The sequence below is a fragment of the Barbus barbus genome, assembly GCF_936440315.1.
Source record: "Barbus barbus genome assembly, chromosome: 33".
Lineage (NCBI taxonomy): Eukaryota > Metazoa > Chordata > Actinopteri > Cypriniformes > Cyprinidae > Barbus > Barbus barbus.
The window spans coordinates 19856074-20000252 of NC_136761.1; the positions used below are offsets into that span (position 1 = coordinate 19856074).

The following is a 144179-nucleotide window of genomic DNA, read 5'->3' on the forward strand; positions in this document are numbered from 1 at the left end:
TCTTGAAACTTCAGAAAATCACAAGATGAATCATTGTTCATTACTTTAATATATTAATACTCACAGTGTCTGTTAATTAAAAAGTTTGAAAACAAGCAGCCTTAATTACAATAATTACCCCTAAAAAAAGGGAGGGAGGGAGCCTTTGAATATTGTGTTGGACAATGGGGGCCTTCGGGTCAAAAAGGTTGAGAACCACTGCTTTAGCAATTACAAATCAGTTTCATTCTGTCAGTATAGATTCATAGACACCTCACAAATGTAAAAGGAATGTGCATTTGCATGTGTATCATATTATATGATTTGACAATGCATCATCTAGGGAAAGAGGAGGGGGACAAATGCCAAATTATAAAGCCATTACTTTAATGCAGAGCAGACACTAGTGCAATGCACCTGGAAAACAACCTAAGGGATCAATACTCCACACACATTTCATTACATAAGTGGAATTCAGATTCATCTTTGCCTGCCCCGTTCTCTCCTTGCCAATAATTTCCCCAGCACGGAAATTAAATTGGTTTAGTAATGATTACCTGACTCAGGTAAAACTAATAGTCCTGTGGCTTATTAACAAATGCAGTGACAAGGGCATGACGAGGGGCCGTTTCAGTAGCCGTTAGCTTTTAGCACACTGCATAAGAATCACATCTCTACCCTCAGGCTGCATAGACACTGCAGCTCAAAAACCATGCAAAACATTCATTCTTCCTCATGAACAAATGTACAAAAAATTGGAAAGTTGGAGAACAGAAAAACTTCCTTTTGTGTTTTATGCCTTGTTTTATAGCCTCTGCTAGTGCAGACAGTTTAAGGAGGAGGAGGTGGACCACTCAAAGAAAAATAAATGGGAGAAATCAAAACGCTTAATTCAGTGGGTGTAGAAATGTAACATGCACCTTGTTAACAGTATAGCCCACTTTAGAATGTGTATGTAGATTGCTGGAAGCTCACCTTAAAAATGTTGTTTTAGCATTATTTCTGCTGAAGAAGCAAAATGTAGCATACTACTGTTGTCAGATTTTGTTTCTGATATGGCACATGAAACATAATCTTGACAAACAGTTTTCCATTCAAGTAGACACTATACTAGCTGCCTGGAGGCGTTAACAAGACGACCCGCTGAGTGAACTTGGCTTAAAGGGAGTTTGCTACTTGTGGGTCTGTATTTACATGTATCTCTTTGTGTACTACACAAATCACAGGGTTAAATCAGGGTGAAATGTTTGAAATGTCACCTACAGAAATTTAGTTTATTATTTTTTTACATATTATATAAAATAAACTTAAATTGAGAATTCATAGGTCTATAATCTTTTCATTTTTAACAAGAAAAGCAGTTTGTTTAAAGGTTTTGAAAAAAATGGATGGATGGATTTTATATAATATATAAAATGAACTGAAATTCTGTGAAATTCAAATAAAAAATCCTATAAGCTTTTCATTTTGAACTAGAAAAACTAAGTTTGAAAGTTTAAAGGAATTGAAAACATGAATGGATGGATGGACTAATAGATGGATGAACAGATGGATTTATGGATTGTTGAATGGATGGATGGAAGGACGGATGGATGGATGGATGGATGGATGGACGGACGGATGGAGGGATGGACGGACGGACGGACGGAAGGACGGATGGATGGATGGACGGATGGACGGATGGACGGATGGATGGATGGACGGACGGATGGACGGATTATTATATGGATGGATGGATGGACGAATGCATAGATGGATGGATGGACAGATGGATTTTTGAATGGATGAATGGATGGAAGGATAGATGAACAGACAGATAGACGGATGCATTGATAGATGGATTGACGGATTGGTGGATGGATAGATTGACGGACTGATGGATGGATGGATGCAGTGACTTATGGATGGATGGAAGGATTGGTGGATAGATTGATGGATTGGTGGATGGATGGATAGAAAATTATGGTTTCCATCAACACCCCTGAACAGAAATGGAAAATGCTTGAACATAGCCTGTAATTTTTTTCCGTTCAAAACAAACCTTAAAATTGCGTGTTTCCCCTTACAGTATCCAAATAATATTGTAAGTGTCAAATAAGCCACATAAGACAATGCTGACTTGTTTCAGAGTACTATGACATATGTTGCATCATATGAGGTTCTCCTAAATCACTTTCTAAAACTATAGCTGGAGCAACTGCAGCCTCAGAGAGAGCAGCACAGTCTCTGAACAATTCAAGATTGGCTTCCAGAATCAGACAGAGAAGACCACAAAGCATCCTAGAGGCATTACTAAAGTATGGAACAGATGTCAGCTGCTTTGAACAAACGAACAGCATGCTGAATCAAACACCAAATGCTTTTTATGAACCAATGAAACATAATCCAATCTATTTACTAAAACATAAGGCAACTAGTTACAGAGGTATAAAGCCAGTGAATGCATATGGCCATTTGAAATGTTTTGCAACTATAGTCACAATGACAAAAATTTTGTCACAAACAGGTTCCCCCATGGCGACTGAAGTTTTCTGCAAAGGTCTGGTAAATTCTAAACAGATTGACTTGACAGATGGTTTCAGGGAATCGGAAAGAAAGTAAAATTGGTAGATTTCAATGGAAGCACAAAGGCCATGCAACACATTTTCTTTGTACGGATATAGGCTACCTCATACCCAGTGGTGTGAAAAATCTGCTGTCATCACATATGCATTCACATCGTTCTGAAAATTACCCCTTTGGAAATATTTATTTAAAGACTTTGATTTCAAAATAACATGTTGATATCTTAACACAGCAAATCCTCTTTGATGGACAAAACTGTCTCTTATCTTACCTGTATGCACAGTTGTTTTACCCTATTTAAGCGTGTCCATCATACATTTTGCATGCCTCAGCTTAATGCTAATTAATCACCTTGAGAATATGACGGGAAGAGGGAACATATTTGTTGCACAGCAGGAAACTTTTTTTTTCAGGGTGCATGATTGTCTTCACACGTCTAATGGCAGCATTTGTGCTGTTAATAGACAACACCAAATGAGTTCCCATATATAGTTGTCCTGTTATATATTTCCAGCTTGATTTCACCACACTTAAGAGTCTATTTATACACTACTGTTCAAAAGCTCAGGGTCAGTAAATTATTTTTATTTAGTCGGTATCCATTGTATTACTCAAAAGTGACAAAGACACTTTTGTAAAATAAATGTTGTTCATTTGAGTTTTCAAAAAAATATTAAGCAGCACAAGTTGTTTTCATCATTGATAATGTTTCTTGAGCAGCAAATCAGCATATTAGAATGATTTCTGAAGGATCGTGTGACACTGAAGACTGGAGTAATGGCTGCTAAAAATTCAGCTTTGCCATCACAGAATAAATTACATTTTAAATATATATTAAAATAGAAATGACTGCTTTTAATCAAATAAATGCAGTCTTTGTGAGCATAAGAAATGCCTTTCAACAATATAAAAAAACCAAGATGGAAACTACAATTTTATAATATAATATAATATAATTCCAGTGTGACTACATCTCATTTTAGAACTCAATTTTATCTTTATCCATTCATGTATGGAGCTACGTGTTCTGACTATGATTGGCTACTATACAGCAGCAAAGATCTTTTGTGTTTCAGAGTTCACCTTGCTGAGGTTACAGTTTGATTTACATTGTAGCTTTAGATGAGGAACGTTCAAAGTCAGCAGCACTCAAAGACAGCGCAGATCTCACAGGCCCCCCGCTGCTCACACACAAATGAGAAAATTTCACCTGCGCTCATGCTACAAGTCTAATCGCTACTCTTCCAACGACGGAAACCTTATCCAGAGACAATCTGTACCATATCAAAGACAAAAGCTGTCTGTCATGTAAACTCGTTCTGTTGTTGACTCTTGATGAACGTGCTACAAATATTAAAAGAGTGAGGGAGAGGAAGGAGAAGGGGATGAGGCGAGATGAAAGTTGTTTATGACCTTTCACTTGTGTGTGCGCATGCATGTGTGTCCCCCATTTCAAATACTAAAGATGGTGTGTGTAATTTGTTTGATGTTATAATACTTGTCCTATCTCAGCGATTCAAAGACAACAGTAAGCAAGCCATTTGTAGGCTGATCTCCTTAAAAAAATACTGTGGTGTCCCAGCCCAGGAGGTCAAGTTTTTACTGTTACACCGTAACTTATTCATTATTACAGCATGTTTCTTCATCAAAAGCCATTCAAAATTACATTTACACTACTGTTCAAAAATTTTACTCAGTAAGTTGTTTTATTCAGCAAAGATATTTTAAATTGATCAAACTGACAGTAAAAACTTTATGCTACAAAACTTTTATGCTACCTTTATCCTATTCCGCTTAAATGCTGTTCGCTTGAACTGTCTATTCCTCAAAATAAATTACATTTAAAAACATACTGAAATAGAAAGTTATTCATCTAATAACATTTCAAAATATTACAGGTTTTCCTTTATTTTTGATTAAATATATGCAGCCTTGTAAGCATAAGAGACTTCTTTCAAAAACATTTAAAATATCAGGTACAGTACTGTGGGCCTTCTTGTCTGATACAGCAACCAATAGTGTGAGTTTGGGTGGGATTATCTGATTATCCAACCAATGGAAGACGAGGGGAGTGTGACGAAACCTGTTCGAAAACAATTATTTTTTTACAATATTTTTGGTGATGCTAAAAAATACATGCAAAAATTATGTTTTACGTTTAAAGCAAGCAATTATAACACTAAAAACCAATTAAATAAATTAAACCAATTAAATAACTAAATCTCTGTGACCCAAAACAGGACCTACCGGATGGCAAAAAAGAAAATAGAAAAGCACTGATGGACTGTAAATAGCATTCAAGAGCTTCTTCAATGATTTCTCTCTAAAAAAACAACATTGAACAATGCAGCAATATGCAGCAAGTATCAACTGTTGTGTGATTGAAATTCTTGTCAGACACCAAGACTGTCTTCACTGAATCCCCCACAGCTTGAAAGTTTCACTGTAAAATGTGATATTGGACTATAAGCCCAAAGGGGAAATACTGAATGGACGAAAAATGAATACCTCACTAAGGAGAGCCATTTTAATATCAGACGCCCTTGGGGTTTCACCATCAACTATTATTAACTAAATCTTCTTTAACTAATTAAAGATATGAGGTCGAGCTTTTCATGAGGAAATTAACACCCACCAGAATCACAATTCTCACAGATGGCTTTTGACCATCCCATGCAGTACGCAACACCGTCATCGCATGGGATTTTGCCATTTATTTCTGCCTCTGAGCTATAATGATCTGAACAGTGTTCATATCACAGTGGGGTGCAGAAAAACACTGCTATTTTGGTTGAGTAAGGGAGGCTTGTTCTTAGAGATGGAGAAGCATTAAATTACACTGCACAAGAGATGCCAGCTTGGCAAAATTCACAAGAGGACTGAGAGGATGCGGCCAGCGAGCCACAGATGCATATAATCCTGTTGATTTCTAGGCAGCACCTCACTCACTACATGCTAATGTGATATGCAGCACCAAGAACAAGTCATGACGATAATGATTTGTAAAGTGACAACAGAGCTTCATTTAGCCTAATCAGTTCAGCTGAGAAAAACAAAAAAGGAAAGATGGTAAAATAATAAAGAATAATATATAGATGAATCCTTGAAGTAATGGTTTTCATTTTCATTTTATTTATCAATATATACAATCCCTTCTTAAAGGGAGTCCACGGTCTCCCAAAAATGAAATAGGCCTAAAATGTGACCCTGGACCACAAAACCAGTTATAAAGGTAAATTCTTTGAAATCACCTGAAAGCTGGATAAATAAGCTTTCCATATACAACAATATTCGGTCGAGATACAACTATTTGGAATCTGGAATTTGAAAAATCTGGAATTTGAGGGCGCAAACAAATAAAATGATTCAGAAAATCAAATCGTCTTTAAAGTAGTCCAAATGAAGTTCCTAGCAAAGCATATTACTAATCAAAAATTAAGTTTTGATATATTTACAAAATATCTTTACTTAATATCCTAATGATTTTTGGCATTGAATAAAAATTGATAATTTTGACCCATACAATGTATTATTGGCTATTGCTACAAATACACTACTTATGGAGCAGGGTCACATATGTTTGTAATAAATTCATAATTTAGATGTTTTAAACTTCAAATCCATGCTTCTGGCTAAAACACTAGTCCATAATATTGCTTTCTCAAGTGAACAAGTTAATTCTGATGACACCCATTCACTGCAGATCTATTGATGAGAAAAAGATTTCATGCTCAATTTCTCCAAATGAAGAAACAAACTCATCTACATCTTAGATGGTCTGAGAAAAATGGTTTTCAATTAGGCCTATTTTAGAATGAAATGAATTTTTCCCCTTTGATTTTCAAGGGCAACTCGTCTAAAAGAAAAATATCATGCAGCAAATCGCAAATAAACCATGAAACACGCATATTTGATTTAATGTGGCATTGTAATGCTACTCGTTACTTATTTTAAATGGCAAATAGCCCCTGGAAGTAAGACAACAAGAGAATGACAAGAGTAACACAGCTTTTTAAAGCCCTGGAGGATTATTTGTACGATATCTAACCTTAACCTCAGATACAACATATTACAGCCCTTATAACACCAACCTTATCTGCACTGAGCAGACAGAAGGTGGAAGAGAGTGTAGCAGCGGGGAATAAGTCAACCATTCAAGAACGATCACAAACACCGCAGGCCCTTGTGTTTTCTTCTGTTTGAGATAGATTACACCTTAAAATATACAAACACCACTGCAGCAGATTACTTACAAATACAAATGATCCTGTTTGCCAGCAATATATAGTTCAAAGGAAGCCATGAACGAACAGTGTGGACCCCTCTCTATTATTTACAGCATTATTTCATTTTTAACTCCCTGCCAAAGTAATGTAATCCTAATGCAATTCTGAAGCACTGATTAGACCAATTATATTTATTTCAGGTTCCACTGTGACTCTACAGCCCCATCAACTGGTCAAAGAAAAGACTAGCGAGGTACAGGAACAGTTCATTTTTATCCAGCTCATAGTAGACCAAGTAAAATGATCTGGCCATTAAAAAGTATAATAATAATACATTTATTTAATTATTATAAAAGTATAACTAAATAAAAACCATGAAATGTATTTTTTGCATCTTTTAGCAATAGCACACAAACATAATACGGCATATGATTTCCCCCAGAGATATTGATCAACAATAAATAAGATTTTTTTAAATCAAGTAACATTTCCTTCTAATGGACTAGCATTTCAGATCTTTCTAACTGATGCTTTCAAGACACTGATGTCTCATCTTTAGTCCCTCTTGCAATTTTGACAAAACCTCATCCATGTCAACCAGCTAGATAACATCAGTTTAGCGACATATGAACATCTGTAGATTTGGATAAAAATACAACTTTAAAACTTTATAGAAAACTGGTTAGCAGATTGTTAGAGCGCAAGGCCATCCTGGTATCTTTAACAAATTTCAGCTCACAATAAAGAACTGAAAATAACAGGATTATAACTGATAATGTAAGTGGTTTATTTACATTGGTAAACTAACAGCTTTGAGTCTTTCTGTCTAGATGTTAAACATGACAAGTAAAAAGTTATAATTAATTGTTATAATTTTGTAAAATATCTAATCAGAATTGCATTCAAATCATGTTTGAATTGTGATAATCAAGGTAAATACAGCATCTACCAAAAAATAAAATAACCTGTTGCCTTAAATGATCTTCTACATAGTTGAACAAGCATTATTAGGACTTTCTCTCCTTAGGCTATTAAATTGAATAAGGAGATCAAACATTCTTTTCTTCTCTATCTGAAAATAAGTGTCTATCAGAAACACACCTCAGGGAAAAGTTTAATGCAGCTGTTCTGTTGACATTCACAACATTCTGAGCTGGAAAGACAGAGACAATAATGAGAAAAAGTGTCAATCTTTCTTTACACTGTGACTGGGATATTTTAAAAATCAAGGAAGATTTTTCTTGGATTTTGATTGAAGGGCTCAGAATAAGACTATACAACAAAATAAATACTGCATGTAAATTAAACTTAAAGGAATAGTTCACCCCAAAATTAAAATGTACTCACCCCAAGCCATCCAAGATGTAGAAGAGTTTGGAGAGCATAGTGGCATGTGCCAATGGGATCTGTGCGTCAGATGTCATGTGACTTAATGTTAAAACTGCTGCTGAGAGTTTGTTTTTTCATCAAACAGATTTGGAGAAATTTAGCATTACATCACTTGCTCACCAATGGATCCTCTGCAGTGAATGGGTGCCGTCAGAATGAGAGTACAGCTGATAAAAACATTACAAAAATTCACATGTAATCCACACGACTCTAGTGCATCAGTTAATGTCTTGTGAAGTGAAAAGCTGGGTGTTTCTAAGAGAGAAAAGTCCTCTGTCCATAACATTGTTTTCTCCAGCCATCTTGTCGATTCAGGATAGAAATATGCAAAGATCAAGCATGAAGCATTATTTTGGCTAGAACAATAGTTTGAAGTTAAAAATGTTTTTAAAGTGGATTTGTTTCTTACAACATTTAAAAAAAAAAAAACTTTAGGAATATGATACAGTTGTGTCTTCAGACAGAGAAAGATCTTTTGTTAAAAAAGAAAAATAGGCTGTCTTCTCTTTTCTCAGATACATCCATATTTTGTATGGATGCTCAAATTCAATCAACCCATCTCCAGCCTCTGTGCTAGGACCAGAAAGTCTTTTCTTGCTTATGCAGCAGAGATGGATGCATGCTGGTAAACTCAGACCCATAATTCTGGGAGCTCAAGTTTTGCCGGAGGCATACATTCCACATTAATGATAGTTGCTGGGAGTTGGGCAGGAATGAACATAGATATAAAGCTGAAAAATGAAGCTGCTCCAGGGTTGGCTTCCTGTTCAAAGCAGAAATCACAGTCCCTGACTGGACAGCTGACATGGACAAGATAGGGTGGCTATATATGTGGCATAACTGGTGCAATCGCTTCAGTGACTGACCTTTAGGTCCTCTAAGAGACTTGAACTGCCTCAGAAGGTTAGACGCTCTTCACTGGATGAATATAAAGCTGGCGCAGGCAGACTGCAACTGTGTGCTCATACTGGACACCTGTGGGAAAATACAAGAGCATCGTTTCTCATGAATAAATTGTTTTGTTTGTCTTTTCACTATTATGTTTGTCCATTTTTCTTTTTATCCAGCATATTAAAAGCTTTCCTTCTCCTGATTTTTCTTTTAATTTTTTCCCCATTTAATTTAATTTAATTTTACTATATTTTATTTTTTGCAAGTTTCAGAGCTTCTTAAAGTTTCTGATGTTATCCACATTTCCCAGTGGTGAACACTGGTTCAGAATCATGGCATGATCTGAATAAAAATGAATACAAATTTTATCTCTCACATTTCTAGAGAAACAGTTTGAAGGGATACAGTACATAGACATATACACTTATATTCCATTTCCTTCAGGATTATTTACTTGAAAAATACTACATTTTGTCAGACCAAAGACCTTTAATGTGATCTCCATGTATTACCCAAGTAACATAATCTAATTTCAACTGTACTGTAGAGTCTCCTTTGAAATGTACAGGATTTGCTTAATTTAGTGCTGATAGCCATGGTAAATGTTGCATAAAAACATTGTATATATTGATGTCAAAATGGCTTTAAATGCATGCTTTTTCCCTGTAAAACATATTTAATCACACATTATGCTACGTTTGTTGTTAAACATCCTAGAATTATTCATGTTAACACCTATTTTGTGTCATTTCATGCTCAAGGCATTGCTTTGAATGTTTCTGGCTTGGAAAATAACTTTGACTCTTTAAAATATTCCAAAACATTCTGAATGTCATGCATACCGTTCCTCAAAGCAATTTAAATATAATTTTCATAATGTCTGTGTGTATGCATATATGATTTTATATTATAAATACGATTATCTACTAGTTTATTTTTGTTTTGTACAAGACTAACAACACAAAAAACATTTACAGTATCGTTTTAAAAAATCATAATTCTCTATAAAAGTAGGTCACAATCTGTTAAATCATTTTTTGAACTGAAGGACAGTGAGTTTTTCCTATTAAGTGACATTTTGTGATACAGTCCCACTTTTAAGCATATATTTAATTGCTATCTGGCCTAAAAATAGACAAACACATGCCACAAGCTACCTGCACAATTTTTATAATTAACATTGTTATTAGCATATGATTGGCATTATTTTAAAAGTCCCTTATATAGACATTTTTTGTGAGGGCAGTACAGTTCCCAAACCTTCATTCATCAACATTTGAGATCCTCTGATGACAGATCTGTCATTGCTAAATGTTTATTCCTATGCCAAATATTGAAATTTGATAGCAATTTCCCCCATTCATCAGGTGACTGCTGTGTTAGTTAGTGCCACCTCACCTGGAGTTTTACTCAGCGTGAATTTTGACTGACTCCAATCTTTTAAATCACTTCAAAAATAACTTTTCATGAAATTCAAATTTATTTTCAAAGTATGGCACATTAATAAACACATTCTGCCATCTGTTTGACTTTTTGTTTAAAAACATACGGAAGCACATCTTTGTAGCAACTTGTATGTAATAACCTGATTTAAGTGCAAGTTATCCAATGCACTTGCAATCTTACTGCATTTTCCTAAGATATCAGAGCTATATTTGCCTTCATTAGCAAATACATTTGTAATATTTTTGTTTTTTACTCAAATACATCTCATTAGACCACAAGATAAGAAAAACAGAATTTAATTGATCCCTAAGAGGAAATCAAATTTTTTTCAACCTTTAAGACAAAAAAGAACCATGCTATTGATAATGAAAGCTAAAACTATTAAAACTGTTTCTGCTAACTGGAGTAAGGCTGGAATAAAATAAAATGTAAATACTGGGGAAAATATTAACTTACATTTAAATGAAAGACAACAAAAGCAAACAAAAACTATACAAAAATGAAAAAAAAAAAGCTAATTAAAAATGAATAAATACTAATAGTATATATATATATATACTCACTCACCTAAAGGATTATTAGGAACACCTGTTCAATTTCTCATTAATGCAATTATCTAATCAACCAATCACATGGCAGTTGCTTCAATGCATTTAGGGGTGTGGTCCTGGTCAAGACAATCTCCTATGCTATTCAAAATAAAGTTGGTACATTGAGGAACTGGGGAGGGACTAGGAGAGAAGAAATAGTGATGACAAGATTAAGAATAGGACACAGTAATTTAAATAGTACATTACACATTATAGGGAAGCACCCTACTGGTTTGTGCGAGTACTGTCAGTCATTAGAAACCATAGAACATGTACTTAAGTTGCAGAAGGTATGAAGAACAGAGGAGAATTATGATGGATGAATTAATAAGAGATGGGTTGACAGGGGCAGGTATAAAATATATACTGCAAAATGGTGTAATTAAGCAAGGCAAGAAAAATATTTGTAATTTTTTAATTAGAGCAGGTTTGATGAAGAGAATATGATCGCGGAAAACAAGCTGGAGGGAATAAACTGGAGTAACATCGCAAGAAAATAACCCAGAAGATGGCGGTAATGCAACGCTCATGGATGCAAACCGCCGTTAAACCTCAAAGAAGAAGAAGACAATCTCCTGAACTCCAAACTGAATGTCAGAATGGGAAAGAAAGGTGATTTAAGCAATTTTGAGCGTGGCATGGTTGTTGGTGCCAGACGGGCCGGTCTGAGTATTTCACAATCTGCTCAGTTACTGGGATTTTCACGCACAACCATTTCTAGGGTTTACAAAGAATGGTGTGAAAAGTAAGTAAGTAAGTAAGTACTAAGTAAATTTTATTTATATAGCACATTTAAACATAGCAAAGCTATCCAAAGTGCTTAACAATGTAACAGAAATTAAAATGAGAAAAGAAAACAAAAAAGAAGCAAACAAGACAACCAATAAAACATCAATAAAATTGAAATTAAAATGCTAAGGAAAAAAGATATGTTTTCAATCTTGATTTAAAACTGGTAATGGAAGGTGCAAGGCGGCATTCTAGAGGTAACTGGTTCCATAGACGAGGGGCATTAACTGAAAAGGCTCTGTCACCCTTGGTTTTCAAACGGGAGCGAGGGACAGATAAAAGAGCCCTGTCAGTGGATCTTAAACGTCTGGTAGTTGACAAAGGGATAAGAAGAACTTTAAGATAAGACGGAGCTTGATTGTTAAGAGCTTTAAAGACAAACAGCAGAATCTTAAACTGAACTCTAAAATGGACAGGAAGCCAGTGTAGTGAAGCTAAAATTGGAGTGATGTGGTCATATTTCTTTGCCCCAGTCAGCAGCCTTGCAGCTGCATTTTGTACCAACTGGAGGCGTGAAAGTGATGACTGAGGAAGACCTGAGTACAGAGAATTACAGTAATCTAGACGTGAGGTAATAAAAGCATGAATAACCTTCTCCAAATCTTGAAAAGACAAAAATGATTTAAGTTTGGAAATGAAAAGGGAAAAACATCCAGTATGCGGCAGTCCTGAGGGCGAAAATGCCTTGTTGATGCTAGAGGTCAGAGGAGAATGGGCCGACTGATTCAAGCTGATAGAAGAGCAACTTTGACTGAAATAACCACTCGTTACAACCGAGGTATGCAGCAAAGCATTTGTGAAGCCACAACACGCACAACCTTGAGGCGGATGGGCTACAACAGCAGAAGACCCCACCGGGTACCACTCATCTCCACTACAAATAGGAAAGAGGCTACAATTTGCACAAGCTCACCAAAATTGGACGGTTGAAACAGAATGAGAACATGGATCCATCCATGGTGTTCCTAATAATCCTTTAGGTGAGTGTGTATATATAAGTAATAAAGTTTATTTTTCTCACATTCATCTTTAGAATGCTTTCTGCATGTTCTCTTTTCAGAAATGGTCTCCAGTGTCTCAAGGACATTCCCATTGCTAACATAAATCTTATTTCAAGTGTCCAAACTCCAAACATAATAGATGTTAACCATGTTGTAGGACCTTGCTTTCTTATAGACAGGTCTTTTTTACTTGTTTGTTTGGTATACAAGTAACCCTACAGACATTACATTATTAACATAAAGAAATTGCTGTTTGGCTCTGTATTGCACTCTGAGAAATTCTGCTTATGTCACTTAAAATAGCAGTGTTAAATCTGGCCCTGCTCTCTGTATATTTAATAACTCTTTCTATTGGCCTTTCAGAGCTGTCCTCCTCTAAGCTCCAGCACAGTCCTCTGTTCCATACAGATTCTTTTATAAGACATTATTATATGAGGGCAAATCCATGAATAAAATATGCTATAAAACTGTATACTCCTATGAATAATGTAACAGCAAATTCAATATATTTTGTGTTCTTTCTCTGGTTAGAGCAACACTTTGTCAAAACCTGTACTGTATGTACTACTGCTGTCATGTTTAGCATATAAGAGGGCAGGACACATAATTGTTCCCCTTTTCATCCTATTTTTGGTTTCTGTGCTGGGGTTCCTAGAGGACTTACTGTAAGATATTCTATGTTTAACCAGGTGACTAAATCCCATGTGCTGAAAAATGTGGGACTCAATATATAAGAAGAGCTTTTAAATAGCAAAAGCTCTTAGGCTACTGTACATTAGCTTTGTTTCTTGCTAGGTTGCTGCTGTATAGAATACAACAGTGTCCGCCCACTTTTTCACTTTTTCTTTTTTTTTGACTCTATAATGTAATTTACAGTGTTCTTTTGCAATGACTTGCTGTTTCGATTCCTTTGCAGAAATATGGAGAAAATTAATGGAATTTTTACTTCCAGAAACTGACTATTGTGCTCATGGGAAGGATTTCTCATAAATAATAATAAATTATATATATATATATATATATATATATATATATACACCATGTCAGAAGAGTTATGTCATTAGTTTTCCATATTTTTACCATATTGAATGCTAGGCTAATTGCATGGCTAGCATTTTTATGTGTCCTAAACACAGACAGTGGAATAATATTTTTAGTTGAATTTGACAGAATTGCCATGTGATTTGGGGAAAACACACACACACACACACACACAAAATGGAAATGTATTGCAAAGTGTTGCTTACCTTGATTTTCAGTATTTTTTACACATGAAGTTTCTTCATCTCAAACATGCTCTTCAGTAGCACTGTTGTCTCGTTTGTAAGAAAGAAAATGTTTTAGTTTTGATAAAACTCAACCCCTAGGACATAAAAATGAAAACTCAAAATATACCACTTTGCTTAACTATTTGTGACTACGGGGTCCCTTTAAATGTTCATTAACATAATCCCATCACGTGACAAAACACGGATATGAGTAGGGGCATGACACAGCACGTGACCTGGACGTTCTGATCTTTTACAGTCTATGCTTCTGATAATATATTTTGAAGACATGTAGGATATATCCATTGAGTATTGAATATGATTCAAAAAGTATTTGTCATAATTTGTTTGCTTCCTCTAAATCAAGCTGCGCTGCCCTTGGTGATCAGCACTTGGCATTTTAAGAATGCAGCTAACGCAGGTGAAAGACTAACCATGGCTTTACCGTGTATGAGCTCTGAGGAAGGATTAGACTTTAAATTTGTGTGGTTTCTGTCTGCAGCCTGGAGCACGCTGCAGAAGGGCGGCTCGGTTCTGGACGCGGTGGAGCGGGGCTGCGCGCAGTGTGAGCTCGAGCAGTGTGATGGGAGCGTGGGGTTCGGCGGGAGCCCGGATGAGCTCGGAGAGACGACCCTGGACGCGATGATCATGAATGGGTAGGCATTACTGAATCACTATACTTAACCAGTCATTCACTCTACATCAGTCAAACGTCAAGTTATAATACTTTAATATATTGCATTACACAAGAATGTAATTCGGCACACATATTGTGACAATTTTAGCAGAACATTATTTTCAAACACTTTTGAGCATAAATCTCCATGAATATTCCATTACTATTTAAATTAGGCCTATATGTAAATAAATAAACCAAAATATAATTGCTTTAGCCCAGCAAGGCTATTTTTGGTTAAATAAAAATAAACGTCACTTTTACACTTACATTTAATTTAACTTGATGTACTAAAATAACTAAAACTGAAAAAAAAAAAAATGAGGAATAAAAATTAATAAAGAAGCAAGACAGTAACACTTTATATTAGGATGCATATTCAGTGTTAACTAAGAGTCTTCCCTCAATAAACTCCTAATTTGCTGCTTATTGATAGTAAGGTAGTTAAAAATAAAACCAAAATATTAACAAAACTACAGTCATATTTCAGTGATACTAAAATAACACTGGAACCCCGTACGTTACTGTAACTATATTGAAAATATCATGTAAATATTCAGTTTGGCCATATTGTATTTTCTATTAGCCTATATATTGCATAGCTACTGTGTAAGTCTTTTCATCAATTGATTGTGGCTGTAAAAAAAATAAATAAATGATGAAAATAACAAAAATCATCCTAGAAAGTTTTAATGTAGACAGAAACATTTTGCAAATATTATATGGAATATTAACTAAAAGTGGTTTAGTGCTTAAGCACAGTAGGTTCTTGTCTACAGTAGTAAGACCTTACAGAGCTTTTTAACAATACATACCTGGATTTGAGTAATATTTCTAATTAAGGAAAGGTAAAAATCTTAAGGTCTAGGAAAGGTAAAAATCTTATAATGAGACTCATTTTATTTATTCTTCTATTTTATACATTCAAGCATCATCTTATATTGTAAAGGACCTCTCTGTTCCCTCTAAAACCAATAGTCTAAATATCAGTTGTGCTTTTGTTTGCTGTTTGTCCCATCTTTAGAGACACAATGGAAGTAGGGGCAGTGGCAGACCTACGCAGGGTCAAAAATGCTGTGGGTGTCGCCCGAGCAGTGATGGAGCACACAGAGCACACCTTTATAGTGGGCGAATCGGGTAGGATCCGTACACTCAATAACCACTTCATATCTAACCAACCAATCATGTGGCTGCAGTGGTCAAAGGGTTCAGTTTTTGTTTACAGTACATCAGATAGGGGAAGAAATGTGATCACAGATGGAGTGATTTGAGTATTAAAAAGGCCTCTTTAACTATTTACTTCTCAAAATTATGTGCAGACACTGAAGGCCTGGACAGATTAGATATCAGCTTGAAGTATACAGCACTTTACATTTTGTAATTCCATTTATAATGTGCTGTTCTATTAATTCCATCTGCTCTCCTAATTAAAAGGAATTATAGAGTACTAAAACAGCTTTCTTTCTCTGTGCATGGCTGCTTAGCATCCACATTACAATAAAAAAGGCTGAGTCAGCCTCCTGCTGCTCCATTTTTTTTTTGCTTTTTCCTGTATCTAATGTTTATTTCAAATCAGCTCAACTATGTGATTTCCGTTTGTTCAAATCACCGTTGCTATATAAAGTTTAGTAAAACTGAAGGAAAAAAAAAACGTTTTTGTCTTCATGCAGCCACAATCTTTGCTGAAAACATGGGCTTCATGTCTGAGGACTTGTCAACTAACAAATCAATAGCTATTTTCTCCCAGTGGTTGCAGCAGAATTGTCAACCCAACTACAGAAAGGTGAGTCCCCAAAAACCAGGAACCTCGGTGTAATCATCACTCCAGGGTTTACCTTTAAAGTTCTTAAACACATCTGGCAACTTCAAACATGGATTTAGAAGATGATCTGTGGCAGATAAACCGTTTCAGTATACTTCAAATGTCCCAAACACCATAAAAGATTTTTCTTTTAGATATAAAGTTTCAGTCAGTGTTACGGTTAGAATCAGAATTCTTTGCTTTAAGAATCTTATAAAGTGTACAGTGAGAAGCAGAGAGTCATGTTTAGTGTTTACCTCAATTCATGCAGACTTTGCTGAGACATTTTGGAAGGATATCAGTGTAATCACTGACAAGACAATATGCACCGTGAAACACAATGAATAATGCATAGTGAGATTTATGAAGAATACAGTGGTTGATACCAACATTCTGCTGTTGGCACAATCAAAGCCCTATGGAAATATCCGAAACAATGCTCTGAATACATTATTCATTTTTTTGTTCCCATACTCAGATTAAACTGTAAGCATTGTTGGCCAAGTTAATCAAAACTTAAAAAATCTGAATCTTTCCTCAGAAAACTTTAAGATGGATAAAGCAAATCAGAGAGCAACATAAAAAATACAAAGCCTTGCTATGTAATTCTAATTTTAAAGCTTTAAAGTCGTAAAAAAAACTTTATTCTGTCTCAGATCAAAGAGTAAATGAAAGCGTAATAAGTTATTATAATAAGTGTTTATTTTGTATTTTTATTTTACAGAATGTTTTTCCAAACGCTTCCAAATCATGTGGGCCATACAAGCCCAAAGCCAAGCTGTGGAAGCCAAAGAATCTGAAAGGAAATTTTGACCCCAGTTCTCATGACACAATTGGTAACTGTTGATTCTTCTGACATATTTTTGAAAAAAATAATAATCTGGCCAGACAAAATGATCAGTCTTTAATCTGTAAATGCAAATGCATTTTTCTGAATGCAGACATGGACTTGTCCACAGAGTACCAAATTCATTAGTTTTAATTTGCATCACAAAAATGAAGCATGATAAATGGACCGAATGCCTTGAGGACATATTTGAAAACCATTGCTTGATTCAATTCAGTGATGCATATGATCTTAGCGTTACATTCTTACCATAAATTCTCATTAGGAATGATTGCCATTGGTAAGAATGGACAAGTGGCTGCTGCAACGTCCACCAATGGAGCGACACATAAGATACCAGGGTGAGTATGACAGCCCGTCAGTATAGTATGTCTCAACTGTCCTGTTGATGCCAGAATGCATGAGTGTTTAAAACTGAAGAAAAACAGAACCTCAAGAACCTTGTTCACTGAGATTTAGCTTTACTGTCAGAAATTTTATTTATCCTTTATTTAACCAGGAGAAGCCCGTTGAGATTAAAAATCTCTTTTACAAGGGAGACCTGGCCAAGATAGGCAGCTGAATTACATCACATCATTACATACATACAGAGACACACAAAAAACATGAAAATAAAGACTAATAAATTAATAGAAACAGTTTGAAAGCCAATTATGCACTTACAATGAAATCTCAATTAAAAACATTGACATGTGAGGGAGTCCAACTCAAAACATCTCATTCTTAACTTAAAAACACTCAAAGGAATCAATTTACTAAGTTTTAAGTTGTTCTGCAGCAAATTCCATGTAAAGGGTGCAGAATAAACAGGCCCTTTTACCCAGCTCAGTACGGACATGTGGGACAGAAAACAAGACAACAGCCTGAGAACGGAGAGAGTAACGACCAGCACTTTTTTTCATAAGAAGTGAACATAAATAGGATGGAAGCACACCAAGAATAGCCTTATATATAAATGTATACCAATGACAGAGCCTCCGTGTGGCCAGAGCAGACCACCCTACACGAGAGTACAGCTCACAGTGGTGGCTGCGAGCTTTACAATTAGTAACAAATCTCAGTGACGCATGATAGGCTGCGTCAATCATATGAAGGCATTGAACAGATGAATGCATATATAATATATCACCATAGTCCAGCACAGATAAAAAAGTGGATGCCACTAACTGTTTTTTAACATTAAAAGAAAAGCACAGCTTATTTCAAAAGTAAAAACCCAATTTTAGCCTCAACTTTCTCACTAGACAGTGAACATGAGGCTTAAATGATAGGCAATCATCAATAACAATACCAAGATACTTATAAGTTGTAACAGTCTGTATTTCACGTCCGTCAAGAGTAATCACTGAGGGAACATTCAGTGGTCTATTCCGAGGGTCCGTGAAGAGCATAAGTTTGGTTTTGTCTGCATTGAGCACAAGTTTCAGCTGTAGCAAAGTGTTTTGGACCACAGTGAAAGCATTCTGTAAATGTGCAATGGCTTGTTTAAGAGAGGGTGCACAGCAATAAATAACTGTGTCATCTGCATAAAAATGAAAGTTTGCATCAGACACATGCCGATCAAGGTTATTTATATAAATAGTAAATAAAAGAGGGCCTAACACAGAGCCTTGTGGAACCCCTTTAAGGATTGGTAAAATACCAGATTGAACACCATCATGCTTAATGCACTGGGTTCTGTCACTAAGATAGTTTGAGAACCAAGAGACAGTATTCTGTGAAAACCCCGAGTTAAGAAGCCTAATCTTTAAAACATCATGATCAACCGTGTCAAAAGCTTTTGACAAATCAATAAAAAGTGATGCACAGTGCAGCTTCTTATCACGAGCAACAGAGATGTCATTTATCACCTTCATTGCAGCTGTAATGGTACTATGTTTTTTTCTAAAACCTGACTGAACTGGGGATAAAATGTCCTGTACATGCAGGAAGTCTTTCATCTGATCACTCACCAGGGATTCAAGCGTTTTGGCCAAAACAGACAAATTAGAAATTGGCCTGTAATTATTGAAATTTGACGGGTCACCCCCTTTCAATAATGGACAAACAAATGCAGATTTCCATATTTTGGGAATAGTGTTGCTCTCTAAAGTAAGATTAAAAAGGTACGTTAGAGGCTGTGCTACACAATCAGCAGCTATTTTTAAGAAATAGCTCTATAAGATCAGGTCCTGGAGGTTTTTCAGGAGCCAGCCCTTTTAGGGCTTTTTGAACGTCAGCCACTAAGAATGGAGTGAGATTAAAGACACTTGTAGAGACTGGTACATCTCTACAAGGTGTCACAGTATAAAGACAAGCAGTGTCAAACAAAGAACCAGACTGAATAAAATGCTCATTAAAATGGTTCAATATCTCCAGCTTGTCATGAACTACTGCAGACTCTTTCATAATAAAAGAAGGAACATTAATACTATCTTTGTTTAGAGAAAGTAATTTTATAGCCTTCCAAAATTTTCTGGGATCATTTAAGGTGTCAGTAGTGGCTGACAAATAAAAGTCAGATTTTGCTTTCTTAATAAAAGAAGAACATTTATTTCTTAACTGCCTAAAAACAAGCCAATCAGACGAAGAGCCCGTTTTTCTTGCTTTGGCCCAAGCTAAATTGCAGTCATGAAGAATATCTCCAAGCTCAGAGGAAAACCAGGGATTGTCCCGCCCCTTAACTCTAAATCTCTTTAGTGGGGCGTGTCTATTTATTACTTGCAAAAAACTATCCCGGAAAAAGATCCAGGCTCACTCCACATCGGGAATCAGCTCTATTCTACTCCAATCACAATTAAACAAATCATGGCAAAAACCCTGTTCATTAAATATTTTGAGATTCCTCTTACATATTACAAAAATGGGTTTCCAGTCCCCTGCCAATAAAACTTTAGTGAAGTATATGTATGCTGATCTGTAGCCGTGTAGGTGATTCACCAGTGGCTGGAGCCGGAGCTTATGCTGACAGCACAGCGGGGGGAGCCGCCGCCACAGGGGATGGAGACATCATGATGCGTTTCCTTCCTAGGTAATCATCTGTCTTGAGAGAGTGCTTTATATGAACTGCCTTGATAAATTAAATGTGTAATTTTAATGAACCTTCTAATTGAAGGCTTTTATTGATTTGTATATATGTATACTTTTTTTTTTTTCAAAGTTTTCTAGCTGTTGATTTAATGAGAAATGGAGCCCAACCCACTGTTGCCTGTAAGACGGCCATCTCCAGAATCAAGAAGTACTACCCCGATTTCTTTGGAGCAATTATTTGTGCCAATACTACTGGTGGATATGGTGAGAAAATGCTAATATCTAATGTTTGTTTCTTAAAACATTTTGTGTACTCATTCTGAATATGAATAATGATAATGGAATTTGTCAAAACACTTTTGTCCAAAGGTGCTGCTTGTAACAAGCGTCCTGGGTTTAGCCAGTTCCCCTTCATGGTGGTTAACCCACAGACGAACCAATCTCAGTTGCAGACGGTGGACTGCTTTTGAATTACAAGCAGTTTGTTTTATCTTTACATATTTTTAAAAGTTTGTTAATGAATTATTGATATATGCCTTGTGATTTGTGTTCACTTTGCACTACTTTTAAAAAATAAACTTCATGTATTTAAAAAAAAAATCTGTTGTAAGATCTTTGAAAGACAATGAGCTCTGAGATGTTTATAACTTGTTTCCACTGAAACCAAAGGAAAAGATGGAAATTAGAAGTGCTTTATTTCAAAATATATATATTTACTTTTACCATAAAGAAGCACACACGCTTTTATCATCTCAACATTAAAAAGCAAGCATTGTTTCAAAAGCATTTAAAGGTTGTCATGTCCAACTCATGGATTCAGCAGCCAGGCAGATTTGAGATGCCAGGGCCATTCTCAGCCCACTGGAAGAAATTACATTGCTTGCCCATTTTAACTGGGCATGTGTAGAAGTTGCGGCCATTATTCGGTCCCAATTTTAACACAGTCTTCATAAGAGTCCGTTTGCCATGATGACACATGGGAAAATGGAGGTCTGCCCACTGTTGCAAAAATCAGAGATGATATGAATACAAACCACCAATTCTGGTTTAAGTTTCAAACTTTCAATTTATTTCTAATTTATTTAAAAATTGAATTTTTTTAATTTTACATAGGATTCAGATTTAAGTTCATGCTTTCTTACCTCAAAGAAGTTACATTGAGTCTCTCTTGGCAGGGAGCAGGTGTAGAACTGCCTGCCTTTGTTTTCTCCTTCCTTACTGACCACCCTCTGGGTGCATGGTCGGTGATGACTTTTGCAGCAGGGGGTTTTGGGTAGGGATGTGCCATTGCTCTGTGTGCCCCTGCTTAGTCGTAGTGAGATATGATTCTGTTATTCAAAATCAGCTGTATTTATTTTACGTTTTGCCATCAAACTTCATTAAAAATGGTCATTCACCAAAAAAATCATAATTTACTTTCAATTATATTTTTGCTGATCACAAAAGAAGATATTCTAAAGAATGTTTTTGTTCATACAAAATAGCAATAGTGAAGCATATGTACTTTTATTGTATGCACAAAACGCACACAAAAAAAAATTCCCCAAAAAATTTCTTAGGTGTTCTGCAGAATATATAAATTTGGGTTTGGGATGACCTTGCTATAAATCATACTGACTGGTATTCTTTGGCTATAGAATATATATGAATGGATAGAAATATCAGTATTTCACTAATATATCTTGTCACAGGTGAAACTGCACTCGCTCACCTTGAAGATCCGATGTGCTGCATGTTTCCTCCAGACAGTCCATTCGTGGTTTTCATTCTCTTGTTAGGCTGACTGTGGTCTGCTGGAGATTCTCTCTTATAGGGCTCATTGCCTTTGAATTGCATCCCACTCACGCCATTACAGGGACTCTTCCACTGCCACTTGCCGTGCGTGCTCAGACCCCTCATTGTCTCTAGTGTGTGTGCCTGGTTAATGGCGGGACTTGAAGGAGAGTCAGGTTTTGCACTGAGGCTGGTTAGGACTAGAGTGGTGGTCCCAAATGCAGTCTCACGATTCATCTTTATTTCCAGCAGGGGTTTGCTAAAACTGTTGCAGGGGTAGCGGATCAGGTCTCGACTCAAAGGTGAATGTTCCAGCTTTGTGGGCTCTTTAGGTACTGAAAAAAGAGAGTGAGTTAGATATGAACTACAGTCAGAAGTGTTCATTTCTGTACTACTAATACATATCCGAAACTTACCTTCCGGTCTAGGACTCATACAAGCATCACAATACTTGTTAATTGGTCGATTGATTAAAGTGCAAAGGGAACATGCCCACTCTTCCTCCTCTTGTTTTGCCACATGATCATTGCTGCTCGTTCCTCCTTGATAAGCCCATCCAATCAGACTATTACGAGTTGGGAGTTTACTGTCAAATTGAAAAGTTGACAACTAGATTGGATTCTCTTGTGCAAATGTGTGTATTTGAATTAGCTTTGAGAGGAGGTGCAGCTCACCTAATGTTCACTTCACTTGGATCACCTGTTTGACAGCGCTGACAGTAGTATGTCATCCTACCGTTGTCTCCCAGTCGACAGACGGTGACAGCTCCACTGCACTGGCCACAGTTTGGACGTTTATAGACCTTGTAATGCTTGTAAAGTGGGGATCCATTCTTTCTACACTGTTTTGAAAAGTAAAAACTAAATGCAGATCTGACAGAAAATTAAAATTACAAATTTATTGTCTAGAAAAATGCAGAGTATCAAACACCTTATAAAAAAGGAGTGTGAAATCTCGTGTCATCTTCACAAAATGGTGAACTTGTTCACTTGTCAACTGCCTGACCTTTAAAAGCGCAGAAGATTTCATTGAAAAATAATAATATTAAAAATATTTGAAACAAGGTGTAAAACATACATTCAACTGTATTATGCGACAGCGATCTTGACTTTTTTGTGTTAGTACTGCACAAAGCAGATTGTACCTTGACAGCCGGGTTAAGGCCACTGTCGAAGAGCGCTTCGTTTTTAATTATGTTTCCTACACCAGGTAAGACGGCCTGATCCAACAGGACATCACAGAGCATTCTCTCACTCTCTCTCTTTACAGCCTCCACCGCCTGAGACAAACTAAACTTGAGCGAACAGATATCGAGAGGCTCCATGGCTCTTACTCTCTGCACACAGTCCTCTGAGAGTCTAGGGGAAGCAAACAGAATTATTATTCCCTGAGGAGTCAGACTTTTTGAAGGCTCAGTGTAAAAATGAAAAGAGTCAGGCTGTCTGGATCACGCTGAGTTATGATAGTCTGGAATTTAATCCGGCATAGCGAACATTTCTGCGACAGGGAAGTTGTCTACTTACGACCTGCACATGATGAGCTATAGGATAAAGTGCTTGACCCGGAAGGACTTTCGATGAAGATGCAATCTAATCTAAATTAAATGTAATACTTATCCTAGAATATTTAGGAATGAAATGGAAGTTATATATAACTATAATCTGAGCTATTTGAAGTAGTGTTACCTGATTTCTACAGTTGTGTCAAAGAAACAGACAGCATCATTGGTAAGTTGAATAACCAAAACCTGGGGTTTTCCTTTCAAGTCTTTGTCCAGGGGGTTTATCCTCAAGGAACCATTCATGCCAAAGTGCAATCTAAATCAAAACACATTTAAAGTTACAATGATTTCACTGTTTTTATACGAATGAATTCGTATGACCTTTTCAGATTGGATAAGGATTTTCAGCTATATCTGTGCTGGATTTTCATTTGTATGTCAAGTACCAATCATTTATAGGTTTAAACACCACTTTGAAAATATATTAGCTAGTGAAATTTGCCACTTTATAAATCACACAGACTAATCATGCTGGCTTCCAGCACTCACAATGAACAATATCTGGCTCATTAAACATTTTAAAGTACAACATAGCTGAAATATTCATATATATATATATATATATATGTTCTGAAATTCACATTTGTAAATTATATTTTACATTTGCAACCTTACAAATCTTAATGACATCAATTTAACATTAAATTGACTTTTCCTATACTGTCAGTTGCCCTTTAAGATGTCTAAAAAATACAGTCAACAACGCAATGTAACCATAAATCAGAACATAATTTCATGACGGTGCTTTTCAAATCCAAACAGGGCTCTGGGAATCAAGCCAGAAAATTTCAATCTGCCTTCATGAGGAAAGAAACTTATATTTGGTCCACAACGTCTAACAAATTACTACATAAAATGATCATTTAAAATAGAAAGCAAAAATTGCATGCATCAATCTACCCTTATTTAATTATTATTATTATTATTATTATTACACAAACCTCAGAGCTCTGAAGCCAAAATACATGAAGAGCTCTTTCCCCAGTGTCTCCACCCCTGTAAACTGACAGCCCATAAAGCACTGGAAAGAGCTCCTGGTGCTGTCATCTGACTGAAAAAAAAGAAAAGAAATTAAACATTCGTATGCATGTCATTTACGCAGGACTGCTACAGCTCTGTCATGCACTTACTGATTTGTTGGTTTCATTTCTTCGTATGTCTAAAACTTTCTGTCCTTTTTGAACTCTTGCACGAATCTTCTCTCCATTCAAAGTGCATCCCGGACCCTCGACCATTGCGCCTTGTTTTTAACAGTCCGTATATAAACAAACTACGAGCAAATCAAGAAGACCGCTAATGCTGTACGCGAATATGCAGCAGAAAGACCCGCCAGATAATTCAAAACTGCGCATGCGTAGACGACGACGTGTCGGAAATCGTCACGGTGTAGAAACAAAGTTGCCAAAACTTGTATAAAAAAAAAAGGATTATTTAACAGTACCTTCATGTAAACTTTGATCGGAATGTAAATTATCTGTCTAATCTATTTCATCAGTTTATTCTTTATTAGATGATTATGATTTTATAATTTAAGTACATTCATGTGAATATATTTTTAGGGCAATATTAATCGAACGATTTAATTGAATAATTACTTTTTGCTCTATGAAAAGAGACTATTTTCCCTGAAAAAAAAAAAATAAATAACTGGATGACTCCAAAATATTACTTGTATTATGGGTGTTTATAAAATTACACAGGCCTATCTTTAGAGCTTTTCTCATATCTTCAATTAATTTCCTGAAAAATACGCTCAGTCAAGTGTAGATAGATGTATTGCTTTACTACTTGAGTTGCTGCACATCATTTAAGTCAGTACAACTTTTTCAATTCATTTGTATAAAATGAACATTTAAAGGAGTTCGGTGTTTTGTATTATAGGCGTATTGAATTCAACTGTTTATTTGTGTACAGATGAAAAGGGCCACAGTGAGGAGGTCCATCAGAGGACAATGTTGCGGGTCGTCCCCCAGACAATGGCCCTGGAGCAGGTAAAAAGCATGCCAGATCTGTGGCTATGCAAATATCATTATCCTGTTACACAACAGTTAAAAAGACCTAATCACATTTATTTTTAGTATATTTTTCACTGAATATAGGGATTTATGTTCATTTTAATATACACTACTACAGTTATTTTGTTTGTTTCAAACAAATGCTGTTCTAAGTTTTAAAAATAAGAATATATAAATAAGAAAAAACTGGAGTAATGGCTGCAGAACATTCAGCATTGCATCACAAAAATAAATTACAATTTAAAATATGTGACCCTGGACCACAAAACCAGTCTTAGTTGCACGGCCCAGGGTATATTTGTAGCAATAGCCAACAATACATTGTATGATTTTTCTTTTATGCCAAAAATCATTAGGATATTATCTAAAGATCATGTTCCATGAAGATATTTTGTAAATTTCCTATCATAAATATATCAAAACTTAATTTTTTGATTAGTAATATGCATTGCTAAGGACTTCATTTGGACTACTTTAAAGACAATTTTCTCAATATTTTTATTTTTATCCAAATATTTTTGATTGAAAAATATTGTGTTAATCTCAATTTCAAAAAATGTACCCTTATGACTGGTTTTGTGGTCCAGGTCACATATATTAAAATAGAGATAAGCTATTTTAAAGTGCTGTGCTATTTAACAAGCTTAGCCAACTGTTTTTACAGTACTTTTAATCAATTAAATGCAGACTTGTTGAACATAGTATGTATGTATCGTGTATATATTAGAGTCATATATTACGACTGTTTGTCTTTATCATTCCACGGAAACAAAATACTACATACAAATGTAAAACCTCACAGAATTTTCATTTTGGCCAAACTTTTTGTTTAAAACAAATGAAATCCAATTCTTACTTGAGCTGCAGTATGGACCCGAGTGCATGGGGGGTGCTGTTGGGGTGGCATACAACAGTGCACTCTGCTTATCCTGCCCCCAAACATTCTTAACACAGCCATGACAGAGACCACTGAGGAATACAGGCCATTCGCAGCACAGCTGGCCAATGCTTACCTCACCATCCTGGCCCTCTTCTGCTTCAAACTTTTCATTAGAATTACCCTTAATCTTCTCACACACTTCTACATCATCAAAGGCAACCGCAAGGAGGCTGCCCGGATTTCAGCTGAGTTCTATGATAATGGTCAAGGGCATGGTAAGTAGAGCGCGCACTTGCATCACTGCACACCACTTGGGCAGCAGGAGTGTGGATTTAATTTCCTATTGCCAGCGTTTTGCCCTTTATGATGGCCCGTTTGCATGGATATATATGGAACATGGGGAATATTACTATTGCACAATGGTTTTCCTGCAGTGTAGCTTTATTTATTTATAATAGCTGTCATTGCATGTGATGAGGACCACAACAGGGAGTTATGGTATTTTAGATATGCTTTTCAAACACTAAACAGTTCGAGAAGTGTCATATCTGCATTCCAAAGCACATTCTTAAGATTCATATTTGTGCTTCAGTACCTACGATCACATGACCACAGATCCTAAACATGCAACATCAAGCACATGGAAGTTCACTAAGTGTGCTTGCGACGTGAAGCTCAGGAATGGCTGCCAGGCTGCTGTTTACAGTGTTGTATAAATAGAATTGAGGCCATGCACCCCCCTCCCCTTTGACTATACAAGAAACGCCGTTATCTTCAGTCTATCAAGCGCTTGTGCAGCCAGACGCATGTCTGCTGGATTTTGAGCAGTGCAGCCGGGCCGTATAAACAGCATTGAGGGCTTTTGGTGTAAACAAGTTGTCTCGCAGAGCATCTCAGAAAACAGCTTCTCCAAGTTTAAGATCAGGGAGAGAAGAACAGAGACGGGCGATAGTCACAGGGGATTGCCAGAGTCTGGCATTTACTAAGCAACTTAAGTAGGGCAACATAGATAAAAACAGCAGACAGTTTCAGTGACTCTTTTAAAGCATTTTTTGAAGAGAATGATATAAGGACGAAACATTTTCCTGAAGGGACACAAGCTCTGTCAAAGTGGAAGTCTTGCTGAGCTGGTTAACCAGCCAAGGTTGGTGCTTTGATATGTTTCGTGTGTACGTGGGCCGACTTACAATATCCTGAGTGCAAAAGTGAGCTGTATTCTTGAATTAATTGTTCTTGAATGTGAAGCTAAGAAGGAAAATCGAAAGATACAGATTTGCGAGGCAGTTCGAACGGTGCCAAAAGAGAGCTAGTCTTATTTATGATACTTCAGTGATAATATTATACTATATTTGAGTGAGTGATGAAGGGAGGTGACGATGATGATGATGACGTGTGGAATGCATCAGCAGTTATTCTGGATATTGACTCAGGTGTGTACACTGGTATATAAGCTTTTGTGATGGTATGATATGTATGCAGTGAAACTCTGGGATACAACATCCCATTTATATTTGAAAATAAACAAAGTTATTGGATTTTTTTATAAATAACGTCATAAAATTAATAGGAAAATAAGAAATATTTAATATTATTATGCTGATAGTATAATTTAAGAAAATAAATCTGAAAAATCTGAATTAAATTAGAACATTATATATATATATATAAGAAATATTTACTATTAGTTTTTACTTATAATTAGAAAAATCTAAATTAAATTAGAAAATTAAATTAATGCAAAATATTTTTATATTTATATATAGTTTCTTATAACCAATAGCTAAATTTCAACTAACTATAACTGAATAGATATAATATAACATAATATAGCAATATAATGTAATGTAATATAATATAATAATACAAAATAAAAAACATGCCATAGTTCTATAAAATTCATATTAATTAATTTTATATGAATTAATTTAGAATTCATTTTAATACATAAATTATATTTCAACATATAACATTATTATTAAAACAATTCAATAAACATATAAAACATTATACTTTTCTAATAAATGAGAAAAATGCAAAATAGAATGATTTCTACTGTACTTAAGGTGTTGGGCCTCAATGTGTATATTTGCATGTATGTATAATTCCCAGTTCATCACTGTTTTCATTCTTCTCCAGGATCTTGGGCCGACCGCTCTGCTCTTCATGATGCTGCCAGCCAAGGACGACTGCTGGCTCTCAAGACCCTCATTACACAGGTAGTTTCTCATTTAAATGACCTTTAGTTGAACTGTAAGATAAGAAATATGTAATTGTATTAATATGTGTAGTATTTATATCTTGTAGTCATGTGCACTCTAGCGGATATGTAATGAAATACACATTTGGTGTAGAGGTGAACACTGTACTCCATCATGTGTGCTAGTGAAGGGCACTGCTGCCACCATCTGGAGTAAAAGACTCCTACACATTCTAATGCAATATTCATTTCTCTTAAACTGTCCTCAGGGCCACAGCGTGAATGTGCTGACAATAGACCACATTAGCCCTCTTCATGAGGCTTGCATAGGGAGCCATGTTGCCTGTGCCAGAGCCCTGATAGATGCTGGAGCCAACGTTAGTCTCTGCAGGGCTGATTGGTAACACTTTCATTTCACAGGTCTTGATAAGCAGACTAGGCGTGTGTTACTGAGTTTAGCATTTTGCAACACAGTGGAAGATTTTTGCCACATTACACTGAAATATAATGATGATGATGATTAAATATATCTATTAAATTATTCATTATTATTCTAGAAATATCTTTTTTATTTTTAATATGATCATCATTATCTTTTCTTTTGTCATTGTTATATTATATTATTGATGATGATGATTATTATTCATAATAAATTTTGTCTCTGGAATTATTAATTCTAGAAATATATTTTTATTTTTGTATATTCATTATTATCTTTTCTTTTGTCATTATTATATTATATGCATTAAATAATATTATATTTGTTTTTTATCTATCAATTATTATTTCAATGATCAATAATTATTTAATTATTAATTCTACACTGAAAAAAATTGTATAGATTAGAAACAATTTTCATCCAGAAATTGCTAGTAAATTTCACAATTGATTACAAAGAAATGGCAATTAACACATCGAATATATGAAATTTGTTATTTTTTTTAACATACTCCAATTATCTTTATTTACAACTTTTAAAATGGCATCTATATTGTTATATTTATATAATCATTGTTTCATTTATTTTGTCATTATTATATTATGCTGTATTACATTGTTCTATTGTTTATTTTATTTATTCAATTATTAATTCTATTTAATTAGTAATTCTAGAAATTTGTTTTTCTTTTTTATATATTTATGTTTATATTTATAAATATTATATATATATATATAATTATATTATATTATTATAATATACATTGAATTATATTTTTTATTATTTTATCTATTTGAATACACGAGTTACAGCAAACTCTTATAATTGGATGGTAAACACTTAAGCCATAAAACAGGGGATAAAACATTTTGTAAACATTTGTGTTCAGCTGTTGCATTTTTCATGACGCATTATGTTTTTTTGTTTGCCTTATATTCTATGTCTGTGTGTTCAGATTAATGTGACAACTATAGATGGAGTGACTCCATTGTTTAATTCCTGCTCAGCTGGCAGTTTGGAATGTCTAGAGCTGCTTTTGCAGAGTGATGCCAGACCACAGGCCCTGGCTATATGCCAGCCTTCACCCATCCATGAGGCAGTCAGCAGGGGTGGGTATAAGACTGTCACTAGAGTACCATAGTCCTACACAAATCAAAATTAGCCCTAATTAGCTGACTTGCTAATAGACTCTCTAAGTTTTTAATATGGCATGGCTTTATGGTCTTGTTCAAAGGCCACAGCAAGTGTGTGGAGGCGCTGATTGCGTGGGGTGTGGATGTGGACTATGAAATCCCTCACATGGGCACTCCTCTCTACAGTGCTTGTCGATGTCAGGAGTTCTTATGCGCCCGCAAGCTGCTCGATGGAGGTAAACAAGTCCAAATTCACACTACTAACTAACTCTGCTGACAAGTAGGGACAAACACATTTCGTGACAACCTAGCAGACGGTCAGTTTGACACAACCAGCCTGAAATTACAGTTAAGTCTCACAAAACTTTAAGTACATAAAACGTAGATTTGTTCGTAGATTTGATATCATTCAGAGACTGAATTAAACCAGTTAACATGAGTGAAAATGGTTCATAAAAACAATCGACTCAAACTTTATTTCAACCAAAATCACCTTTCAGCAAATCCAATGCAATACAAAGTGCTTTACAGGTATAAATAAGCATAAGCAGTTATGAAAATAACTCCATAACAAAGCTGAATATGAAAAATGAAATATTGATCAAATACGATGAATGAAATAAATGAAAATGCTGTTAATAAATAAAATAAACATAAATACTAGAATCATAACTGTAAGACACTACATAAAATTGAGAAAAATATTATAAAATAAATATAAATAAAATAAAATCGAATTTGTTTTAACTGATATATCACCCACTCACTTAAAGTTGTGCTTAATATTTGGAAAATATCCTACTGTATGCTGAATTTTCACCATCACAGGTGCAAATGTGCAGAGAGGTACAAATTTGGACAGTCCTCTTCATGCAGCAGCCCAGAAAGACTGTATAAGCATAGTGAAGCTCCTGCTGGAATTTGGGGCAGATGTAAATGCACGCAACCTGGAGTATAAGCGGCCCGTGGAGGCTGCACCTCCAGGGAGCCTTACAGAGGGATTCCTATTGATTTATGAAGGTGAGTTAAATGTGCAGCAGCATGATAGGCTCAAAAGTCACTTATGTTTTGACTTTTACGTGTTTTACCGCATCAGCTTTCATCAGTTTTGTTCCTTTTACAGCGACACCCCGTTCTCTGCATCAACTGTGCCGTCAGCAAATCAGGGAGAGTTTGGGACGTTCCCGACTGCATCTTTTACCACATTTGCCTCTCCCTAAAGCAATGAAGAACTTTCTACAATATAGATAATGTCCTTATGTTTGCATAGTATTTCTGTAAAGACTTAGTATAAATAATAAAAGCTGTTTTACCTTTTTCCATGTAATAATTATTGTCTCCCCTGTCTGTGGCCTGATTTAACAAGAATATGCCAGTGATGTCCTTGGTATATACAGGTCCTTCTCAAAAAATTAGCATATTGTGATAAAGTTCATTATTTTCTGTAATGTACTGATAAACATTAGACTTTCATATATTTTAGATTCATTACAACACAACTGAAGTAGTTCAAGCCTTTTATTGTTTTAATATTGATGATTTTGGCATACAGCTCATGAAAACCCAAAATATATGAAAGTCTAATGTTTATCAGTACATTACAGAAAATAATGAACTTTATCACAATATGCTAATTTTTTGAGAAGGACCTGTAAATGAACTTGTGACTGGTACCCAAACTTGTTTATCTTACATCAATAAATAAAATAGGTATATCTCAGTGACCCAGTGTTGCTTCAAAGAGATAGCCTCCCCCCCTCCCCCCCAAACAAAATAAAAAAAATAATTGTCACTAATCACATGAAGCTGAATGTTGGTAACTAGTTGAAAACAGTAACCAGGACTTCCATAGCATCCCCGTAGATCAAATCAAACATATGACCAGCCAGCAGGTGGCAGCACATCAACTCCAGCGCGTGCCGTCAAGCTTGTTTCCATGCGACTGTAAACAATGAACTGAAGGGGTTTGTGTTCTTCCTCAAACAAATGTAAGGCTGATCCTCGTTTCTGTAGTTATCTATAGTAAGAAATGGCCTATTCACAGTCCCCTAAGAAGGCTGGTCTACCACGAGAGATTCTGAAATGGCTGCAAAGTCTTGATTTATCGTTTTTCCCCAAAAACGCGCGCAGGTGAGTAGTGCTACCGTTAGAGAAGATCCTGGAAGTCCCATAAACTCGAGCCATTTCGGGGATCTCAATATATTTGCTGTTGTATAAAATCTTAAATGTGCTATACAGCTAGTTAAATTAGTTTTCGAATCAAGTACAGCAATAAATATTAATTTACAGTTCCCCGAAATGTAGCATCCGGCGATTTAATTAATTTTGAATAAAAATGTTATATTTAACATCCGGTTTCATGAAAAATATGACAAATGTGGTTAAAAAATAAACAATTTTGAAGTGCTATTAAATTGTGTTTATACACATGCCTTGCTCTCTTTTTTGATCAAAGAGACTTTTCCAATGGATTTCTAGTGGCGGAAATATTTTCCTGGTACTTCCCAAGGGATTTTCATATGCACTCCTATGATAATGGAGCTTCACTGGCTGCCAAACAATCCAACTGGTCCCAGATTGAGAGAGTGAGTTTGATACCCTGCAGAAATAATAGAAGTGACTTGAAATAACTAATAATTTAGTTTCTTGATATGTTTATTGTGCTTTGGCCTATGACAGGTCAATAAAGATCTAGCTGTTTCTGTAATACACCTTTGGTTGTTTAAAAGTTTTTTGAGAAGCAAAACATCAGTCTGTTGAAAGAGGTCATAGATGGCACAATCCACTGTAAACCTGGAGCTGCAGAGCTTCTCGTGCAAGAGATTTACTCCTTCCTGACCAACAGAAGGTGAGCTTTCATATTTACTTTAAGCATTTTTCATTCCCATCAGATAATGTAAATCAAATATTTGGCGTTGTTTTCGAATACTCACATTTAGTGTTTCTCTATTCTGCTATATAAAGCCCACTTTTATTTTCAAAATTATGTTTAAATGTAAGGGAGGATATGTACTTCCGCTTCATCTTTAATGTACATGCTTTTGGTTTGTAATATAAATATACAAATTGGCTTGCAGCCATGATTTTGTAATGAGGCACATATGCTTCAAAGGTTAAGGACTAATTAATCTCACACCGTGTCTACATTTGGCTTGTTTTATGCTTCCTGTAGGATCCAGACCATCCAGAGGGTGGAGCAAGGCTTCACAGATAAGGCTTATCAAGACCAGTTGCCCATGGTGGCTCGAGCCACAGCCTCAGTTGCCATAAAGAACAACTTGAGTCTCAGTGAGGTTATAGCTGAACCAAACATCATCGCCAATCAGTGCAAGGTCCTTGCGATCATACACAGACACATAGAACAGAGAAAAGAGGAGAGAACACAAGACCCAAGTGAGTAACACACCGTGAATCCTTTCTGTTTGCCTTGAGATCTGTGTGTCTTGGGGAAGGATGTTTTACTGTAGAGTATATTTCTTTGACTTCTTGATAGAGAGATTCAATGTTAAGCCCACCCTTGGAGAACAGGCTGTCAGATTGCCTCCGCTGTTAGCCCACCAGAGCGAGCCAAACCTGCAGATGAACACCAGTCAAGCAGCTTGTTAAGTTCGTGGCTCTACCTTGCCAACAAGAGGATGAGACATATGTAAGCCAACAGTCTAAATATTATCTAAATTTTAACAAACCATGTTCAGTGTAATGTTGCATTTATTCACAGAACAGTATCACAAAAGCTCTTCAAAAACTGAACCTGGCAAGGCTATAAACTGCTAAAAAAATGACTTAGTGCTACCTTCATGAGAACATAGCTAGTTACTCTACAAGCTATACATGGCAAAACATTTCAAGCTGTTTTGCTTACCTGTTTAATTAATAGGAACCTACTCGAAAGAACCTTTCATTAATGAATGACTTATTCTGATTCAAAACAGCTGAGAAAATACAAGACATTTTACAAGACACAATGTTAAAAAAAAATTGAATGTTGTCGAGAGTATTAGTTACCACACTACTTGAATAAAATACTATTATAATTAAAACAGCTTTTCCGTTAAAAATATATAATACTGTAATAGTATATAAATAAAACTAAAATACACTGCTGCCCAACATTAAAGTCACAAGTATTACACTATCAATGTTTAACTATTTTGTATTTAGGGAATGTTTGTCTTCTTTATGTGCAGGTTCTGCGGCATCTGGCATCAGACGCAAATGCACTGCAGATATTGGAGACAAATTATGAGACTGTTTAAGCTAGATGTCTAACAAAGGTCTTCAAAGCACATTTCAAAATGCGGCCCTAGAAATTTAAGCAGAAGATTCATTCTCACAAAAAATAAAAACCAGTCTAACAAGCATACACATTAGTGTGCAGGCTGCTTTTGTTGTCCGTGTTTGAATAGAACACAGACTAAAAAACAATCCATGTTTATTAGCTTCTGAAGGCTTGTTGTTCTGATTGGCACTGGATTTGAATTCTCTACACCATACAGGTCAACAAATGTATTGTGATAAAATGCAAATTTCCGTCTCTTGTGATATTCAAATCACAAATTCAAAGTTCAGAATTCAAAGATTATATGTATTTAATCATTTTAATTCTGCTTTCATCCATAGCTCTTGTTATAATGTGTGATAATATTTGAATCAGTTAATTTACTTAAATTAAATTTAAGTTACTAAAAGTACTTCACTAAAAATACCTCCTTATGATTTGATGTTTTTAATGGCTTTTTATGGGACAGCTTGGGTTTTTTCCTTTTGTATAAAAAGATCAGTCTGGATGCTTTCCCAAAAATCTCCTTTTGAGTTTCATGGACAAAAAATAAATCATGCAAGTTTGGAAAATCATCTGAGTTTAAATTGAACATTTATCAGTTAACTCCAGTAGATCTTAGGCCTTCCTCAGCCTGTTGCATCTCTGTTATATCTGTATTGAGATTGCTCTGTTTTAACCGAAAGGCACGACATGTTCTCTTCTCCGCTCCACCTAAGACCCATTGCAAATTAGATATTCATTTAGCAAATTCCCTGTGAGACAGGCAGGATTTAGGCAAGTTGCCCAGGTCCTTGTTTACCCCCTCTGCCTCTTTTACTCTGCTTCTCTCCCCCTTGTACACACACAAACACACAGTCTCTTTCAGTCTCACACACAGACAAACACTCTTACACCCTCAGCGCCACTGTCAAACATAAAGAGTGTATCTGCTGTGTTACCATGCTTCTTTCAGACTCAATTCATAGCATAATGTTGCCATGGATATCTAAAGCAAGCATACTGCTTTTCATCAATGTGCTTAGAAAATAACTTTCTAGATCACCTCGTCTCTCTCTCACGCTCCCTCTGTTTTTCTCACCCTCCTCCCTATTATCATGCTGTTTTCCGTCTGAAATGGACATTTAAAAAAAACAAATAATAGGCTTTGTGCGGAATAAAATGCCATGAGGTGTGAACGGTATGACCCTGAACGCAGTCATTTAATCATTAGCATATCTGAGATGTTACTGAAATCAGTGTCTACTCTCATTGATTTGACAAACTCTGTGACTTTTATGGTCAACAATAAAAAGAAATGAAAGTAGGAAAAAACCGTAAGCTTTAAATCTTTTTTTCTTTTTTCCTGATAATTCGCAAAGGGACAGTTCACCCCAAAAGATTATTTCATTAAGTCATCATTTACTCACCCTCGTGACTTTCTTCTGTGGAACACGAAATATATTTGAAAAATGTATTTTGTGTGAACTATTAGTATAGGGAAATAACCCCAAAAAGTGTTTTTTGACCACTAGGCGTTTAAATCCATTAAATACAATGTATATTGGTTTAGATTGGTTCATTAAAGCAGTCAAATATATTGTTTTAGCAAACTGAATGTTTTCCATGACAGTATACCAGTGCTACTTTCATATATCATATCACTCTGCACTCTTCCATGTCATTGGTGCCTTCATGTGACTCAATGTGGTGACATGTTGTAAAAATGGCCTTGGTGGACTTCTGTATTAATTTAATAGTGAGCCTTTAAAGAATGGAGCTCAGGAGTCTCCAGTAAAAGTGAGAAAATGAAAACGGCACTCTGAACAGCAAGGAACTGGTGGAAAAAAAACGTTTTTGAAAGAAGTCTCTTATGTTCACCGTGGCTACATTTATTTAAAATACAGTAAAAGCAGTCAAATTATCATATATCATTACAATTGAAACTGTTTCACTGTTTTCTAAATTAAGTGTTTTATTTTTGAATGCATTTTAAAATGTGTTGATGCAAAGATTAATTTTCAGAATCATTACTCCAGTCTTCAGTGCCACATGAGCCTTCAGAAATAATTTGAATATGCTGATTTCCTGATCAAGAACAATTTTGCATTATTGTTACAGTTGTGCTGCTTAATATTTGTGAAAACATTTTTGTAGGATTCTCAAAATACAGCATTTATTTAATATTAATTTTTGTAACAATGTAAACTGTCACTTTTGATAAACAGTTTTGGGAAGGTTACTTTGGAATGTAATGTACAGATTACAAGTTACCCTATTTAAAATGTAACAGTGTAACTTTTTCAAATACACTAATAAAGTAATGTAACTGATTACATTTGATTACTTTTTGGTTACTTTTCTAAATTTCTAATAAATGTTTTCAACTGTTAATCATTTTAAAACATTTAAAGCAGTCTGGGTTAACCTTAAAGAGTGATTTATGTCAGACTAAATCTGAAATCTTCTGAAATCCTTCATTTGAATTAAGATTATACCACAAAATCAAAGTTTAGCAGTTCTTTTAACTTTGAGATCGTTCTGAGGTTAAAAGCTGATTTAAAATCATAGCAAGAAATAGTTTAATAGCTATGATACTGCTTTTGAAATCAAATCGTTGCATAGCTAAGACAGCAAACACCTAACAATGCCTTGGAAAACTGTTGGAAAATCTTTAAAAAAAAAAAAAAAAAAAAAAAAAACAGTTATCGGATAAGCATGTGTCCTAAATTCCGGAAACACTGTTGTCAATGCAAGAGCAGTCAGTGCAATTTGGGAAAGAAATCAGTTAAGTGAAGTGAAGTGACATACTGCCAAGTATAGTGACCCATACTCGGAATTCGTGCTCTGCATTTAACCCATCCAACGTGCACACACAGCAGTGAACACACACCGTGAACACACACCCGGAGCAGTGGGCAGCCATTTATGCTGCGGCGCCCGGGGAGCAGTTGGGGGTTCGGTGCCTTGCTCAAGGGCACCTCAGTCGTGGAACTGAGGGTGGAGAGAGCGCTGGACATTCACTTCCCCCACCTACAATCCCTGCCGGCCCGAGACTCGAACCCGCAACCTTTGGATTACAAGTCCGACTCTCTAACCATTAGGCCACGACTTCCCTCTAAAAGTCTTAGGTCACGTTAAATCTGTGTGTGTGTGTGTGTGCGTTTTTGTTTGTTTGTTTGTTTGTTTATTTGTTTGTGTGTGAAAATAGTCAGATGAACCCACCTTTGTAATGTTAATATTTTAATAAGTAACTGTAATTGAATTACACATTTTTTTACAGTTACATTTACTATGTAATTAAATTAAGTAACACTGTTACACTAGTTACTCCCCAAGACTGTTGATCAATTTAATGAAAGTATTACTTCAAAAACAACAACAAAATATTTAGAATAAAATCTTACTGACCCCAAATTTTGAACAGTAGTGTTACTAGATTTCAGATTATTAACATTGTTTGTCACTGGCATCACTGGGTGTTTCATAATCCAGCTATCCAGCCGCTAAACACTTTCACTATAAACTCCACGAAGACGAAGATTCAAGTTTTGATGTTTAATCATGACAAGTGTGAATCTACAAAGAAAAGAAAATATACTAATGTAAATTTCACAAGGCAAGCAGAAAAATCTCTCAAATGAATAAGCATTCATAAGGCAAAAAATAACCAACAATGCAATAAAAAGTTATAGATCAACACTAACACTTAAGAATTAGAAAATTGCAAACATACTAAAGTATAAAGTAACTAGGCACTATATAACTATGTTAGACAACTATAACACTCAAAATACAAATTAAGATTACAACGTCACATCATGATCAAACAATTACTTACAGACATTACATCTCAATGGGCTGTGAAAGGTAAGATGGACTTGGATGATACGAACCGCATGGAGCACCTTGCAGTGAACACTAATCTAATATGGCTACTTCCTCTTAAAACAGGAAGCTAGAGGTGGACTAGGAGGAAATTCAATTCACAGCCCAAAATGAATATCAAAATAAAAGTCATAAATTGAAATCCAGCACACTCCCCGCCTGGGGTTTGTAAATACCCCACTTTAACCCTTAGTCTACTGACATGTCTTAGGGGGAGTAAAGAAAAAACACTTCTGATATTGGACGAAGGAAGGTTTTCTGCACACCTCCTCTAATGAGCTTCAATTCCACTTTCCTTACAAGGCCATCTTTGCTAGATAACGTTTTAGTAGCGATAGCCATAGGCCACTGATTTCGCTTTGCTTGGCTATCGTTCATCAATATGTTGTCTCCTTCCTTGAGACAAGGCTTCTTGTCTTGCCACTTTTTCCTATTTTGAAGAGTGGATAGATATTATTTCTGCAAGATTTTGAACCCTCTGACAGTACTCTGACAGTACACCTCGCCGGGTAAATGGCTTCTTGTCATCAACAGCCTGGAAGGCTGATGACAAAGGTATCTGATGCTATATTCCAGGACACTCCTAGGCTACGCTGGACTGGAGTATCTTCCAAGAAGAGGTCAACGTCTTTGATGTCCACAACACGATCTTCCGGGTGAAACGCCTCAATTACCGCAGGTTGATTAGAAATTATCTTGTGCAGCCCAAAATTTGCTATTGCAAGCATATCTTGAGTTTGTCTGAGAACTCTAATTGCTGCCGCCTCAGTAGGGAAGGATTTCAGAGCATCGTCGACATAAGTCATGTTCAACAAACTCGCTCACGGAATCAATGTGAACAGTACACATCGATTCTGTGACAATCAACTGCGGAATCAACAGGGAAATCGTGCGGCGGCATCAATGAGAGGTGGTGTACAGATGTAACCGTGTTAAAGAAGATGTGCTGTTCAGATCTAGAAACGCTTTTCAGTAACTGCAAGCCATTCTATTTGCTGCAGGAGTTCTGCTCGTTCATTCTTGTGAGTGTCTACATTCCACCGCAAGTGCACGTGAGCACAGCTTTACAGAAACTCGCTGATCTGATCACAGACTGTTGTCTCTCTGTTTCAATCATTCTTGGGGACTGTAATAAAGCAAATCTCTCCCGCGAACTGCCAAAATACAGACATCACATCACATGTCCCACCAGAGACAGTAATATATTGGATCACTGTTACACAACAATAAAGGACACATATCACTCTGTCCCACGAGCAGCTTTAGGACTCTCTGATCACTATTTGGTTCATCATATTCTGACCTACAGACAGAAACTTAAATCTGCAAAACCTGTATTAAGAACTGTTAAAAGATGGACTAATGAAACAGAGCGGGATTTACAAGCTTGTTTCTCTCTCACTGATTGGTCTGTTTTTGAAGCTGCTACCACCGATCTGGACGAGCTCACAGAGACTGCAATATCTTATATCAGTTTCTGTGAGGATATGTGCATTCCTTCCAGGACTCATTTAACCTACAACAACGGCAAACCATGGTTCACTGCAAAACTCATGCAGCTCCGTCAGGCCAAAGAAGATGCTTACAGAAAGGGGATAAAGTCTTGTATAAACAGGCCAAATATACACTGGAAAAGGAGATCAGAGTGACAAAGAGGAATTATTCTGACAAGCTGAGGAACAAATTATCTTCCAGTGATTCTGCTTCAGTGTGGAAAAGTATGAAAGATATCACCAGTTAAAAGACACCATCCCCCAGCACTTTGGAGAATCAACAACTAGCAGATGACTTGAACGAGTTTTATTGCAGGTTTGAAAAATCACCCCACACCCGCTCTGAACACCTCTCCACACAACCATTCACACCTCTAGCAACCCCCCTCTCCCCCACACATACACTTCAGATAAGTGAAGATGGCATGTGTCAGGTCTTCAGAAAGAACAAAAGAGGGAAAGCACCAGGCCCAGACGGTGTGCCACCAGCCTGCCTAAAAATCTGTGCTGACCAGCTGGCCCCCCATCTTCACACAGATCTTCATCAGATCACTGGAGCTGTGCGAAGTCCCCTCATGCTTCAAACGCTCCACCATAATCCCCGTCCCAAAGAAACCCAAAATTACTGGACTTAATGACTACAGACCTGTGGCTCTAACGTCTGTGGCCATGAAATCATTTGAAATAATGGTTTTGGCTTATCTAGAGGACATCACTGAACACTTACTGGACCCACTGCAGTTTGCCTACAGAGCAAACAGGTCTGTGGATGATGCAGTCAACATGGGACTGCACTTCAGCCTGCAGCATCTGGACAAACCAGAGACTTATGTGAGGATCCTGTTTGTGGACTTCAGCTCAGCTTTTAACACCATCATCACGGACACCCTTCAGAATAAACTGACACAGCTCTTCGTCCCCACCTCCGTCTGCCAGTGGATCAACAGCTTCCTGACAGACAGGCAGCAGTTAGTAAAGCTTGGTAAATTCACATTCAACACGCACACCATCAGCACTGGAGCTCCTCAAGGCTGCGTTCTCTCCCCACTGCTCTTCTCCCTCTACACGAATGACTGCACATCTAAAGACCCCTGTGTCAAGCTCCAGAAGTTTGCAGACGACACCACACTGATCGGCCTCATTCAGGACGGTGACGAGTCTACTTACAGACAGGAGGTTAAGGAGCTGGCTGTATGGTGCAGTGTTAACAACCTGGAGCTTAACACGCTCAAAACTGTGGAGATGATCGTGGACTTCAGGAGAAACCCCCCTGCACTCCCCCACTCACCATCATGAACAGCACTGTGATTGCAGTGGAGTCGTTCAGATTCCTGGGCACCACAATTTCTCAGGACCTGAAGTGGGACAATCACATTGAGTCTATTGTCAAAAAGGCCCAGCAGAGGTTGTACTTCCTTCTCCAGCTGAGGAAGTTCAACCTTCCACAGGAGCTGCTGAAACAATTCTACTCTGCTATCACTGAATCCATCCTCTGCACTTCAATAACTGTCTGGTTCATCTCAGCTACCAAATCTAACCTCAAAAGACTACGGAGGGTAGTCCGGACTGCTGAGCGAATCATTGGTACAACCCTCCCCACTCTCCAAGAACTGTATTTAGGCTGCTGCTAGAATTTCTGCTTCTGCTATGGCTGCATCTTTCTCTTCCTGCAGTGCCTCTAATATTGCTTGGAGTCAAGCTTGTTCCACTTTAATCTCAATCTCTCTCTTTGCATGTGCAGCTCTTGCTTTGGCTGCTTCTGCCCTTGCGCAAGCGTTTGTGACGGCTAAGCTAGCAGTAGAACTTCTAGATGAAGTAGAAGATTGAGAACTTGTTGACTGAGCATCTTCACTTCCTTTGCAACTGTTGTCGCCATGATGCTTTAGAGACTTTTAAGGACATGATTGCTGTCCAGACCTACAAGCAGTGATCTTCCTTCTCCTAATTGGATGCAGTTGTTAAACATCCATCTTTTCCAATTCACTGTGTTGTCTTTTCACTGTCACTGGCCTCACTGGGTGTTTCATAATCCAGGTATCCAGCTGCTAAACACTTTCACTATAAACTCAAAGATTAAATTTTTGAATTTCTGAAGTGTGAAACTACAAAGAAAATATACAAATGTAAATTTCACAAAGCAAGCAGAAAAATCTACATCAAATGAATAAGCATTCATAAGGCAAAAAATAACCAATGCAAGAAAGTTATAGATCAAAACAAACACTTAAGAATGAAAAAATTGCAAACATACTAAAGTATAAAGCAGCTAGGCACTATATAACTATGTTAGACAACTATAACATACTCAAAATACAAAAAAAGATTACAACGCCACATCATGATCAAACAATTACTTACAGACATTAAATCTCAATGGGCTGTGAAAGGTAAGATGGACTTGGATGATACGAACCGCATGGAGCACCTTGCAGTGAACACTAATCTAATATGGCTACTTCCTCTTAAAACAGGAAGCTAGAGGTGGACTAGGAGGAAATTCAATTCACAGCCCAAAATGAATATCAAAATAAAAGTCATAAATTGAAATCCAGCACATTGTTGCTTGCAGTGTTTTTTCTACATTTTAATGGATTATATTTATTTGCAATATTTTAGGCTTATCTACAAGTATGATAATGTAATAATCTTAAATTTATATATCTAAATCTATGTCCATGAATTGTTTTAGTTGGTAAGTAGCTGTTCAAAATGTACAGATATTCTGCCATTATCATATAATAAACTCCTCCCTGTGTGACACAAGACCATGACAGGACGGATAACCCTGTCAAGATTTATTTTGTGCTTCCTTGAATATAAAACATGGTGTTTCATGCTTTGTGCACATTGTGTGCTCAGTGCATACATGTATGTGTGTGTGCGCTGCCTCCTGGACAGGCGACATCTAAAGTGTGTTTCCATGGTAACAAGTCAGATAGAGCTACAATCAAGCGGGCGATGGTAGCACTCACTGCAAGCATTTCAGAATGCACGCACACTGGAACACATTTTGTGTGGTGCTTTCCATTGCCAACTAACTGCATGTAGACGGCTAGATGCCCTTGTAGAGGCCGCTAAGCCATCTGTTGTGTGTTTTTTCATCTGGGCCTGCAGCGAGGATGCATGTATTCAAGAGTTAGAGGAGGGGTGTTCGGATTCATGTATTTAATCCAGACAGAAACATGACTAGCCAGAAGGGGGATTGGGTGTTAAAGTATCGCTCATTAACTTTGGATTTCCCCTCCAAAACCCACCCCATACTCATTGCCTACGCATCACACATTAACACATGCTCATAGGAACAACACACACACTTGGCGGCAAGAGCCAACGTCTCTCTCCCACCACCTTCCCAGAAAAGCAGCATCATCAGGGACCAGGGTGTGGCTGTGTTTGTGCCTGTATAGACTCCATGACATGTGGCAATCACACTGGAGATCATTTTCCTTCTATAAATGCCTGATGAATTCATACAAATTCATTTCATTTGCTAGAAATAAATCATATTATTAAACAATGTAAATTGTTTAATAATTTATACTATTTAATGTTATAATTGAATGATTGACTTGGAAGTTATAAAGAAATATTATTTAGATATTAGTGTTTACCGTACATGTTAATACATTTAATTGCATTTACATGTAATTATTAAGTATACATACTAAAATATTTCATTTACTATCATTCAATTATATTAATTACATTGTTATATAATTTTATATTGTATAAAATATAAAGTATTGTAATATCAAATTGTTATCACTATATTACTTTAGAAATTATTTATGTAAATATTTATTTTTGTATATATAACTTTGATCTGCTATTTTCATGTAATTAAAATCATTAGATATTATTAGATAATTTTTCAGACAGACAGACAAATAGAGATGTCCACACAATTGCTAAAAATCTGATTTATTTCACACAAAATGTACTCAAATTATTTATTTACAAGTTTTGTTCAGTGACTGTCAATTATTGACAAAAGAAGATTTTTGCATTTTTCAGCCAGTGTCAATTATGAATGTTTGGTAATTAAATAATTTAATATTATCAATGTTTACATTCTTATTACTATATTATTTAGAAATTATGTAAATATTTCATATTGTATATTTAACACATTTGATCTGCTTTTCACGTAAGTAAAAATCATTAAGATATTATTAGATCATTTTATAGATATACAGGTGCATCTCAATAAATTAGAATGTCGTGAAAAAAGTTCATTTTTTCTTGTAAGTTATGTCAAAAAGTGAAACTTTCATATATTTTAGATTCATTGCATGTAAAGTAAAACATTTCAAAAGTGTCTATGACATTTTACAAGATTAACTAATCTTGAAAATGTTCATTATAGCTCCCACTGCATTAGAGGTGGCAGTGCTGGGCATTTTTGCAGATCACAGTCATGTCTTTTGAGCGCACAAATGCAATTATCTCACCATTGCAACTCCATTTCTGCACTCTCATGCTTTCATCATAACACAGTGCAAGCATGATGTAAATTAGTAGATTCATTGTGTAATATAGACATTGTCAGAGATTATAACATGGGTTTTGGTGAAAGTGCCAGAACTCAAATCACTGATAGACTCAGGTTTAACTTGAAGTGATAGACAGTTCCAGCAATTATAAAGAGAGCGCTTTCTGTATATAATTTGATCACAATTTAATAACAGATGATTTCCATGCTGCTAAGAGGAAGAGTGAGAAGTTGACTGTTTAGTCACTGGCTTGATTCACTGACAAATAAACAGCAATAAATCATTTTGCAATAAAGAACTCTGACTCTGAGTCAATACATATTAGTATTAGAATTAACATGATTACTTACAAGTTGTGGCATTACTGTCAGTCCATCTGTATGTTTTCATAAAATTCTGTTTGACGGCATTGAATTTTGAATGTTTACCAAAGAATGCACAATAAAATGTCTCTAATGTAATAAAACCCAGAAGTAGAAAAAGAGTTGTTCTGACAAGCTTGTTTTCAATAAAAGCTGTTTTTTACAATTTTGAGCTCTGAAACTTACAGTATGTTAACCAGGTAGAATTTGGTTTCTCAATTAGAGATTAGCTTTATAAGCAGGCAATTAGTTGATATCCATACTCATAGTAGTCAAACATACTTATATAATTATGAGTTAAATGTTTGTTTTTTTATAATCATAGACACAATTGGCAGATATTATCACATACAGCCAGTTGATTGAATAGTTAGCAATCGTTGTAGTACAACTCATGATTTAAAATACCAAACACTGTAAGTCTGACCAAAGTCTTGGATACAGTGTATAGTCCCTTTCAAATTAAGTCTATTCACTCGAGCGGCCATATTCGCAATGCCTATGGGCAGCTATTTTGGCCATCCAAGACTTAGGATATACTGAAATATCAAAAATGGCTTGCCACGCTCACATTTAATTAACATATTTAATGTGAAGTTGCTACCTATTTACTTCAGTGTTGTAATATATTTCTAACTGAAATGGCATATTAAACAGACGGCAGGGTTCCTCTCTATCTCTCGCTCCCGCCAACTTAATGGTTGAATGGGACTGGTTAAGGATGTTCTGCCCAAGCCACCAAATTGATGTCATCACAGAAGGAATGCCATTCCAGAGCGAGAGCAAATGTTCAAATTTTGATTAAGATTACCAAGACAAGCTTTTTTTTCTGTATGGATTATTTGTTTGCCTCAAGACTAGCAATGTGCACTAAAAAGTCAAGACTGTCAAATCTGAATTCATGCAGACTTTAAAATCAGCAACAAAATATCATAATTTCAGGCTGAACCAGCCAGTCGTGCATGTCTCAGGACACTGGCTGTTTCTATAACCTGAGCTTCTAACAGCAGCAGCAGTTGCATGATGACTTTACCAGTTGGCAATTGGTTCTTTCATTTAAAAGGTTGCACTTATTCTGCCATATTGTGAGGTGCACTTTTTCTCATTTATAGCAATATGAGTGCACCATCTTGGTTTATCTAAAGGTTTTGGTATTTCAATCTGTCGTAGATTTCTCACCGGTTATAGTGTACAATCCGGCAAGCTGCAATCGTAAAGGACAGAAAAATCATATCTGACCCTGAACCACAAAACCAGTCATAAGTGTAAATTTTTTCGAAATTGAGATTTTTACATCATCTGAAAGATGAATAAATAAGCTTTCCATTGATTTGTTAGGATAGGACAATATTTGGCCGAGATTCAACTGTTGGAAAATCTGCAATCTGAGGGTGCAAAAAAACTAAATGCTGAGAAAATCGCCTTTAAAGTTGTCTGAATTAAGTTCTTAGCTATGCATATTACTGATCAAAAATTAAGTTTTGATATATTTACGGTAGGAAATTCACTAAATATCTTCATCGAACATGATCTTTACTTAATATCCTAATGATTTTTGGCATAAAAGAAAAATTGATAATTTTGACCCATACAATGTATATTTGGCTATTGCTATAAATATACCCCAGCGACTTAAGACTGGTTTTGTGGTGCAGGGTCACATATAGTGTGCATCAGCCCTAAATGCAAGCTGAAGATTCAAATAAGTGATGTAGAGTTAGCTGAAATCATACAATAAAAATGAATATGTTAATAAGATTATGTAGAAATCTCAATTTATGACTGGTTTTGTGGTCCAGGGTCACAAATGTGCTGTGACAAGCGATAACTCCACTAATGTACACATGAGACACATTCAAAAACAACTACATTTATGTATTCATGGTTAGATAAATGACTTTGCTCATATCTTTAATAAGCTAATATTGCTTTCATTCCCTGTTCTTTTATCTCTCAGATATGCTTCATGTACTTCTTCTTACACATACACACTCTGCTTATGCTATTTTGAGTAAGGAACATAAACTAGACAGCTAGACATATGCACATCTTACTTGCACCTTATAATCAGGTAACATATAATTCCTGAATACATTGATTGGATGTCCAGGCTGATGATGTTTGTATAAATATGACCTATCTTCCGAAATAAAGTTGAGAATATTGTGGTAGTGCACCAAATATACATATATATTTATATAGGGTAATTATGAGACAGAACACAAATTGATTATTTTTATATTTTTTTTGTTATCTCGAGTTTAATGCAGCAGAGCTGTAACCAGCATTAACCATTCTTTTAGGGGAGTGGGGGTGTAAAGAGGAGGCTTTTATTGGCTTGGTGCTTGACTCCCCTAAAAACCCACCTCTCTCTGTTCACCCAGTGTGCTGCTCCGTGTTTTGGGTGGTTGTGGATTTGTTGTTTTTGTATCCCACACTTCAGCTTGTGTTACCTTTTATAAACACATATATAGAGGTCTGAATGTCTTAACACTCACTGGTTTGCACAAGCCTGCGCTGAGATGCCACACTCAACCTCCTCACACAAGAGAAGTCAACTGAAAAAAATTGGTGTTGACAGCAGCTCTCCTCTGTGAGGAACCAGGGTAGTAGCAGGAGCGAGAGAGTGAGGAGAGGGAGGAGGGAGTGAGAGTCTGAGAGAGAGAGAGGGAGAGAGAGACTTGTGCATTGAGAGTCAGCCTCAGCCTCTATTGTAGTAAGCAGGCAAGGGAAGGCGTTTAAGGAGCGGACTTTAAACCCACAGGCGCAACACTGGTCACCGCTGTAGAGACCCCCGAAATCACAGGACAAGGCAACATGGAGGAGGACATGGATGAGGGACAGACCCAGAAGGGTAATGGAATGCTTTTATCTCCATTGTTTTCCCATCCATCTTTCCGAGTGTGTTGTTTACATTTGTGCCTAATCCCTCACTGCTTTTCATTGTCTCTGATCTTGTGGATTATAAAACGAGGTTATGAACACTATCAGAATACAGTTTTTTTTTTTTCATGCGGGAAGAAGTGTATTCTGACATATTTTCAATTTAAATTTTTAATGAATTCACCGTTGATGTATTTCATGCAAACACTGTGATGCAATGCATGATTTTTTAGGTTTTGAAATATATGAAAATAACATGGCTGAGCAGATATGATGCTTACATTCTTAAAAAAAACTAATTGTTAGATTTTCGATAGGACAATGATTGTAGAGGGGTGTGTGCAGGGGATGGATCCCGTGTGAGTGTGTGTGTGTGTGTGTGTGTGTGTGAACAATCTGATGGGTCTGTCTTTGTTTGCCGCGCATTTCTGTCAGTCTGTCTGAGGGAGGCTGAGACAGACAGGAGATCCGTCTTCTGCATGCAGTGGACATTTAAATAATCGTCCTAATTCAGCCATTGTTTCCCCCTCTTTCATTTTCTTGGCTTGCTCTTTCATTTGTGTGCAGGAGCATTTGTTTGCTTTGTTTGAGAGCGAGCTTGCTATTTATAATACCACCATTTGCAGGGGCTGAGGTTTCGAGCCCAGGGTGGAAATCACTGTATGTCTTTTTTCTTCTTTGGTGGTCTATAGAGAAATATTTCCAAACGACTGCATGGTAAGCAGCTGAAAGAAAGAGAATAAAAATAATCTAAATACCAGCCTTTGGAACTCTCTCTTCCTCCTCCTCTCGCTCCATCTATGATGGCTCTTTATATTTCAGTGATTTTCCCCTCCTCCCTTCTGAAGCAGTGTGATGATAGCAGCCATGTCAGGTCTGCTGTGCTTAGACTGTCAATGGGCTTGTGTGATGTTTAACACATGACATATGAGAGGATCACTGATTTTTGTCCACAAGCGTATTGTCCATAAAGTGCACCTGATGAACTAGTATAAGTGAGTCTAGTATAAGATGTATGTCTCATTTGACATGTTTTTTCTTTAATATTTTCATATGTACTGAGTAAGATTTCCAAAATATATCTGTTGGAATTTGGGAATCCCAAAAAGGGAGACTTAATAAAAACTTTGACTGATGAACATTAATTAGTTTATGAATCCATAAATATTTTAATGTTATTATTATTATTTTTGTTGTTGTTGTTGTTGTTAAGAAAAAACATTTTAGGTGACCACATCAACATTTCCAAAATGCAAAGCAACTTTGCATTTAAGGTTCACTTTTTTTTTATTCGGTTCACTTTTTTTTTTCCGGTTCAAGTCTAATCCATTACCTTAGCATTGTTAGCACCATGCAATTCTGTTTGAGCTACAGGAATACTTTACAATTTATTCAAAATAAAACAAAACAAATCAAGATATAATGCCAAATTCCCTAATTCAGTGCCATTTGACCGAACACATAATACTTACTAATGCTACAATAACTGCAACACATATTTCTTAACTCCATAACAGAAAACCATCAATCTCATAATCTGCTGTAGTATTCACAGATGTGCATTGACCGGTGTGTGCTGACCCTACCGCTGCACAATAGATGGAGTGGGGAACTAAGTGGCCTCATGGGAGAATGGACATTTCATTACCTCTCATGATTATTGGATTAGAGGACATTAGGCCGTTAACACACACAGATACCATCCCACTCCTCATCTTTTATTTATGACTTTTTCCTGCACATTTCTGTCATCGCCACTGTTGACAGAGTTCAGTCTGTTAGATGGGCTCTTATCAGTTCCTATTGACTGTGTAATATCATCCGCTGATAGGATTCTGATAAGAGATGCTCATAAAGTGAGTTTGCAGCATTGTGTGCTGTTATAGAATGATACAGTGTGAGGGAATTTACATGTATGTAACAATCTAAATATTGATACATGATCACACAGCTTTTTGCCCATTACCTCACAGGTGTTTTGCCTGCCAGTTCAATGCGCCTGTATCCTCTGCACCTGTCTGTTTACGTTCTGACATCAGAGCCTGATAGAAACCGGGCAATATTACAATGTTGTGTTAAAGTTTTCTTGCATAGTGAGATGTATTGAGTTTGATTTTTGATTGGCTGATGCATTACGCTAGGATTAATAGAATTTGTTTGTATATTCCAAGTCTTGATCCTTTCTCTGAAGTGTAATGGATCTGGAAAGCACCACATTGTTTTCTATTGCGATGTTGCAATGGAAATGAAAGTATAACTGAATGCTATACCTCCATGGGTTGCAAGTTATCTGGCAATACCATTTCCTTCCTGTTTTTCATATACACATCCTTGTGAGATCCAGAAGCAAACCTCTAATCTGGACACTCCTATTTTTCCCACACTCCAGTCAAACCTCTCAGGGACACTGAAGTTTCACCAATTGTCTTCAAAACTGAATCATGGCTATTAAAAGAAAGTGAATTATGTGCACTATTTTTCTCCCTATTGTTTTCAACAGGCCAAATGACCATGAGAACAGAGAATGGAGCATGAAGCAGGTTCTTTAGATAGTTTTCCATTAAGTTTACAGACATTTCTCTCAAACCTAAAACACAACTCAATGCAATACAATTCAAAAATACGGCTAAGACGCCTGTGAAAAAATCTATATTAAAAATTCCTTATTAATAGGGTACATTGGGAAATATTTTATAGTGTAGAGTATTTTACAAGTACAATAATTTCTTCACAATTGGTGTATTTATAATCCAGATACAAATAAACAATTTACTACACTCTTAAAAATAAACACGCCAAAAGGGTGTTTTTGCAGTGATGCCATAGAAGAACTATTTTTGGTTCCCCAAAGAACCTTTCAGTGCTCAATTTGAAAAACATTTGTAACCCTGGGCCACCAAACCAGTCTTGAAGCACAGGTATATTTATAGAAATAGCCAACAATACATTGTATGGGCCAAAATTATAAATTTTTCTTTTATGCCAAAAATCATTAGTATATTAAGTAAAGTTCATGTTCCACGAAGATATCTTGTAAATTTCCTTCCATAAATATATGAAAAACGTAATTTTTGATTAGTAATATGCATTACTAAGAACTTAATTTGGACAACTTTAAATGTGATTTTCTAAATATTTAGATTTTTTTTTTTTTTTTTTTTTGTCTCCTCAGATTCCAGATTTTCAAATAATTGTATCTTGGCAGAATATTGCCCTATCCTAATAAACCATACATCAGTGGAATGCTTTATTTATTAATATATTTATTCATGTATAAATCTCAATTTCAAAAAAATTGACCCTTGTGACTGGTCCAGATTCACATTTTAAAAATCTAATGAATCTTTCTCGAGTCTAAAGAACCTTTTCTGCATTTGAAAGGTTCCAGGATGTTCAAGGTTCTTCATGTGACCGTAGGTATGGAGGAAGACTGTGTCCCCCCCCCCCCCCCCCCCCCCTGTAAGCCTTGTAAATGTGTCTCCCATTCAGCCCGTTTGCCTCTGAATGTGTTGACACACGACGCTGTAAGTGGGTCATGGTGCACGCACAGGCCCGGCCCATTCTTAGGGCCCGCACCTCCATCGCCATGGCAACCCTGCTGGTTGATTAAACATGCGCAGATTTGCGGCATAGATGTGCGGTGATGAAAACCCGCGCTCTTTCAGGGAGGGGCCAGCGATCGAGACACACAGCGCCCCTCATGTAGCCACTTGATATGACTGAGTTCAATTGAATTTGAATTCTTTTTATCTGGACAGAAAAAACGGCATTCGGGGTAATGAAATGCTAATCACTTTAAATTGACGAATTATTCAAATCCTATTAAAACAAAGGCCGAAGAGGGCCCGATTGAGCTAGTTATGAATGGAGAGTGTAAAAATATTTTCATAAAAATAATTCCACTACATGTTAACCAAAACTTGCATCTGTTTTCCTCTCCATCTGCCTGTCTCTCTGATTCCCACTGTCGCAATCTCTTATCCCTTCACTCTCCCTTTCTCTCTCCCTTCTGTGGTGCGGATTAGCGTTAGCGACTACAGCCTTTTGTTGCACGGTCTTTGAGAGGCCTGTGAGAACGCTTCCCCTCTGAACGTGTCTGGATATCAGAGTGACCACTGGTTTGCAGTGACCCCACAGTCCCAGGGATTAATTGGAGGGTGGGGTGGGGCGAGGCGAGGCGGGAGTGGCACTGGGGCTGTCAGACTGACAGATGGGCGTTGGGGTTGGGTGGGGTGATTGAGGGACATGGGGGAGGTGTGGGGGCGACGGGGTGGGAGCAGCAATTGCTTTATTATTGGAGGACCCTCTGGGAGAGTACTTTTGTTTATGTTGTTAGGGTTAGGCCTGTCTTTTGTGTGGTTTAACATCTGAAAACAATATGCAAATGCCAGTGTTATTTTAGTAATTTTATATATTATTATAATTCTATAAATATTATTATAATATATATTATTATATATTATAGTTAGTAAGTTAGTATATTATTAATATCCAGAATTGGGTTTATTTTTAGCTTTATTTCATTTTCATTTTAATGCAAGTATTAATCTTTTTATGTGAAAATTTTTAAAAGTTTAATTTAAGTTTTCATTAAAATACACATTCATACACACATCCATCTATCTATCTATCTATCTATCTATCTATCTATCTATCTATCTATCTATCTATCTATCTATCTATCTATCTATCTATCTATCTATCTATCTATCTATCTATCTGTCTATCTGTCTGTCTGTCTGTCTGTCTGTCTGTCTGTCACTTGAAAATGTAAAATGTTTAAAAATTGTGCTTGTGTGTGTAATAAACACTTTTTTAAAGTTTAAGTAAGCAATAACAACTTTTCCGAACTCATTAATGTGAAGTTCATTTGGAAAATTTAGTTTAGTTTAATTGTTTAGATTAATTAATGAAATGTCAGACTGGCTCCACAAACTTTTAATGTTAAACTGTGTATGTGATGGTTACATTAAGCAGATCAGTGAATCTGAAGATTTTATCCAATAATAAAGGATGCTAATAAAGAAACATGAATTGAATACATTCATTTGAATGCATATACTTATTCAGAATAATATTTATTACAAAATACTTACAAAGTCTTAGCTAGTATTGTTATAAAAAACAAAAAGAGTTCATGTTTTCTCTGAAAATGTGCTGTCTTTTGAGCCAGTAGTTGGCAGGAGAATATTATCCATTAATCTTCAAGAATGTTTGGACTGATTTGAGTGGTGTAGTTTAGTATCTTGGACTGAAATTTGGTTTCTTTCATAACAGAGAGTTACATTGGTACGGTAAACCATTTCTGGCTTTGGGTGCACTATATAAGAGCATGAGATTGCAATATTTTGTCTGCATGTGATCTGTTGTGCATCTTACCAGCGAGGCTATACAATAATCTGTATTGTAAATGAGATTCAGGGCCCTGTATTAACAAAGTGTGTGAGCTGCATTCATTTCTAATGCCATTTCATGGTCTAACACCCTTGAGTGATGAATATACGGCTTCATTGTAAGGTAATGCAATTTGTGGTGGATTTGGAACATGTGATTACTCTCAGCCAACCAGGAGTCATGCAGTGGTTTCAACAGTGCAAAGAATCTCATAACAGGATCAAAGGGGCAAGCAGTATTGTGTAAATGCTAATACTGTTACGCAAAATGACAGGAATATAAACATTTATTATTTGTAATTAATATTGTAATATATTGTAATTATATTGTAATAATGTAATATTTGTAAGTAATGCTTGAAATAAAATATATATATATATATTTTAAAATATGACTTGAAAATGCAGTATTTTAAAAATGTTTAAATACAATATTTTTAAGACAACAATATGATGAACATCGCAAACCTGTCCATCAGATTCTGTCTACATTCTCGCTCCTTGCAATCCACAGCAGTTGCTATGGCAACAGGTTGATCCCTTTCCAAAGTCACTGTAAAGCCAGGTCTGAGGTTCATTACAGCATCATTACCATAGCAGTGTTTGACAGTATTCAATAATTCACATTAAAAGGCCTGAAATGGGAGCAATAGCTCCAACCAAGCCATGCTCGTAACTCTTCACAGTGTAAATCATGCAAGTTCCTCCACTCGTTTTATAAGGACTGGCAAACAAACACTGAGTGGGAACATAATGCGAGCTGAAATCAAAGTGTATGCTTCCTCTGGAAGTACAAATGCCAGACTTCCCACACTGCAGAAAATGCAGTTTGGAACAATTATGTAGAAATGCTACAGTAAAAAACAGTTAATTAATCAACTGTATAAATGCTTACTGTGTTTTTTATAAGTTTAACATAGAAACTATATTATAATTTATGCCGAATATATATATATATATACTGTATATATATATATATATATATATATATATATATATATATATATATATATATATATTAGTACTGTCAAATGATTAATCGCATCCAAAATAAGTTTTTGTTTACATAATATAGGTTTGTGTACTGTGTATATTTATTATATAAAAGCATACAGTATATATTTTGAAAATATTTACATGTATTTACATCTATATATTTATATTCATATAAGTTTTATTATATATAAATATATAAATGTAATATATAAACATTAGTATTTGTCTTAAATATTTTCATGCATGTGTTTGTATTTGTATATACATAATAAATATACACAGCACACACATATATTATGTGAGCAAAACTTTTATTTTGGATGCAATTAATCATGATTAATTGTTTGACACCACTTATATATATATCGCTTTAATATGACTTCAGTAAAATAATGTTAATTATTAAATAATGCAAAAATATATTTAGAAATATAAAATATATGTTAGATATTAATGTTAAATATGACTATTTATAAAATAAGGCTAAAATTATGTTTTTATTTTATATTGTCATCTCATGTTATGAAATCATTGTCACTGGATTTTTACAGTCAATTTAAAGGTGACATATCATGAAAATCTGACTTTTTCCATGTTCAAGTGCTATAATCGGGTCCTGATGCATCTACCAACCTAGAAAACTTGAAAAAGAACAGCCCAGTCATTTTTTGTGTAAGCTTTTTTCTACAAGCTTGTGAAAAAAAATGAGTTGCTCAGATTTCGTTCCCCCGTGATGTAGAAAGGGGATCTTATTATATTACTGCCCCTTAAGCTGCAAGTTTCCACCCACATTGTGTTTTCGCAAGCGACAACGGTGTACCAGTTCTAACGACATGGCAAAAGTTAAAGAACAGCATGAAATCTCTTCTGCCTTTGGCTTGTGTGTATAAACTTGTGTGTATTTGACAGTTTAAGCACAATAATACGTGAAAGAGAACTTAGTTTAGTACTCACATGCCGTGTGACAGCCGTTTACTGTGCGCATGTTTTGGATGTGTGCATTCAGAAATCTGTATATCAGAGGTTTAAACTAATATGGTTTAAGACACATGATTTCAGCACGATAGAAACGATATTCAAAACCAAACTTTTTTTTTTTTGGCAGGGTATCTGAGGTACGAGCTGTAAAGGCACAGCCCTATTTTGGAAAAGTGCACGTAAACGGCGTGTTTCTACTTCCACTCAAAAACATGGAAGGCATTTTCAAAATGATATAATAAACGATCTGTGGGGTATTTTGAGCTGAAACGTCACAGATTTTACACATTGTAAAAAGGGGCATAATAGGTCTTTAAGAGATAATTTGTTTAATCATAAAATTAAAACATTTCGTATAGTGCATTTTTAACAAATAAGTGAGTACTAAGTTGCTATTAAAAACGTATCACACACTTAAATAGAAATAATTAAATGCAATAAACTTAACTGCAAGTTTGTTTTTTTCTAAACATAATCCACTTGTCTCATCTTTTGCAAAGATGTGAAATCTAAACTTAAAGTAATGAACTTTTGGAATGAAACACATGAAAGAAATCGTTTGGAAAAACTTAATCGGGATGACTAAGTGTCAAAGTCCATCCTCGCATCCTACTATCCATTTTGTTATTCATGAATCATACTGTTATGATTCACTCTGATATATGATGCCAAGGGGAGGATTTAAAATAATCTGCCGCAGGGACAATTTTGCACATCATTGGAGAGTAACAAACACACACAGAGAGAGAGAGAGGGAGAATCAACTGGACCTCACTGGACCCTCAGAGTGAATGAATTAAGTTTTTTTCTTCCAACCGTCTGGGTACTTGTTAGTCTTGTCAGGCAGCTAGATGCTAAGAAGTGCACAGAAGACTACTTACACTAGCTTTGCTTTCTGTGGAAGAATACTGCTTTGTTAAATGACAAAAAACGCAGAAATTAAATTTAATAAATGCAAAAAAAATACCTAAACCACAAAACCAAGTATGATCAATAGATCAAACACAGACACACAAAACATCTTCAAGATCTTGATGATTAAAAAGCATCTTGTTTTCCTCAGCCGTAGCTTTCAGATGAATAACATGGCCTCTGTTTTCTTCCTCCTCTCAGGATGTATGGAGTGTTGTCTGAAATGTCTAGGAGGAATCCCTTATCCATCCTTGATTGCCACCATCCTGCTGTATGCTGGAGTGGCGCTCTTCTGTGGATGTGGACATGAAGCTCTTTCTGGAACGGTCACCATCCTCCAGAACTACTTTGAGGTGATCAGGGGACCTGGAGATGGCCTGGATGTGTTTACAATGTAAGTGTCAGCAGCATATTGAACCACCCATTTCTCACTGTAGATTTTCATATATATTATTAGTATATACAGTACAAATTATGTACGTTATATACAGTACATTATATGTTTTGTATATAGTGTTTTTTTTTATTTTGTATGCAGCACAAATATCTAAACAGTTTTAAAACCAGATTTATTAGTGCAGCAAAATTGCGAAAAAATAAAATGCATAAATAAATAAGTGCCCCCCATTGGTTACTATATAGCTACATCAGATTGTTATGTGTGCATGTAAATTAATACAAGTTATCTAATTATTATGGTTTTATAACAATGACCCTTTGTAAGAGTTAGTCCTACAATTCACAAAGTAGTAGTAAAATGCGCATGTGAATGGGTTAAATACTAATATAAACACATCGTCAAACTAATTTTAGATCATTTTGAGCTTTTTCATGCCATCAGTACAATAGAAATATAAAAACACATGCTAGTCCTTTTCAACTGTGATCTTTGCATATATTTAAATTAAACTGCCTTGCCATGTTGATTTTATCTGTAGGCTAAATGTAAATTATGCTAAATGTTTTGGAGTTTACACTGACTTAAATTAACATGTAATAATGCCCAAAAATGATTAATTCATATACAAAACTTTAGCAATATGATGATTTCAATTGACATGATAATTTCTGATACTTTTGAGAAATTTCTGATTCTTTTGTTTGTAATTACCTAAGGAGTGGCTCGTTGTAACCCCAGACTCATCTTACCTCATCGTCCCCTAAATTAACCAAAATTACTGAGTTTAATGGTTAAAGCAAGGTTAATGTTTTTATATATGTATGTATGTATATATATATATTTGTATATATATATATATATATATATATATATATATATATATATATATATATATATATATATATATATATATATATATATATATATATATATATATATAAAATTATTTAAATGCAGTGCATTTAAATAATTTAGAAAATGTATGAATATATACTGACTCATATAATTATTGGCTTGATTTCCTCCATTCCCACAGCATTGACATTATCAAGTATGTGATCTATGGCATTGCCTCTGCATTCTTCGTGTATGGCATTCTTCTGATGGTTGAAGGCTTCTTTACAAGTGGGGCCATCAAGGACCTGTATGGAGACTTCAAGATCACCGCCTGTGGACGCTGCGTCAGTGCATGGGTGAGAAATCACTGGGGGAGCTTCATGCATTGTAATTTAGAAAAGAGCAACGGAAAAGCCACTAACAGTAACTGCCGCACATAAATATGGCATCCGTTTATAGGCTATAAAAGATTACAGTGCATATTGAACTCTGCAAGTTATTCTCCTCTCATTTGTGCCAAGTGAAACATGAAATACATTGTGTGGTTGCAATTATTGTAATGAATTTATAACGCTTATAATTTTGCCTTTTATTTATTTCTGTTTTATTCTCAATGGATTTCTAATTAAATGTTTGATTTGACATTTGGATATTAGTCTTAAACTGTCTTTTTCTTCAGTTCATCATGCTGACGTACATCTTCATGTTGGCTTGGCTGGGTGTGACAGCATTCACCTCTTTGCCTGTCTTCATGTATTTCAACATCTGGACCATTTGCCAAAACACGACCGTTCTGGAGGGAGCAAGTTTATGTCTTGACCCACGCCAGTTTGGTATGTTTTATAATCTGTGGGTTTTAGTCCCAGATGTTTAGGTGTGGTTAACTGTGCAAAGAAAGATGTTTCAATGATGATCTGTTTTTGTTGCTGTAATTTTGTTCTTTCTTACTGGTAGTTATCCACAGTGTTGGGAAGGTTACTTTGGAAATGTAATAGGTTACAGATTACAAGTTACCGTATTCACAATGTAATAAGTAGTGTAACTATTTCAGTTACTTTATTAAGACCACTCTGATTTTTGATTTTTAAATTTCCTGCACTGGAATGCATTTTTATCACTATTATTCAGCATATCCTAGCTTTTTTCAGAACATATTCAGATATAACCCACTTTGTAATCGTTAACATTTTCATAAGTAACTGTAATTTAACTTCACGTTTTTTTCACAGTAACTGTAATGGATTACAGTTACTGTTACATGTCAGTCCTTGTCTTGTGTTTCCCCTCCTCTCGTGTCCCTATTTGGCCATCCTCGTTCCTTTCCTCATTAGTTTAATTAGTCCCTAGCCCTGTGTTTGATTAGTCCACACCTGTTCCTTGTTTTCCTAGTGTTTAATAGCCCTGTGTTTCCTAGCCCCTGTGTCCGGTCATCACGTCAGATGTGTTCGTCTCTCCCCATGATCCCTGTTTGTCTGCTGGTTGATAATAAATGTGCTTATTGGAACTCCTACGTCTCCTCGCTCCTTGTATCCCGAGAGGGAACGTGACAGATGACCGGACCTACAAAGTAAGCGGCGCTCCTTTTCCCCCGTTTTGTTTTCCGTTTTTGAAAGTTTTTTTGTTTGCTCCTTTTTTCCCGCTCCCTCCATGGCGATGGAGTTCGCCGCCCGCCTCCGCGCCCTGATACTCCGCGATCTCCCCTTCGTGGAGTACACGGAGGAGTTCTGCGAGCTGGCCGGGAAGGCGGAGCTGCACGACGCGGTCATCCTCCAGCTCTTCCGGCTCGGGGCCTGTCACCACCGCCCCATGAACCTCCCAGACACCACGGGATTGACCTGGAGGCTGGGGATATACCGGTGTCTGGGAGACTTCCGGGCCCGAGTCGAAGCTAGCCCGCCGTCGTCAGCGGCTCCCCCGAGCCCGCCGCCGCTAGCGCTTCCAGAGCGCCCCCGCGAACTCGCGCTTCCTGAGCGCCCCCCGCGAACTCGCGCTTCCAGAGCGCCCCCGCGAACTCGCGCTTCCAGAGCGCCCCCGCGAACTCGCGCTTCCAGAGCGCCCCCGCGAACTCGCGCTTCCAGAGCGCCCCCGCGAACTCGCGCTTCCCGAGCGCCCTCCAGTGCCGGCCCCACGCACGTGCCCTCCAGTGCCGGCCCCACGCACGTGCCCTCCAGTGCCGGCCCCACGCACGTGCCCTCCAGTGCCGGCCCCACGCACGTGCCCTCCAGTGCCGGCCCCACGCACGTGCCCTCCAGTGCCGGCCCCACGCACGTGCCCTCCAGTGCCGGCCCCACGCACGTGCCCTCCAGTGCCGGCCCCACGCACGTGCCCTCCAGTGCCGGCTCCACGCACGTGCCCTCCTGAGTTCCCGCTGGTTCCGTCCAGCCGTCCTGAGTTCCCGCTGGTTCCGTCCAGCCGTCCTGAGTTCCCGCTGGTTCCGTCCAGCCGTCCTGAGTTCCCGCTGGTTCCGTCCAGCCGTCCTGAGTTCCCGCTGGTCCCGTCCAGCCCACCTGAGTTCCCGCTGGTCCCGTCCAGCCCACCTGAGTTCCCGCTGGTCCCGTCCAGCCCACCTGAGTTCCCGCTGGTCCCGTCCAGCCCTCCTGAGTTCCCGCTGGTCCCGTCCAGCCCTCCTGAGTTCCCGCTGGTCCCGTCCAGCCCACCTGAGTTCCCGCTGGTCCCGTCCAGCCCACCTGAGTTCCCGCTGGTCCCGTCCAGCCCACCTGAGTTCCCGCTGGTCCCGTCCAGCCCACCTGAGTTCCCGCTGGTCCCGTCCAGCCCACCTGAGTTCCCGCTGGTCCCGTCCAGCCCACCTGAGTTCCCGCTGGTCCCGTCCAGCCCACCTGAGTTCCCGCTGGTTCTATTCAGCTTCGCGCCTCCCGTGCGCCCTCAAGTGTCTGCGCTGCAAGAGCGCCCTCAGGAGTCCGCGCTGCAAGAGCGCCCTCCTGCATCTACGCTGGTCCCGTCCAGCTCTCCTTCGTCTCCGCTGGTTCCGTCCAGCTCCGCGCCTCCCGTGCGCCCCCCAGTGCCCGCTCCTCCAGAGCGCCCCCCAGTGCCCGCTCCTCCAGAGCGCCCCCCAGTGCCCGCTCCTCCAGAGCGCCCCCCAGTGCCCGCTCCTCCAGAGCGCCCCCAAGTGCCCGCTCCTCCAGAGCGCCCTCTAGTGCCCGCTCCTCCAGAGCGCCCTCTAGTGCCCGCTCCTCCAGAGCGCCCTCTAGTGCCCGCTCCTCCAGAGCGCCCTCTAGTGCCCGCTCCTCCAGAGCGCCCTCTAGTGCCCGCTCCTCCAGAGCGCCCTCTAGTGCCCGCTCCACCAGAGCGCCCTCTAGTGCCCGCTCCACCAGAGCGCCCTCAAGTGCCCGCTCCTCCCGAGCGCCCCCAAGAGCCCTCTCCTCCAATGTGGCCCCCAGAGGGGAACTTTCCCAAAGAAATTTTGGGGGGGGGCCATATAGTCCAGGCCAAACGCCAAGGCCACAAATGACCCAGATCCGCCATGGCCTCCCAAGGCTCCAGATCCGCCATGGCCTCCCGAATCTCCAGTCCTGCCATGGCCTCCCAAGGCTCCAGATCCGCCATGGCCTCCCGAATCTCCAGTCCTGCCATGGCCTCCCAAGGCTCCAGATCCGCCATGGCCTCCCAAGGCTCCAGATCCGCCATGGCCTCCCGAATCTCCAGTCCTGCCATGGCCTCCCAAGGCTCCAGATCCGCCATGGCCTCCCGAATCTCCAGTCCTGCCATGGCCTCCCAAGGCTCCAGATCCGCCATGGCCTCCCAAGGCTCCAGATCCGCCATGGCCTCCCGAATCTCCAGTCCTGCCATGGCCTCCCAAGGCTCCAGATCCGCCATGGCCTCCCGAATCTCCAGTCCTGCCATGGCCTCCCAAGGCCCCTGATCCGCCCTGGAGGCTTCCCTGGTCTCCTCCCTGTCCGGGCCCTGCTCCAGCCTCCAGAGCGCCCGCCCCCCCCCCGCCCGTGAGGTGTATGTTACGGTGCGGGACGCACCTTCCGGGAGGGGGGCGATATGTTACATGTCAGTCCTTGTCTTGTGTTTCCCCTCCTCTCGTGTCCCTATTTGGCCATCCTCGTTCCTTTCCTCATTAGTTTAATTAGTCCCTAGCCCTGTGTTTGATTAGTCCACACCTGTTCCTTGTTTTCCTAGTGTTTAATAGCCCTGTGTTTCCTAGCCCCTGTGTCCGGTCATCACGTCAGATGTGTTCGTCTCTCCCCATGATCCCTGTTTGTCTGCTGGTTGATAATAAATGTGCTTATTGGAACTCCTACGTCTCCTCGCTCCTTGTATCCCGAGAGGGAACGTGACAGTTACATTTATTTTGTAATTAAATTACGTAATTCTGTTACATGTACTAGTTACTTCCCAACACTGGTTATACTCATTAAAAACTGTAATATCTGTTTCTATAACCTCATATACCATAAAAACAGTCTGTTCTTAAGGAATAAGAAAACCTTTTTTTTTTTTTAGGTGTTGTGCCCATTGGCGAGGAGAAGACTGTATGTGCAGGATCAGAGAAATTCTACAAAATGTGTGAATCAAATGAGGTGAGTAAACATCTGTGTGAAGTATAGACAGGTACACTAAAGTCCAATGATTTTAAATGATTGTGTAGATCATTGCCACAGTGAAAATCAATCCAAGGCTCATTTCTCTCTCAATATTTTTTCCCCCTGAAAGCTGGATATGACTTTCCACCTGTTTGTGTGTGCGTTGGCTGGGGCTGGAGCAGCAGTCATTGCCATGGTGAGTTTTGACTAATAAAACACAATTATACTTAGTTCAGACAATGCATCTTAGAGAAAAAGTTTCACATATGGGTTTAGTGCTGATTTTTTTAATTAAAAAATAAGTTGCATTAAAAATAAATGTAGGTAAATTGTAAAATAAAGTAAAATTTAATGGTGAAGCATCATATCAAAATGTGTAAATATTATAAAAAGCAATTATTTTACATAATATGAAACTTGCTCCATCTCTTTGTGGGAATTAATATATTATATTATATTACTATTGTTTTCCCTCTCAACATAATAGTTGTAATAAGTCCTAAGCTGGCAAAAATTAGTAAGAAAAATTGTAATTGTGACAAATTTGAATTTCCCTCTTTTAAACCATCGACAATGTGTCATTTGTGTGATGATGATGCCAACAGAATTAATGACATCACCTGCTTCAGGTCCTTTATGTCTAAACTGGAACGGGATAAAGTCATGAATCACTGTCACTGCTTTCCTATGGCATTCTGGGAGAAAAAAAAAAGAGCATTGGGGGCGTTGTCAGCTCTCTCATTGGCTTTTCTTTCTTGTTATTTAACATCCTTCTTTTGTCTTTGTGGGTGTTTTCGTTTTCCTTCCTCCCTCTCTCTCTCTCTCTCTTTTCGTCTCTCTCTCACATACACGGAGAGACGCTGGGCATGTCGTTTAGTTGTCATGGAAACTGGGAGAAGAAAGGCCCTAGAGCTTGTAGCAAGCAGCACTCAGTAATTTGCGAGGAACCATTTTCTGAAAAAGAGAATGTGGTTGTTAGTCTGGGATGATGTAGCAAATTATAGAAAACGCTTGCCCGTCCTCTGCTGTGGGAAGAGCAAATTTAACTGATTGTTAAACACAATGCGTCCTCGTGCTCTCTGGGAAGGGTAATAATAACCAAGCTTTTCTTTTGTCAGGATGAGAAATTCTGGGTGTGGCCCTATTCAAATGAGCTTGCATAATGTCAGTCTGATTTGCATAATGATGCACTGAAGTAAACAATATATGGTGTGCTCTCATGCAATACAATAATTCACTCGTAACCTATTTTTTTATATGTATATAATTTAGATAAAATCAAGACTATAGCTGCTTATTCTTCCATGCACGTTGATTTCATGTGGTGTGAGATAACCCAATATACATCATTTTTGTTCACACATGTAAAACCTTTGTTAGGTTGCATAATAGAAACGAGGGCCTTCATCAAGGTATTTTGCATATTTGAAGTAGACTGTAGAATTTCCTCCTAAGCAAGGCAGGCTGCCAGCACACGTATGAGAAGAGTCTGGCTGCTTTACAATGCTGCCTCCTGCTGGTGTCACTGCTAATTTTAGAGTAACAAACATGCGTCATCACAGTCTGCTGTCAACTTGCAGATCTTTCTTTCTTATTCTAAATTAATTAACAAAATTTGTAATGTATACGCACACACACACACTACTGGTCAGAATTTTGAAATAATTGAAAGAATCTATTTTCATTATATTATATATATATATATATATATATATATATTTCTTTTACAGTGTGTTGTGAATACATGCATTTTTTTAATTGTGTAATAGATGAACATATTAATTAATTCATATTGTAGTCCAATGAATTAAAAACTATTACAAAAAATAGCTTTCAAAATAATAATAAGGTAACAGTACAATTAAAGAACAGTAAATTCTTCTCTAAATTCAATCTAGCTATGTAAATTTGTTTTAAAAAAAAGCCAAATAATAAAATTTCAAATGTTGACTTTGTTAATGCTATTTGAATAATAAATCTATATTTTAAAAAAAAAAAATTGATAAGAATTTTCAGTGTGTTTTATATGAACAATTGTATCAGAATAATATAAATGCAAAGTTTTAGTTGACTCTCTATTGCCGCTATTTAATGTTATATGGTGTTGCTTTAGATCCACTACCTGATGGTGCTGTCTGCCAACTGGGCCTATGTGAAGGATGCATGTAAAATGCAGAAATACGAGGACTGCAAGTCCAAGGAGGAGCAGGAGCTGCATGACATCCACTCTACACGCTCCAAGGAACGGCTCAATGCCTACACATAAGACAGGAAGCAGCAGTGAGGGTGAGAGGACCCTCAGTGCTTTCACTTCCTGTTGAAGGGAGTTTTGGCACTGGTGCAGTCCAGGTGGTGTGTCGTATGACCAACCCCATGGCCAACCCATTACCTCTCGCACAAACATTATTATTATTATTATTATTATTATTATTATTAGTGCTAGCAGTAGTGTTGTAGTTTTTTCACATTATTGTATTTCATTTTTTTAAGAGATTGTGCTGGTTCTTTTTTTTCCACCACATATTACAATTTTTAAATATATTTTTCTTTTTAAACACATTTTAGTATTAATACATGAATCATTCTTATGTAGAGGGTCGGTTATTGGGGGAAAAAAGCACATTTTTTCATGTGTGTCTGTCTCTTAAGGTCTCATTATCAAGGACTTAAAGCATGAAAAAAAAAACTTTTGGTAAAAAAAAAAAATAATTCTCTCTCTTTCTTTCTCTCTCTCTCGCTCTCTTTCTCTCCTTCTTTTTTTTAATCATCAGAAGGTATGAAGCCCGATACCAGCAGATGGCTTGCTCATTCTGCATTATTTTGGTAAAAGAAAACTCAAAAACTGAGACAGAAAAGACAAAAAACTAAATTAAGATATAACAGATGTACCATAAAGTGTTTATTTATTATTTTTCTACAGATGTCATTGCATAGCTTATCAAAATGATTACAAAATGACAAAATGGTTATTATTTGCTTGCTGTGCCAGTCTAGTTTTCAGACCGCATCGTGCCAGTAGCTGGCATTGTATCTTCTCTGAGAGGGAGAGGATCTTTCTGACCACTTTTGAGTGGACATGGAGCATTTAAATAAGTGCTGTCAAACGATTAATCGCGATTAATCGCATCCAAAATAAAAGATTTTGGTTACATAATATATGTGTGTATACTGTATATATATATATATATATATATATATATATATATATACACACACACATGCATGTATACATTTAAGAAATATATGCTATGTTTATATATTAAATATATTTATATATAATATCAAATATACAAATATGAATATATAAATGTATAAACATGTAAATATTTTCAAAATACTGTATGTGTGTGTATTTATATATACATAATAAATATACACTACACATTCATATATAATGTAAACAAAAACTTTTATTTTGGATGTGATTAATCGCGATTAATCGTTTGATAGCACTAATTTAAATCTTACCACAGTGTCAACGACCCTCTCTTCAGCAACAATGCAACTCTCCCTTTACTGGAAGCAAGCGACACATGCACAAGCCTACAGCGTTTTGACCCCCTCTTTTTTATTTTCCTACTCAAATAGATATAGACACAGTTAAGCCGACAGGGTTTTTATTTGACGTTTTTGATTTTTAGCTTTTGTACATAGTCATTCTGTAAATGTATGTACTGTACGGTAGCACTTAAACTTCAGGTGAATTCGTATTAGATTGAAAAACACATTCCATGACAGGATAGGGTGGGCGGAGGGAGGGTGTTCTTCTAAAAACACAAGAAAAAAAGATGGAGGAGAAGCAAAAACCAGGCGACACGGTAATGTTTTGTGTCAGATCACATTTCTTTCGGTGGGCTTTTTCTTTCCAAAGGGGAATATCACGACGAAAACAAATATTTAAAGAACTTATACTATTATCTTGATGACAGTTACTCGTTGTCTTGCTAACAAGTCATTATTATACTGGACGATGGAAATGTCTTCTCATTCTTTTAATGCCTGGCAAGTCATGTTCTGTCAGTGTTTCTAAGAGCTAGTTTCGTGCACTTATTTGACCATTTTGTGAGCTCTTTCTCGGTGTAAGTGCATTGGGGTTCTGGCTGTGAAGTCACACCCCTGTAATGTTAGGTAAAGACTGTGAACCTAAGTGTTATTTGTGGCATGGTCATGCATTCAATGGTAATCGTTTTTACTGGATCAAAAAAAAAAAATTATAATGATGATAATAATAATAATGGAAAAAATCAAAAAGAAAAAAAACAAGAAAAACAGTTTTCATTTGATCTGTTTATGAGTTTGTTATATGCGACTGTCTTGCTGGGTCATCCCCTTCCTCATAATGTGCAGTAATTTGAATCCTATGCTGAATACATTGCGCTGAAACTCCTACTCTTCGATGGTAGTGTTTGATTTGTGCCTGTTTACTTTGTGGTGATCTCTCTAACTCCTCTGAGTCCTCCTCTCACCTTTCAATTAGTATTGCTTGTTGAGCCTCTAATTCCTAATTTAATTCTTTCTCTGAACCCTCACCTCTCTCCCTCTCTCTCTCTCTCTCTCTCTCTCTATTACTCCGGCTCACTCTCTCTGTCCTCGTATACTAGTCTTTTTGTACTCTCACTAAAAAATGCTTAGTAGCAAGCTTTACCATTAATTTGTTTTGTACATAAATGTGCCAACCGCTTGACAGTGGCTTTTCTGATCTGTAGGGACAAAATGCTTGCATAAATAAACTTCACCGGTGTACTTGTTAATAAATACTGTTGTTGCTGTTCTTAACAGTCTATGTTGGAGTTATTCACTTCACACACATTCTAAAAATGTTTCGCTGGTTTACTTTTATGTGGTAAGATCTAAATTAATTGCATTTACTTCTGACTAAAAAAATTAATTTGTAAAGGTCAAATTTAGAAAACAGTATTTTCAACTGGTTGTATATGATATGTTTCACATTACTGTGTGCTTATATATGACTCTAAAGCTTTAGATATGTATTTTCATGAACTCATTTTGTTATTCAACAAAGTATCAGGAATAAAAAGTTTCAGTGGTATGTACTACCAGGTCTCCCATATCAAATATTTAGGACACAGAAGTTCACCAAAGCTGCAATTACTTGATGAAAAATACAGTAATATTGTGAGATATTATTACAATTTAAAAGAACTGTTTTCTGTATTTATTTTTAAAATGTAATTTATTTCTGTGATGGCAAAATTAAATTTTCAGCAGCCAAAAATCCAGTCTTCAGTGTCATTTTTAAATAATTTAATGCATCATTGGTGAATAAAATTATTAATTTAATGTCCAAACATGTCCAAAAAAAAATAAAAAATCTTACTGACACCAAACTTTTGAAAGGTAGTTTCTACAGCTGTTATTTTCACTTAAACCACATGGAGGCAGGCTACAAAAGGACATCTCTCTTGTCTTAGCCCACTTTATATAACTTTATAAAGGCCTTATCATTTTTTCCATATGGTTTCACAGCAGTTATTTCAAGGTCAGATGTTATGTTCAATAACTTTTTTTTTTTTTTGTGAACTATAAATTGACAATTTTTTTGAAATCTCAACCTACTACAAAAAAATACTAATTAAAATAAAAAATAAGTTTTACTAAATCTTAAAAGAGGAAAAAATAAAAATTAAGCTATAATAAAAACTATAATAACATAATAATAAAAGCAGAATTGCTGCCTTCAAGAAAAATCAGTGGTACATTCGATTCACCGCACTATTTGAACACTTATAATGTATTAACTAATGAAGAATATCGGTAACACTTTATTTTAGGGTCTCTTAACTAGTTGCTTATTAGCATGCATATTACTAGAATATTAGCCATTTATTAGTACAAATTAAGCACATATTAATACATTATTCTACAAGACCTTATTCTACATCCCTATAGTCCCAATACCTAAACTTAACAACTACCTTACTAACTAAGCAGCAAAGTATGAATTTATTGAGGGAAAAGTCGTAGTTAATAGTGAATAAGTGTTCCCTATTCTAAAGTGTTACCAGAATATCAAAAATAAAACTATTCAATTCCACAAAACTAAGCAGAAATGATTGCAACAAGGTAAATGCATGCAAACCAGATGTTGTTATAACATAAGGATGGACACGCTTCATAATGATGTTTTTAATTAAGCATGTTTCCCTTGATACTCACACTGGCCTACATAAACACACCCTTGGCAATTAATCATGTTTTGACAAACTAAAGGGAAATCTGTTTATTTCCTAATGTACCTTAAGCAGCTTTTATTCATACACAGTCAGTTGTCAGTATGCCTTCGTCTCAGTATTTTCAGAAGCCATTATAAATCTCTCAGACTCAGACAGAACAGTTTGGCCTGTCTGCAGCCTGCCTGGCCTGCTCTAAGTAAATCACAACCTGTACTTCAGCTCACACACAGGTGTCATCTAGCCTCCACGCACGCAAACACCACACAGCGAAAGGCGAGGGAGGTGACGGAAAGAGCGGAAGAGCAGCCAAAATCAGTTCATACACCAGGTGAAGAATGGAAAAGTGTCTGAGGAGCGGTCACGTGATGATGCACAGAGAAGAACCTTCTTGTAGTTATTATAGCCGATTAGCGTGTGCCTGCAGGGCTTATCCTCCTCCTCGGACTCAGTCACACACACCAACGCACTCATACACACAAATAAGCTCACACACACTTCCCATCCCACTCTGTTCAACTTCAGTGACCTACTCAGCCTCGAGAAATCCTCTTTCTAATCTGAGTTCTCCCGCCCATCCCAATCCTCCCGTTCTTCTGTTCTCGGCTCTCACCTGTTAGCATGCTAAACAAGATGCGGGCTGCAAGGCACTTTTCTTGCTTTTATTGGTTTTCATTGAGGACTGACAAAGGAGTTTTTGTCCACTGATGGTCGAGTGGGATCTGATGTGCGTGTGTGTGTGTGAGTGAGTGTGTGTGTCCGTGCTGGTTCATCTGTCTGAAGGATGTATTGTCTGCTGGTGGCCCAGGTTCTCCTGGGCTGCTGGAGTGTGGCACAACCCTTCTGTCCTTCCCAGTGTACCTGTGTGTACCACGGACAGAGCGATGGCACTGGCAGCAGGTAAGGACACTGTTTCACTATAATAATAATAGTAGAGATTTATAAAATGTAAACTTTTGGTGTATAAAAACAGGCCTAATTTAGGTTTATGATTTCTGGAATAAAACTAGAGAAGTAGACAGACATGGGAAAATATAATAACTGGAATAAATAAAAAAATAATTTAGCATTTGGAGAATTTGTAATTTACATTTTAACCACAGAAAAATGTTCATGTATGTATAAATGTATAAGTTTATTATTTGACAAAAGAATTTTTGTCAAATATTTTTTTTCAGCAATATAACAATTCAATAAAAATTGTCTAATATAAAATATCATTTTTTTCATGAAATCTGAATCAAAATAGGCAAGATTTTAGTTTCAACATAAGGATAGACACATTTCATACTTGTGTTTTAATGGCATGTTTCTTGATACTAGCTATATCAATTAAAACAGGCCTATAAACATATCCCTGTTCTTAATTTAATTTTATTTAATATTATAATGTAGGCTTTCTTAAGCAGTTGCTTAATTATGTTTTATTTATACATTGCAATTATATTTAGAATTTTGAAGTTTTAAGTTTTTACTTTTTTTTTTAAATGCATCACTCAATTACAGTCTAGAGAATGCAAATATATATAATCATATTAATCTAATTCTATATATACTTTTAAATAAATAAACTGGATTTCAAATATGCAAGTAAGTCACCCACTTGAATAAAAAATAATTTTTAAACTATCACGTGGGTTATTAGCTTGTGTTTATCTGAGGGGCTTAGCAGTAGAGTGTGAACACACACGTTAGTGGAAACCATTTTGAATCATAGCCTGCTGGTGTAGCCTACTGAATTATAAAAGGTGAATACAGAATCAGACAAGTGCAAATGTAAACTACATAAATGTAAAAAAATAAACACCTTTCTTTATGAAGCTGGTATTCTATAGGTCTGGGGTTCTCAACTCTGGCCTTCAAAGTCCACTTTCCTACAAAGGTTAGCTCCTCCAGCCCTAATCAAACACACATGAACAAGCTAATCAAGGTCTTCAGAAGAGCTAGAAAGTTACAGGCAGGTGAGTCTGATCAAGGTTGGAGCTAAGTGGATCTCGAGAGCCAGAGTTGAGAACCCCTGCTATAGGCAAATAAAATCCACAATGAACATCACCACACATTGGCTCATATTGGTCAAAGTGATTAACCTCTGCTATAAAAATCTGCCCCAGGTCTGTTCTATGCAATGACCCTGACATGTCAGATATTCCAGTCAACGTCCCTTTGGACACGGTGAAGCTGCAGGTGGAGAAGACAGCTGTGCGTCGAGTGCCCACCGAGGCCTTCTATTACCTGTCCGAGTTACGCTACCTGTGGATAACATACAATTCAGTCACGTCTGTGGATCCTGGCAGTTTCTACAATCTGAAAGTTCTTCATGAGCTACGGCTGGATGGGAACATGATCGCTACCTTTCCGTGGGAGTCTCTGAAAGAGATGCCCAGTCTCAGGACCTTGGACCTGCACAACAACCGCTTGACTAGTATTCCTGTGGAGGCAGCACCTTACTTGGTTAACATCACCTACCTAGACATTTCTAGTAACAAGCTAACTACCCTTCCCTCTGACCTGGTGGACATCTGGCCTCCATTTTCAGGCATCCTGCCCAGTGCCAATGCATCACAAAAGATTGTTCTTGGTGGGTAAAAATTATGATGGCTCATCTTAAATATGCATTATGATGTTGAATATGCACTATGACAGAGTTTTTCAATATCTTTCTTTTAGAGGGTTATCGTTCTAAATGACATTAGTCAGCAAATGAAACCCAGTATTTGAGGAGGATTCACATTAGCATTCATAGTAAGTTGTATGAGCTTTCCCTTGAGAAATTTGTATTAAATGTGCACTTGTAGTGTACTTCATACCTTAAAAGTATATTTTTAACTGTACTTGCAGATAACATAATATTAATGAAATAGGCCACTTAACTGTACTTATAGAATGCACACAAAAATATATTAAAACTGTTAAATTATTACGTTTTAATCATCTTTTGTCATGCTGATTCTGATGTGTTTACTTTTTTATGTGTATTGTGTCAACGCACTAAAGCACATGTGAAATACTGAATTATAATTAACTGTAGTGTATTATTTAATATTATATTTAAAGTTAACATTTGTAAATGTACAAAATTTCAACATTACTAAGTTAATTGTTTTTAATATAAATGTAACTATAAAATGAATTTATATTTAAAATGAAAATACATACAATCAAGTGTACAAAAACATTTTGAAGTATATTTGTTCATATTTTTTCAGTAATAAGTGCTCTTTTTGTAGAGCATACAGTGTAAAAAAAATTGTTTCAACTTAAAATAATTTGTTACCCCGCTGACGTAAAAGTTTTAGTTTATTCAACTAAATTATTTCAGTTGTCTAGGACTGCCACTAACGACTATTTTTATTTCGATTAATCTATGGACTAATGTATCGATTAATCGATTAATCTAACCGATTAATCCCCCCCCCCCCTCCCCCAAAAAAATTTCTTTTTACAATTTTACTTAAGAATATTTTATTAAACCAAATGAAATCCACATTTCTATGAAATCCTTTTTTAAAGTAAAAGTGAAGTGCAACAGAGTGCAAGGAGCAAGTGTCCATCTCACAATCCAAATCAATGAAATCAAAGTTCAGTATTATAGTGTGAGAATGACAATATATCACGTGTTCTAGTCTAATAATAAAATTATAATCAAAAAACACCTTTTAAGGAGTATTTACCAGAAATATTATATACCAGAATTTTCAATACAAAATCAATTAATTGGAGAAGCTTTTGATTATTAAAATTTAATGGACGCATTAAAATTGAATCCAGAAAATAATGGAAAACAGAATTTGGTACAGATAAAACTGTAAAACTCAATTAATTAGACAGGCTTTTTGATTAATACAATTGAATTAAACATTAAAACAGAGTATAGAAAAATTTAAATGGATAAAACTGGAAATGGATTTCATAGGGCCCTGTAATTATAATAATTTTTTTTGTGGCAATAAAAATAGATGTAAGTGAACAATAGCTTTTAAAATGACTTAAAATACATATATAATAGCAAAGATGCAATAATAATTAGTTCAAATAAAGCATCAAAAGCAAGAAATCATATGGTTTTATTGAACAAAACTGTTAAAGTACATAATGTATTATTTTTACACATTACTGTTTAATATTGACCAAGCACCATTTCATTAAAATGTCCACTTAATCTTAATATTTGGCCATTTCTTTAGGACAGAAATGCTATAGCCGCTGTAATTAAATGAATATGTGGACATCAAACCGTGTAAACTCAGAGTGAGGGTTTGAGCTTTTATTTTGAAATCTCGATGTATTCTCCTGTGTTAGTGTAGATTTATAAATGATTTACCTTACAAATCTGATGAAATGACGCGCGTTGCGTTCCCAGATGAACGTTATAATAAACCCAAACTCACAACAACATGCAGAGATGAGTTTGAGATGCTCCACAGATGTAAACGATAACAGTTTCTGTGGAGCCGCTGTGAGATGCACGTGCTTAAGGTACATGCATGGAAATAATTATTTAATTAAATCATAGCGTTTGCGAATTCACAATTATGCTTAATTATGATTGTAAATGGGTTTAATATATCATGTAGCCTTTAAAAATAGTCTAATAATGTGTTTTATGGATTCTAGTCTGTGAAATGCGTTAGTGGATGCAAGCTAAATTAAGTCGATTAATTTAAAAAATGACTAAAATCGACGAATCGCGACAGCCCTACAGTTGTCCTTTAAATTAACTCTGAGTAACTTAAAATTTAAAGTTGTCTAAACTAAAAATGTAAGTCAGCGGGGTAACAAATTATTCTAAGTTAAAACAACTTTTTGGAACAATTATTATTTTATTTTTTTGTTCAGTGTATGCTGAAGTGTACTTCTTTTTCACAACGGTTGGCTCTCCCTAAAACACTATGCAAAGAATCTGGGTGGAGATATATGAAATAAATGAAGTAAAAAGATTAAACAATATCCCTCTCTTCACCATGTCTGTTTATAATAAGTCCAAGTATGATCTTTAAATATCTAAATCTAGGCTGTGTCTTCATGGGCTCTCCCAAGTTAAGAACAAGCTAATCTTCTAATGGGACTTCCAACTGTGTGTAAGGCTCTGAGATTTGAGTTTCTCTGAAGTGCTCATCTGGGAAGAGGATGATTCATATGTTTGCTCAGTGAAATCTAAACAACAGATCCCAGCTGAAGAGAAGGCAATACTAGTTGTGTGTTTGACATAATGGATATAAAATTCAAGAGTGCACTTGTATGGCATTAGGGCTCATGTTAATTGAGTTTTTTTCTACAACAACATTGATCACGGTTGGTCAGTGCACAAAAACAAATTGTTTCAAATAATTGTTCAACTTAAAATAATTTGTTACCCCGCTGACTTAATTTTTTTAGTTTAGTCAACTTGAAATTTTAAGTTACTCAATGTTAATTTAAGGGACAACTGGAATATTTTAGTTGACTAAACGAAAAAATTTAAGTCAACGGGGGTAACATTTTTTTTGTTTTACAGGATCATGTAAAATGATCAAACAAGTGAATTTTTCAGTGATTCTTTCTGTAGGTTACATTGTTACGTCAGTAGATGGTGACAAAAGGCTATGTTTATGAGTGAGTCATTTAAATCATTTATTCAATGCAACATTCAGGAAGTGGCTGTCCTTATTAGTGAGTCACTGAATCAGTCACTTAGCCGATTTGTACAATAAAGGGAATTTGGAACAGGGTACTATCATACTACTACTTCTATTTTTCTGCAAAATCTTTATATGACAGAAACTGTATTAGTATTATGCCAGAATGCTGCTCCCAATTCAGTCTCTGACTTAAATAGTAAGTCACTGAATTATCCAATCAGCTCATTTGTTCAAGAATGTCCCTATTAAGCTCGGAGATTTGTGATGGTTTGATTCAAATTGTTTTCTTTGGAATTTAATTGGCAATATTGTGTTTAAAATTTTACTTGATATAAAATTTTAATTTATTGAACTGTTCAAAAGCAAAATCAGCGTCTCAGTTCAGTAGCACTTTTGCTTGTGTGATATAACTTAAATGCAACCGCATATTCTGTACTTTCACCAGGTGCCATACAAGTGTAAAAATGAGCACAAAAGCACAATATGACCGGGATTTACCCTGTATCATCAGAATATTAGCAGTTGCCACCATGCAGCTGTTGAATTGCATCAGCAGACCGTCTAATTCCCTGTTTACAGTCAACCGATCTTCATCCTGCCATAGACAGAATTATGGGCACACTGTGCTGTTAATGTCCAACACCTGATGCATGCGAGCCAGACAAGACATCCTGGCTTCAAGATTTACAACTTTCTGATTTGATGGGAGTAAACTGCTGTTTTATTATAGTAGCTGAATAATAAACCTGTGGTCTTTATTTCAGTATGTTGAGATGTTCAGCAAGTGAAGTAATGTTTCTCCATTCTCTTTCTGCGTTTGGCAGATCCCTGACTTAGCTAGTGCTATAATCTGTGTTTGAGGGACACTTTTGCAAATAATTGTATACATGGGTTGCGCAATTCGAATGGAAGCAAAACCAGAACTAGAATTAAAATATTTTTGGAAGTTCACTTGACAGTCTTATTTGAAAGTCTTGAAAAAAGCTTGGAGTTTGAAGGTTTGTAGGCCTTTGTACATAACATATTGCTTTCATAAACATATATATTTGAATATTTGCAGGTCTACAGGACAACCCCTGGTACTGTGACTGTCGGATTTCCAAGCTCATTGAGTTGTCTAAGATGGCCAGCATACCTGTGGTGCTGATGGATCAGGTTCTGACATGCAGTGGACCAGAGAACTTAGCTGGCGTTCTGTTCCAGCGGGCTGAACTGGATCAGTGCACCAAGCCGTCAGTTATGACTTCAGGAACAAAGATCACTTCATCACTGGGCAGCAATGTGCTTCTGCGGTGTGACGCCACTGGTTTCCCTACTCCCACCCTTCTCTGGACCAGAGCTGATGGAACGGCAGTCAACATCACAGGTATGAGTGTCACAAAGTATGTTGATGTGTGCCGTTATAATCAGACTACAGCATTTTTTAGTACTTGAGTGACAGTCTTCACCTAAAATGACACCATTCGTAATTGAATATTTGAAGGACTAAATATACTTTGTCTTTGAGCATGTGTTAATTGTAGTCCAATTAACATGTGTAGCCTACATGCTGGTAAAATTTCACCTGGACTAAAGTGTTTACATGGCATATTAAAAAGATAAATTATTTTTTATATATTTATATATATTAGTTTGACTGAAATAGCCTATAACTTTTAAAGTGCAAACTAGGACTGCATGATATTAGAGATTTGTTGTAAATTGTGGTATTGATATTGGATATTTAATTGTTTATGTTCATGTTCAATGTACATTTTTTTTACATTTCAATTACCTTTGTCGTCTGATGCTCGCTTAAAGTTTAACTTTAAAAAGACTAATAATTGAATAACACTGTTGTAATGTAATTGTTTTTAACAAATCTCAAAATGAATATCAAATCTCAAAATGAATAAAAAATGTAAATGTAATAAATATAATAAATAATAATATTTTCATGCTGTACATTATAATTGTTTAATGCTTAAATTCAATTGGAGCATTTAAAAGGATTTATTTAAATTTTAAGTGTTTCATGTTTTTTATTATTATTTAGAGAAAAAAATGTCATATAATATATATTATTTAATGTCAGCCAACTTTAGTGACTGGCCATAAAATAATTATCAGTAAATTGTCCAGAATTTTATATTGTGCATCGCTAATTTAATATTGCATATTATGTATAATATAAACAATATAAAAACATAATTTAAAAAAAAATAAATTAATTAAAGAATCAACAACATAATATATATAATTTATTGGCCATACCATGAAAATAATTATCGGCTTTGGTATCAGGAAAAATGTAACTGCTGGTTCAACCCTAATAATGCAAATATGTAAATACAGCCTTGGTGAGCTTATGATATTCTTTTAAAAACATTCAAAAATCCTACTGGCCCCAAACTTTTGAATGCTAGTGTATGTATTTTGTCATTTTTAATACATTAAATACATCAATAAATTAAATAATACATATTTTATTCCTTTCTTGTCTGCTCACTTGAAAGGAAATCTACATCCCTGTAACATATTGCATTCATAAAGGCATCATTTTAATATTATTCATTCCTAACATGAACACACTTACTTCTAACAATATCTAAAGCATATTTTAACCTTTTTATTGCAAACTTTAAGTTGTTGCTTACCATAAAATGTATCTGTAGTTGTGCAGGAATCTCCAGGCGAGGGGGTCCGTTGGTCCATCCTCAGTTTGCACAGTATCGTGTTTAAGGATGCAGGCGATTACCGCTGCAAGGCCAAGAACTTCGCAGGAAATGCAGAGGCATACATCACCCTGTCTGTGGATGGGATGCAGGCCTCAACGCCATCCCCACCGATAAACATAACCAAGCAGCCCAACGATCAACCCGTGACTTCATTTGCTGGGACTAAGATGCCATTGTATACTACCTTAAGCCCTGCTCTCACAACCAGAGCTGCCATGACCACAATCCCACCACTGACAACCAGGAAGAGTCCAGGACCAGGTGGAGGAATTCAGAGGTCTCCACCGGCTGGAGACAAGCCAGCTAAGATCCAGCAAAGCAAGGGCGGCAAAGGTTCAATGATGAGCGAAAAATCCAAAAAGAGAGCTGATCTCAAAGATATTGAGGTAGTGGAGGAGACAAGTGACACGGCAGTCTTACTATGGAGAGCTGAAGGTTTGTCAAGCGATGTGCCCTTAACAGTGTTCTACTTTCCATATGATGCGAAAGACGATAAGGAGACGGTTGATATGGAAGTTGGTCAAGGGAAGCTGCTCTTGGAGTATCTGATGCCTAACCAGGTCTACACGGTGTGTTTGGTTACTAAGGGTTCAGTGGCTGGGAAAGAGCAATGTGTGGATTTCACTACTCTGGATAACGGTGGAGAAGATGGGCAGAACAAAATCCTGATGATCGTCAGCGGGATCGCGTGTGCAGTCGCGGTGCCTCTTATTGTGGTGTTGCTCTACAAGATTGTATGTCTCTGCTGTAAAGGAAACAGTAGCAGGAACAATGGACCAGACGACGACCTTTCAAAAGAGACGTACGTAAAGTTTGAGACGCTCACTATGAAACAAAGGACTCTGAATGGGCAGGCAAATGATCTTTGGGCACGAAGGCAGACTCAGGAGTCAGAGAGGATGCTCCTGTGCTCACGGTCAAGCATTGACTCTCAAATGACGTACAAGAGTGACAGCTCTAGATCCGAGTACCTGTGCTAATGTATTGCATATCGGCTTTGTGTGTTACTTGGTATTACTTGGTATTAGACAAGCTGTGGCAACATCAGTTTTAAAAGATTAGCTCTTGATACGCTGTCAAACTCGTTGCCTTACAAGACTTATCTTGACCCACAAATTGTCTCGTTGCCCATTTTTCAAAAGCCATATTCTTCACCCAATCACACACAATTCTGTATTGTTTTTTTTGTAAATGAAATACAGTGTACATAAATGTAAATATTGTGTATGTTTGTGTATGCCAACATATGATTAAGTAGAATTACATATTATGAGTCATGAAAATTTTAATTAAACCTTTTTACTGCCTATAAAAGAATTTCAATTTTTCAACAGAAACCATTGATATAGCCTATTGGTGTTATGTGCTGCAACAGAAAAGTTAACACACCAAACTTACAATAGGCACCAGCTTCTCTTACTTTTGGTTTTAAATTTAAATTATGTCAGAAAAGTATCAGATACTTTGTTACAAAATCATATATAACGTTCCTAAGATGATGTGAGTTTGAATGATTATGCTTTCCTCTAAAATGCAACATGTGCATTTGATGTTTCAGTCCTCTTCTTCTTATTGTCTTCTCTATCTTTCTACCTCTCTATCTTTTGTTTAATTGTACATTTATATGCAGTGTTTGTGTAAATGTGTGTTTATGTGTTGTAAATCCTTTATGTGTGCGCCATGCATGTAACTAAAATGTTCATATTCCCATTTTCTTCCATTAGAATGTATAAAATGAATGTAATTTGCCATTCAGGATACAGGATACACAGCGTGAGCATAATTTAGAATATTCTATAAATTAAAGAATCCTGGAAAAAAACTGATCACAGCTTCCACACACACACAAAAAAATATTAAGCAGTACAAGTGTAATTTAATTACTACATTAATTTATTCATGTTTCTTGAGCACCAAATCAGCTTTGCCATCACAGGAATAAATTACATGATTTATTTATTTTTAATTGTAATAATACAATATTACTGGTTTTACTGTTTTGATCAAATAAATGCAGCCTTGGTGAGCATAAGAATGTTCTTGCAAAAAATTCTTACCAATTCCAAATGCTACAAACGGTAGTGTAAATTCATTATTACATAGACCGAACTCTAGTTAAGTGATCAGAAAAGCATTATAGCATCATTAGTTATCTTTTGTTCAGTACAAGTTTCTAAAGTTTACATGTCAGTTGAATTAGTTATTGAATTCTGTCCAGTGTGACGTCATTGTGGGTCCTGTAAGTGTGTATCAGAGCAGACATTGTGCTGCATTTCCTACCCTGCTTAAGCAGACGAACAGGGAAGCTGTTGTCCCTGTACCTGCCACATTTTTCCCAGAGCAGTGCCTCTAATTTCTGTGACAATATGATAGTCATTCGTATAATAAGATTGTGTGTATGCGGGGTAAATAGGAAACGGGTGAAGCACAAGCCCCGTCCACATCGCCAACCCCTGTGATTCTTCACTCTTGAGGGCCAGACAGAACCTATGCAGACACAACAACACTAGTTTAATGGTTTGTGTGTGAGTGAGGAAGCATCCCATTACTCATGAGCAGCACAAAAAGGTGTGACCACTCCTACTAAATCACATGCATAGACTGGGAAAGGCCAGGAGGTGAGCTCAGGGTGACTTGTGTTATTCTTTTAAATTGTAGAAGGGCAGTTTTTTTGTTTCTTGAGCTCAGGCTCAGAGTCGTACACCAGGGAAAACCCTTTTGCTGGTCTCACCATGTGTCAAATATACCATGGGACTGTCAGGAATTTCATACTTTGCTTCCAAAACAGCTAGAGAGCAGGAGAACCGGAGAGACTGAGACTTGTGTGTGTGTGTGTATATGTGTGCCTGACACAAACCTGGCCGTCCTACAGGACTCTCACTTTCAACCTGCTTTGTACGAAAAGGACACCTCTGGGATACAGATGCACTTTTTGGAAACCTTTCACCCAGGTTCTCATTTAGTTGGAGCTGGTTGGCTGCAAGTGTAAGATGTGTGGGGGTTACAGCTGCATGGTGTGGTGCTGTGATCGAGAAAATACCTAAGAGGAGAGACCTGTAGAAACTGATTATGTTCTGGAGGACGATAGCAGCTACCTTTCATTTGTGGTTTTGGATGGTGAGTATAGGCCCTGCCAAAGCTTCAGACCGTGTGAAAGGAGCATTATGCTGGGGTGGAAGACCCTGGGCTGCTGGAAACTTCAGCTGTGTGGGTAAGTCCATATTGAAGTTTTGTTTGTGAGATGTTTCAATCAAACACTGGGGATTTCATTTGATTTTTTATGTTATGTTATTTTATTCATTTGTTTTTTGCTAGTATCATTACATTGACCAAAACCTTGAACAGGTTATGTGCTAAGGGATGCTTGTGTATGAAAAGGATAACTTAGTATACAGAAATAATATACTTTAAGTGTGTGTGTGTGTGTGTGTGAGATTTTATGGTACTTTAATGTACTTTCTGTCATTCTTAAGACTTATTGGCAATGGCCACCATCCATTTTTGTTGTACTGAAAAAAAAAAAGCTTCATAAACACCAAAGTAACTTTGTGTTCCACTAAAGAATGAATGAATGAAGCACATGAGCTTTGTCAATAATGACTTGCAATGAATTGGTAACTTGTTACTTTAATATTTATTAAGATGGCCATTATATGTCTATGAAGGAATAAAATCCTATTTGGAAATAAAAAAATTAATGAAGCACTAAATCATCAGTCTTTTTGGACCCATTACTTTAGAGCCGCAGTGAGAAAGGAACTCCCTTCATGAATCATAATATTTATTCTTATCAGCTTAAGTCTAAATATCTTGTTGAATACCTTTTAAATCAGAGTACATCTTAAATATGAAGAAAAACTCCCTTTATTAAATAAAGGCTAAACATTTTGATGGATTCATTATTTATTGCTTGATAGACTTTGTAGAAATTTTCAATCATTTGCGCTAAACTAGAACATCAGAATTCATCCTCATCTAGGTTGCAAATAGTGACTATTGATTGATAAATACTAACTCACCAAATTCGGCATTTTCCGTTATATGTCTCTGCACTTCCTAGCAACAAGGCTGTGTGTTTTTGTAATCTATTCAATCCTCCACCTTGGTGTGTGTTGCTAGGATACAGTTGCTTTATTTCTACAGGCATCTGTGAGATTGATGTGTGAACCTCTCCCCATTAAAGCATGAAAAGACCTGTCGCAAAGCTACAATAATTCACATTCTGAATGACATTATAGGTGCTAATATGGATAGGGAAGAAAGACAAAATAATTAGCAATTTTATGACTGAAGAAAGAATGTAATTGTTAGGCCTCATTTATCAAACAGCTTCAGTGTAGGGTCTCACTAAAAGGTTTCAGGGAGGTTTCATGTTAAAGTCTTTACAGACCACAGTTTCATCTCATCAACTTCAAAGTTGAGTTAAATATTTAATCCTACTTTGATAAGAACTGAATTTGTGCTGACTGCATGTGTGTGTATTTACAAAGATGCCCAATATTATGCAAACAAATAAACTGTTTATGATGTTTATGATGTTTCAAATTAGGATCAGATTAGAAGTGATGTCAATGTTTAATGGATTCAGTTTGTATCATTTTGATTAGATTTCTCTATTTGTTTCTTTGAAGATCCTGAACCTTATCTGTTACTTGGCCTTGGAAACAGCATTCGGAGAATGAACCTTGATGGTGGGGATCAGAGAAGGATCTTTTCTAGAGTGGGAAGGTCCATCTTGTTGGATTTCCATTTAAGTGAGGGGACGATGTTTTGGGCTGACACACAGGCAGGACAAATCAGCAGGGCAGGACTGGATGGAACAAGCAGAGAGGTAATACTGAAGCCCCATTAATCTTGTTGTTTATTTGATTTTTTTTTTTTTGTTGTTATTTTTAATTTGCCTGTAAGTGTCTATATTTATATACAAGTTTAGCTGAAAGTTATTTATATGTCCTATAAATACGTTATTTAATTTTAAATGCCATCAGTGATAGTTTGAAGCCTGTTCCAAGCCTCTCAGTTTTGGGTCATTCTTTCAGAAGCTTCTCTCATCAGTGAAAGGAATCACGGGTCTGGCTGTGGACTGGATTGAAAGCACAGTTCTCTGGAGCAATGCGGGAAAAGGAACGATACAGAGAATTGACACAGATGGGAGAAACAAAAAGATTGTCCTAAGAGACCTGTCTCAGCCAAGAAGTGTTGTTGTTGATCCAAATGAGAGGTAAAGATGAGAAAAACTATACAGTCATTCAAGGAAAGGAAAAATGCACTTTATCAAATCTGGCATAATTTAGGTTGAACTCTTTGAAAAAAGAAAATTAAATGCACAATGACAATGATCAAAGCAATAAAGATTTTTAAACATTTTCAGCAAATAAAATATTTGCACACTACCAGTCAAAAGTTTTTGGACAGTAAGATTTTTAATGTTTTTTTAAGTCTGTTTTGTTCACCGAGGCTGCATTTATTTAATCCAAAATACTGCAAAAACAGTAAAATTTTGAAATATTTTTACTATTTAAAATTACTTTTTTATTGTAATATATTTTAAAATGTAATGTATTCCTGTGATTTCAAAGCTGAAGTTTTAGCATCATTACTGCTGTCACATGATCCTTCAGAAATCATCATAATATTCTGATTTGCTTCTGGCTAAAAAAAAAAATTATACTGGAATCGTTACTGGAGCTTTTGAATGGTATAGTGTATAATGTTACAAACGCTTTTTATTTCAGATAAATGCTGATCTTTGCATCTTTCTATTCATCAGTGAATCCTGAAAAAAATACAGTTTTAAATATTGATAATAATAATAATCATAAATGTTTCTTGAACAGCAAATCAGCATATTAATGATTCATTTTTGAAGGATCATGTGACACTGAAGACTGGAGTACCGATGCATTTAGCTTTGATCACAGTAATAAATTACATTTTAAAATATATTCAAATAGAAAGCGGTTATTTTAAATGGTAAGAATATTTCACAATATTACTACTTTTGCTGTATTTTGGATCAAATAAATGCAGGCTTGGTGAGCAGAAGAAAATTCTTTAAAATATCAAAAAATCTTATACTGTTCAAAAACTGATAGTGTATATATGATTGGAAAATAAAAAATAAGGAATTGATTTGAAGATAAGAAATTGACCTACATAAAAGAGCTAAAACTTCAGTGGCAATAAATAAGAAGTTGTGAGCATATTGAGACATGGCTTGTGGAGCAGTAGGTCAGAGATGTTACCCACAACAACATGTTTTACATTTTTTACTCTGTTCTCTCAGCAGTGTGCTTGTTGACTGTAGGGGAGAACGAGGATGACTAAAGGCTTTGTCATTTGCACAGTTCTTCTCAGGACTGTGTTGCTCAAATCCTAGTTTGCTTGCTAACTATAAATGCTGGAGCATTCAGACGGTCACATTCTTTGAAACATGGCTGGCACATAGGTGCAGATCTAACAGAGTGTCTCAAACAGCACACTGGCCTCACTTTTCTGTTAAAGAACCGGTCTGTGAAGAGATAATCAAGCAACCATTTTGGTTTCAATACAAATATCTATAACATTAGTACATATTCATTGGGGGAGCTGAAAAGAAAATATTTTCACTTGTATCCCAGTGAACATTTACAGTCCCCTCCATAAGTATTGGAACAGTAAAGACAAAATTGCTCTGTTGGCTGTGGAGTTAAGACATTTTCAAATATGATTAAAAGACGAATATGAGACAAAACTACAGAATGTCACATTTTATTATTAGCCGTTTCAACACATACATGTTTTACCAAATAAAAAGGACAGCACTTTTAGAGTCCATCCCACTCATTGATGTGAGCATAAGTATTGGGACAGTTGAACATAAGGCAGATATAAAAGATTAAAAGCTATAATTTAGTTGCAGATCCCTTGAGCACAATCACAGCAGTGAGTCTGTGACCCATAGACATCACCAGACTCTTGGTCTCATCCTTTGAAATGCTTTTCCCAGCCTTTAATGCAGCCAATTCCAATTGTTGCTTGTTTTGGGGAGTTTCTGCCTTTACTCTCCTCTTCAGCTGGTGAAATTCATGTTCAATCGGATTTAAATCTGCAGATTGACTTGGGCAATCTAAGACTTTCCATTTCTTTGCCCTTATAAATTCCTTGACTGAACTGGCAGGGTGTTTTGGGTCATTGTCCTGATGCAATATGAAGCACTTCCTAATGAATCTGGTGGCATTTTCTTGAATATTGGTAGGCAAGATGGTTTTGTACCCTTCCACATTCATTCTGCTGCTGTCATCATACATTAAGTCATCAGTAGAGGGCCTGTTCCAGAGGCAGCCATGCATGTCCATGCCATGACACCACCTCCACCATGCTTTACAGATGAGGCTGTATGCTTGGGATCATTTGCAGTTCCCTTTTTTTCTCCACATTTTTTTGCAATCTTGCCTTTCTATTTTTGGTGTTGGTCAGAGGTTTGCATCTTGCTGTGTAGCATCTGTAATTCTGTGTCAAAGTCTCCTGAGGACAGTAAATTGTCAGAGCATCACCCCAGCTTTCTGGAAGTTGTTGGTGATTGTACAGACACATCTTTTAGGGTTCATTTTCACAGCTTTTATGATTTGTCTGTCATCAACTACTGTTGTTTTCTCAGCCGATCAGGTCGTTGTTGGTTGCTGGTGTCGCTGGTGGTTTCCAAACTCTTGAGTTCTCCATGCCCTTTGTTTTTGCTATAGCTCTAACTGACTTCCTCTTTTCTTTTAGCATCCAAATTGCTTGCTTTTCTCTCAAAGTCAGCTCCCTCATCTGCATCCTGGTTTGTGTGTGTCATCATCAAATGCAAGATTCAGAATGCAGAAGTAATTGATATACCACATTCCCTGCTTTTAATATCTGAAGAATTAATGCAACAGGACACAGCTGATCACTTAGAAAGACCTGTGAGGCAACTGTTCCAATACTTATGCTCACATCAGATGGGATGAAGGGGATGAAACTCTAAAAGTGCTGAACTTCTTAGCTGGTAAAACATCTGCGTTGAATCATCCAATAATAAAATGTGACATTCTGTAGTTTTGTCTCATATTCATCTTTTAATCATATTTGTAAATGTCTTGACTCCACAGCCAACAGAGGAATTTTGTCTTTACTGTTCCAATACTTATGGAGGGCACTATATTGATGCAGAATTAATGATTTAATTTGTATATTAAAATTTAAAAATAAAAAAAATTCTGGCTGATATGCCATGCATTATTTTCATGTCAAAGCCAGTAAATGAAAATGACCTATATTAAAATACTGTACTGCATTAGAGAGGTATAAGAATGATGCATAAGAATGCTATCACAACATTTTTCTAGATATATTTTCTGGCTGTCAGATGGGTTGACTTCCAGCCTTCAGCGTTCAGACATGACGGGTGGGAAGAGGGCAACAGTGCTGAAAGCTGCAGACAGACTGAAGGTTCTGGCTATAGACCACCGGGACAGGAGACTCTTCTGGGTTCAGCAGGGACAAGGAGGGCACACTGCTATGGGGTCCTGCAACTATGATGGCAACATTATTAACGTCTTTAATCATCCCTTGAGGTAAAAATGAGATGCATTCTTTATGTAAGGGATAATGTATCCCTTTCATGTTCATTTATATATTTATTTAGTAAGTGCTGTAGCACTTTAATGTACAGTCATGTCATTATCACCCTTCAGGGATTATTTTGTGATTTCGACCAGTACATTATCTACATTATTTCAGAAATAAATACAAAATAAAAAAAAGGACATGAAATGTTGATTTGAGACTTTTTTTAAAACATAGTTAAATGAAATGAAAGTGACGTGAAAGTGAAATGATCATCTATTTAGGAAATGTCTTCCTCAAGACAAATATATTCATTCAGAATGTGTTGATAAACCAGTCAGATGCATGTAATAAATTATTTAAGTGACTGTTAAATGATGACGATGTAAATTTTATTGTAAAAATAGAAGAGGTAGTTAAGGTAATTAATGTTTCATATGTTAGACTTATAGTAAAAAAAAAAAAAAAAGTAATTAATATGTCCTCCCTGCCCTACTTCTAGATCACAGTCTTTGAAAATGACGATTTTTGTTGATTATGTGTACCTAACGGACTCTAAGTCAAAAAGAATAACACGAGTAAACAAGTACACAGGGGGCCGAGGAGAGAATGTCAATTCCAAAAGGATGCCGCACCCCCCTGCTGATGTCAAAGTGGTACATCCCATCAATCAGCCAGTGGTGGAAATTCCATCTCCATTCACTCCAGGTTGGTAATGAAATAATTACACACAATCTTAATTGCTTTATAAAATGCTGGAGACTTTGCTTTCAAAATATCTAACCAAAACATATTTAAATAGTTATTTATAACAATTATTTAATTGTTCCACTTACTCCACTCATAAACCGAGTCTAACTAGGTGATTGTAAGTAGTGCTGTGGAAAGTTACTTTTAAAAGTAATATATTTCAATATTGTGGTACTCTATAAAAAGTAACTAATTGCATTACTTAGTTACTTTCTATGTATAATGCTACTTTTGCGTTAGTATTTGTCACCTGAGCTGGGCTTTGCTTATTTATTTTTAATAACAAAAATCCCAAAAGTGATATTTTGGGATTTAAAGCCCCTTTCACACCAAAAATGAAATGAATAAGCTTTAGGCTGAAGGTAGTGCCTCTGCACCTTACTCGCAATTTCTCTCAGCATGCAGGCAGGAGAGGTGTCTGTGAATAAATGGGAAAACAAAGTAACTAGCATTAGTTACTTGAAAAAGTAGCTCAGATATGTTCTTGTACATTTAAAAGTAATGGATTACTTTACTAGTTATTATTTGAAAAAAGTAATCTTTTTACTTAATTTGTAATGTGTTACCAACACTGATTGTAAGTTCTTACAATCCTAAACGTCACATAGAGAGAAAATTTATTACATATTGGTGGTTTGTGTTTAGAAGGAGATGTCGTTTGTTCTTGTGCAGGCTGCAATCGACACACAGGAGAGTGTGTGAAAGTGTGTTCCAGTCACAGTGACACTGGTCTGTGCCGATGCAAGGACGGTTTTTCCGTCAGTAAACAAGGCAACTACTGTGAAGGTACAGCCTCCATTTCTCTTGTGAAACACAGTGACATCTAAAATACACAATAGCATTTGTGGAGAAATCCACAACTTTTTTCTTTTGTTCAAAACACTCTTCCACTCTTTCAGATATCAATGAATGTGCCCTGTGGAGTCACGGCTGTTCACTGGGATGTGAGAACATCCCGGGCTCATACTTCTGCACCTGCCCTAAGGGTTACCTGTTACTGCCCGATTTGAAGACCTGCCAAGGTAGGACTGGAAAACGGGGGATGGATTATGAAACACTAGCACTAGTAGCATACATATCAGTGAGCTGAAATTCATGGGTCAGGGAAAGAGAGCTAGAGAGAATTTTAAAAGAAAAAGGACTGGAAAGAGACAGAGAGCATCTCTAGACTTCATTGTTTGTGCTCTAATTGTGCATCGAGGCAGAGCCGGACAGTGTAGTGTGATAAGATAACGAGGTGACATCAGTAATAAGGAACATATTTAGTCAGCAGCTTTGCCTGGCTTAGCAGGTCAAGAGCAAAGCAACAGCGAGATTAACCCTCAGTACAGTTCTCGCACCTGCGGATGCTCATATGCACCTGCAGTCAAGATTGCTGTCATGTTTTCTGACAGACAAGATGCTTAGAGACGGGAAATTACAATTAAAAACATCATTTATGGAATAGATTTTTATTTATTGTGAATAATTAGAATAAAAGTACATTAAACTTTTGAATGCAGAAAAAACTTTAATGCAAAAAAAGAGAGAAAAAGCTTAGTTTGAGAATGAGATGTCACATTATTATCCTCTCTTAACTCAGAGCATCTTATGATTTTAATCATTCTGACCGAGGGACCCCTTCCGCACTTTTTTACCTTTGTGGGTGGGATTATGGTCTTGACATCATAACGGGATTGTAGAGAGTGTCCTGTTAAGATGCTTGTTTCCCACTATATGGCTTCTTCAAAACCTATCGTCGTTACTGGTTTCAGAACCACTCCCGTTCTGGAATAAAAATATCTTTTTTTTTTAGTTATGTGGTTTTAAATCTTTATTTATATTTGTTTTAACTAGTGAAATCACTTATTGTAATGGCAGGCCTTGTTTTATATGTATTAATTGTTAACCTGAATAAAACTAGATCTTCCAGACATTGTTAATTGTTTCAGGACTGGTGTTTTGGAAATATAGGATGACTGGATTTGAGATTATTAGGTGTCAGCATAAGGACTGTCTGATTGGTTCAGAGAGAGATTGAGGCCGTAAGATTTAGACTTGTTTGCGTTGTCTTGCAGGCTGTACAGCCAACCACATGTCATTCCATTTCCCCAAATGACCACGCTTTAATGATTAGTTTGAGGACAATATTCAAAGTACCAATGGAATTAAAATGTCAGGTTACAGGATGTTAACAGGTCATATTTAACCCTCACACTGTTGAGATTGACTTTATTGTTACGTTTGGGGCCTGAGTGTGTAAAATAAGTGTGAATTCTAAATTAATTTCTCATCAAATTATATAAAGACCTAATCAAAACCCAGGAGAATGATATCCAGTATCCATTCTAGTAACACTGTTTTGTTGTTTTTGGGCTTAATGTTTACTAGCGCTACAGGCATTGTTGAAAAATATACAGTAAAAGAAATTTGTGGATGTGAGAATTCACTCGATTTATATTATTCTAACTTTAAATATATTTTTTGTTGAGATCTTCAAATTCCAAAATTTATTCAAGAGGCAAAAAAAACACATTACTTAAAATAATTTTTTGGTAAATGCAAAATGTATTTATAATATATTTAGGAAAATATAAATATATTCTTAAAATATATTAGTATTTTAAAAAGTGGAAAAGAAATGTATAAAAATGTGTGCATATGTATGTGTGTGTATGTGTGTATATATATATATACAGTATATAATGTGTGTAAATAAATTATATTTTAAAGTATATTAAAATAGAAACTCATTATTTTAAATTTCTGTTTTTTCTGTATTTTGGATTAAAAAAATGCAGCTTTAATGAGCAGAAGAGACTATATATATTCAATAAAGTCAAAAAAATGAACTGATGAATTGCATGAATGAATGAATTGATTTTGTTGTAGTGATGGCAGAATTATAACTGGCCTGTTTACATTTGTCTATAGAGACTACACCATGTGTGGAGAATGGCACAGTTTGTGATCATGCATGTGTACACACTGCAGAAGGAGATGTGTGTGTGTGTCCAGAGGGATCTGTACTAAATTCTGATGGCCGTTCGTGCACAGGTGTGCATTTTTGTTAATCAAAGTACATTAAAAGCCAGATTATGTACATTTATGCCTGTGGCTGTTTTCTTCACCATTGTCTCTATGTTTCAGGCTGTTTGTCTGCAGATCGAGGGGGCTGCAGTCAGATGTGTGTGACTTTATATCCAGGCAGGTGGGTGTGTGAGTGCCAGCCTGGATACCAGCTCCAGCCTGATGGAAAACACTGTGCTGCCACAGGCAAGGCCTACAAATTTTCTTTATATTCTACATTCTGCTAGGGTGCCTGTCTGTCTCCCACATCTAGTCTCCTAGAATTATTGGGTTAAGCATGTAGTTAATCAGTGTTTAAGTGCATTTGCTTCCAATGACCTCGTGCGTCTGGAATCTCCTGGAATCTCTTTGCTTTATTTCAAGCAGGACCTTCAATGTACCTGTTGTTTGCCAATATAGTGGATATAAAACAGATTAACGCAGATGGCAAAAAGAGCAAAACACTTCTGCAGGAACCGAGAGGCAGTATCATAGCTCTGGACTATGATCCAGTGCAGAAGCAGGTAAAAGATCACACACATGCCTGAAGATTGCTCAGGCTGAGGAGGCCAACAGATTTATGATATGCTTACAACTGCCCTCTAGTGGACATAAGATGTAAATGCAAGATGATGTAAGGAAACGGGAATGAAGTTCAGGGCTCATGTTGATAATGTTTAAAGATGTATTTACTGCCATCTTGTGGCCACAGAATTTAAATGCAAGATGATAAACTTCTGTTTACTGTATTATTACAGTTTTTTTCAACTGCTTACACATAAAATCTTTACTTGTCACACAATTTCTGAAACTTGACACTCAAACACCAGATCCAAATCTGCAAAACCATACACCAATTCTTGGCCTTTGACTTTCAGTTTTTAATTTCATAAAATGCTTCTTGCAACACACAATTCACTATGTACACAATTCACAGACAAATCTAAAAGGAATTAATATTATGGCAAAAGTGTTTGCTTTTGAGATGTGCTTGTGATTTTTATTTTTTTTATGCAGTGCTTCATTTTGCAAGAGATGTGAGGCATTTTGCATTTTGTGTGTGCAATTCTTGGATTTCTGCATAAAGTTTTGGAAAAAAAGAAGCAACCTTTTGAAAATGTGTAAGCAGTTGAAAAAACTAATGTGCACACACACACACATGTATATATATATATATATATATATATATATATATATATATATATATATATATATATATATATATATATATATATATATGTATTTTTTTATTTTTTACAGTACATACATTCAGGGCCATTTTCCAACAATTAAAATGTATGTCTCCTAAGTGTGAGCTTGGAGGATGAAATGGGCAAAAATAATAAGTCAATAAGTCCACAAAAAAATATCAACTATAACCCACATATTCATGAATAAATAAATATATAAAATAGGTGCACGTGCATGGATATATGCAAATAATTGTATATATATACAGTATGTATGTATATATATACACACACACACACACACACACACATACATAAATGCACCCATCAGCACTGGAGCACTTGAATTTTATTTATGTATGTATTTCTTTAATTTATATATGTTTGTAGTTTTGTATTTGTTTTTGCTTTGCACAACATTAAAGTTAATAATAAATGAGTAAATAAATAAGAAAAAATACTGTACATTTATTTAATTTATTGTAATATATATATATATATATATATATATATATATATATATATATATATATATATTAACCTTAATATATCAGTAGAATTATGGGATTGAGCTCATAATTTCCAACGAGTCTTTACATATCAGAACAAAATTTTATTTATTTAACATTTTTCTCTGATATTTACTTAAGTGTTTCATTTTTCCTTGAAATGTCATATTAAAGTAGTCACTCGGTTTTGTTTGTTTGTTTAGGTGTATTTTGCAGACAAAAGCCTGAAGCGTATTGAGAGGGCTTCACTGGTTGGCGGTTTCAGAGAGATGCTGTTTACCACTGGACTCGACTCACCCGAGGGTCTGGCGGTGGACTGGGTCCATCGCAAGCTGTACTGGACTGATAGAGGGTAAGATACAGAAAAATACAAACACACTTCCCCAGATGTATACCTATATCCTTAACTGTCTTTACCATTCTGTGTTTCAGATTATCCTCTATTTCCCGCAGTGGTTTAAATGGCGTTGACAGAGAAATCTTTATAGATGAAGACATCCAGGAACCCAGAGGCATTGCCCTACATCCTCAGGCACAGTAAGACCTTTGAAACTGCATGTTCATTTTCTTCTCTGCAGTTTGTCTTCATTGACATCCTGTAAACTGAAAATTGTACGGTGGCCACAGCCATTTTATTATGAATACCTTTTTAGTGAGGGAGAGTTCCATGATTTAACATGCAGTAACTTCTCGTCTGTGTGTCTGGAGGAAGGTGTATTGGACAGACATGGGTAGCTGTCCTGCAGTGGAGCGCTCAGGTCTGAACAGAGATGTGCGTGAAGCTGTGGTCAGCACCGGTCTGGTGTCTCCTAGTGGTCTAGCTGTGGATCATGGCTCCCAGCGTCTGTACTGGTGTGACCTGAGCAGAGGTGTGATTGAGTCGGCCAACCTAGACGGTTCTGATCGTCATATGCTAAGCGAGAACCAAGTAGGTGAGGCTCCTCTGCCAAACACACACACCTCCACTACACAAACAAATACTGTTTATACTGTATATGCATGGAACATAAACTACACTTTGTACAGCAAATAATATTCATGCTGGTTTATGAAAAAAAAACTGTATGTAATATGTTTTCTGTTTTTGCTTTGGCTCAGGTCGGCCGTTTGATGTTGCAGTGTTTGAGAATGTGCTCTGGGTCAGTGACTGGGAGGGTCACATGCTGTACAGACTGAACATGACAACTGGACCAAACCCTGAGCATCTCCGTGACATCTCTATGCATCCAGCTGCTCTAGTTGTTGTTCATCCTCTTGTCAAACCAGGTATGGATGCTCTGCCTTATTAATAGACTATCTGCTTTGGGTTTTTATCGTTATTTTTTAATAATGTGTAAAAGAGCATAAAGAATTTTGTAACTTTAGTAGAACAATTTTGAAAGCCTTTTATGATTAGCAAGCCTGCATTTATTTTATAAATATGATTTTTTTTTAAATGCAGTATTGTGAAATATTATTACAATTTACTGTTTTCTATTTTAATATATTTTAAAATGTAATTTTTTCAGCATCATTACTCCAGTTTTCAGTGTCACGTGATCCTTCAGAAATCAGCCTAATATGCTAATTTGCTCAAGACACATTTATTAGTATTATCAATGTTGAAAACAGTTGTGCTACTTTATTTTTGTGGAAACTCTGATACGCTTTTTTCAGGATTTTTTGATGAATAGAAATATCAAAATAATAGCATTTATTTGAAATCTTTTGTAACATAAATGTCTTTACCGTCACTTTTTTAAAATCAATTTAATACATTAGTTAATGCAAATGCATCAATTTAATGCAATTTCTTGAAAAAAAATCTTACTGACCATAAACTTTTGAACAGTAGTGTATTTCTATGAAAGGGTACGCCAACAAATTACAAAAATGAGGATGCATCTGGAATATTTTTTAACTCTTCTATCATGAAAAATGGTCAATTTGACAGTGACAACAATGGCAACATCCATTCAAACCAAAGTAGTGATACCATTTCAAATTCACCCTATTTTCTGTGAAAAATAAAATATATGATTCCCATCTTTAAAAGAGTTTAATATTTAATTCCATATAGTAGGACAAACTGCATAACAGGAATGATCCGACTGCAAAGCGATGCATGTTTTCTGTTCCCTAGGAGCAAATGTTTGTCTTCATGAAAATGGGGGATGTGCCCAAGTGTGTGAGAGCAGACTGGGATTGGCTCATTGCTCATGCCACTCAAAGCACGTTCTTTCAGCTGATGGAAAAGACTGCCTGCCAATTAATTCATCATTCACTGGTCAGTATAATGAGGAAAAAATATAAAGTCACATTAAACCATTAAAGCAATCTGAAAATCAACTCTCTGCATAATCATGTTAAAAAATAGCTTTATTTCTCTACACAGAATCATATGATGGTGAATCAAGTGATCGTTTGGGAAATAAAACACTGAATGATGAGAGCACACCACTGGCCATGCTTTACACAGAGAGGATGGTTTCAGGTAGAAAAATATCAGCAACAATCGCATTCATCATTTTTTGTGAACACAGAATGCTGTAATTGAAGCCAGAATCAAGTGTTCCAGAGCTAACTAGAGACTGATGTGATCTCATTTAGACCAGAATGACTGCTACTCTCTCAGATGTGATGTGAACGCTCAGTGTACGCAGAAAGAAGGCCGAGCCGTGTGTCAGTGTGGGACAGGTTTTACTGGAGATGGGGAGCTGTGTGTGGGTAAGTCTGTGTGTGTTTGCGCTACACGTCAGATGATTTTGATTTAGTATAGACTGAAGCAGCTGGTTTGTGATGTATGTGTGAAACTGAATTTGAGTGTAAGGATATTGATGTGTGTGTGGGTGCGGTATGCGCCTGTTATTGGGTGCATTGATCGGTCTTTATGTATGGTTTGTTTACATGAGCACATACAGTATTGACAATATGTGTGTGTGTGTGTGTTTGTACAGACGTTGATGAATGCAAAGCAGGCCTGGCAGATTGTAGTGTATCTGAGGCTGAGTGTGTGAACACAGCAGGTGGATATTTCTGCCAATGCAAAACTGGATTCAGTGGAGATGGTCACCACTGTATGGGTATGACAAAATATTTACACATTTATATATAATCGTTTCAAAAACATTCAGTACATCACTATGGCGACATGTAATGTTTCATTCTGCTTTTGATTTGTCTGCAACTATTTAGTTTGACACTGCAAAACTACTCAAAGTAATTGGCAAAATGTTAATAACTTAATATTAACTTGTTTACTGACCTGCTAATATGCATAAGCAGTGTTCACATTAGTATGAATGCCAGTTATAGGAATATAAATGTATGTGATATGAACTACTGTTCAACTGTTTAGGGTCAGTAAGATTTTTTTTAAACAAAAAATTTACTTTTTATTCAGCAATCAAAAGTACAGACAGTACAGACATTTATAATGTTACAAAATAATTTTATTTCAAATATTTTTCTTTTACTTATTCATCCAAGAATCCTGAAAAAATGTCAACATTGATAATAAGAAAGAATTCAGCTTTGAACTGGAATAAATACATAATTTTACATATTAATATTATTTCTATTAAAATAGAAAGCAGTTATTGAAATTGTAACAGTATTTTCACAATATTTTTAACTAATCAAATAAATGCTGACTTGGTGAGCATAAGAGACGTCTTTCAGAAATGTACATCATAAACATTTCCCCAATATTTTCAATGCCTATTTCCTGTGTGTGTGTTTATTTTTACAGATATAGATGAGTGTCGATTAGATATGCATGGCTGCGATGTAAACGCTGAGTGTTTGAATGCAGTAGGAAAATATCAGTGCAGATGTCGACCTGGGTTCACAGGCACAGGATTTAGCTGTCATGGTAAGATTCATCTTTTTGTTGTTATAACTGAAACAGTGTCTTCTCAAAATCATGTATTGTACAGTTGTCTATGTGCATATTATGTGTAATGTGCCATAATTGTTTGAGACCATGAGCAGTTGGGACCTGCTAATCTGAGTTTTTGCTAAATGGTAATGCACTTATATTCAGCAGAAATGCATGATGCAACATAACATTTTCATGTTCTGTTTCTTGTTGCAGATGAGTTTAAGAGCGCATCCTCTTGGCCGAGTACAGGAAGTCCACTTGATGTCACATCACCATTGCAACACAATAATGCTGTGCAGAGCTGCCCCTCTACACACGACTCATACTGTCTATATAACGGAGTGTGCTTCTATTTCCCTGAGATGGAGTCTTATGCCTGCAAGCAAGTGTTTGCTTGTATAGCTCTTATCATGTGGAAGCTTCAACCTGATTTTTTTCATTCTCATAATCCCTGTTTTTGCATATACCACAGTTTCCTTTGAGCTTCAAACATAAGCTGATTTTTCCAACGAGGCTTTAGTTAATGAGCAGTAGATGGCAGTCTTGTACTAAAAATCATATGGCTCTTACTGAACGTTTGCCCTTGACAAAAAGGACACGTTAAGCATATTCAGTAGACCATTTTATTCTAATATTATATAATAATGAATATTGCTTTTACTGATGCTCTGTGTGTGTGTTTGTGCTGCAGCTGTGTGTTAGGTTACATGGGGGAGCGCTGTCAGTTCAGTGATCTTGAATGGTGGGAGTTGCAGCAGGCTGAAGAGGAGAAGAGGAGGAATATGGCTATAGCAATGTGTATTGTGCTCCTCGTCACTCTTCTCTCCATTGCTGCCTGCATCACCTACTGCTGCGGGTGAGAGTGATAGGCAAAGCTGGCAGGGGTCAGAGATGCACGTTAATAACACACATACTTATTACTGTTGCTCTGATGGCGTGGAGGCAATGGATTTTCAAAGAATAACCAATGAATGATCAAAATTATTATAGATTTTTGAAAATTAATAATATCTACACTACATGATCAACAGTATGTGGACACGTCAAAAATTGTATTATTATTATTTTTTTTTTTTAGATATGCACGTTAATAACACTTACTTATGTTACTCTAGAGGCATGGAGGCAATAGATTTTCAAAGATTAATGAATCTAAATTATTATAGGTTTTTGTAAATTCATAATATCTACTCTACTTGACCAATAGTATGTGGACACCTCAAATTTTATTAATTTTTTAGAAATGCGTGTTAATAACACTTACTTATTTCTGTTACTCTGGAGTCATGGAGGCAATGTATTTTCAAAAATTAAATATAGATAGATAGATAGAGTTCAGTAAATTCTTCATCCTGTCATATCAATTCCAAATGACCTTCCTGAACGTATTTAAGTTAAGACTTGAAAAAGGGCCATCATTTTGCCCAACCCTGCCATAGAGTACCATGGTCAAAAAAAAAAAATCAAACTGAAAAAGTTACGAAACCAGAGCTTCTGCCACAATTTGTCTTAATACCTCCGATTTGTAGTGGATTCTAGAAACAAGGTAGAAATAGAGACTGTGACAAAAAATGGCTCCAAAACAGCCTCTTTCCATTTCATCGAAAGCCTCTAATGGTTTGATTGCTGCCGGTCTGGGTTCATTTCCCTGCTTTACCGGGGGTGAACAGCGTGTAAAAGTGGCATTAAATTGTTTATTAGGAGAGGAGGCTGCAGATTTAAAGATGTTTTCATTCCCTTGAGCATGTCTCAGAAGACACACACACACATCAAAACAGCTGGGTGATATTTTCCTCACCCTGGTTAAGTGTCTAATTCTGTATGCCTGTGTTTAGTGACACTGACCTGTATGTGTGGGGTTTTGTTATGCTCCTAAAGCAGCACACATATGTCTGGTTCCTCTGGCCCCTGCACCTCAATGCAGCAGCCGCACGCTTTCAATTACATGCTCGGTTTAGCTTGTACTACAGCAATTACATACAAAATAGGTCATTCCTACACCCCAAAATGGACCCAGTGATCTATAACCTTATTTTAAAAGCTACACGGGTGGCAATTTTTCTGTCTAAAATTGCATTTTTCACTTGGTTACTCATGTTTCCATTTTATTTTTCTTCATTTTTCTATCTATATCAACTTAACACACACTTTCAATCTCACACTCATACACACAAACACGATACTGGTTTGGTTTATCCCAAAGCCTATTATTGCCCCAGGTGTAGGGCTGAGACACACATATCCAATACACATGTTCGTAATAATGCTACTTATCATACCTTCACGTCTCACTGCAGGTCTCCATATTTCATTCTTACTCAACAGGATCCAGAGATTGGTTTTGCCCTTGGTGTCAGTTAGCAGGGTGCCAATCCATGAACGGAAAAAATAAAAATGCCTCAGATTACTATTTACATAGATATGAGGGTTATGTGACTGTAATTCATTTCATAGGAGCCAGTTCAAAGAATTTGACATTTAGCCTTTCAGAAACAAACAAACAAAAGATATGTATTCAAAGGTCATTGAATCTACAGATTTCATAACTAAAGCAGACAATTTTCACAAGCTCAGTCTCCATAAAACAATAAATTAAATGAAAAGATACATCATATGCCAAACTTACAAATTGCTCAATAGGTTTATTTTCATTCACTGATTGCAGCAGGTATATTATGAACAGTCCAAGTGATAAATATGATTTTTTTTTTTTTTTGGTCATTATCAGGTCTAAAAGACATTTTGGAACGTGTCCCTCAGAGGATGATGTGGGTGACATAAGCATGAGTGAGGACAGTATAACGGAGACAACAACAGCCGCTCCACAGGTAAAGTGTTTATTCTTAATGTGAGTTTTTTTAATTTTCTGTAAGCATTTTTTATTATTATTATTGTTTATTTACACATTGTGTGTATGCAGGTCTATGTGATTTTGGATGCTTCTCCCTGCGGTGATGAAAAGGTCCTTCATGTTGTAGGGTGTCCCAGAACAGCAGTATGCCCCTCGTGCTCTTTAAACACCAGTAATCTAATTTTCTATTTTCTCCCAGATAGATTATTAATTATTTTCAACTTAATGCATGTTAACTATGACTATTACATTTTTTCCTATAAAATTATCAAAGATTATAGAAAACTACTTATTTCTTTATTTTATCATGTCAGGACAGTTGCTGATTTTTTTTTTTTTTTTACTTAATGCCCCCAAAAATGATCAAACTAAATTATTCTTAATTCTGATTGTGTATTAAAGTAAACGTATATATGAATTGCATTTTTTATGTAATTTTGAAAAAATGTATAGATCCAGACAAAAACAAATCTCATGTCATTAGGGCCACCAGCTTTCTGTGTTCTTATATATTGTGGTTTTTTTAAAACTAGGGGACAGTTTTGCTTTAGAAGAGGCTGGAAAGCTACAGAGAGACAACTGTGGTCAGGATGTTGCCAGCTGCTGTGTATCCTGCGATATATGAAGACCACTGATAATCTTATCTCTTTAGAAGACCCTCAGACTACACCCCAGTGATTCATCAGACGGTAGTCTTCATTGGAGACTGACCCATGAACTGATCATGTGAATATGTTCCACTTTAAAGTCATTGCCCCTCAATGTTACACTACAGCCAACTGGCAAATTTAAAAAAAAATGAGGTTGTTTGAACAAGAGTTCACATTCAAGTTTCACCAGTTTTTTTGTCAACCGATTTCATACAAAAGTGGTTTACTTTCGTCCTTTTGTCCTTTTGTACTTTTGTACTTTTACATGTCACTATTTGTTGAATTAAGGAGATTTGCGCCTCCCACAAATGGTTTTATGCAATACATAAGAGCTATAGAATGTGTTGAGATCATTAATGTAGGTCATCTAAAGAGAGTCTTGTTTTTCTGCTTTTAACGTTTCTGTTTGTCACCTATGAGCCATTAGACATAGAATCCAATTGCATAGCTCTGTAAATAGTAAATATACATCTTTTTGCTGAGTAGGATCTTATATTGAAATTTGTATAATAGTTATGAGAAAACATTCATTGTTTTAATAATGGAGCACGGTCGGTTTGATGTAGTGAAGAGAAAATGGAGAGACACATCCTGCTTTGTGAGCAGAAAATAACATGTACTTGGCCTATTTTGCTTCAGGTGGTATAAGAATAACATTTCAGTGGCATATCTGAACCTGCTAACATCAGCATTGGTCTCACGAAGAGATTACTATACAAAACACATCCTACTATGAACCAACTATTAAAACCTCAGGCATCAAAACATTAAACCGACAACATTTGGTATAAAAAAGATATAAACGAAGATCGAAATACAATATTTAAATGACTTAAGGTTTCAGATTAGTGAATGAATCATGCTTTATTTATTCAAGAAGAGGAACGTTAAGTAGGTCAGATTCCTCTCTCCTCAGTCAAATGTCTCACAGATATTCAAAGACGTCATGGGAAAATACAAACAGCAAGCTATAGCTTTATATTCATCTAAATAACAGCCAATGTATATGCTGGGATTATAAGGTTTTAACCTACATCTGCTATTTTGAACCAAAAACCTAGAACAAGGATGCTGAAGGACAATGTAATAGATTAGACCAGACAGCAATCTGACCTGATACCTTTTGTTCTCACTTCATTTTTTTTCAGCTTCTTTTTTTCTTGTAATTGTTGTGATGTTGTATATGCATATTTATAACCTAATTGTAAAATATAGACATCTCAAAATAAAACAAGAGAATCAGAACCCCTCATTGTCTTCATTTGCACTAAAGAGCAAAAAGAAAAAAAAGTGAAGAGCACTTACAAATGAGAAAACAATAAGAAGCAATTACAGGGTGAACACAATACATATATTGTATTAAGCTTCTGTTCCATAACAGACGTATATATGTGGTGGAGAAGAATGAAGTATCATCAACATCTGACCTCTTGACTGAGGTCAACTATCTGTTAGCTAGCTTTTTGTTTGGAGGGAAGAATAACCCTCACACTTAGCACACACTCTCTCTCTCTTTTAATATTTTTTTGCCATCGTTGGCTCACATATCTATTGATTTTAAGAGAAGGTCCACTTATCTATATATTGCTCCCTGATTCGATGAACACTGGAGTCCAGGTTGCACTCCAAACTGAGGGAAAGGAGCTTGCAATAAAGATGAAATTGGACCTACATCAGTTTCTCTGATAATACTTCTCCAAAAAGCCAAGAGACTCCAAAATGAGTGGACATGTTTTCTTTAACGTCTTAATCTTCAGTTTTCAATGGTCACAGCACACCAAGAGCATTTTGGGTCATATTTGTTTTAATATTCTCTCTATTCTCTCTAAGTATATCATATTGATATATTTCATGTTTATACCGACAGGTAACATAGTTGAAACTTTCACCATTTTGACTAAATATATTCAAATATATATATATATATTTGAATTGAAATCATGAAAGTGTTACAAACCATAACAATATCCCCAACAAAAACATTTTCTTAATTTAAAGAAAACTTAAATTTTGGGGATGGATGGATAAATAAATAAATAAACAGTCATGTGAAAAAGTTCGGACGCCCTATTGAATTCCATGCTTTTCTGTATAAGGACATAGAAAAAAAAATCTGGTCCTTGGCAGGTCTTAAAACCTCAGATGAACCATCGCATGACATATAACGCAGTGTCATTATTTAATTAACAAAAATAAAGCCAAGATGTAAAAGCCATGTTTCACAAAGTTAAGACACCCTATGATTCAATTGCCTGTAGATCCACTTTTAGCACTTTTAGCTTTTGACTTTTTGACTCTTACATCTTTCTGGAGCAATTCTGGCCCCCTCCTCTTTACAACTTTGCTCCAGTTTATTGATGTTTGTGGGCATTTGTTTATGCACAGCTCTCGCCACAGCATTTCAGTCAGGATGAGCTCTGGACTTTGACTTGCTATTGCAACCCTTCGATTCTTTTCTTTCCAGCCGCTCTGTTGTAGATGTGCTCGTGTGCTTGAGATCATTGTCCTGTTACATGACCCAATATTGGCTAAGTTTTAGCTGTTGGATGGATGTCCTCACATTTGACTCTAGAATACTTTGGTATACAGAGGAGTTCATGGTCGACTCAATGATTGTGAGGTGTCCAGGTCCGGTGGCTACAAGCCCAATATCATCAGCCCTCCACCAGCATGTGTGACTTTTGCTATGAGGTGCTGATGTGCTCTTTAGGTTTTCACCAAATATGGCGCTGTGCATTATGGCCCCACATCTCCACTTTGGTCTCGTCTGTTCAAAAGACATTGTTCTAGAAATCTTATCATTTGTTCAGACGCAAATTTTCAAACTTAAATCATGCTGCCATGTTTTTTTTTATTTTTTGGAGAGGAAAAGCTTTCTTCTGGCAAGCCTTCCAAACATGCATATTTGTCCTACATTTTTCTAATTGTATTGTCATGAACTTTAACATTTAACACGTTAACTGAGGCCTGTAGAGTCTGTGGTGAAGTTCTTGTGTTGTCTTCCATTTCTCTGAGCGTTGCCCGGTCTGATCTTGGGGTGAATTTCCTAGGATGTCCACTGGTGGGAGGATTGTTGTCTGTTTTGAATGTCTTCCATTTGTTTTGTAATGGCAATTTTATTCTTCTCAGATTGATGACAGCAACAATTGCCTCAAGATCATTGCTGATGCCTTACCTCCTTGGCATTGTGATAACACACACCTGAAGGCTCCAGACCAGCAAACTGCCAGAACTTCTGCTTTTATAGAGGTGCTCACACTTGCGGATGATCAGTTTAGTCAAATGCTTTTGATTAGCAGTGCTTGACTGCTACTTACATTCTTAATTCCTATGTTAACAGTATGGGTGTCCTAAATTTGTCACTGGCTTTTCCATTTTGGCTTTATGTTTGTTAAATAAATAATGACATGCTGCAATATGTCATGTGTTGTTGTTCATCTGAGGTTTTATTTTCCAAATTGTGAAACCTGCCAAGGACAAGATAATGTTCTATTATGTTCTCATACAAAAAAACATTCAATAGGGTGTCCTAACTTATATATATATATATACATTTTATTTTTCAAATCTATATGCACTTGAGAAAAAAAGGAAAAAAATATATACATATATATATAATGTATTTAGATGTTAAAAATAACTTTAATACAGGTAGTATGACTTTAACATTTTTTGTTCGTTATTTTGCAATTTAAATAAACTGAATTATATACTAATGGAGAAAATATGGAGAAAAACCTGTATAATTATCTAGAATATATCTAAATTGCTATAATTATCTATGATTATCAGTGGACATGAAATGTACATGACTCATATAATCATAACACAACAATGCATTTCTTACATACAAGCTATCCCTTCTAATATTACAATTTCAGTATGTCCTGGAAAGAGCCGTGTTTTCCCATTTTTTCCAACTGACAAAATGTGAATTAGGATCTGAAACAATCTGGCCACACTCCCTCTCTCAGCTGTAGGGAATTAAAATGGGGGGATCAAAGGATGAGAGAGCTAATCCACCTGAGAGTGGAAGAGAAAGACGGCGAGAGAGAGAGGGAAAGAGGAAAAGTGTGTGAACAAAGGTGTTTGGGGTTGGCCTGCGACAACGGATCAGTGTCTTGCTTTCAGCATTCTTTTTTCCCCATCCTTTTCCCTCCCATCAGACAGTGGAGCAGTTGGAGTCTGTGGAGATTCCAAACGGTGCACAGATGAGGAGACTAAATAAGGCATTAGATGCCCACTCAAAGGCTTTGTTGTTGATCCTCCAGGTCAGCGCAGTGCCCTTGTGGCCTGTGACCTGCACAGAGCCCGTGCTGCTTTGCTAGGCTTTGAGTAGATTTAGTGCAAGGGATAATGTATGAATTTGGGCAAAGGCACATGTGCTTAAGGCTCAATTCTATCGACGAGGATGCTCGTCAGTCCCCTAATAGAGCTGTCAGACAGATGGGAGAGAATTGTGGTGAGCTGGGGAGAGTGCCATGTTGTGTTTGAGCTCATTTAGGGTCTATGGCTAATGCTGTATATACTGTAGATGTAATCTGAAAATATAAGGTTATTATCACAAATTCACTATACCAACTTAAAAGTGTGCTTTGTAATTTTTTGATTATTATGCATTATGCAAAAGTTTTCGGTTACTGACACATTTGGTGAAATACGATAATTGCATTTCAGTCACAATTGATTTATTCAATTTATTCACCACTTTTTAATTTCTTAACATGTCTGCGCCCATGAGGGCGTTCTATGTAAAATAAAACTTTAAGACTATTATCATAAGAACTATTAATTTGTATTTACATTTCTAATGAGGGGGACACAATTAAGTCCACATTTAAGACAATATCCAAGTATGAATGAACCCTTATTGCATTACTGTAGCATAATTGAGGGCTCCTCGGAAATGGAGATGAATACATGTGCAACGGAAATATATAGACAAACATGCTAAGACTAAATCAACAAACATCCATATAGGTAATATACTGTGAATTTTTACATATTTGTTTTAAAAAAAGATAACATTTTCTTATAGACTGCAGTCCATATGCACCATTAACATATACTTAGGCTACAGATTCACTTTCTGCTTTTGTATCTTGCATCCACGACCATTAGGCCAATATCCACCAATAAAGCACAGCAATGAAAAATGTTTTCAAAAGAATTCGTTTCTGTAGTAATAGAGAGTTTGCATGAGTATCACCTGTCCAGTAGGGGGCGATGTCAAACAGCTTTGGTCAAGAGGTGGCGTGAGTTAGAGTTTGCAGGTGTTAACAGTCCTATGAGCATCGAGGAACATGTGGAACCGGTAGGCTATGAAACATGTCTTTGTTCGGTGCTCTTATCATTTCCTCCCAGGTTTTCAATGAAGCGACTCACAATGCAGTTAAAAGTCTATTTTTAAAGTTTGTTTAAAGTTGCTGTTAGCTGGCAGTTTGTTTGCTTGTTCGGTTTATTTAAAATGATGATGATGATGATGATGATGATGATGATGATGATTAATATTAATATTACACAGATTTTTTTTTATCATATTTGATCAGGCTTTACTAAATTAAACATGATGGTTGTGTGACAATGTAGCATACTACTTTAAATGTTTTATTATTATTATTATTTTTAATAGTTTGCTGTTTCACTTACTATTTTTAATAAGTAGTTGGCAGTATAAAGTGCACTATTTAGTAAGTAGTTGGCTAGTATTGAATTCTGAACGTATAGTGTATGCCCTTTTTAAAGTAGGCATATGAAATTAGCTAGTCATTCGTTTGTATTTATATGCAAGCATTTTCAACTTTCCAGATTTAGTATTTTCTTTAATTGCAGTTGCTTATTAATAATTATGCACAAATGTCTGGAAACAATACAATTTTAAACCCCTACCAGTCCTGACTGACGTGTTACACAGTCTGTGGAGTCTTTGACCTTTCAAAATGATATTTTGTGAGCTAGACAGAGCATGGCACATCTGACCTAAGGCTTTTTGTGGCATTCTCCTTTCTCCATTCTCTTTTGTGGCAGTGAGTGAGTCAAATCAACTTTATTGTCATACACGTGACTGTAATGCAAAGATGAGGATGAAATATATATTCTGTATATATATATATGATCGATAAATAGATGGATATAGATTCACATCTTGGATTTTTTTTTCTTTTTCTTTCTTGTACTTAAGTAATTTTGTTATTCCTACAGTATGGGTTAAATGAATGTAAACTGAAGAGCTGAACTTTCATCACATTAGCCATGTGTTTTGTTGTACTTTTTCACCAGTTTTTCTTGTTTCACAAGCAATAAGGAAAGTAAAACTGTAAAGGGACCTGAGGTCCGATCACTCACGTGGAACATTCTTGAACATGCAAAATATGTACGAGCAATGATTTACGAAATCCATTTCATTCAGTATGTTGAAATGATTTCCAAATCTAACTACCTCTGAACTAATGCACACTGTTTCAAGCACACTTAGTTTATCAGAATACCCTTATTGTGTCTGTGTCACTAAAATGGTTCCTTGGGACTTTTTTTGTTGCGTACTGTAGCTGTGAAATGTGTAAGGTGGATGCTTTTGAGTTATTGGTTGCTATTTTTGTCTGGTATTTTGTTTTGTTCATTTAAAATGCCAATCCTTTTTAACTACAGCTCCCCGCTTTGTCTGAGATTACGAAATCTGTAAGATTATAAACTCATATGTGCCTCTGATATGTAAACATACGGGACATTGTTTAATGTTACACATCTTTGTGTTTTTTAAGAATGTTAAGACTTAGTATTCCTGTATGTTTGCCGAGGCCCTTTAGTGAGCACCTTTAGTGATGCAATAGAGTTATAATCCCAAAAAGCAATTATATTAAAGAAAATAATCAAGCTATTAACATATACTTTTGCCAAATGTATGTTGTGTTAGTGTGTCTAAAAGATTCTCCCATAAATGTCTGTGGAGTCATTAGAGCTGCTGGTAGGAATTTCATGGGCATCTGGAGTTACGCAAAACAATGAAAGAATATCTTAGTATAATAGCTGTGCAAAGTAATGCTAATGAGGTTTTGTGGTCTGTTTGGAGATACAAGCTTTTAGAGATTAAGTACTGGAAACACTCAACAAACTGAATTCAAATCTAATGCCTACAAACTTTGATCCATATTATCCAGTGCTAACAGGCAGTATTTCATTGCACTTTATTTGTTGTAGTTACATCATCCAAAGATTTCCAGTCAAATATGGCATTATGTGATGTATATATGTCAAATTTCAACTGGCCTGTGACCTCTGATCAGTGCAATTTCATAGTACTTTCAACAGACTGTCTATTGCCATATGGTTTAAAATGTCTGTTGGCATAATTTCTGTCACTCTTTTACCGCTCCACCACAGTAGACACGCATAACATGCTTAGTATGGCTTTAGAAACCAGGGCAGTCTGAACTTATGTCTTATGTCATTGTGGCTGAGGCAGGAGTGCTCCCATCTGGCATGTTGCTGAGCCTGTTCACAGCAAGAGTGACAGTTCAGATCTCCTTCCTGCAGAGTTGGGAGCAAAACATGTACCAGAAAGGATCTCTCACACAGTCCTACCAGGGTAAACAAGGTGAAATCGAATGAAAAAACACAGACACGTGATTATTTCAGCACTCTTGGCTCTTTGTTAAAATCGTCTATAGATGCTTTACATGTATACAGTGCAAATGCACAAGAGCACAATGGACACCATTCAGTGACAGAGATTATTCAGATTTGTTACAGTGATATAGACTTTTTGTTTTATTATGCTTGACTTCATGGTCCTTTAGGCAGGGCTAGACTCTCTACGCCATCTGTCTTTGGAAAGGAAGCTGATAATGATGACCTTAAGCCATGAGAAGAAGACCAGGCCTTTCAGAGGTCAGAACAAAAATGTAGATTCAGAGAGGTTCGATGATTCATACTCCACAAGGGCCTCAGGTGTTCTGATGATCATTTGGCCCAAGTGTCCTCTCAAAATGGCCTTCATTGGTCTTTTTTTTGTACCCTTCCCCTTTCATTTTAATTTGCTTGTGTGGTTGCTTGTGTGTATGTGTAATCCAATGGCATTAACATTTCAGGCCTATTTTACTACCTTGACTATTTTACCTTTTTGTTATGTTTTCTCTTTTTTTCTAAAATGATATGAACATCAAATGGAACACTCTTAAGACCTGAGAAAATTTTGGTGCTGCGACGCTGAACACAGAACACACTGTGGCATTTTTAGCTCAACATTAACCAGTCTTCCATTGACATGGCTTTCGTACAAAACTACCGTACACAATCTAATCAATAAAAATAAAAATGCAACAGTAACATTTGTCCCAGTCCATTTTGACAACTTCTTAATTCTGTTTTAATTTATTTTGATTCCCTTTTTTAATCTATACACTTTTTTTAATACAGAGAATTGTATTGGGCACATAAACATTACATAAAGACACTTTTTTTTTGTTCAACTGATATAATCGTAATGATTTCTCAGTGCAGCTCAATAGAGCTTCCCTAGTGGCGGGGAGGTTTATCTCTATACGTTAGTAGTACAGTATGCACAAGCTTTGATAGTAGCCCCTCATGGTCTTTGCTTCTTTCTTCTGCAAGTTCATAAGCCCTAACAGTAAAGACATATCCATCCACTACCAATCATTGGTCCGTTTAGTTTTTCCCCACCTCTCCTTGATTAATTTTTTTAAATCATTTTCTTGATTTATTGGCTTTTCTTGGCTGCATTGGATTTGGTCTTTGTCATGTAGGCTTCGAAGAAGAACTGGCAGAAGAGCACAAAGTAGCTGAGGTACATGAGGGACGACCACACAATGTTCTGCACATGGGACGGGCACTCTTGGCCTTGCTGCATCCACGAATACACCAGGTAGTTGACCACGCAGCCCATTACCATCTGGGTGATCTGCGTTAGAGTGATGAACATGGCGAACTTGCGAGAGATTTTGAAGCCGGCAGCCCGTAGAGCATAGTAAGAATACATGACGGCGTGCACCAGATAGTTCATGGTCATGAACCAGCCCCCGCCAGCCACCATGTCCTTGTAGGAGTACCAGGAATAGAGCAGAACTGTGATGTGATGATACCAGTGCAGGAAAATCAGCTTTTGCTTCCGTAAGACGATGAATAGTGTGTCTCCTGGAAGGATAAGAGCAAGAGACTGATTGTGAGAGAGATTTAGGTAGAGGGTAACACTTTATTTTAAGGTGTCTGTAATACAGAGTAATTACATAGTTAAGTACTTAGTAGTAGCATTGTACTTACATGAAACAAAAGTTACTTGCCATGTAACTAAGTTATGGAACAGCCTGTACTTACAGTTTGTAATTATGTAGATGTAATACTTACATAGCACATATGTAACAGGCCGAGCCTGTTAAACATTATACAACATAATTTTAAAAGTACACAGATATAAGCTACGTAAAATAAAGTGTATCAAGATTGCACTTAAGTGTACTTCATGTGTATCTATACTGTACACCTTATCCAGCTGCACCTTAGTTTGATTAAACCCACCAGTACACAGTTAAAATACATGTAATACATTTTTAATTACATTACAATTACATAATATTACACAAACATAAGCTACTTAAAATAAAGTGTATCAAGATTGTACTTAAGTGTACATGTAGCTGTGTAACAGACTCTGCCGGTTAGATGTGTAACAGTAGCTGCCTATTACATCTACATAATTACAAACTGTAATTACAGGCAGTTCCATAACTTAGTTACGTGGTAAATAAATTTAGTTTCATGTAAGTACAAGGCTACTACTAAGCAATTAATTAGGTAATTACTCTGTATTATGACACCTTAAAATAAAGTGTTACCAGGTGGGGTAAAAGATTTTGTAATTGTTTGGTGAATAAACGCTGGTTGCTATGGCTGTCTTCACATGCTATCTTGTTTTCTTTTAGGTTTTGAAAATGGTGAAAGTATTGTATTATTGGTTTTGTGAGTAAAGATTAAGGTCTTCAGCTAAACTTGCATGTTTTAGACCTTGAATATTTGAATATCTAATCAGGGCAAGGTTCACCAATGCATTCAGCAGACAACAGTTTAATTTGGCTATATGCAACAAGGTCAAACAGTGTAGATATAGTTTTTAAGCTACAATTTAAGTCATTAAAGTTGTTGTAAGTAAACAACTGTTAGTGAAGCCTCACTAGCCAGCTAATGATGTTGCGTAGGATATAGCATTAAAAAATGTTGCATAGAAACAGCACGATGAGCATTAAATCTTAAAATGTGCATAAAAATGTATGCACTTTATTAAGATCATTTATCATTTATTTATTTAGTTTTATCTATTTATTTTTTGTATTAGATAAGAAAAACTATGATGGAAACAGAATTACTGAATGAAGTCAACAAATACAAAACATTATAAGTCGTCAATGTGACATTTAATGCATCCTTGCTAATTAAAATTAATACAAATATAATAATAAAAAGTTTTTTTGTTGTTGTTAACTTGTTCACTTTAAATTGTCCATAAATTAATATCAGAGGGCAAGTGCCACAAGTCAAAAGTCTATATATGCTGGTATGCCTCCTGCTGTACATCAGTGGACAAAACATCATGACTCATTATGCTTGGCCTGTGCCTAGGAGGGAAGTTAAGGGTCCTCATGTCGTCTCAGTGCTGCCTTTTTGTCTCTACAATAGGCCTGGTAGCCCACTAACCGGCAGGACATGGCAAACACAATAGGCCCAGGCAGGCGGAAAATAGATCCACTATCCTAGATTTCTAGACTTGGGGTTATGCTGCAAGGTTCATGCTAACAAAACGTTTTCACCCCCGGCTCTTAATGCATCGTGTTTCCTTCAGGAGCATCAGTGAATGTTTGAACCTTTTTTAATTGTTGTGTTTGAGTCCCTCAATCATCCTCAGCGTGAAAAGGTGGATCTCAAAATCATACAGTTACTGCTGGAAAGGGTTAAAATATGCAAAAGATGCTGGAAAACTGAAGATTCTGCAGGACCTGGAGGATTTTTCTGAAGAACAAAGCTCAGTTTAACTGTTCAGAACAAACAAGGGACTCATGAACAACCATCACAAAACAAAAAAACAGTCGTAGATCATCCAGGTAACCACACACAGTATTAAGAACCAAGGGTTCCCAAACTTTTGAATGTGGTTATTTTAATAATTTCAGCTATTTTTTTGTCTTGTGGACTATATGTAAACATCTTTTATGGAAAATATCTTACTCAGGACAGTACTAAATAAAAAATAACATGCATTTTGTATGATCTCTTTTATTTTGGTAAAATTATCCACATTTTCACAGATTCTGCAAGGGGTTCCCAAACTTTCGATCCCCACTGTAAACATCGTAATGTTATGTGCAGTATAAAAAATGTATGTTAATTTTGTAAACATGTAGCAGTATTATGAAATTATTTTTGTTTTTAACGATTTGCAAAATTAAATATTCAAACCTGACAAATGAGAAAATTGTTGGAACGACACCAATTTATTGTGCATTTCTACATACAAACAAATATATAAAATAGCTTAAATCTTAACCTATGAAACTGAAATAAAATAGGACATATAGAGATATAATCTCACCTAGTTCAGGTGCCTTGCTGAGGACGAAAGCATAGGCCCAGAACTTGCTGACTGGTCCGTTGTAGAAGCTCTGATCGCACACTGACTGCTTTAGGCCTTTGGTCATCAAGATGTTCATCATGTAGCCTCCGGTTCTGATGGCACCAAATATACTGAAGAAGGATGTGCAACAAAACAAAAGAGACACTTTAAATCAGATACAAAATGGTATATGCTTTATTTAACTGTTAGGACTCATAGCATTACTACTAAGGCCAACGATGCTTTATTTTTTGGGGTGTGCTTATTTATTGATACTTTACATTGTGTGGCTGGGCAGTTACTTGGCACTCAGGTTCCAGTTTTAGGTTTCTTATAGTGGTTGCCAAAGACCAGATCATGTGATAAACCTGGAAGTGCGATGTAGTCTGTCTCACCACCTTTCTACAGTCACTATAGTGCTGATCTCCACACATAGAAGAGTGAGATGTGTTATATCGTTAAGTTAGATGACATGTTAAGGTGCAAGCTCAAAATGAAATTATATATGCAGGCCTCTTATGTACCATATATGCAGGTCTTTATGAAGTAACTTGGAACGAGGAAGTGGCTTGTTTTTCTGGCTATAATGCACACCATTAATCTGCTAAAACATGAAACAATTTATAAATGCACAGTATTCACTTTTCACTATATTGTAATGTGTAAAACTGCATCACTTCAAACACAGAAATGTGAAGTGTCTTTTCATTCTGGCTGATTTAATTTTTTAAACTAGCAAACTGCTTTTATCTTGCACTGCCATTGCATTATGACATCTAATTTAATGTGCCGTAAAAGCTTCAGAAATAGGCCTATCTCTATGAATAATGGCCTACGTGGGTTATTACTTTACATATAATTAATTTATGTTACATTTTAATTTCCATCACTCATAGCACTGCAATGTATTAAGTAAGCAAATATGTTTTAGCATTAACAGGTGCTGTAGGCAAATGCATAGATGCATGTAACACCCATAGATACACCCTTAAACATTTGCATGCATGATCTATGACCCAGTTACCTATAGACATATTTACCTGAAGGCTGCAAGTGTTAAAGACCATAGTACTAAAGGTTTCCTCAATTCAAACTTCTCCCTTTGTTTCATTACATGCCGCCCACCAAGTATGCAAGCAGCGTAGAGAGCAGAGAAGAGGAAGGACTTCTTCCTGTAAGGAATGAGATGACAAAAAATTTGTAAAATTCAAAGAAATTTAACTTCAGCCTTTAGCGTGACCATCTGCTCACAGCATAATGTTAGTCAGTTTGGTGAATTTACAATTTTATATACATGATTGAGGTTTAAGTTTGAAGCATATTCCAAGTCAGTATTTTTTTTATAAATTATTTTATATATTTTGAAAATATCAGAGCAAACTGTGAAACCCAAATGCTGTATATAAGTGGTTATTTAGCATATAATTCTATCCAAACTCTCTCTCTCTCTAAACAAGATTTGGTTACACTTTATCTTAAGGTGTCATTATATATTTAAGTACTGAGTAATATTAATTAACTACATGTACTTACTATATGGTTAGGGATAGGGTTTGGGTTAGGGTTAGTTGCATGTAATTTTGCATAATTAATTGTTATTATATTAGTAAGCACATGTAATATGTGTAACAAGGGCACCGTAAAATAAAGTGTTAATTTTTTTAATGTTTTGTTTTGATGTCTTTATTGTCTTTTATGCTTACAGAGGATGTGTTTACTTGATCATAAATACAGTAAAAACAGTAATATTGTTAAATATTTTCACTACTTAAATATATTCTAGCCATTGCTCGAGTCATCAGTGTCACATCATGCTGCAGAAATCATTCTGTAATATGCAGATCTGCTGCTCAAGAAACATTTCTTGTTTTCAACATTAATATTGTTTTGTGGAAACACTAATATATTTGTTAAAATTCTTTGATAAAATTAATTTATTTTAAATGAAAATCTTTTAAAACAGTATAAATGTCTTTTTTCAAATCAATATTCTATTCTAATTTCTAACAGAGAAAAACAAACACAGCATTTTGATTTTCCTGAATTATGCCATGTTTTGAATGGAAACACGCATCCCCCGTATAATCCCCCCGTCAAATTTGGAGACTTTGCATACGGTGAAACAACCACCTGAAAACTGGTCCATCGACTATTCTGACTATATTGTACTGCAGTTATGTAGCTGTTAGAAAAGCACCAGCAAAGCCAGAGCTTCTTCCATCTCGCAGTTCCAGTCTTACAAATTTGCATACTGGTTTATAGTGTGTACTCTGTAAAAATCAAATAGGATGCGTAAAGATTTTTAGTTATATACTCCTCAGAATCCATGGTTTAGCAACTTTGTCCAAATGCATCAAACATTACATAAATATGCCATTGTTTCTTAAATCCTATATTTATTACTTATCTGTTGCCAAAATGAAATAAACTGTTGTTGGAGCTTTTCATCACAAACAGCTTATTGGGCTTATTTTGACAGCTTGTGATGCTTTTAGGATCTCATAATATCTGGCAGCACTGTACTGCATTTATCTGATAGCTGGAAATATCCACCATGCAGTCTAATTCAATTTTGAGGGCATTCTGATCCCTCTAAATCTAATTTGCGATAAATTTGCTTCCTTATGGCTTAATCGGTGTCTTTTTTTTTAATTTGAGGTAATCAGAATCAAAAGCACACTAGGAAATCTCTGCATAAAGTATGTCTATTAAACACATTATTTAGATTATGACAAAATTATGCTCAAATACTAGTATTTAAAGCCTAACATTGTCACAGTGTCAACATTTCAGTAGCCAATACATGAGAGAGATTTCAAGGTTCAACTCATTTTGATACCACGTTCACAAAAAAACTAAAACAATGGCATGTAGTAATAAATTAAATCACAATTGTTTTTAGGCACTAAATTAAAACACCAGAATCAAGTAAATATTATCAAATAAAACTAATTATTCATTATATAGTCTATATAATAAAGCCCAATTGATGCTGTTAAAGTTTGGCCAAAATCAGGCCTTTAAATAAAGTGAATTGAAGTGTTTCACATCCTTATTAAAACATAAACTTTAATTAATAATGACAGCAATTTTTTTCGGTTAATGGAAGAAGTCAACCAGATGGGAGCTTTGCCAGTCCAGCATCCAGCTGGCATTCTGAGCCAAAACTGGGGCACGTCTCTCCCTGCCAGTATCATTTCCAGGATGATGCGTGTTCTCTGTTCAAGAACTACAGTCAAATCGGCGAACAAGGATCCCCAGAGGTTCTTCTGGGTTTTAATTACCCTATTTGCATATGGGTAAAGTCTCAGACAATTCCTCTATTCAACAGAATTCAAATAATACGTAGACTTAAATAAAAAATTCTTGCAGTAGAAGTAGTGCTAAGTGTCTTTTTTATATTTAGCAATTTGTTTGGGTAATTTTTTGTTACACATGATCTCTATAGGCTTTGTGTGAAGAAGAGTAGGGTGTAGGTTGTGAAAGCACGCTGAGCATCATTTTTATTTTTCTGCCTACTGGATGTGAGAAACACTGACCTCACTCTGCTCAGAACAGTGAGTCCATTCTGTGCATACAGCCCCCCCTCCAACATTGACCTGTCATTGCATTGTTCTTTGTGTACAAAGGGAGGCTGCAGCAGTATTCACATACTTTATTGGACCAATGTATCAGTGTTATTGGATGACTGAACTCTTGTTTCTGGTTACAAATCAGTTAAATGCACTGGGTGTGATTGCTCAAGCTAACAGACACATTTTCTTCACTGTGCCAGCTAGCAGGAAGCTTGTACTTGAAAACAGCTGGCAGCAAGATGCTGCTAATGGTAATCCAACTTCTGTGTTCATATGTCATTATGTATCGTGCCAGAACCAAATGTTTGATGCTACTAGGGTTGTTTTTTTATATATATTCTGTATACCTCTTCATTTACAGGCGTTTTTTTTTTCAGTCAGAGGGACCATCATTTTGATCAAATAGCCATTGTTGCCTATTTTAAAGCGTTGACAAAAATCTACTGAAGAATACCTAATTTTAATTTATATGGTTTACAATATTTTTATATGGTAAAAATAAGCAGCAATACTGACCAACACTACGATTCAAAAGCTTATCTGTAAGATGTTTTTTTATATATATATATTTAAATTGACCAAGACTACAGGGATAATGTGAAATATTTTTACTTATACTAATATATATATTTCACCTAATTCAATATATTGCCCAGCCCTAGATGCAGCAAATAAGTGAAGAAACTGGCAGTTTGGACCATGCAAGGTAATTCATTTTAAGAAGCTTGATGGGTTATTGAGCTGTGCTGCAGTGAATGACAAAACAGCACTGCTCCCCTTTTATTAGAGCCTTATCTGGAGACATGTTTTGGGGAGGATTTCAAATATCACACTAGAGGAGTGAGTGAGTAAGTGGCATACACCACACAGATGCAGTAAAGCCCCGTCTTATACCATCCAATGTACTGACCATCCAATGGCGATTCAAGAGAATATTCCCATCTGGCCTTATTGATATGTCAATAAAGCAGAGCTACTGGCACTTTCGTATAATGCAACAAAAATTATCCAGAAAAAAGGTAGTGAGACAGAAATATACTAAGCAACAAATATTTTATATAAACCTAACCGATTCAGGTCCTGCGTCATCATCTTTCAATAAGTAGGTTTATGTATTGCAAGACCATCAAGCCCTTGACTTCTCCATCTGCGTATTTGTCTATGCTCTCATTTTTTTCCAGCTGAGAGCATCAAACCTGTATTGGACAAAGACTGATGGTGAAGCTACCTGCAAGGGCTCACATCTGGCCCAAGCTGTTTAGGCTAGAAGTGCTTCCCAAGTCATTTAGAGCCGCTAAATAAATGGATTTTGCAGCCTAATAGCAGTTTTAGACTAATTACGGTAGCAGAATCTTTTCTGCTAGATTCAGTGATTTTTAACTGAACGCAGCACAATGTTGGAAAAGTGCAGGATGGTAGAATTAACTGTACAAGCACAGAAAAGGGTTTCTGTCAGTGCAAAACCTCGACATATGGACATGCAAACACAAACCCTTTTTTTTAAATTCAGTGTTAAAGGAATAGTTCTGCCATAAATGAAAATATGTTGGGAATGTACTCACTCTTCAAATATGTAGATGAGTTTGTTTCTTCATCAAAACAGATTTGGAGAAATTTAGCATTACACCACTTGCTCACCAAAGGATCCTCTGCAGTGAACGGGTGCCGTCAGAACGAGAGTCCAAACAGCTGATAAAAACATCACCATAATTCACAAGTATTCCACACGACTCCAGTCCATCAATTAATGGCTTGTGAAGTGAGAAGCTGCGTGTTTGTAATAAATTTGATAATAAATAACCACTGTTTCTGGCTAAAATACAAGTTCTCTATTCATAATATTGTTTTCTCCAATAAAAACGCTGACTTGTCTGAATCAGTAGAGAAATATCCACAGATCAATCACCGTTGTCAAGTGAAAACAGTCCAAAACAGCTCTAAACAAATATGTTGGTGGATTTTGATGTGGGAAGACAACAAGGGATGGAGTTTTTCACTGGATTAAGCGTTATTTGGAAGTGCTTTAAGCCAGAAGGAATAGTTCAAATTTAAAACACCATGATGCTTGTTTCTTGCAGCTTTAAACTTCACAAGATGTTAACTGATGGACTGGATTCATGTGGATTATTGTGATGGGTTTTATCAGCTGTTTGGACTCTCATTCTGACGGCACCCATTCACTGCAGAGGATCCAATGGTGAGCAAGTGATGTACTGCTAAATTTCTCCAAATCTGTTCGATGAAGAAACAAACTCATCTACATCTTGGATGGCCTGAAGATGAGTACATTTTCACCATTTTATTTACATTTAGGGCTGAATAACTACTTTTAGCTGACAAATATATAATATGTATATTTAAATTATTCTTTTTCTAGCTAAACAGTTTCTGGCTAACACTACTGATTGCTGCTGCCTTTAAGATCTGAGTGCGATAACATATAAGGCTCAACAAACCGATGGCTGATGTTATAATTTGTGACATGGTGGAAAGGGCTTTAGCCAGAGGTATTTGTTTTTCTCTACCACCCTCTCCAAACATCAAATGCAATCTCTTCTTCGGGGCTACTCACATTGAAAATAGAAACAAGATGACTGCTCTTTCAGAGGTCAAATTTGGAAATACATTTTTTGTCAAGTGCCCCTAGTTATGGTGGGTGGCAAAGGCTTTAAGTTTTCTCAAAGACCTTTTAGATGTGCCAGTTGAAAGATGCAGGAAAAGCGTATCTTATTTATAAATATAATCTCTCAAGGCCAGTGGTGTGGTGTAGTAAAGTGACTGTCTGCATTCCTAAGATTGTATTAAGTAACATTTATTGCAGGGACACCGGTTTGTGGTGCCAGGAAACTCTACTATGTGTCTCTATTATGTAAGCCTGGCAGCCTGTGTGGAAATCAGTCCACTTTTATTTATCCACAGTATTTTTGTGCATCCTGTCTGCTTGTGTCTTTATTTTGAGAGACATTAAATACATTTTTGGGCAGTGTATTATAGTGAGGATAGAGGATAAAAATACACCCAGATCAGAGATGACCTGTGGCTATCTTCACAACCTCAGGCTAATTCTCTCTGGTCAAACCAGAACAACACGAAACGTGGCACATTGCATAAGCCATGGCAGCTCTGTCTTATTGATCCTTGCTGAGAATTGTTTTGCCAATCAAAAAACAAATATTAGCAACCCACATAAAAAAATACTATGCAAGTTTCAGCTCTGTATTCTATATAACCATTAAAACCTATTCATTTATAATAAAATTAACTCTTATTTAAACAGCTAATAGACATGAAAATGTATATTTTTTATAAATGAACTTATTTATTTATTTAAAATGGCAAGAACAGATGCCAATATGGCCATCTGTCTAGCAGGTATGACTCAGCACTGTCAAATATTAATGAACTAATTTTAGTAAAGTCATGTTTTACATAACACGTGCATGGCCTGTAAAATGCACATACATGTTTATTGCTACATATGTTGAATATATGGGTACCGGCACAGCCGTTGAAATGCAGCATGCATGTACCTGTTGAAGTGAGATTTTTAAAAACACTGAACAAAATTGCTACATATTTTCACGAGGCCAATTCCTTTAAAATAGGTTCTCCGCAGTGTTAAGTACTTTTATATCTGTCAAATTTTAAAAGCTTCTGTTACCTATGAAGACACAGGGTGCTTTGAACGATCAGGTGATAATTATACCTAACTTTGTATTGCAGCAATCTATTCATACTCATATACTTACTCTTATTTATTCATATAAAATATATTTTCTTCACAGACGTTCAGGAAACTATGGCCTATGTTGAAACACCTGTGCTTGCCTAGCATAAACAATTCAGATATTGTTTATCAAAGCTGACATTCTGTTTCCTTGATCATTAGGAAGATGTACAAAAGGAAAGGATCTTGTGGTGTTGCAGTCATTCATCACAGAGCAGAGCATTGGATTATTAAAGCAGAGACATGAGCCTTGCAGTTGCTTTTTAAATCAGAACAGGGGAGGGGTTCTGAAAAATGCTTTTCAAGCAAATGTTTAGTCTCTGTATATATGCATTAGCCTTTAATTACCAGGCTGATTTATAGTCTTTAAAATGCTGAGTAACGGTACAGCTAATTGGTATTTAACCCCTTTGTTCATCCCCTCACTCAGCTGAATGACCACTGGCAAAGACTTCGGTTGTTAGAAATCTTAGATTTTAATATCTACACTCAAATTTAGCTTTGTTTAGCAGGTTTTTAATGCATTGATCTTTATGGAGCTACTACAACATGCTATAGAAATACAGCATGTGGAATTATATTACAAAAGAATGACATGCATTTTGTAGATTGGGTAATTACAGTGCATAAGTGCATAGGTAGGAAGTGCAAAGAAAGAAAATCATTAAACTCATTTAGAAGAAAAAAGAACAGTTGTAGCTACGAGATGAATAAGATTGAAAGGTGGAACAGTTAAAAAAAGAAAAAAGAAAACTAGATAACAACAGAGAGGGCCATTATCTTACTCATAACGTTATGTGATTACAAAGAAGTATTATGAAACCACATAACTTGTGATGGTTGTAAGTTAGCTAAATACCTGAAGGAAAGTGTAGTTACAAGCCTGTGCTGAATTGATATTAATGACTTATGTTGCATATGAGTTGATTTTAAGTATCAGGTGCCTGTCTATAAATGTGTCTCCGTTTTTTTTTTTTTTTTATCTAACAGTGATAGTTCACACAAAAATGGAAAATGTGTCATCATTTACTATATTCTCATATTGGTATGACTTTATTCTGTGGTACACAAAAGCAGGGGTCAGGCAGAAGCACAGTTACCATTCATTATCACATGCAATGAAAGTGAATGGTGACTGAGTTTGTCAGTTTGCCTGAAATCATTTTTGGTCTTCCATGGAAGGTAGCAAGTGTATGAAAAATGATCTGAGTGTAAATAATGACTAATAAAGAATTGCAGTGTTTGGGTTAACTGTGCCTTTAAATCTGCATTTCGGTGTTTTGAACAGTTAAACAGCACATGACGTTCAATCAGAAACAGACATGCTGAAATAGCCTAATCAACAAAACAGAATAATTATTAAAACACACGGTACGCTGAATACAGTAGGTGTTTGTCCACACAGGCGGACACAAGATGATAGATGTGATGTAAGCAACCGCGAGAAGTCGGCACAGTGACGCGAAAACGTGATTGGTCAAATGTGTGTCAGCAGACATCAACAGCCGCGTCCCATTGGTTAGTTGCTATGAATTCTACAGCAGCCTCACTTCCCCGTCTCCAAACGCGCTACATAATTACAAAATTGATCCATTGCGAGTAATCGTGTTGGTGTTACCATTTGTCAGATACTTTAAACAAGCGACACAGTTTCCAAACAGGGAAACGTGCCAAATGTACACAAACCATTAACTACAGAGCATATGCACCTATGTAGGCTATAGATAGAACGATTTTATAAAGACCATACACGGTGTTTCTATGCAGCGAATGTAATAACGCTTTGCTTGCATGATTCCATATGATTACCTGTATTGTGGCGTTCACATTTTGCTACAGAGATTGTGGGCTAGGCTAGGATTTGAGCTAGTGATGGGGAAGTTCGACTCATTTCCGCGAATCGGTTCTTTTGAACGAATCGTTTAAAAACAATTCAAAACAAATCTTTTACGTCATGGCGTGATTGTCACCACGTGGTCCCTGACAAGCCGGTGTAGCTCACTGTACTCTAACCTAACGTTTCAATAAAACCGTAGCCGTGTTTATAGTATATTTCTGTATTACGTGTTTAATTTAGTTTTACTAAGAGCGTTTATGCTAGATTAATGCTATTAATGCTAAGTCTGTAACATGTTGACAATGTAACATTTCTGCTTGTATCTTGAAACAAATCAGACATGAATCGGTTTGTGTGTAGACTCCAGAATCTCCGATTCAGTCCGATCCGTGAGCAAAGCTTTTTAAACCAGTTTTGTGAATCGGTTCAACCCGATTTAATAGATCCGACTCTAAAAGAATGAATCTTTCTCGAATCGGACATTGCTACTTTGGGCAAGCGCTATTTAGGTCTAGATAAGCATCGCTTTGAAACACACATTCAGTTTCGTTTACGAAAAAATCGTGTTTTTCAAATAAAGGTTTGCGTAAGATATAAATCCGTGCGGCATCCTGGAGGATGAAAGTGCCAAATGTCACGAGGGACATTAAGCAGAGCATCACCTTGAATAGGCTTTGAATCTGATTAGAGTGCAGCGATGCTTCAAATATAGCATCGCTCATTACACGTAGATCATTTGTGTTATTAAAAAGAACGCAATGCTGAAGCAATATTGTTGAGTCTCGAGGGGGGAAATCACAATGTGCATCGTGGTCTGGATGGTACCTGCCAGTGACTTTCAAGAGCCCCCCTACGGTTTTTAAACATTCGGCTTAATGCATGGTTCAGATGTTTAATATGCTAGTCAGTCAGTGCAAAACAAGTGTACACGCTATCTGATGAACGGCTTTGTAGGCTGTGATTATTATGGTCCAGCTTATTTATCATGCATCAGAGCTACTGTACCAGTTCTCCTGCATCCATCGAATGGCTTCATCTTCATTGAATTGCCTCTCGAATTCGTATTCTTGCAATGCCAGCACCGACATGGTCTCTCGTCCTTTAAACGCTTACAGTAGAACGTCAGGCTGTCTTTGGCGACTAAATGAACTCAGTTTGACGGATTTCCTAGCTATGTCTCGCAGGCTCAGCTCCAACCTTGCCCTCGCATCGCTCTTGCCAGCCCCAGCACACTCGTTGAGTTGTTCTCGAACGTCAGTCTATTTGACTCTGAGCCCGTGCCGGCATACGCCCTCCTCTCTTCTGGATGAGGAGCGCAGCGCAAGGTCCTAATGCCGCAGATCTGGTGCATCCTCCTGAACTGTCGTCATCCCAGACTGCGGTGACCTTTGGCATATATTCATAAACGATGCGTTTTTCACCGTTTTCGCTCTTTGTTCAGACTGGGACTGCACGCGGACGGGTACCCGCGGATACCCGACGGGTGAACCGCAAAAATTTACATAACGGGTGGAATAATATTAACGTGTCGAGTGCGGTGCGGGTGCGGGTCGGACTGGTGACGGGTACGGTTGGGTTGCGGGTACAATTATAACCGAGACTATTTCGACTTAATCCAGTACACGCTGATAGGCAGCTCCTTTCAAATTGTCCCGTGTTTGTGTTCGCGCGCTCTGTCTGAAGTTCCTTTTAGACCTGTTTAAAATAGATTGGTCACACATGTACGCAATAGTTTCATATTGTTTTTACACGCTGGATGTTGTGAACGCTCTCTCTCTCTCTCTGGACACTGCTGCCATTCCTACGTATTTTTATGCATATTTTTAATTGTTTTTGTAGGTTATGAAGGAAAAGCTCATATTTGGCTTATTAATCTAAGCCCTTTGACCTGTTTACAATAGATTGTTCACATGTAGCTACGCAATAGTTTTATATTGTTTACACGTTAAATGTTTCCTTTCTCTCTGTTAACTTGTTGGGCTGCGTGTGTTAAATGTTATTATTAATTTTTAAACACATTAACGCATTAACTCAGAATGACTTGTTAACTGCTTGTTACATTACAAATAAAATAAAGGTGTTTTGTCTGTCTTATGTAGATTTAATGCGGGTGCGGTTCGGGTCGCGGTTTTTATGTCAAACGGGTCGGGTTCGGAATTAAATTAGTGTTGCATGTCGGATAACGGGTCGGGTATTCGGTTAAATACTGCGGGTGCGGGTTTATCAAACAGGACCCGTGCATGACTCTGCTGGGAGGCTTTATTTGTGAAAATAAACCAGCTGCGACTAACATTACCCTAACATATTTCTCACGTCTGAACGAAACCAATCCATCATCTACAGGGGTTTCTAACATACTCTCAGGCAGTTTTTATATTTTCTCTAATACTGTTTTTCATTTAAGTGAAAGTGAAGTGACATATGGCCAATTATGGTGACCCATACTCGGAATTCGTGCTCTGCATTTAACCCATTCAACCTGCACACACACAGCAGTAAACACACACACACACACCGTGAACACACACACCCGGAGCCATTTATGCTGCGGCGCCCGGGGAGCAGTTGGGGGTTCGGTGCCTTCCTCAAGGGCACCTCAGTCGTGTTATTGAGGATGGAGAGAGCGCTGTACATTCACTCCCCCCACCACAATCCCTGCCGGCCCGAGACTCGAACCCGAACCCGCAACCTTTTGATTACGAGTCCGACTCTCTAACCATTAGGCCGACTCTCTAACCATTAGGCCACAACTTCCCCACGACTTAAATGTATTACTTTCTATAATGTTTGGCAGGTAACTAATGTAGCACAATTCAAATATTTAATGTGTGACCCGGAATCACAAAACCAGTCATAAGGGTCAATTTCTTTGAAATAAGCTTTCCATTGATGTATGGTTTGTTAGGATCGGACAACTATTTGAAAATCTGGAATCTGAGGATACAAAACAAAATCTAAATATTCAGAAAATTGCCTTTAAAGTAGTCCAAATGATTTTTGGCTATTGCTACAAATATACCCGTGCTACTTAGGACTGGTTTTGTGGTCCAGGGTCACATATATATATAATATATAAATAAAAATATTTATTTATGTATTATTTATATTTAAAAAAACTGTTTTTAGTTTAAAAAATTTAATATAAAATATAAAAAATAAGATTTTTTAATGAAGACAGAATAAAAAAAATAACATTTATTTGAAACAGAATATAACAATATATAAATGTTTTTACTGTCACGTTTAATCTATTTTATTTTAATTCCTTGCTGAATAAAAGTATTAATTTCTTTTAAAAAAAAACCCCTAAACTTCTATAAAATATCTTTGGTGACATGAGGCTTGCCTGCCTGAAATTCAGGGTGATTTCTAAAAATCTGTGATTTCCAATTTTTTTCCCCCTCTGTGATAGATTATCGTTCACAAAACAATATCTGATGTTGATTGATGCTCATTCTTTTTGCCAAAAAACATAATTATGCTTCAGATGAAGCTGAACAGGGACTGTGCTAAGCCGGGTCACAGTAATAGTAGACAAAAGGTAACAGGTCTGAGCCAACACCTTAGAGGAGAGATGATATCTTTGTCTGCTGTTCTGTGGAAAAAAATGCACAGAAATGAACTAACTGGTTTCTTGGATATGCATATGGACTTGGCCTATACCATCCAGAGGTGTGTCACCTACTAAAGGAAGGTTATCATCTAAATTACACATTTAATCTTATATTCAAATATAATAACAAAGAATATCATAGTTTACGGCTATTTTTTTTTTTTTTTTGAGAAATACATCACTACAAATAACTACTGTACACAGTGAAACAGTGCACAGGCCCTTTATCTTTGATGCCATTACTGCTGTGCTTTCATAATTTTTCTCATGAATTCACATGCTTCAGTGTCTTGAGTCAACAGCTCTTACCTGTTCTTCATTAACTTCCTCAAGGCTCCTCTGAGGAGCTCAAGCAACTATGAGCTTATTTCAGCTCTCGGGACAGTAGTTGTATTGATTCTAGGGAACACAATTGATTCAGCAAAGTCAAGTCACCTTTATACAACAGAGAGTGTTTCAAAGCAGCTCACACTATTAAACTGGAAAGTAACAGAATAAATTGTGCAAACAAATACATATTCTGCTATAAAGCAATAGTGCCATTATTCAGCTCCATTTGTGGAGCCGTTGGTTCATTTCAGTTCGATAAGTAAAGTTCATTCATTATGAAACAAGTTCAGTTCAGTGATAAGCAGCTCTACTGACGACATTAGTGTCGTTATTCAACTCGATTCAGTTCAGTTCAAGAACAATGTCGATGTTGCAAAATTAGGAATATCATGTGCTTTATACAGATGAAGAAGCTTGATAGCAAGTTCAGCAAGCAGACTTGAAGGGAAGATTGCAAAATAATAAGGTGAATTAAAATACTTTAGGAAAGTCAGAGGGTGTGTCTAAGCAAGAGAATGTGAGTCATAGTGGAGAGAGGAAGTTAGTAAATTACAGGTATCCAGATGTATTATCAGGTATTATTAGGTGTCATATTTCTATTATGATATCAATTTATCTGTCAAAATGTGCTGCTATTATACCTTTACTTTTGTCATGTGTGTTTTTCTCTCATGAAGGATGAAGGTGTAATGATGGGTGATGTCTAATTAGAGCAAAAAAGTCCAAATTGATCAGGTAACACTGGTCTGGTGAAAGATTTTAAAATTGTTGGTATAATGTAAACAGAAAGTAATTTCTATAAGAAAAGTGTAAAGTTCAGGCTGATATGTTGGATGTAAAGATTTCTCAGTTAATTATCTCATTCTGTCCATGGAGCCAAATCATATTTAATAGCATAATGACTGTGGAGCTTTTTTCCCCTTAAAAAAAAGTTTTTCACTGACATGTCCAATCCTCATTTGTCATCCTCATATTAAACATGTCAGATCCTGTAAGAACAGTGCTGTTGGATACTCTGTTGTGTGTTAATCATCTAAGTTGTCCTGTAAAGAATAATGGTTACATTTAACAGATTAATTTACTACTAAAGGAAAGGAAGTGATATTGAATTATGGTGTGATTATTTCAGAGATGCAATGTGCAATCTGGAGATAAGTGTAAAGCATAGTAATGGGCTGCTGATTTTACACATTTGGTTCACATGTCATCTGTCTGAATGTGAACTTGCAACCTTTAAATTAGAAATCCTGGTCCAATATAATATAACATATAACATAACATAACATAACATAACATATAATATAATAAAGTGTTGGGCCTGTCTCTGATATTGTATGAAAGAGCATCACAACAAATTTGGAACTTAGTAAACTATTATTATTTTGAAATTAATGTTATCCTTTACCTTTTTTTTGTATGCAAAATCTGTTAATCTTATTTTGTTATTGTGCACAATTCATTTGTACAACACACTTTTTGTGCTCTTCCTACTTAATGTTGCACCATCTAGTGGTCACGTACTGAAACAACCGTTCCATGATGAAATTTTAGCAATTGTTTTTGAATAAAACTTTGTCCAAACTGAAACATATTTTTACATAAATAAATAGTAATATTACTATTTATATGCATTATATACTGATGTTGATTCATCTATTAATGTGTAAATAATAACCATATTACCAGTGATTACTGTTTACATTTTTATGCAGTGATCTGCCTTTTTTTATGTTGGTTCATTGCTCTTAAAACCAACTCGTTAGCCAGTTATCACCATATGTCTTACAAAAAGCAGTTGTGACTACTTGAACAAATTGTACACACATCCTGAGGAGCTGGGTGCGGTTAGGATGCAAAGTACTAGGTCTATTATAATGTTAATGAGCATTACCTTTGTTAAAATGTTCCTTTTTTCTTAAATAAGGATAGGTGTGTTGGACATGGTTGAATACTCTCAATTATGGGTCTGTACTTTTAATTGTATTAGTTGCACTGCCCTCTGTTGGACGCAAGGATGTATAACACTTGTATCACAAACGTTTGAAATTGTGCTTCAGGCATTTATTAGGTTTTGGTTAGGTGTGGTGGCGTTTTGAATGTATTATACTGCAGGGCATTAGATGATGTGTTACAAAGTACAATACATTCTATAAACAATTTACAGCAATTCTTGTCCCATCTGCTTAAATTGATTGACAAATAATATTATAGAAGGGGACAACAGTCTAGGCATATACTTTTTATAACACCATTACATTCACATCCTCCTATTACATCAGACTGGCATTGATAGCTAGTATTGTTTCTTTATAAGTAGATTTTCCAGCAAAATCCCTAATGAAATCACAGCAGGTCACAGCAGCCCGCCGTATATCATCTCAAAGGAAACACTGCACCTGCTCCAGTAAGAAGTTGGAAAGTCAGTTAAAAAAATTTATACTCCAGCTAATCAAGCCATCACAGAGACACAGCAAGGCAGAGCTGATGGATGAACACAAAATAGTCTGCTTTTCTCCTAAACTCTCTGGCCTTCTGCATCTACAGATCCATTAATGTCGATCAGCTCACGTCATCTTTCCACTGAGATTAGTAGGATTTTGGAGTGCAAACTGTGGCACGTAATGAGGAGGATGTTTGAAAAAGAATCGCAGCAGATTGCTTTCACTGGTTTATTAGGCAGCCTGCGGGTTCAAACATGTCTCTCCTTATGAAAGATTAAAACGTCAGATGAAGGCTGTGGCGTATGCATTAACATACAACTTCCAGGTTTGCAGAACATTGTGCATCTGAGCTTGCTGCTTTAAGTTATGCAGAGCGTGATTTGTTTATAATAACTGACATGTTGAATATTTTCTCATGCAGTTGACATATAGTATTTTTTAGCACCTAGTCAGTAAGTTGTGTAGTAACAGTGTTGATATGGTTGTCTTGCTCGAGGCTTAATGCTCTTGACCTTTTCACATTTGATGTGTTATGGCTTAAGCGAGTGATGATGTCATATTTGTGAAAGGTGATGAGATTGAGAGAGCTGGAGTTTTTTGTAACTGTTAACACTGAGCTTCACAATGCTGTCATTCATTCTCTTCTTACCTTTCACTTAATTCTTTAGGCACTGCAGGCACACACACAATTTAACACCGGTTGCAACTCTTATACATTACTTGTCAACTCCTTTATGTGTATGCAGCTGCTTTTCAAAAGTTTGCATAGCAAGCGCAGAATTGACAGAACAATAGAGAAGATTGGATGTTCTGGGCCTGTGTGGAGCTCTGGTCTGTTTTAGGGTGTGTGCTTCCTAACATAACTAGTTCCTTTTGAATTGTTTACGAGAAAACGGCCAATAGGTTTTCGGTTATTAAACAATGTTTTTTTTGGCTTGTTTTTCTCTCTCTCTCATTCTGTCTTAAGCAAGAGCCGTTTTAAACATGCGTAAAAACATGAAATAAATCAATCCTATATTATATAAAATAAAGGCTAAACAAACTTTCTGATTTAAAAAACAAAACAAAAAAACAATTAAACACAATTTTAAAAAGTAATTCTATTAAGAAATAGCCACCGATAAAACAACAATTATAAGCTTAACGCAATAGATGACTAAGTCTGTGGTTAATAAAAACTAGTGCTGTCAAACGATTAATTGCGATTAATTGCTCCAAAATAAAAGTTTTTGTTCACATAATAGGTGTGTGTACTGTGTATGTTTATTATGTCTATATAAACACACACATACATGTTAATATTTAAGAAAAATATGTTATGTTTATATATTAAATATATTTATCTGTAATATAAATAACATAGACTAAATGTAAATATATACATGTAAATATTTTCTAAATATATACTGTATGTGTGTGTATTTATATAATAAATATATACAGTACGCACACATAGTATATAAACAAAAACTTTTATTTTGGATGCGATTAATCGCGATTTGACCGCACTAATAAAAACATGAAAAAAGCTAAATTAAAATTAATATTAAAAATATAAATAAAAAAGCTTTAAAATAACAACAACAAAATAAAAACCCTTAAAACAAATAGTGCTAATATTTAAAATAACACATTAAGACAATTCACACAAATCAATATCGAATAATTACATTTCAGACTTTTGCGTGTACTTGTGCATGCTGCATATCAACATGCTTTACATCCTCACTGGAACACAATCACAGCTGTTATTTTGGGAAAATATTCTGTATCTATCTGCATCCAAAATTAAAAGCTTCTCGCAGTCTGGACAGCTTATAGGCTTTATTTAAGCATTGCATTACATCATCAGTCCTCCGTTACTCACTTCCCACTGCAAAACAATAGAGAAATGTTGCGGTTGGGCCTCTTCACTGATACTATCTTTGTTAATTCTACACACATCCGTGCATCTGTGATTTCACGGTACTCGCTGTGTGGAATTCCTAATCGATTTTTGAGTCAAAACATTTAAGATGTTTCTTTTTAATATAAGTTGAGAAAGCAGGAAGTGTCTGAGTCATGGAAGTTTACTCCATGTCTGATCGTTCACACGCTCCCATTCTAGCACACGCCTGCGGCCAGAGAAGCGTCACACTCAGCTCATCAAAGGCAGGGCCGTGTCAGACACACACACCCGAATACACAAAAAGAGAACACTCAAGCATGTCAAAGGATAGGATATACACACGGATACACACAAGCTCTGGCACATCCTAAGAAAGGTAGACACACACTTTGACCAACGAATCACAAGCACATCAGATGAAAGGGCATAGACATGCATGTTAGCAATATGCCAGCACTTTTTCCAAACACAAAAAGAACAGAGATATGCACACAAAGAACGTATGAGAGAGAAGAGGCACAGGTACAGACACATAGCCCTATAGAAAGCATGTAATCTTGGCTTTTTTTCAAAGAATGGTGTGATCTTAAAGGAGTAGTTCACCCAAAAAAAAAGAAGAGATATTTATTCACCCTCATATTGTTCCAAGAAAAAAAAATCATTTTTGGGTGAACTATCCCTTTAATTAAAGGCAGTGACACATGTGAAGTTTTCCATACACACCTCCACACCCATAATCCTCACATATGTTCTCTCCAACAATTCAAGCTCACCCCGTGCATCTGATGTTTGCTCACTCTTTAAAAAAACCTCCAGCTCAGTCAGTGGATATAATGACTGGAGTATCTACAGAGTCATTCTGGGTCAGTACCAGCTGGCTTGTGCACATTTCCCCCCAATTGCATTAGCATGATTTAATAGACAACAGAGAGATGCATTTCAGAACCTACTGAATGAGGCATCCTACTCTTAAATAACTTTGTTATTCTTCTGCGAGAGAGTAGCTTTGTACTTGTTTCCAATGGCTGGTGCCAGTAGAGAAAGCATGGTGGCTAATAGCCAATATAGGCCTATCATGCTAATGTTTTATGGAAAAAAGGAAAGGAAATGGAAAGTTCATCAAATGACATGGCTGTCAGTGGATTTTGGAACTGACACATAACCTTTACATTAATTAGCCATGTGGACACCTGTTTTTGGACAGTGCCAATAATCATCTCAAAATAGCCAAATGTCAGCTGATTAGCTGGCCTCTCCAATATTGTTCTATCTCTTCTATAGAAATATGTTTGTAATTGTTATAATGCTGATTTGAGATGGGACTAATAAATATGAAGTAAATATTTTATTACTTGATATGCAAATATGAAAATGATCGTATTCATTTAAATTCTGAATGTGTTGCAGGTCAGTCAGGGTTGTTTTTCGTAGAGAACGAAGTAAGCGCGAGAATGTGCGAGGTCATCTCACCCCGACCTTGCGCTTAAATCGCTTCAATCTGATTGGACAATCTGTGCTTTTGCCAAGATGGGGTGGCAACAACATCGCAGTTCAGTCCATCACTATATAGACTACTCATGCAACGACTACTGCAGCGAACAATTAAAAAAAAAATTCCTGGCTAACCATTTGGAAAACACAAGCAAATTTAAACATATTAACCTTATCCATTACAACCTAACATGGGCAAAAATTGACATACCTATTTGTAATTTTCTAAACAGATTTTACTTAGGCCTATTACGGATATTTTAAAATCTTTGCTTCACCAACATGCTATATTCAATATATTTAATTATCGAAAATAAAATAATTGTTGCGAATATTAAGTAATCATTTCAGTTGTTCCATCCGTTCACACTTACGACTGTCGATTAGAATTTAAATTGTGAGCATTTGACTGCTCCATAATTATTACACCTTGCTGGATTTCAGAAAGTATGAGGGATTTAACGAAATGTGTGAAGCCAGTTAAAATTAGTTTTGCTGTTATTCGGTGCAGCTGTTAGCCTATCAAAATGAAATATTTTAGAATGTTAAATATGGTTTCCCAAAATATCTAGCCTACTGCAAACTCAAAATGAAATATGCATTCAAACCACTGAATTATAGATTGTATTTAACTTTTTTAAAAGGCTGTAACACAAAAATGCAAATAAGAGACCATTGCACAGTTTGAATAACAAAATTACGCATTATTATGGAAATCAGAAGTGATGATACCAATATTATCTTACAGTAGTCAGACAATCAAAGTCTATCGGGTGGGATTTTACAGCGGCCGCTGAAGATAGGCTGGTTGATTCCGCTATATAGGCCTAAATCAACACTATTTGAAAAGACAATTAAGAGTTAGGCCTACGGTAATTTTGAAAAGAAAAATATAGGAATTATATTAAATAATTTCACATTTAAACGTATCGTAGGCTAGTTTTCAAAATTATAATACCAAATTAACAGATTAACATAACTCTGCCATTTCAGTCTGCAAACAATTCAAGATGCGATCAAAATATTCCGCGTCAGGGAATAGGCCTAGGTGATTAAATATTTCAAAAAGGCTGTATTTTCCCAAAGATACACGTCTATAGTTGTCCAAGTAGCGTATTTCGTGTCGGCACATAGAATAACGAGCACGTCAAGGCAACACTGTGCGCTGTGAAGGGAAGCCTATGAAGCGAACGCGAGTTACATATGAATGGAAACTTTTGGCGCTTCTCTTCGTCATGCAAGGACATGTTTGTAGTTTTCTACTGATGATGCGCATTAATATGCCTTACCTTTATGCAGTCTTCTAGAGAATAGAGGGAACAGCTTTCCCGGCTGTGTTTAGGCCGACTGAAGGGTTCCTCTCTGGGTCTGCTCTGTATTGCTCCCGTGGGCCCCCCGCTCACAATGTTTATTGAGATGTGTATTGGGACCCCAGACCGTCATGTTGCTGGGAATGAATAATGTAGGCCTGGTTAGATTGAGAGCTCTTCACTGAGAGAATCAGGACTGCGTACACATGAAAATGGGTGATTTATGATCTGTAGATTTTAGACAAGCGTTTGTTGTTTTAAGTAGACGTTTTGAATTAGCACAGGCGTTTTACTTTTCATTCAACTGCAATAATTATTTTCGGTATCTTAACCTGTTAACCCGCATCGGCCCGCGGGCGGGCCGGAAGGGCGTGGTCGGGCGTGGTCGGACTTTTTATTACCTTTGTTTTAGAACAATATTCAATCAATTATCATTAACTATATATCATTTGAAAGCTAAAACACTCAAGATTAACGATGTGAGCTTGTTTTTGAAATCAATACACCAGAGAGGAAAGGGTTAACAGAAATGCTGAAAGACCGGCCATTTAAAATGAACAAAGCGAACCGCAGTACTCACGTTTGATCGCCAATAGCGCTGGTCAGCTCAGACTATTCCAAGACACACCAGCATACATTTCAAGAGAAGGGTCCACTCTTCAAAATGCATCCACTTTTTAATCCAAAACAACGAAAAAATAGGGGAAAACACGATAGATCCTCCTTTGTTTACATAAGCGATTCGAGTTATAGTTATCGATAGCGTCCATTTTCCAATAAATATCGATTATAATTCGTATTCCAGCTTTGAAACGCCATCTATTTCCAGCAGAATCGTCTCTTCCGAGTAAGAATAGCCCTCCCTCGTCTCTCTCCTTCAATCGCAGGAGCTGTTATAACCCGGGACAGTAAGCGCGTCCGTGAATGGGTCAGCGAGGTGTCAATCCGGACACATCACAATAGGGGTGTTTGAACCCAGCCAATGCCTCGCCAGCACAGTTTTGATGGATGGAAGTGTTAGCCAACCACAAGGACGTTTAAAGTGATTGACAGTTTGAATAGTTTACGTAAGATTGTTTAGAGAATAGCTCGGCGTATTGTCCGTGTGTTTTCGTGCGCTCTCGGGTTACGCATGAAGCGTACACATAATGGCGTCGCAGCGCTACACAGACTGGCTATCAGCGAACAGATGTTGTCCAAAGCTCACATCTGAATCTCTCCATCATGGATCTTCGACTTGAGAAGTGTTTCTGTGGCGTTTGGTGGTGTTTTGGAGGACGTGGGGAGAAAAATGGCTAATTTAGTAGCCGAATACGCGCTGAGATCGCTGGGAAGCGTGGATAGCATTAGCACGTAAGTGTCTCCACCCTCCTCTTGAATGTTTATGTGTCTTTATCATGTATTTGCAGCTTTTGTTTCATGTTAGCTGTTTTAGATTCTAAAAATGACAACGGAGAGGGATAATATGAGGGGATTACATGAGTTTTGTTCGTGTGGGTGGGTGGGTGTGTTTGTTTGTGGGTATGTCCCGGTTATTGTGTGTGTGTGCGTGCGCGCGTGTGTGTGTGTGTGTACAAAATGTAAACAGTGTTGCAAGTTTGATTTGTTTTGCTTACACACTTTCTCACTCTTTTTCTCTCACTCTTCCCTGTCTTTTCAGAGGTCTGGTGAATCCAGATGGTCAGAAAAAAAACCATTTTAGTGGCTGCTAGAGCGTCTTCCTCCACTGTAAATACTGTAAATAGTTTTTTTTTTTTATTATTTAGTAATATTAGTAATAGTAATCTATTACTATATTAGTAAAATAGTAATATTCATAATATTCACCATATAAAATAAATAAAAAATACAAATGTTGTAAAAACAATGTATTTTGCATGTTTTGTGTTTTCACTAGTTCAAAAATGATCAAATCTGTTTTGGTTCACTGTTTTCATTATTGGAATTGTTCAGAATAAAGACTGTTTAGTTATGTTCAAAATCTGAAATAGTTTTGTGTTTTTTTGTGGTTTCATTGGTAGAGCAGTTCTGAATTGATATACATATGTAGTATGCAGTGTCTTATGGAGTCTCTAAATAGCATTTTTGAAAGGATTCCTAGACTTTTCTTGAAATAAAATATCCAAATGACTTTTCCAAAGCTTTTCTTGAAATGAAATACCATAAAGATGTACTTTCTGTAAGTCTTTACCTATAAAAAATTTATTATTTCATATTTTATTTCAGGAAATATTTAGGCGTTTTTTTTCAAAAATGCCATTTGTAGACTAACCAAATGACTAAATGAGTCAGCACTACAAATGCTGTTCAGAAATAGTTTTTTATTGTGTGTTTTGGTGGGCAGAGCAGTTCTGAATTGATATACATATATGTATTATGTAGTTTTGACTCATTTGGACATTTGTTTACAAAGTGTCTATTTGGGGTCTCCAAATGGCTTTTTTGAAAGGACGCCTAGATTTTTTTTAAATAAAAGCTTACAGAAACTACATTTTTGGGAGTATCATCCTCAAATTTGAATCAAAACATGGTCAGATGTTCAGCTTTATCTTTATGGTGTTTTCAGGCCTTTGGCATGAAAGTCTCATCCATTTTTCCCTTAGTGAGCTTCATTAAAACATATCGCGAGTCAATTTCATGTATATTTTACCTTGTTTTACTCTATTGCTATACTAATTTTGAGTTATTATGACTCTAGAGTAACAAAGGATCAAGTGTCTAGTTTCAAACAACACCAGATTTTTAAATATAGACCTTAGGGTTCAAGAGCTACAGACATTTTTATTTGGTTATATCGTTTTTTACAAAATGCTCAAAAATAGGGGCGCAGGGTAACAGGTTAAATAGTAGCATTCGTTTTTACAGTTTCCTTCACTCCGCCCTTGTTCTGTCTGCCTCATTAATCATCGCTATATGAGAGCATTCATGTTAAACAGCTCGCTTGTGTTGTACCCAAAGTAAATGTTCAGTCATTGTGATCTGTACGCGCTGTGACATGACTTTCATGGATAGAAACACACTCACACACACGCCTGTCTGTTGCATACCTCTCTTTGTTTTGATTGCTCTTCTATAAATGAGATTGTCTGTGCTATAGAGGTATTTTATCGGCTATACATGCATCAGTGCGGTTAACGATTGACAACAGACAAGGCCTAACAATAGTAACAGTGTAAATATTTCTAAAGTATTTATAAAGAGAATAAGTGCTTATTAAATTGGAATTAAATAACCTCAGGAGTCACTATACAATAGCAGTTATATTGTATTAGGGGCACGAGACATCTTCCTTAATCCTCTTTCCATTCTTTATTTATTTTAAATCAGTTGCTACAGTAATTTGACGCTGCAAGCTTTTCTTTGTTTACAAACAGCCAATCAATTGACACTCAGTGTAGAGATTACTTCTAATTATACGCGCCAAGCTACCGTGAATCAGATTTTTTTTTTTTTTTAAATACACGGTTTTGTTTGCGCAGTGGGATGGCACTTAATATTTTATTATAAGTCATCCATAATTCATATGTGATATGAGCCTTGTTTTCGACTTGATCACGATCCGATGAGCTTAATACTGGACCATCGTGTATCACATCATTTATTTTATTATTAATATTTTTTAAAGGAGTTCAGCTGGCAGATGGCTCAGTGATGTGTGGTCCAGCCTGCCCCGATCTTATTGCAATGTTATTTCAAGCATCGGTGATCACTGGAGGCCCAGCCTCCAGTCAGTCTTGTATATTCGACTCCTAATCTGCTCGGGACATCTCGCCCTCTTCACCGGACTTCTCATGTCACGTTGATGTGTATTAGATACGTTTTCCTTCCCTCTCTCTCTCTATAAACCTTAGAATGCCACAAAGCAACAACTGTGTGCTGCTACATACATGAGCGTGCAATAACTGTGAAGAAAACGTTTTGAAATGTTTTAGAACAATATATTTACTTCCATTAAATAAAACACAATAGTTTATTTTTGGGATGTTGAAAAACGAAACAAAAAATCCGTACCAAATATTATACACAGAGCAAAAACCAAGTTAAATTCGCAGAAACATTTGCGTATTATTACCCAGGGTTGCTATTCTACATCTATATTCACACAGACATTTAATAATAAATTTATAATATCACACACGACTGGTGCGTTTAGTATGTACATTCCCTTGATCGCAAGCAAGACATGATTCCTGTACGTTTTCCACATGCTGTGTTAAACTGAATTCTCGAAAATGCTTAAGAGTTAGAGCTTTCGCCTCTACAAATTGGAGATGATTTTAAGATATATGTATAGCCTATATACAACCGTTCAGTCAATTACTGTCCAAAAGTTGAAACGTCAAAATAAATGAGCTTTTTTTAAATATACTGGTATCCTAAACTCTTCACTGGCTAGTGTGCACTTGCTAGTGTAGAGAACAAATCTTATTAGAAATGGTGCATTTGCCTTCCGTTCCCGCTTGACATTCCATCACAGGATTGGACGCGTTTCAGTGGTTTATTCTTCTAGTGCCCTTGAAACAAAAAGTGTAGTCTCTCGTTCCTGGGATTCGGGATTGTAAATTCTACAATCGTCTCTTACACCGGTCTATCCACTGCGTACTGGCAAGCGCTGAGATTGGAGGCCGGATTCTGCACGCTCGCGTATCCAAAACTCGAGTGCTGCTTGGCTTTCAGTCTAAGACTGGCAAGACTGGAGTTGCAAGTGTCCCGGTAAACATACGGAGGTGTCGGTGGGGCGTAAGGGCACGCCGGCGTGGGAACCCCCGAATTTAGAGAGGGGTTGCTGAGGTTATTCAAGTTATTGAGGCTGTTTAAGCTTGATCCGTGCACGCCGGTGACAGCAGACGGAACCATGCTTGAGGACATGCTCATTGAAGAGATGGAGTTAGGTGGGGAGAACATGGCCTGGGACGACAGCGGATTGACGTTCATGGAATTGAAAAAGGGGAAGCTTTTGGTAGACAGAGAGGCCGACGTGAGCCCCTTTGCAGCCCAGTTGTTGTACGTGTAGCTGGGATACATGTCATCGTAGGGCTGCATAAGTCCGTTGAATTGAGGGCCGAAACCGTTTTTGCACAACTCTGCCTGTTGGTTCCTCTCCCTTTTTCTCCATTTTGCCCGTCGATTCTTGAACCACACCTGCAACAAATGCAGAAAATAATTTAGATTCCTTATTAGACTACATATTTATTTTCTGAGACAATGAGAACAAATAAACCGACGATTAGCTAACTTATAGGTTTTCAGAATTGCTGTCACCGCGGGCTACAGCTCGGTTTGTTTTTGGTAGATAAATGATATGGGTGGTGGTGGTGGTGTCAAACTCAGTTAGGTTCCCTAATTAAATCGCTTTTTATCAGTCACCCGGAATCTTGTCTGATCCCGGGAATCCCAATACACATCCAGCTTTATAGCGGTCAATGGGCTGCCCGACGCTTCAAATGTGTATTCCTCCTAAACAGGCGGAGACACACTAACCTTAAGTATATACAACACGAGAATGACAATCGCAAAATACGAGCTTTACACCTCTTAAAAGGCGACAGTGTGACTCCATTAAGGTCTGTCATCGTTAGGGCGTCACTTGTGTTGATTGCAAACAATTTGACTCACCCATAATTAGCCTCTAACCAAACGGTGACAGATTTATATTTAAATGATTAAATAAAGTCATATTTAGCATGTAACCTAAATTAACATCACGCAATTTTAGATGGTAGCCTATAGCGCCCCGATAGTTAAATATAAAAGTCTTTATAGCCTATGTATGAACAACTTAGTTGTAACTCTAAAACAGTACTAATAAGTTAATTACTATATTATTATATAATGAATAATAATCATTAATTTGTAATTTTTTTTAAGTTGGCCTATTGTAAGCTTGTATATGCTATACACAATTTTATTAGCTTACTTTTTATTTAGCCTAGTGCTATCTAAAATATAGAATTTGGAAGTTGAATTGTGGATTTGGTTTCAGAATAAATAGTGCTTTATCACATATTACAATGTCATTTAATTTATCAAACTTACTCTGACTCTGGCCTCTGTTAAATTAGTCCAAACTGCGATCTCCTCTCTGGTGGACATGTCCGGATAGCGATTCCGCTGAAAAGTGGCCTCCAGTTCTTGGAGCTGTTGGCTTGTAAAATGCGTTCGTTGCCGCCTCTGTCTCTTCTTTTTCGATGGGTCATCAGTCGAATCTTCGTTTTTACTCTGCCCCTTCTCTTTCTCTGCAATGCAAAGTAATTCAGTATTTTCAAATGAATGTTTAATCCAAGAGGAACAATGTTTAAGCTTCAGGCTCTGTTTTGACACATTGGAGAAGTCTGTGTGGGGCGATAAATCTAATTCCGTTTTATTGAATTGAACATATTTGGCATCATAGTAACAAGTCTAGGTTCCTTGTTAACAGCGTAACGGTCTGAATTAATTCATGATGTTCCAGAACTAAATTTCGTATCACCCGCTAATGTTCAACAATATTTTTTTGCAAAGCTAATAATATCTGTAAAAATCCAAGCGCAAATGTTCTACAATCAAGGTTTAAAAATATTTTACCCACAAAGAACGCATCAAGTCTTTCTCATTATTCGAAAAAAGAACATTAGCGGTGAATGTTTGTATTAGTATTCCATACAAAACACAATGCCGCAGTGTAAACATTTGCGAGAAGCCCACATTTTCACACACAATTTAAGCAAATAAAGCTCCGTCAAAGGGCATGACTTATGTAGCTACTTCAATAGCTCTATGAATCAACTAACTGCCAGCTCAATGTCTTTATATATTTGCATGCCTCAAACTAACCTACTGTTTTCAAATTTAGGGAGAAGTTTTAAACGGTTTCTTTTCACAGGCAGTATATCTAATGATAACTGACACCAACCCGAAAACACTCCAGTTAAAAATCTCTTCAGAGGACCAGGGCTTACCTACGGACTCTGGACTGGAGGTGTCTGAAACCGTGTGAACCTCCTGCCTGTGTTTAGAGTCCACAGACCGCTGGAGCGGTTGCAGACTAGAGGCCATCGTAAGCGGCGTGTGTTTGCTCCCGGTAATGTGGTGATTGTGGTGATGGTCCAAACTCAACGGATCCTTCATAGAGGTCATGGATAACACAAGCGAATTACGGACGGTTCGCAAGCAGATAGATATAACTTCCTCAGCGAATGTCGCAAATGTGGAAAAAATAAATAAATAAAATAAATTAATGTGTCCAGTAGTGAAGTATCGGCAAGCGTTGTCAGTACTCCTTTCTCACTTAAACCACTCAAAGCGACACTCCTCAAACGGCTGTTAGCGTAATAAAATAAACCCAGTGCTGAAGAAAGTTTAAGTTTTTTTTTTTTTTCGTTTCGACTGGGTAAAAGATATCTCGGTTTCAGCCGAGAGCCAGAGTGACAGGGACAGGTATGTGATATTATATCCACTTGCATACACACACACTCTCCTGCACTTCACAGCGCTCGCTCTTCATTTCAGCTGTGCTTCTCTCCGTCCAACCGAGCTGCTCTATGCGTCACACAGACTCCGCCCACAATCTGACGGACCATTACAGCCTATACTTGACAGATTTTATGGCCAACTGACTAAAAAACGACCCAAAGAAATGAGAAAATGCAGCCTTTTTTTCCTTTAAAGAGCATGTAAATAAAGAGAGGCTGTGCCTTCACTAGTGGCTTCCGAGAAAGCGAAACGTGTTAAAGAAATTTCTCATAGCCTAACACACCTGAACTTTTTTTTTCTGTGCAGGTATTATAAAAACAACGTTTCATTAACATTTGAACTCAAACACAGATGTCTGTTAAAGTAAAATAAGAACAACTAAATACGAAAACATATAATGGCGCTCTCGAGGATGCTTTTGTTCCGCTTTTGTCACGTTAATTGGATGATTCTTCGCAACAATTAGTTGACTGGGTTTCAAAGAGTGCGTTACAAATTCATTTGTAACAAATAAGCTCAGTCTTAGACTGTTAGGTAATGCATTCCTATTATAAATAATAGGCCTAACTGTAGGCCTATAGAAGAAACAGTATTTTTTGTTTTAGTTTAATCCTGCTTACATTAGTTTTACAATATAATTTAGGGACTGAAAGCACTTTGGCAAGGTACATTTGTGCGCCTCGTGCCCGTGATTATTTCGGGGGAGAGAGCATCCCCTTTGCTTTTCTGAGTATGCTACATTTAATCTTCTTAAGGATTTTAAATGGACATCTTTAATGACTTCAAGCTCCTTCACCTTATTGTCTCAAATTCCTTCAAAGCATTGCAGTAATTTACATACGTTTAATAACTGAATTGTTATTTTTAAATAAAAACTATTTATTACCCCTAAATAATTTTAAATTAGCATATTTATAATTTGTATTTATTATGATTTAAAGTTTTTTAAACAGATTAGTTCAATTATAAAATAACGGGGAAAAATGCTTTTCCAAGTTGCATTTCATTTAGAGTTCTGGTGATATTTTAGCTGCCATTCAAATGAAAATATCACAGTAAATGGGTAATATATAGCTAAAAAAAGAAATCAACAAAAGAAGAAGCGGCCAATCCGATTTCATTGTTGCAAGCAGCTGATTGCACTTAACTCAATAAGTGAGGAAATTAGTATAAGTAAATGAGCTAAAGAACTCGACATTTTTTTGCTTCCCTGTTTGTCCTGAGAAATCACCCGAAATGACAAACATACCAAGTAGGGGGAAAAAACGGAGAAAAGAGAAAATGCAGTCAAGCGCTTATGAAAATGACCCGACCATCTCCATCGCTGACTTTGATTCAGCTCACGGTCTTGGTACTGGATACTGATTTATGGCATAATATATGATCCTGGAACCGACAAATCTTGTATGTACGGGTCTTTTTGTATGAGAATGTGACCTCGCGTTCAATGCATTTGCGCCCAGACACTGTACATTATTAAAGATCAGGTTTCGTCTGTTTTCTCATACTTGCCAAATGCCATTCAGTTTTATTTTATTTATTTTGAAAATAAAATATTAAATATAAAAACAGTTTAATTAATGTCATGATTATTCTAGAACTTAGACAGACTAAAATATAATATGAATATGCTTTACGCGCAGAAATATTCATTGTGCGCACTGAAATTCCACATAGGCAAAAGTTACAGAGCTCGATTCTTGTTAAACGCATTGATAGTTGTGGACTAGATTATTGCTCTGTATTTATTTTGCCTCAAAATGCTTCAGAGCGGTCTCACTGCCTGCTGTGGATTATTGGCCACGGCGCACCACAGAGCCATTAATTGCCAATTCAGTCAATATAAGGGAGACGACAAAGCCTTTTCCATAGGATTAAGAGGACATTAGATTCTTCCATTAGTATATTCCTCCTCACGAGGAGGCTTTCATTACACATTTACTTTTCCCCTGAGTCTTTCTAACAAGCGCTGCATATATTACTGCAGAGGAGACGAGATTGTCGGTAATCAAGTCGCTCCAAAACCTTTTCCCTCTTACGTTGCTGTTTGCATTTTATACTCACTTTTTCCTTTTATCTCTTATCTGCATTAGGCTATCTGTATCGGTTCATAGCCAATATTATTGACTATGGGAAATGGGATATAATGGCAAACCGACTAATGCGGTTAAATAAGTGTTATGATTTGTTTGCTTTAATTATATTAATGAAGATGCCAGATGATATGGAGATCGGCCACACATTAAGTACAGCCTTCTTGTAGCCTGCACATTTTTCCCCTTACAGTTTAATTGAGTCTTTTTACGTTTGTTTAAATTGTCCTTGCGCGCCAAATTATAATTTACTGTAGAAAATTGTTATTTTTTATATTTTTGCGCTTAATCTACATTATACAGTCTATCATACTAATTTAATTTAAACTATATCTATTTTTTTAGTATTTTAATTGCCACGTTTTTACACCTTGAGGATGCACGTGATCACGTAACCACAAATAGGGTACAGTTTACGACCAGGCATTTTTAAGTATCCAATCAGTATTTTATTTGAACAAATCCAAGTTATTTTAGAGATCATAAACCTCTAAAATCACACAGACTTTGCTTTAAAACTCTAAATTCCTCTAAATGAGCTGCTACGGAGTATAAAGTCGTTCTTACTTATCCATGTATGATCCTGTCCTACCACCAGATGTCCATCTTTGACTATAAACGTCTAATGGTTCCGTTTTCCATATAACCAGTCATACGTCAAACACCAAAGGTAGTTTACAAACGCCTTACTTTTTACACAGACCAGTTTTTCTAGCTGGGATTAGTATTTTATGTAGGCCAGACAACGTTGAGATGTTTGATTAAACCAACCAATGACATTAATAAATCCAGATCTTCTCTGGAGATTTAATATAAGGAAAGGGGGGCTTGGGCTTGGGCTTGGGCTTGTCATTCACCAAGATATTCTTACCTAATTGAGCACACGTTGATGCAAGTTTGCGGCAGTGGGAGTCCATTTGTTAGATTATACGTTGAGCACCTGTGAAAAAAGAGAAATGTTTGTTTTATATTTTATTAAAGTGCTGATATCATGGCGGGAATAGTCATATGTGTAGGCCAACTTCTGTTTGAGAATGTTTAGTTGGACGTTTGCACACATGACCGGATGGGCCACTCAGAGATGATATATTTCAAACCAATTGTCATATATTGGATAGTTCCTGTCTGTAATGGGATGTGCACATTCCTCATCATTTGTTTTGAAATCCCTTAGCGCTTGCTCGAGTCCTTTCTAATTAAGACTCGTGTCTCCAAACGCACATGAAAACAAGGCACAAAGAGGAGAGACCATGCACCGCGTGTGTGTCAGTGAGAGAAAGAGAGCAGTTTGAGCGCTAGAAGTTGAGTGATTCCGCGGTAAAATCAGGGGATTAGTGTCTGATTGAGATGTCTGTCGGTTGGATATTACAAAATTCATTATCGCAGCTCTATACTAACCCGATATGAAGTAACACAGATGGGCCTTTATTAGCCCAGGCTTCAGCTGTTTGCTTATGATAATTTCAGTCGGAAATTTGCATGCAATCCTGCTGTTAACCGTTTTCCCTCTCCATTTTTCTCTCTCCGAATGCAATGCTTTACTTTAGCCCTCCCCTTATATCACCTGCCTCGCATCTGTGCCTTTAGTCAAAGGCTTGACACTCTGGAAATTAAATTTGTGTGCGTTTCTTTGTATATGTGTACCGCGTAATATGCAATTCGTGGGAGGGCGAAAGTCATTCATCTAAATAGGATTTTGAGATGCTAGTATAAAGTTATGAAATTATTCTAATTAATTGTCTAAATTATTTACCAAACAAAGTAGGCTGTGAAATTAAAGGCCATGAAGTTGTCTTTCGTTAGCTGAGCGTGTTCCGTTTTGATTTGGGCTACTAATATTGGTAACTTTATTATATAGATTTTTTTTTATTATAGATTTTTCTATTGTTTTATGAGAATTTAATACAAATGTCATGTTAAATATGTACTCTGACAAGGTAATTTTCAAACAGGAAAAGGTAAGAAACAAAACATTACACAAGTGCACAAGATTATAACATGGACTACATCAATGCAAGTTCATCAACAGATGGAAATATGTAAAAAACGTGTTTATATTTTTGTAATATTCGTTTTTTGTTTTATTTTAGTCTATTTAAAATTTAGTCTACACAATAACATCAAAACATAGGCTTCTATTACTACTGATAATAAGAAGGTATTCTTAGAAAATGTTGTTCTGATGATTAATTGGAGGAAAATGTTTTTCTCTTTTGTTCTTTACTTTCCTTTTCTTTGTCATTTTAAACTCGTAACGTTGTTTAAACGTAATAGTAAGCATAGTACTATAATATTCTCAGTCTTGCGGGCCTATACAAATTTATTAATAAAGTGATTTACTTCAGTTTGCTTGTGTGTGTGATTCTTTCTTCAGCTAAATTTAATTATACTTTATTTATTGGTATATAAGCTAATAAAAAGAAACTACTGTATTAGTTGACAGAAATATTTCACTACACTACATCTTCAAAATAAACTGGTTACCTTGCATTTGCATACATGTAAATTTAGATCATATATAATTATTCAATATTATCTTATTATTCAATATCACATTATCATATTATACAATAATTACATCTTACTTTAATTAGCCTACCCGTTTCATCGCAAAAGTTAAAACAATTTTTTTTTTCTAGGAATGTTGCTACGAGTATTTAAAAAGCATTCAAAAACAGGTTGTTTGCTTGTTGTGAAAGCAAATTTCGTTAGCACGATTTATTTCTGCTTATGCTAACCAATGATATATGTGTTCATGTAAATTACACGCTATAACTATAAAGTTGTCCTAGTCCCGTTTGTCTCTCAGTGTTAAGGCTATATTATAATAAACTGCAAAGTCAAGGTGAGACCTGCCAGAGCATCACTTATCATGCCTCTCCATCTAACTACACTAAAGCTGAAGTTCACCCGTGGCTGGCAACCCAGAGGTGGAACGAATTCCTTCACTTGCATTATCTCACATTCAAGATAGTGTGTCATGCGCACTTACCAGTGGTTGTTGAAAAGCGGGGCTTTGCAGTCGTGCCAGTCTTGATTTTCTTGTTCTTTTTTAAAAAAAGAGATAAATTCCACACCTCTGAACAAGTTTATCTTTGCCCTTGATATTGTCCGGTTGCTTAAACTGTTGCTACCAGGTCCAAAACCAACGTAACCTCTTCTTCCTCAATGAAGACAATTAGGGATATATCTGGGTTTTTTCAAATAACGCGAAAACAGGCATGTGTTACCTTCAACCCAGAGTGTTTTAGCTACAAACTCAGAAGTTGCTTTAGTAACTCATATTTTCTGCAGAGCCTCCACGACTGCAACTTTTTCCGCTGAAAGACGCAGAGTGGTGCATTCCCCCCTCTCACGAGCTTTGACTGTCAGCGCGTGGGCGTGAGTGAGAGTTTGTGTGTATAAGCGCGTGCTTGTGCATGCGTGCCACAGTGGGTGTGTTTGTATGCACAACCAACACGTCGAGTGTGTGTGAGGGGTGAACTTTGTGATGCGAAGCGGTAGGCTAAATTAGACAACAAATTAGCCATTAAAACACGGTAATACGTTAATTCAACCAGCAAATTTAACCCGACGAACGCGAAAACACTCATGGATTAATATTGATCAAATCAAGGTATTTTATTAATTTAGCTGCAATTAAAACGACCACTCTCATAAAACCAAGTTAATTTCTTCTTATGTTATTAAGTGACAGAAATACCGACTGACATAAAGGAATCCAAAAATGGAACGCGTTGAAATGAACATGTCTAGATTAAAATAGTTTAAAATTAATTTTTTTTCTTGCTTTCCTATTATTATAACATATAGGCCTATTTTTAAATATACATTTTATTTATATATTATTTCATTGTTTATATCGAATTCTATTTTAAAACCATGGCTACCAGAATAGAATAATATATTTATAGACCTATTTTATTAGGGTATTTTGATTATTGTATGGAGTCCATAGTATACTGTAACAGAGGTAGTCTGGACAGTCTGACGAAACTGAAAAGGCCTATTTGCAGAATGTGATGATGGTAATCATCGGCTGACAACAAACTGAGCAGTTTTAATTTGATTTACTAATTTGATTTGGTTTTTTATTATAGGCTAATACATTTTAACTTAAAACGGAAACATCGAAAACATAGCCTACTAACTTATGCCGAAAAATGTGTGTGCTTAGACTGTGTCGGTCAGGAATGAAGTGAACAGCTGGCTTGGATGCAAATGATCTTTAAAGATCCGCGTGCACCGGACTGATTTCCATCCGCATCTCACGCGAGCAAAGCAGACCGGACTGAGGTTTCACGCGCGTAATCCGTTTTTTACATTGTGGGTCATACACCCATTAAGCAAGTAATTAATGCGCTCGGTCATGGGGGGATTCCCAGGCCTGTGTTGGAATACCCCACTCTCTCTGTCACAGCTTTAATAGGCCTGGGAGCCTAAAATGACATGCATGTTTATCTATAATTCTGCACGCGGATTGTTGTTATTATCTACTGCAATTACCTGATACAAATATATATCAAACAAAAACTAACTCAGTGAGCATCTTTTTGTTGTTGCAAATAAATAACCCGATCTCATCGCCGTCCACATCATCCTCCGTATGCGAAGCGTATTTAAATAGTTGCTTCAAAATACTAAAGTGTTTGTTTTTCCAATATTTTTTTTTGTAATTGTTTAAATACGAATTAATGAGGAAAGTAGGCTATCTATCAACCACAGTCCTCGTTTCCGTATATCTACCTGTTTTTATTTTCCAATTATAACGATGTTTCCAAAAATAAGCTACCTTTTATTCTCTTCTTTATAAAATAATCCATGTTGTGATAAAAATAGACTATCCTTAATTTAGATTATATAGATAAATAATTATGTCAAGAACTTTTTAATCGCCGAAAAACCATATAGCTTAGCCTACTGCCAAAACAAT

The 144179-nt window shown here is 36.5% G+C and overlaps 9 protein-coding genes across 14 annotated transcripts; 6 read left to right on the forward strand and 3 right to left on the reverse strand.

Moving 5' to 3' along the window:
• The first annotated feature begins 14333 nt into the window (after positions 1 to 14333).
• Positions 14334 to 21875, forward strand: aga (aspartylglucosaminidase). The gene is made up of 9 exons (XM_079390752.1): positions 14334 to 14565; positions 14647 to 14800; positions 15845 to 15957; positions 16491 to 16603; positions 17346 to 17457; positions 17734 to 17809; positions 20371 to 20478; positions 20608 to 20741; positions 20847 to 21875. The coding sequence occupies exons 1-9, from the start codon at positions 14463 to 14465 to the stop codon at positions 20945 to 20947; spliced, it is 1014 nt and encodes a 337-aa protein (XP_079246878.1). The 5' UTR covers positions 14334 to 14462; the 3' UTR covers positions 20948 to 21875.
• On the reverse strand, positions 21123 to 25151 carry neil3 (nei-like DNA glycosylase 3). The gene is made up of 10 exons (XM_079390751.1): positions 24942 to 25151; positions 24753 to 24862; positions 23936 to 24067; positions 23395 to 23608; positions 23181 to 23255; positions 22925 to 23091; positions 22667 to 22836; positions 22189 to 22585; positions 21620 to 21779; positions 21123 to 21476 (listed from the first exon to the last, which is right to left on the reverse strand). The coding sequence occupies exons 1-10, from the start codon at positions 25044 to 25046 to the stop codon at positions 21294 to 21296; spliced, it is 1713 nt and encodes a 570-aa protein (XP_079246877.1). The 5' UTR covers positions 25047 to 25151; the 3' UTR covers positions 21123 to 21293.
• Positions 25152 to 26779: 1628 nt separating this feature from the next.
• LOC306852946 (ankyrin repeat and SOCS box protein 5-like) lies at positions 26780 to 32241 on the forward strand (the record flags this gene model as incomplete). Of its 3 annotated transcripts, none has more annotated exons than XM_079390064.1 (7): positions 26780 to 26981; positions 28843 to 28922; positions 29173 to 29280; positions 30298 to 30451; positions 30577 to 30711; positions 31304 to 31495; positions 31599 to 32241. In XM_079390064.1, 7 exons carry the CDS (start codon positions 26783 to 26785, stop codon positions 31724 to 31726), a joined length of 996 nt encoding a protein of 331 aa, XP_079246190.1. In that variant the 3' UTR covers positions 31727 to 32241. The 3 variants fall into 3 exon arrangements, with proteins under 3 accessions (XP_079246190.1, XP_079246191.1, XP_079246192.1); XM_079390066.1 differs by lacking the exon at positions 26780 to 26981 and adding an exon at positions 27474 to 28136 and having other exon boundaries at positions 31599 to 31793; XM_079390065.1 differs by lacking the exon at positions 29173 to 29280 and having other exon boundaries at positions 26783 to 26981; positions 31599 to 31793.
• A 164-nt stretch (positions 32242 to 32405) lies between these two features.
• On the forward strand, positions 32406 to 37068 carry LOC306853279 (spermatogenesis-associated protein 4-like). Its single transcript, XM_079390564.1, has 6 exons — positions 32406 to 32605; positions 32931 to 33060; positions 33205 to 33323; positions 33648 to 33868; positions 33969 to 34121; positions 34663 to 37068. The coding sequence occupies exons 1-5, from the start codon at positions 32505 to 32507 to the stop codon at positions 34079 to 34081; spliced, it is 684 nt and encodes a 227-aa protein (XP_079246690.1). The 5' UTR covers positions 32406 to 32504; the 3' UTR covers positions 34082 to 34121; positions 34663 to 37068.
• Positions 37069 to 47682: 10614 nt separating this feature from the next.
• On the forward strand, positions 47683 to 64611 carry LOC306852808 (neuronal membrane glycoprotein M6-a-like). Its single transcript, XM_079389901.1, has 7 exons — positions 47683 to 47823; positions 56333 to 56525; positions 57568 to 57724; positions 58048 to 58201; positions 61839 to 61915; positions 62049 to 62114; positions 64032 to 64611. Exons 1-7 carry the CDS (start codon positions 47787 to 47789, stop codon positions 64182 to 64184), a joined length of 837 nt encoding a protein of 278 aa, XP_079246027.1. The 5' UTR covers positions 47683 to 47786; the 3' UTR covers positions 64185 to 64611.
• A 4091-nt stretch (positions 64612 to 68702) lies between these two features.
• Positions 68703 to 78474, forward strand: LOC306853154 (leucine-rich repeat, immunoglobulin-like domain and transmembrane domain-containing protein 3). Its single transcript, XM_079390356.1, has 4 exons — positions 68703 to 69009; positions 70221 to 70687; positions 74788 to 75093; positions 76382 to 78474. Exons 1-4 carry the CDS (start codon positions 68894 to 68896, stop codon positions 77422 to 77424), a joined length of 1932 nt encoding a protein of 643 aa, XP_079246482.1. The 5' UTR covers positions 68703 to 68893; the 3' UTR covers positions 77425 to 78474.
• Positions 78475 to 79513: 1039 nt separating this feature from the next.
• LOC306853327 (pro-epidermal growth factor-like) lies at positions 79514 to 97847 on the forward strand (the record flags this gene model as incomplete). The annotated part of the gene is made up of 24 exons (XM_079390642.1): positions 79514 to 79655; positions 81076 to 81275; positions 81484 to 81665; positions 84793 to 85020; positions 85515 to 85720; positions 86435 to 86548; positions 86662 to 86784; positions 88676 to 88798; positions 88892 to 89017; positions 89198 to 89334; positions 90713 to 90861; positions 90942 to 91046; positions 91218 to 91441; positions 91608 to 91775; positions 92632 to 92775; positions 92884 to 92982; positions 93099 to 93215; positions 93446 to 93571; positions 94240 to 94362; positions 94585 to 94783; positions 95063 to 95227; positions 97100 to 97199; positions 97292 to 97394; positions 97756 to 97847. 24 exons carry the CDS (start codon positions 79514 to 79516, stop codon positions 97845 to 97847), a joined length of 3495 nt encoding a protein of 1164 aa, XP_079246768.1.
• Positions 97848 to 106213: 8366 nt separating this feature from the next.
• On the reverse strand, positions 106214 to 120307 carry LOC306853680 (very long chain fatty acid elongase 6). 3 transcript variants are annotated; one of them, XM_079391268.1, is made up of 5 exons: positions 119634 to 119943; positions 110530 to 110661; positions 110014 to 110090; positions 109469 to 109620; positions 106214 to 107022 (listed from the first exon to the last, which is right to left on the reverse strand). In XM_079391268.1, the coding sequence occupies exons 2-5, from the start codon at positions 110554 to 110556 to the stop codon at positions 106589 to 106591; spliced, it is 690 nt and encodes a 229-aa protein (XP_079247394.1). In that variant the 5' UTR covers positions 110557 to 110661; positions 119634 to 119943; the 3' UTR covers positions 106214 to 106588. The 3 variants fall into 3 exon arrangements, with proteins under 3 accessions (XP_079247394.1, XP_079247393.1, XP_079247392.1); XM_079391267.1 differs by having other exon boundaries at positions 110014 to 110093; XM_079391266.1 differs by lacking the exon at positions 110014 to 110090 and having other exon boundaries at positions 119634 to 120307.
• Positions 120308 to 133621: 13314 nt separating this feature from the next.
• LOC306852806 (pituitary homeobox 2-like) lies at positions 133622 to 142661 on the reverse strand. Of its 2 annotated transcripts, XM_079389897.1 has the most exons (4): positions 142239 to 142661; positions 140118 to 140186; positions 135738 to 135937; positions 133622 to 134843 (listed from the first exon to the last, which is right to left on the reverse strand). In XM_079389897.1, the coding sequence occupies exons 2-4, from the start codon at positions 140161 to 140163 to the stop codon at positions 134280 to 134282; spliced, it is 810 nt and encodes a 269-aa protein (XP_079246023.1). In that variant the 5' UTR covers positions 140164 to 140186; positions 142239 to 142661; the 3' UTR covers positions 133622 to 134279. The 2 variants fall into 2 exon arrangements, with proteins under 2 accessions (XP_079246023.1, XP_079246022.1); XM_079389896.1 differs by lacking the exons at positions 140118 to 140186; positions 142239 to 142661 and adding an exon at positions 136640 to 137193.
• Between the last annotated feature and the right edge of the window lie 1518 nt (positions 142662 to 144179).

Excerpts from the sequence above, each read along its gene's own strand:
- LOC306853279 (XM_079390564.1), top strand. The coding sequence starts at position 32,505 with ATGGCCTATTCACAGTCCCCTAAGAAGGCTGGTCTACCACGAGAGATT. Across the intron at positions 33,324-33,647 it reads TCCTTCCTGACCAACAGAAG|GATCCAGACCATCCAGAGGG; the intron begins GTGAGCTTTCAT and ends TGCTTCCTGTAG. Across the intron at positions 33,869-33,968 it reads GGAGAGAACACAAGACCCAA|AGAGATTCAATGTTAAGCCC; the intron begins GTGAGTAACACA and ends ACTTCTTGATAG.
- aga (XM_079390752.1), top strand. The coding sequence starts at position 14,463 with ATGATTCAAAAAGTATTTGTCATAATTTGTTTGCTTCCTCTAAATCAA. Across the intron at positions 14,801-15,844 it reads GACGCGATGATCATGAATGG|AGACACAATGGAAGTAGGGG; the intron begins GTAGGCATTACT and ends TCCCATCTTTAG. Across the intron at positions 15,958-16,490 it reads CTTTATAGTGGGCGAATCGG|CCACAATCTTTGCTGAAAAC; the intron begins GTAGGATCCGTA and ends GTCTTCATGCAG.
- neil3 (XM_079390751.1), bottom strand. The coding sequence starts at position 25,046 with ATGGTCGAGGGTCCGGGATGCACTTTGAATGGAGAGAAGATTCGTGCA. Across the intron at positions 23,256-23,394 it reads GCCTTAACCCGGCTGTCAAG|GTCAGGCAGTTGACAAGTGA; the intron begins GTACAATCTGCT and ends GCGCTTTTAAAG. Across the intron at positions 21,780-22,188 it reads CAGCACATCGGATCTTCAAG|GGGCACACAGAGCAATGGCA; the intron begins GTGAGCGAGTGC and ends ACGACTAAGCAG.
- LOC306853680 (XM_079391266.1), bottom strand. The coding sequence starts at position 119,716 with ATGTCGGTGCTGGCATTGCAAGAATACGAATTCGAGAGGCAATTCAAT. Across the intron at positions 110,662-119,633 it reads CGATGGATGCAGGAGAACTG|GAAGAAGTCCTTCCTCTTCT; the intron begins GTACAGTAGCTC and ends CATTCCTTACAG. Across the intron at positions 109,621-110,529 it reads TTAACACTTGCAGCCTTCAG|TATATTTGGTGCCATCAGAA; the intron begins GTAAATATGTCT and ends ATCCTTCTTCAG.
- LOC306852806 (XM_079389896.1), bottom strand. The coding sequence starts at position 136,817 with ATGACCTCTATGAAGGATCCGTTGAGTTTGGACCATCACCACAATCAC. Across the intron at positions 135,938-136,639 it reads CTCCAGTCCAGAGTCCGTAG|AGAAAGAGAAGGGGCAGAGT; the intron begins GTAAGCCCTGGT and ends TTTGCATTGCAG. Across the intron at positions 134,844-135,737 it reads TAACAGAGGCCAGAGTCAGA|GTGTGGTTCAAGAATCGACG; the intron begins GTAAGTTTGATA and ends CATTTGTTGCAG.
- LOC306853154 (XM_079390356.1), top strand. The coding sequence starts at position 68,894 with ATGTATTGTCTGCTGGTGGCCCAGGTTCTCCTGGGCTGCTGGAGTGTG. Across the intron at positions 69,010-70,220 it reads AGCGATGGCACTGGCAGCAG|GTCTGTTCTATGCAATGACC; the intron begins GTAAGGACACTG and ends AATCTGCCCCAG. Across the intron at positions 75,094-76,381 it reads AACGGCAGTCAACATCACAG|TTGTGCAGGAATCTCCAGGC; the intron begins GTATGAGTGTCA and ends ATGTATCTGTAG.
- LOC306852808 (XM_079389901.1), top strand. The coding sequence starts at position 47,787 with ATGGAGGAGGACATGGATGAGGGACAGACCCAGAAGG. Across the intron at positions 56,526-57,567 it reads GGCCTGGATGTGTTTACAAT|CATTGACATTATCAAGTATG; the intron begins GTAAGTGTCAGC and ends CCATTCCCACAG. Across the intron at positions 58,202-61,838 it reads TCTTGACCCACGCCAGTTTG|GTGTTGTGCCCATTGGCGAG; the intron begins GTATGTTTTATA and ends TTTTTTTTTTAG.